General features: G+C 38.3%; 4 protein-coding genes across 17 annotated transcripts; 3 read left to right on the top strand and 1 right to left on the bottom strand.

Moving 5' to 3' along the window:
* Positions 1–6,224: 6,224 nt before the first annotated feature.
* Positions 6,225–28,242, top strand: LOC124857346 (inter-alpha-trypsin inhibitor heavy chain H3-like). 5 transcript variants are annotated; one of them, XM_047348566.1, is made up of 24 exons: positions 6,225–6,428; positions 10,389–10,549; positions 10,653–10,757; positions 10,902–11,064; positions 11,153–11,263; positions 14,086–14,214; positions 14,354–14,470; positions 14,625–14,793; positions 14,872–14,982; positions 16,339–16,520; positions 16,648–16,827; positions 16,925–17,049; positions 18,792–18,952; positions 20,505–20,549; positions 21,795–21,851; positions 23,485–23,529; positions 24,110–24,169; positions 24,776–24,799; positions 25,908–25,958; positions 26,472–26,585; positions 26,710–26,878; positions 27,214–27,362; positions 27,505–27,589; positions 27,666–28,242. In XM_047348566.1, exons 1-24 carry the CDS (start codon positions 6,357–6,359, stop codon positions 27,778–27,780), a joined length of 2,700 nt encoding a protein of 899 aa, XP_047204522.1. In that variant the 5' UTR covers positions 6,225–6,356; the 3' UTR covers positions 27,781–28,242. The 5 variants fall into 5 exon arrangements, with proteins under 5 accessions (XP_047204522.1, XP_047204521.1, XP_047204520.1 ...); XM_047348565.1 differs by having other exon boundaries at positions 26,460–26,585; XM_047348564.1 differs by having other exon boundaries at positions 26,454–26,585.
* Positions 28,243–57,336: 29,094 nt separating this feature from the next.
* On the top strand, positions 57,337–65,582 carry LOC124856923. 2 transcript variants are annotated; one of them, XM_047347882.1, is made up of 16 exons: positions 57,337–57,785; positions 57,924–57,941; positions 58,071–58,392; positions 58,639–58,861; positions 60,486–60,592; positions 60,681–60,789; positions 60,943–60,987; positions 61,085–61,203; positions 62,038–62,094; positions 62,188–62,248; positions 62,354–62,583; positions 62,861–62,914; positions 63,011–63,062; positions 63,210–63,305; positions 63,723–63,761; positions 63,845–65,582. In XM_047347882.1, the coding sequence occupies exons 3-16, from the start codon at positions 58,285–58,287 to the stop codon at positions 64,417–64,419; spliced, it is 1,875 nt and encodes a 624-aa protein (XP_047203838.1). In that variant the 5' UTR covers positions 57,337–57,785; positions 57,924–57,941; positions 58,071–58,284; the 3' UTR covers positions 64,420–65,582. The 2 variants fall into 2 exon arrangements, with proteins under 2 accessions (XP_047203838.1, XP_047203839.1); XM_047347883.1 differs by lacking the exon at positions 57,924–57,941.
* A 353-nt stretch (positions 65,583–65,935) lies between these two features.
* On the top strand, positions 65,936–72,773 carry LOC124856924 (protein disulfide isomerase Creld1). 5 transcript variants are annotated; one of them, XM_047347886.1, is made up of 6 exons: positions 65,936–66,074; positions 69,761–69,932; positions 70,023–70,106; positions 70,760–70,855; positions 71,693–71,833; positions 71,923–72,773. In XM_047347886.1, exons 1-6 carry the CDS (start codon positions 66,063–66,065, stop codon positions 72,141–72,143), a joined length of 726 nt encoding a protein of 241 aa, XP_047203842.1. In that variant the 5' UTR covers positions 65,936–66,062; the 3' UTR covers positions 72,144–72,773. The 5 variants fall into 5 exon arrangements, with proteins under 5 accessions (XP_047203842.1, XP_047203843.1, XP_047203840.1 ...); XM_047347884.1 differs by having other exon boundaries at positions 65,966–66,074; positions 69,719–69,932; XM_047347885.1 differs by lacking the exon at positions 65,936–66,074 and adding an exon at positions 67,633–69,407.
* Positions 72,774–74,194: 1,421 nt separating this feature from the next.
* erc2 (ELKS/RAB6-interacting/CAST family member 2) lies at positions 74,195–136,814 on the bottom strand. Of its 5 annotated transcripts, XR_007035419.1 has the most exons (20): positions 136,703–136,814; positions 128,306–129,120; positions 120,033–120,056; positions 114,122–114,556; positions 113,791–113,865; positions 110,162–110,317; positions 106,734–106,901; positions 103,182–103,349; positions 102,179–102,316; positions 100,192–100,332; positions 99,822–99,962; positions 97,933–97,968; positions 93,963–94,168; positions 85,788–85,911; positions 83,526–83,686; positions 81,818–81,965; positions 79,797–80,393; positions 79,409–79,470; positions 79,098–79,309; positions 74,195–78,727 (listed from the first exon to the last, which is right to left on the bottom strand). XR_007035419.1 is itself a non-coding variant. In XM_047347591.1 (19 exons), the coding sequence occupies exons 2-18, from the start codon at positions 128,975–128,977 to the stop codon at positions 79,444–79,446; spliced, it is 3,417 nt and encodes a 1,138-aa protein (XP_047203547.1). In that variant the 5' UTR covers positions 128,978–129,120; positions 136,703–136,814; the 3' UTR covers positions 74,195–79,309; positions 79,409–79,443. The 5 variants fall into 5 exon arrangements, 1 of the variants encoding a protein (XP_047203547.1); XR_007035421.1 differs by lacking the exon at positions 97,933–97,968; XR_007035420.1 differs by lacking the exon at positions 120,033–120,056.
* Positions 136,815–137,538: the final 724 nt, after the last annotated feature.

Here is a 137,538-nt window from a genome sequence, read left to right as displayed (position 1 = left end):
GTCCACAGGACAACTATTAATCGTGCACTGCACAAATGTGGTCCTTATGGAAAGTGGCAAGAAGAAAGCCATTGTTAAAGGAAAACCATAAGAATTGCAGTTTGCCAGAAGACATGTAGCCATGTGGGCGGGGGGTGCCCCTTAGAATGCTGCAGCCACACTTAGTTTAAGGAGACCTGCTATTAAACACTCTATCAGATAGACAACAGAATGGAGACACATAGTCTACCGATAAACACTGAGGGAGTGCACATCCCTTGTACTGGAGTGCCAGATGTAAAACTACAGGTCCTTCTCAAAATATTAGCATATTGTGATAAAGTTCATTATTTTCCATAATGTCATGATGAAAATTTAACATTAATATATTTTAGATTCATTGCACACTAACTGAAATATTTCAGGTCTTTTATTGTCTTAATACAGATGATTTTGGCATACAACTCATGAAAACCCAAAATTCTTATCTCACAAAATTAGCATATCATTAAAAGGGTCTCTAAACGAGCTATGAACCTAATCATCTGAATCAACAAGTTAACTCTAAACACCTGCAAATGATTCCTGAGGCCTTTAAAACTCCCAGCCTGGTTCATCACTCAAAACCCCAATCATGGGTAAGACTGCCGACCTGACTGCTGTCCAGAAGGCCACTATTGACACCCTCAAGCAAGAGGGTAAGACACAGAAATAAATTTCTGAACGAATAGGCTGTTCCCAGAGTGCTGTATCAAGGCACCTCAGTGGGAAGTCTGTGGGAAGGAAAAGTGTGGCAGAAAACGCTGCACAACGAGAAGAGGTGACCGGACCCTGAGGAAGATTGTGGAGAAGGGCCGATTCCAGACCTTGGGGGACCTGCGGAAGCAGTGGACTGAGTCTGGAGTAGAAACATCCAGAGCCACCGTGCACAGGCGTGTGCAGGAAATGGGCTACAGGTGCCGCATTCCCCAGGTCAAGCCACTTTTGAACCAGAAACAGCAGCAGAAGCGCCTGACCTGGGCTACAGAGAAGCAGCACTGGACTGTTGCTCAGTGGTCCAAAGTACTTTTTTCGGATGAAAGCAAATTCTGCATGTCATTCAGAAATCAAGGTGCCAGAGTCTGGAGGAAGACAGGGGAGAAGGAAATGCCAAAATGCCAGAAGTCCAGTGTCAAGTACCCACAGTCAGTGATGGTCTGGGGTGCCGTGTCAGCTGCTGGTGTTGGTCCACTGTGTTTTATCAAGGGCAGGGTCAATGCAGCTAGCTATCAGGAGATTTTGGAGCACTTCATGCTTCCATCTGCTGAAAAGCTTTATGGAGATGAAGATTTCATTTTTCAGCACGACCTGGCACCTGCTCACAGTGCCAAAACCACTGGTAAATGGTTTAATGACCATGGTATCACTGTGCTCAATTGGCCTGCCAACTCTCCTGACCTGAACCCCATAGAGAATCTGTGGGATATTGTGAAGAGAACGTTGAGAGAGTCAAGACCCAACACTCTGGATGAGCTAAAGGCCGCTATCGAAGCATACTGGGCCTCCATAAGACCTCAGTGCCACGGGCTGATTGCCTCCATGCCACGCCGCATTGAAGCACTCATTTCTGCAAAAGGATTCCCGACCAAGTATTGAGTGCATAACTGTACATGATTATTTGAAGGTTGACGTTTTTTGTATTAAAAACACTTTTCTTTTATTGGTCGGATGAAATATGCTAATTTTGTGAGAAAGGAATTTGGGGTTTTCATGAGCTGTATGCCACAATCATCCGTATTAAGACAATAAAAGACCTGAAATATTTCAGTTAGTGTGCAATGAATCTAAAATATATGAATGTTAAATTTTCATCATGACATTATGGAAAATAATGAACTTTATCACAACATGCTAATATTTTGAGAAGGACCTGTACATGTGACCTTCTTTCAACGCTGCTTCATCATTTTGATTACCAACCAGATCCAGGACGGGAGCCTCAGCTCCGATCTCTGTAACCATTTCTCTGCCTTATTTAGATTAAAAATTTAAAAAATGTACTACAGTTCAGAATCAATCCTTTAAGAGAAAGTGTTGTAGAGAGTTGTGTCGCTTCCCCAGAGGCAACATGGAAGGTGGTTTGGTCAGACAGGACGACAATTGAACTTTGTGTGGTGGAGAACCAACACTGCACATCACTGTGAACACATCATCCCCAATGTCAAATTTGGTGGTGGCAGCATCATGCTCTTGGGGTGCTTTTCTTCAGCAGGGTCAGAATTAATGAAAAGCTGGGTGGAGCCAAATGCAGGGCAATCTTGGAAGAAAACCTGTTGGGGTCTACAAAAGACTGGACACGGGCGGAGGTTCACCTTCCAGCAGGACAACGACCCTAAACATAAAGCCAGGACCACAATAGAAGAGTTTAAAACAAAGCATATTAACATGTTAGAACGGCCCAGTCAAAAACCAGACCTAAACCCAATCAAGAATCTGTGGATATTGAGCTTTTATCTGTGATATGTGTTGATTATAACTGTTTAATAATTGTGGGAGACTTCAACATTCAGTGCAATAGATCTATGTGACACTCTTAGAAATCGTTATGGTGCAAACTGTCATGTAGACCAGTCTGATTTCCTGCAGATGTTTTGCTGGATTTGTATTCCTGGAACTGTGATTGAGAATCAATGTTGTGGATGCCAAAGGTTTTACGTAAATGAGTATGATGATTTCAATTGGTCAAGAGGACCCCATACACACCAATGCTTTGTATCTGTTGTAATGGAAAATTCTTTTAAAATGCTCTGATATTCCCTTCACCTCTCTCATTTGTTTCTGTGTTGTATCACTCACAGGTGACCTTCCATCTACCTCTCACCTCTGACCTCTGTGTTTTATTAGTGTTCTGTTTTTATTAGCAGATGGACTCTAAATTCAAATGCTGGAGAGTTTTATGGTTAACCCTTCCTGACGTGTATATTTCAAGGGAAGGTAGATGGGTGGCCTCATAAATAACTTTGTTAACTCTGACCCGGGGAGGGTCTAGGGGCCATATTTCTAAAACTCCTTGAAGTTGAGATAACACCCTCATTTTTAGTATAAATACTGTTTGTGATTTCTGTTCGTTGCTCTGTTTCACTGACTAACCTCAGTGTCAGGGTCTTCAAACGCTGAATGCCTTTGAATAAAACTTATAAGACAAAGTCCGGATTTTCTCTCGTTATGAGTCAACTTCTATCCACTTTGATAAGAAAATTCCACAACACTGTATAAAAAAACACCTTGTAAGAACTGAAAGTAGAGAACTTCTGGAATTTTTGATGAAGATGTTTTGTGCGTTGTAAGAAATAAAGTTCCCCCCGTGAAGGCTGGGAAGAGAGAAGGCTGAGTTTTGTGTTAATTGCTTTTAGCTCAGTAGTAAGGCCGCACTCTTCCACAGACAGACCGGTACAGTGCCCGCATCACTGCTGACACAGCACCAATCCATCTATTGATCTCACGCTCCATTTTTCCCTCATTCGTGAACAAGACCCCAGATACTTGAACTCCTCCACATGATCTGGAGAAGGCACTCTACCCTTTTCCAGCTCAAGACCATGGCCTCGTACTTGGAGGCACTGACTCTCATCCCAGGCGCTTCACACTCAGCTGCAAAATGCTCCAGTGAGAGCTGTAGATCACGAGCTGATGAAGCCAGGACCACATCATCCACAAAAAGCAGAGACACAATCCTACAGCCACCAAAACGGATCCCCTCAACACCTTGGCTGTGCCTAGAAATTCTGTCCATTAAAGTTATGAACAGAAACGGTTACAAAGACCAATCTCTGTGGACCAAGCTCTGACACCGGTCGTACAGGAACCTAACAGCCCATATCAAAGGGCCTGGTACTCCATACTCCCGAGCCACCCATACCGCATTGCATCCGATCCCTTTGGCCCCTCCTATGGGTGGTGAGCCCATCGGAAGGGGGACCTATGTTAATGTGCAAAATTAATACTACAATCAAAATAAAAGATGGGAATGATGATCTAACAATAGTAATGAAGTAATAAAATAATGACATGAAATTATGCTTTTTTATCTGCACCATGGGAATGTGGCGGTTAGTTTGAGGTTTAACTCTAAAGATCACACTGAATGAATGCAATTACTGGCTCCCTCTAGCCAAGACCTACAGCATGCGCTGGGGCGGTTCGCAGCCAAGTGTGAAGCGGCTGGGATGAAGATCACCTCCTCCAAGTCCAAGGCCATGGTTCTCGACCGGAAAAAGGTGGGTTGTCCTCTTCAGGTTGGAGGGGAATTCCTGCCTCAAGTGGAGGAGTTAAAGTATCTCGGGGTCTTGTTCACGAGTGAGGGAAGAATGGAGCGGGAGATCGACAGACGGATCGGTGTGGCTGCCACAGTAATGGGGATGCTGTGCCGGTCCGTTGTGGTGAAGAGAGAGCTGAGCCAAAAGTGAAGCTCTCAATTTACCGGTCGGTCTACGTTCCTACACTCATCTATGGCCATGAACTTTGGGTCCTGACCGAAAGAACGAGATCCCGGATACAAGTGGCTGAAATGAGTTTCCTCCGTAGGGTGAACGGGCACTCCCTTAGAGATAGGGTGAGGAGCTCGGCCATCCGGGAGGGGCTTGGAGTAGAGCTGCTGCTCCTCCACATCGAGAGGAGCCAGTTAAGGTGGCTCGGGCATCTATATTGGATTCCTCCTGGATGCCTTCCTCGGGAGGTGTTACGGGCATGTCCCATCGGGAGGAGGCCCAGAGGAAGACCCAGGACACGCTGGAGGGACTATGTTTCTCAGCTGGCCTGAGAACGCCTCGGGATTCCCCAAAGGGACAAGAGCAGTCTCTGTACTGTGGTGGGCTGGTCATATGTAGGAAGTTGTTTAGCTGCTAGCCCAGGACAAGCTGGATGGACTATGTCTCTTGGCTGGCCTGGGAACGCCTTGGGCTCCCCCTGGAGGAGCTGGAGGAGGTGTCTGGGGAGAGGGACGGCTGGGCATCTCTGCTGAGTAACAGTACTGTTTTGCCTTGCACTGACACCAAACCTGTAGTAGGCTTAGAAAAGTTGTTTGGGAGAAACATGTTTTTGTGTGCATGTTATGTGCATGTACCTTTGAAAGAACGACAGCTCATTTAGCTTGGTTGTTCACTCACTTTGCTCATAGGGATCATGCCCGTTAACTGACTGTATTTTCTGTAGGCATCGTTTCCTCAAAGCGCTGTTTAATTTGTTGCGGTACAGAATCCACGACTTGCTCTACTCACGATCCATTGTTGGTAAAGGCAGCTTCTGTTAGTGACCCCAGTGTGCAATGCGTCGTGATGTCCATTCCCAAACCCTGTAGACGGCTGCTGTCCATCCACTCCAGGCAGGGTACATTGCTGAGACCCGTGTCCCTGTGTTGTTCAAAACAAACAAAAACTAACTGGCCTTTATTATTTTCATTCTAGACTACTACTGACCATGGATAGATGTGTTAAGTTATTACAGTGATATCCAGGCCAAAGTTGGATACAATACAAAATTACAGTTTCACTATTAAATGTGTGTATTACTTAATAAAGCACACTTTATTTAAGTTTGTATTCTCTTAGAAAAATATTTCAGTGAGTTAAATCTAAAATTAATTCAGACTTTAAGACAGACTAAGGCAGGTGGATGACTTTAGTCTATGTTTTTGATTTGTCAGGAGAGACAGGTGAGAGTGTGAGTACAGAGGTAAGACGTAAGCTCAAATCTTGTGCTTTAATGTGTTTGTGCAGTGTGAACAATCAACATACATGTAAATGTATTCATATCATTTCATTCAGTCAACATAGTTGTGCTCTGAGTCCCCTTTTGCCTCAGATGATGTCGCTCCCCACGGATTCAGACACACAGCCACACAAACACACACACACACACACACACACACACACACACACACACACACACACACACACACACACACACACACACACACACGCACACACACACACACACACACACACACAGACACACACAAATACATGTTGCATTCAAGTCACTTATTTTTAAATAAATGCTTCCATTTTAATTAAGTTTTGGTCTTCTTTGTAACGGATGTGCAGGGAGATAATAAGTTGGACCTCAGTATTTTTAAAAGTCTGGCTATGGCCCTGGTTACACCCACACAACACATTTATGATTGAATTTTACTTTGGGGGAGGGAAAAGGTGGAACTGATATGGTGGGTGGACTTTTCTGTGTGAAAGTGTTTTTTTCTCAGTTTTACAAATAAACGGGAACCAGAGGGAGGATACTGAAGAAAAAATATTCTTTAAACTTGTGTGCTAATAAACTTTGTACATACTACATTTAGGAGTCGGAAAGACGACTGCTTCTGTTTGAATCTGATCCTCAGCATCATGGAGAGAGCAGTGGTGCGACTCACCCTTTTTGGACTTCTGGTTTCTTTGGCTACTTCGCAACCAAAAAAGGTACAGTCTGACAATTAAAAGGACGAAGATCAATGAAGCTAGAAAACAGAATAGATAAAGTATGAATAATTTGTCATAAGATCATTTTTACAAAAATGTGAAACCTGGAAATAGACTTTTATTTCTCTCTTGTTACCTGTTTAATTGTAACACATTGAACTTTGCTTCAGATAAACACAAAAAAAAAATTAGTGAAGGGCCTTTGCTCTTTGTCCCCATAAGATTGTTTTGAACTGATTTGTCATTCACTGTTTGCATGTCCTCCATTGCATGCCAACAAAATCTTTCACTTATCCATTGAAAAACAAGCAAACAAACAGCAACAAAAAAGTGGAACTGATTCCTCATTATGCAATGGTAACTAACAAGGGCAGAAATTACAGGTCCTTCTCAAAAAATTAGCATATTGTGATGAAGTTCATTATTTTCCATAATGACATGATGAAAATTTAACATTAATATATTTTAGATTCATTGCACACTAACTGAAATATTTCAGGTCTTTTATTGTCTTAATACGGATGATTGTGGCATACAGCTCATGAAAACCCAAAATTCCTATCTCACAAAATTAGCATATTTCATCCGACCAATAAAAGAAAAGTGTTTTTAATACAAAAAACGTCAACCTTCAAATAGTCATGTACAGTTATGCACTCAATACTTGGTCGGGAATCCTTTGGCAGAAATGACTGCTTCAATGCGGCGTGGCATGGAGGCAATCAGCCTGTGGCACTGCTGAGGTCTTATGGAGGCCCAGGATGCTTCGATAGCGGCCTTTAGCTCATCCAGAGTGTTGGGTCTTGAGTCTCTCAACGTTCTCTTCACAATATCCCACAGATTCTCTATGGGGTTCAGGTCAGGAGAGTTGGCAGGCCAATTGAGCACAGTGATACCATGGTCAGTAAACCATTTACCAGTGGTTTTGGCACTGTGAGCAGGTGCCAGGTCATGCTGAAAAATGAAATCTTCATCTCCATAAAGCTTTTCAGCAGATGGAAGCATGAAGTGCTCCAAAATCTCCTGATAGCTAGCTCCATTGACCCTGCCCTTGATAAAACACAGTGGACCAACACCAGCAGCTGACACGGCACCCCAGACCATCACTGACTGTGGGTACTTGACACTGGACTTCTGGCATTTTGGCATTTCCTTCTCCCCAATCTTCCTCCAGACTCTGGCACCTTGATTTCCGAATGATATGCAGAATTTGCTTTCATCCGAAAAAAGTACTTTGGACCACTGAGCAACAGTCCAGTGCTGCTTCTCTGTAGCCCAGGTCTGGGGAATGCGGCACCTGTAGCCCATTTCCTGCACACGCCTGTGCACGGTGGCTCTGGATGTTTCTACTCCAGACTCAGTCCACTGCTTCCGCAGGTCCCCCAAGGTCTGGAATCGGCCCTTCTCCACTATCTTCCTCAGGGTCCGGTCACCTCTTCTCGTTGTGCAGCATTTTCTGCCACACTTTTTCCTTCCCACAGACTTCCCACTGAGGTGCCTTGATACAGCACTCTGGGAACAGCCTATTTGTTTAGAAATTTATTTCTGTGTCTTACCCTCTTGCTTGAGGGTGTCAATAGTGGCCTTCTGGACAGCAGTCAGGTCGGCAGTCTTACCCATGATTGGGGTTTTGAGTGATGAACCAAGCTGGGAGTTTTAAAGGCCTCAGGAATCTTTTGCAGGTGTTTAGAGTTAACTCGTTGATTCAGATGATTAGGTTCATAGCTCGTTTAGAGACCCTTTTAATAATATGCTAATTTTGTGAGATAGGAATTTTGGGTTTTCATGAGCTGTATGCCAAAATCATCCGTATTAAGACAATAAAAGACCTGAAATATTTCAGTTAGTGTGCAATGAATCTAAAATATATGAATGCTAAATTTTCATCATGACATTATGGAAAATAATGAACTTTATCACAATATGCTAATTTTTTGAGAAGGACCTGTATAAATATGTCCTTACTGACCAAGTAAGCTGTAAGTTTACCACTATGATTTTTTTTCACCACCAAATAGTTCTGGTTTCAGTGTGAAGGCAAGTCCATTACTAAAATGTAAATGTTTTCCAATATATCTAAAACTAACCCATAAGTGTATAACACTAACATATAAAATATAAAAGGTTTTACATAAAATCATTTACAGTTTGCACTAGTGCTAAGGTCAAAAATCTTTTTTAACAAACAACATTGATGAAAATTGTTGAAGTGTTCTTTTTTTTCTAGTTAACTCCCACATCATTAATATAAATATACATAAAAATGTCCCAGTGGCTTTCAATAAGTGATGGAAAATTACTGTATGGGTATTGTGATTTCCATTTGTTTCAAAACCTAACAAAGTTTTTATGGCAATTGTTCTTTAAAGTTATAGTTTGGCAAGTATTCAATATGATGTGCTGAAAATAATATGAAATTAAAAAACGGGGTCACAGCAGTGTATGTCTTATATCAATGAGAAAACAAATTGGCCTTTAAAGCCCTGTATGGGGGACATTGGTGAAAAGTAAAGAAAAACTGCTCCAGCCTTATTTCCAAACATAGGTTCAAAGAGCACACCCTGTCCAGGGTGTACCCCGCCTCCCATCCATAGACTGCTGAAGATAGGCACCAGCTTCCCGGCGACCCACCATGGAAGAAGCTGTTTAGAAAATGACTGACTGACTAACTGGTTCAAAGAGCAGTTTATGGTTCAAATTTGTTTTAAGTTTCCAAGAAGAATGCTGATGTAAGGTTATCAACTGTTGTTAATTTCGTAAACAAACATGGGTGTATTTGGTCTTTTATACTTGATACTGTATGGAAACAAATGTTTTTTCAGCAATATAAGGTCACTAACTGCCTTTATTGGTTGCCAAGACCAGTGGTTTTATTTAAAATTAGGACTTTGTCAAATTTTGAATGTCAAGTTTACCATTTAAATTTAGGAAATTGGGATTTTTTGTGATACGCAACTAAGTAGATGTTTGTACAATTCTCTAATGGTGAATTTAGATGCAAATGGTGATCTCCACCTCAAATCGCTTCAACTAGGCATTTAATATCTCTGTGCACTGATACAGTTTACCCACATTTAAATGAGGCATTGTGCATCATTTTGGAAAAACTTGCCTACGTTTATTTACATTAATTTAAATGACAGCCCGATCATTTGCACTATGCAAATTGTGAAGAAAGAAATACCATCTGCTGATAGCTGGACATAATTTGTCACAGGAGAAAAAAAAAGTTAAAAAAATGACCTCTTGCACTGCATGATTTACAAAAAAAAAAAAAGTGAATAGGAATATTACAGAAGGTAGAGTTTGTCTTCTCTACCAGACAGGTGTGCCTCTTATGTTGTGCGAATATCTTATCTAATCCAAATAATTGTCTAAACTGTGTTTATTTTGTTGTCGCATTTTCATACAAGGACAGTCAGGCATGAGGTGATAGTTTTGTAATACATTTTGTTAATGTATTAATTTAGAATAACAATGATAATGTATTAATTTAGAATAACATGTCTTTCTAAAGTACAGTTAAAGTTCAGTTTAGTTCAGTATATTTGTATAAACTGGCTGTAATAGTTTTATTAATCTGATACATTCTTTTCAATCAATGTATTTATTCTCAAAATGAGTAAGTTAAAGGGATACTATAGACTATTTTATAATTATCATTGTATTATTTCTATCCTTTTGACTATTTCATTGTATCTCTTGGTTTCTGGATGCAGAAAGGACAAATGCAACCTGGTGCAAAAGCATGTGGAACTGGTTCCCATCAGCTGGAATTGATTGCTGTGTTTGCCTGTGCATGTATTTAGTACGACCTGCTTTGTGAATTACACAGAAGTACAGAAAAAATATAATATTTCTCCCTCAGTTTTAAAATTCCAATCTTTGCTCAGTTAATGGTCTGCGGAGAAATCAGTCCCTGATCTTTGTAGTTTCTATTTGCTATCTGTGTTTACATAGGAAGACCGGGACATTTACAGCTTTCATATCAACTCCATTGTGACAAGTCGATATGCCACCACCATTATAACAAGCCGTGTTGTAAATCGCATGGATGAATCAAAAGAAATTGAATTCCATGTCCAGATTCCCAAAAATGCCTTCATCAGTAAATTCACAATGTGAGTAGGAGAAAGATACATAACAACACCTGATATTTAACTATACTTATTATTTATGTTTGTTAAATACATAACTTTAAAAAAAAATGTCTTACCCCTGTAGGTTGATTGATGGTCAAGTGTATGATGGAGTTGTGAAAACTAAGGAGCAGGCTCAGCAGCAGTACACTGCTGCTGTGTCCCGTGGCCAAAGTGCTGGGATTGTCAGGTAATGCGAACACAATTCATAGGGATAATTGTTTCTGATGGTGTCTCATATTTTGCTATATGTATTTTTGCTTCTATACTTAAAAATATTCAAAATAAAATCTTATAACTTCATGCACCAATAAAAGTTTCTCATGTACTGTAGCTCTGTGGGGAGAACCATGGAGGAATTTAAAACCTCTGTAACTGTGGCAGCCCACAAAAAGGTCACCTTCGAACTCACCTATGAGGAACTGCTGAAACGCACCCTTGGCAAATACGAGCTGCAGATCCACGCTCGACCCATGCAGCCCGTGAAAGACTTTAAGGTTTATTGATTAGGGTGAAAACAACACTGGGAAACATCAGCTGTGAAGATAAATGCTTCTAACTGCTATGTTTTATTCCCACAATTAGGTTGATGTGTACATTCATGAAAAAGCTGGCATTAGTTTCATTGATGTGAAAGGAGGACTGAGCACTAAAGCCCTGGCTAATGCTATCACCAAAACACATGCAGACAAACAGGTACGGCTGATTCTGATGCTATTTTCTTTTTTATTTTGTGCATTATTGTTAAATTAAATAATGACATCAATATTAGGGATGGGTACCGAATTCGGTAATTTTAAACAGAATTCTGTTAGTACTACCTAGTCCCGATTCACATAAAATCAAATGCTACCATGTTTCGGTACCTTAACACATCATTGTGACACTGAGGAAGTGGAAGAGTGGGCAATTTTCCATGCATGAAGACAGCATTACACACACAAGAGTGTAATGACGTCAGCAGCCGCTGGTTCTGTCAACAAAGCAAGGCTGATAGAAAGCGCTCAAAAATATGGCTCTACTCTTCAAAATGCGATGCAGATTACATTCCTGCAATATTTGTGATGCGAAGTGCAAGGCCAGCGGCAGGAATACTTCTAATCTGTGGAAGCACCTGGTTAAAAGGTGCTTCCTCAAGCACAAGAGTTATCTTAAGGCTGTAGAGTGCACAATTTTCATAAGTCTCAGATATACGGCTACAACTCCTGCATTCGGCAGCGTTAGCACCCCTGGATCTGTTAACATTTCAAAATAAAATGGATTAATAGAAATGCTTTTTCATTTTGAAAATGAGGCTGTATTTTTTGACTCATAAATAAAATTAAAAACAAATAATTCAAACTGCATTTTCATTTTCTTCTCCAAGACTGCTCAGTTTGTAAATTAATTAAAATGATAAATAAAATGACATTTAACATTTCATTTTCAAAAGATGTCTCAGCAAAGTGATGAATTAGATACAATTTGGGATTTAATCTGGCAATAAATCCTGTTCTTTCAAAACATAAAACAAACTATAAAGTTACTAAATGGATACATAAATCAAAAATCTTAGGTTAGATACTAAACTAACTGCAAAGTTAATTCTGTTTCAAATTGTGGTCTCACACAAAATACAGCCTCTGGATACAGACGTGCAGCAACTGTCTGGACAGAGAGGTTAACTGAAGTTAAACCAAGTCTCAAGTTATTGCTTACACAGAAGAAACCAGTCAAGACATCTAAAATTTTGCCTATGTAGCAGAGTTGATTGTTACTAGCACGGAGATATTATTGGAGTTATTGTTTTGAGAAAAGTCTAAAATTGTGAACTCCAGGAATGTCATGAGTTATACTATCTTCTTAAAGAAATCAGTGACATCTGATGTTAGAACTCTGATGTTTTGAGTCCTATTGTGACCATTGACAGCTGATTTTAAGCTCCTCACTTGGTGCATCAATAATGTGCAGTTGTGGTTTATTCCTTCTCATATATGTACAGTGCAAGCTGTTCATAATAATGCCCACACGGGGACACCAAGAAATGTTGTAATTATGAATATGAATATATTATTTAATATTAATACTTTAATATTTATTAAATAATATTTAGATCTGTTAAGGGTTGTCCTGTGAATAACAGCCTTAAGGCAGTGGTATTAGGACAAAATAGAAAGGTGTGAGACGAGCTCTGACATTATTGAACAGCACAAACTCTGTACATACATGGAATTAATTCACACAATTTCTTAAAATACAAGAATTTATTAACAAAAATAAGTCAACTCAAAGTCAAACATATTTCAATCAACAAACTCATTACTATGCTAAAACAATCCAACTAAACTACCAAGCAGAATTAAAGAATAACGAAGACTAATGGGTCTATGTACAATACAAACAAGTTGATTAAAGATGATTGAAAACCATGACTGAAAGATTGATGCAACATTACCATGCAATGTTTATGTTTGAGAACCAAGGATTATCTTGAAGAATCTGGAAATGAAGTTAAGTTAGTCTTGGAACTAACTTAGGCAATAATCAGCAAACATTTAGACAACCATTCACAATGCAAGATCAGATCAAATATTATTTTAATAAAATAATATTTTAAGAATGATTTGCTGAATAAAACCAACCTTCTGGATGACCAATTCTCAACGGTGTTTAATTAGCTGCCTTTATTTAGTAAAATAATATTTAAAGAAATATTATTTTGAATAAGAAACAAATCTTTCTGGAGAGATGGGCTTAATGGTGTTTACTTAGTTTCCTTACTGCAGGCAGGGGGTCTGAAAGTAGGGGGGTGGTTGGTGTATGGCAAATATTTGTGACTGATTGGGGTGTGGAGGAGTTGGATTGAGGTGTGAACTGCTGCGCTTCATACCTGTAGTAGAAGCCATTCAACTGCTTTGCCAGGCGAGGATTCTGCTCAGGGTTGGGGGAAGGTCTCCTGTAGGCAGTCAGGTTTTTCAAACCATTCCAAACCGCAGAAGTGTCTCCATGTGAGAAGATTTTCTTTAGCTTCTCCCTGTAGCTTCTCTTAGCTGCTTTGATCTCCTTGGTCAGTTTGTTCCTGACCTGCTTCTATAGGGCCCGATCCACACTGCTGTGCGCCTCTTTCTTATCCCTGCACAGCTGCCTCAGATGAGAATTGAACCAAGGTTTATTGTTATTGTATGTGCAGAAGGTCTTGGCCTGCACACACATGTCCTCACAGAAACTGATGTATGATGTCACCAACTCAGTGAGTTTTTATCCCGAGTGGGCTACTTAATGTTCTGTCTGTGCTTGGGAAGTTCATTGGAGAGGTTTGCACTGTTAAAATCCCAAAGAACAATAATGAGAGAATCTATATGTTCTTTCTACACATCTGGTACCAGCTCAGCCAGTTGTTTTTCAGCATCTGATGGAGCCGCAGCTCTGCTGGCCAGGATCCCACTGGAAATAAATATGCAAATTTAAACATAATAATGTAAAAACACAAATAGCAACCCTCTACTATATAACATTAAAACCTATTTTTCATGTTTCAGGCATGGGTGTATTTCTACCCTACAGAGGACCAACAGAAAACCTGTGACAGCTGTGGAGAGCAAGGTATGAATGGAGATCTGGTTATTGTTTATGATGTCAATCGAAACAATGGACTGGGAGACATCAAGGTAAAACACAACTTATTAGCAATGTATATATAAATATGTGTGCTATAAAACTTACCCTAAACGTTGAAATATCTTCCACTCTCTTGAAAACAATATCTTTTTTGTTACTCATTCACGTGTTGTTCTTACTTCCTCTAAGACTTCAGATGGGTACTTTGTCCACCACTTTGCTCCGTCAAGTCTTCTCCGTATACCAAAGAACGTTGTGTTTATTATCGATCAAAGTGGCTCCATGCAAGGCAGAAAAATGCAACAAGTAAATTTTTAAAAGTTTTAAAAGTGTAAAGTTTGTTATTAGTTTTCCATTTGTACATTTGTGAGTGTATGGTTTACTGTATGAATACAGCTAAAACAAATGTAGCTTTATGGTTTCTTACCTTAATATTGATGTAAATGTGTGTCTTGCACAGACCAGAACTGCTTTAATCCATATTTTGAACGACCTGGCAGAAGATGACTTCTTTGGTCTTCTCAGTTTTAATAGCAATATATTTCACTGGAAACGAGAACTTCTTCAGGCCACCAGTCTAAATCTGGAGGGAGCCAAAAAATTTACACAGAATATTATAGAGAGCGGAGGTGAGATTTCTCAATAAATGGGAATACGAACATCTTGCAGCAGGATGGCAATTACATTTATTTTTTCTCTTCTTTCAGCTACAGACATCAATGCAGCCGTGTTGGAAGGGGCACGCATGTTGAATACACATCCTAGGGAAGGTTCAGCTTCCATCCTTATACTTCTTACAGATGGAGACCCTACCTCAGGTTATTTTAAAACACACTGGCATACACTGCAATAAGACAAAAATAAGAATCTCAAAAAGTTAATTCGAAAATAAAATATTTAGTTTGTGGGTGAAAGCTATTTCTCCATCCATTCATGGTGTAAATTAAAAGTACACTTTCTTGCAGTTGTACGATTTTATTAGTTTAAGTAGTTTTGTTTACAAAAAGTTCAGAAATATCTAAATCTAACCTCAGTTGTAAAAACCAGACACTATGGGTTGCTGCATGATGTTATTTATTCAACAAACGATGAAGCGAAACTGAAACAAAGTTTATAATTAAGCCCCCAAAACACGGAATACAGCTGAGACCACTGTATAATTTGAACCAAATTTACAGTGTAAGAAAATGGCAAACAACTTCACCTTTTTACAATTTTTAGTACATTAGTTGGCATAGTAAATATTTTACTTAGCCATTAATATATTTCTGTCAGGGACTTCTGAGATTTGGTAGGACCAACATGCAAACAAGAGTGCTGGAGCCACATTGTGAGTGGAAGAGCTTTTTTAATAATAATAAAACTTTCAAAAGATCATGGAACACAGGCAGGTAAACAAACATGGAGCAGGTAGTAGCCAGGAGGAACCAGAGGAGAACAACGAAAACCAGAGTGTAAATACAGAGGTAGAGTGGAGAATCGACCAAGAACCAGGGGAGCTAATCAGGAGGAATCTGGAACAGCTGGTGAGGAGGGAGAATGCAGGACAACTGAAGGAGGGAGGCTAATAAACAAAGATGACCAGGGAGTCCAGGGAAGTAACAGTAATATCTAAAGACAAAAATTAATTATGAGTCTAAACTACAACGAATGAACTAAAATAACAGCAACTGAAAAACAAAAAACAGGGAAGAGCAGAGAAAACAAACAAGGAACTCAAACTCAGAACCTGGAGAACAGAATAAGGAAACTAAAACTCCGAACACAGGCATATCATGACCATTACTGTATTTATTGTCAGTGATGACAGCTTCAGTCATCAAAAAGTAAAGGAATGAAAGCCTGCTTTGCTTCAATCCTCACCGAAATGTAGCTGCTGAGCTTGAAGAGAGTGAGTTGGATACAAATCCCTGGCTTTGTTTACATTGTTGACAGAAATACTGACAACAACAAAATTAAACATTCAAGGTTTCTGATACAGTTATCTTTTCTAAAACTACACGAAATGTTTACAGTATACCAAAAGTCTTGAAAGGTAATTAATCTTGACTTAGTATTGATTTGCTTTTGCATGTAATTTATATGCTATATTATAATTTTTTACATTTGAGATAGCTGTCTGATTAGTGTTGTTGAAGTTTGATTACAGTCAGCAATTTCTTGTGTCATTGTAGGAGAGACAAATCTTGAAAACATACACTCAAACGTAAGACAGGCGATTGCAGGAAAATTTCCTCTCTACTGTCTTGGTTTTGGATTTGATGTCAACTTTGCGTTCTTGGAGAAGATGTCATTGTGGAACAGTGGTATAGCAAGACGGATTTATGACGACTCTGATGCTGATTTACAGCTCAAGGTATTTTGTCAATTTCGCCAATGACCTTCTTATCAATGAATTTCCAACTTTTTTACACAGAAAAAAACTGTAAGCATCACAGAAAAGAGGTAAAAAATCAATACCATGTCAAATACTATGTCGTCAGGGTTTCTATGAAGAAGTGGCCACTCCTCTGTTAACAGATGTGGAAATGATCTACGGAGGTGGAACCAATCTAACCCAGACTAACTTCAGTCAGTATTACAACGGCTCTGAGATTGTGGTTGCCGGTGAGATCATTGACAACAACATTGAAACCTTCAGGCCACAAGTTTTGGCTATTTCAGTAAGTTATCATATCAAACTAGGAGTACTTTCTTCTAAAAAAATGTATTATTAAGTTTGTTTGTACTGACATTAAAATAATTTTTGCATTTTGACAGAGAAAAAGAAAGGTGACATTTGTTAATACCCATGGCTCTGTGGATTCTTCGGCTGGAACAGTCGCTGATGGTCTTCTTCAGAGGGTTTGGGCCTACCTAACTGTTAAACAACTTCTGGAGAAAGAGTGAGTGGGGAATATGTTAAATTTTTTATTTTTCTATTTTTTATTTTGTTTGCAGCGGTTCATTAAAATTTTCACATATGGATACATAACGGTTTCTCAATGTAAAGTGTTGTTCTTCAGCAGAGTTGGACTGAACAACAATAAATAATTTGCAACTTTGCTCTTCTTCTGCATCACTATGACGATACAAAGTAGTGAAAGTATCCAATATGGTAATTTGAGAATGTATTGGATAGTTAAATCATTTTTAAGATACTTAAGAGTATTAAGAGAATTTTTAATAAAATGTAAATAATAATATATTAATAATATATACTCCTTTTTCATTGTATTATTATCCTTTGTGCTTTGCCTGTCCTTTCCATTTAATGTCAGAAAGAAACATCTTAGTTGATAATAATTTTAAATCTAAACTTACCACAGCTATGAAAATAGCATTAGCAGAGTTAATGCGCTCAAGTAAAATTAAACATTAGGCCCATTTCACACACTGCTGAGACTGTACTACAGCAATAAAATCAGGCAGATGAATACAATTTGTGTAGTCTTGCAATAGTCTTTCAAGAGTCAATGTGTCAAATACATTTCACAGCAACACCTTTAAAAAAAGACTAAAGTATGTTCATTTTGCTCTTTTAAAGCTTCTTTATTATCCATAAAAAGAATATGAAAGGACAACAATGTTTTAAGAAGAAAATCTAGGTAATTGTTCTTTATAGACGGGACAAAATTGGATACTTTTTCCACAGTGGCCTAAACAAGCACAGGACTGCATAACACAAAAACACCTCATACCAGCTGTCAACCATAATAGTGCATGTGTGATGATTTGGGCCTTATGGGGACCTTATTGTCATTGAGCTCAATATGAACTTATCTGCTTATCAAACTATGCTAGAGTGAAAAATATGACCAAAGAAATGATCTAAAACCTGAGCAAACTAAAGCAATGTTGTTAGGAAGTAAAGGTAAAAATTCCTTAACAACAATGTGAAATTCCTTAAAATTACTGCCACCTAATGTGGGTCTACAAAACTTGTAAGCATTATGTGTACTTAGTTATTTACAAAGAGCTTTTCCAGTTTGGCTCATTTTTGTTTAACAAATAGCAACAGTGTGCAATCTGCCTTTGTACACTTGAGGTTAGATTTAAATAATCAGAGAATTGCCAAGGATAATTTTGATTATCCTTTTAATATTTGGATAAAAAAAAACAATCCACAGTAATTTTAAACTTTGTTTACCCAGTTCTTGTTTTTAATTCTAATTCTAGTTCAGTTTATTTCTATAGCGCCAATTCACAACAAATATATTCACTTTACAAAAAATGTCAGTTCAACCAATCATATAGGCACATTCAAAGTCAACTACATACAATCTGATGTGATTCTAGTTATTAAACAATCCCGTCAGGTTCAGCTTATTATTCAAACTGGTAACAAATGTGTTCTATCTAAGGAAACCCAGCATATTAAGTCACTGACTTGCAGGGTATCTAAATGCAACTCCATGTACAGTCATTGAGGAGGAACACCCTCTTTCAGGTCTTAGGTTTTATAGATCAGCATATCATAAAATGTGTGTACTTCTCATCAGGCCTGTCTATAGAGATTATAAGCAGCTGTGAGATGTACAGTAATGTTTGTAATAGTTATATAAATAGCATAAATATTAAAAGTGGGCCTATCATTTTTTTTGATGCAGTTTATCTCAGTTGTCACACTGTAGATGTTGTGAAACAGGTTGCTGGTATCTGGACCTGAGAAAGAGAAAGTGAAGAGTGAAACTTTGGAGCTGTCCCTGAAGTACAGCTTTGTGACCCCACTAACATCCATGGTGGTCACCAAGCCACAGGGGGAGAACACGGATGTCCTTCACAAACCCAAGGAGGGAGAAGGAGCAGGTCACACTAAATATTTACTACTATATACTATATACTCTGTCTTCTTTTTTTAATGGAATCAGTAGCTTAATCTCCCAGTAGAAAGCACTTGAATTGAAATGATGAGCAACGCATGAAAAACAAAATTATCCACCTAATCACAGCTCACAGATCCATCTGTAATTAATTTACCGACTAATTTTACCTTTAAAACCCACAATAATAAGCAAATTTAAAACAAACATTTTATTTCATCCTATGTCCGAACAGAAAGTATTCTGTCTATATTGTATAAAATACCCTTGATTTTTCTTGGGTTGTCAGGATGTGATATTTTGGACTTTTGTTTGTGGTTTTGTATATACTTTTCATCCAGCTGTTTCTAGTTTGGGTTTTGCCGTCTATTTATTTCCTTTTGCCCCCTGTTAGTTTTTTTTTTCCTCTACCGCCTCCTAGTGTGTGTTGTGTTTCTCTCCTCTCGTTTTTAGTTTCTTAGAAGTTGCTTTCTTTTTACTTTGTGTGATATTATTATAATAATAATTATTGTTATTATAGTTCTTGTCTTCCTTGGATTCTTTAGTTTAGTTCCTCTTTTAGTATCTCTGTATTTATTTATGGTTAAGTATTTGTTCTCTTTTTAGCTCTTCCTTATAGGTTAGTTTTTGTTATTGTTATTTTTGGTATGTACATATTCTGGCTCTCTGTTCCCTTTCCAGTCAATTCTTTCAGCGTGGTCAGGTTTGTTTACTTTAATAATCAGGTTCTCTTTATGGGCTCTTTGTTTGTTCTTAGGTTGTTGTTGTTCCCGATCCCTCTAGTTTCTCTGTTTACTTTAGTTCATGGTTATTCTAATTTTCTTATGCTTCATTTGATTATTTATCTTTGTCTATAGGTTTGCTTGGTCTGTGTTTCTCTTTATTGTTAGTCACTTCGCCCTTGCTCAGTCTTTCTATTTGTTTCACCTGTTCCTTCTGCCTCCTTGTCACACCTGTTCCTTGTTCCTTTGATTACCTGCCCTTTGTATTTCCTTAGTATATTAGTTAGTCTGGTTTATGTGTTCTTTGCTGGTTCCTCATTTCACACCCGTTCACAACCCGCTGATTGAGTTCAGTGTTTCTGCTACGTTCCTGCAGTTTATACTCGAGTAAGCTTTGGACTGTACTCATGCCTTGTACCTGCAGTGAGTTTGCTGCTTTGCTTCGCCTTGTAACTTGGGAAATAAACTGAAGACCGATTCACAATGCTGCTGCCGAGCTCTTGTCTGCGCTTTGGTCCACCCAAAAACCCCAATGTGACATGGGTATATTGTTTACATTTGTAAAGAACAGCAAAAGCAGATTTCCAAAGTTTAGTTTTAATTTGCCGAATTGGGAGGAATTATATGTCTATATTTACAGCAATTTTAATTGCGGGAATGTAATTTTAAAGGTGTACAACCCATGTCACTAAGGAATGATAACATATGCTTTCTCAATAGTCTTTGTATCATGTGCAGGGTGACATCTTCCCATTACAATCTTGAAATTAACAGATGAATGTGATTTTAACATTATCATCCCTTTGTTTTGAATAGGAGATGTTGGACTCTCTGGTCGTGCTGGTTTTCCTGGTTTCCATGGTATAACAGACCACACACTGTAGCTGTGTTATGAGTAGCACCACATGAAATGTCTTAGCTGTTTAAACATAGTTGTAAAACCGGGGTCTGCAGTAAAGTCATTCCTTTCTCTGTAAGTTTAAAACTACCACTCAAATTGACTTGCAAAATGTATTTTCTTTTTCACCCATAATTTTAAGGTATAGTTTTTATGAACAGTTTCTTAGATTAAAATGATACAATGTAAATATTTAGCCCCAAACCTTTTCCTTCTTAACACGGTATAACTATACTGATCATTGTGCAAATAACAGAACATTAAAATAGTAAATAGCAGCAATACAGTTGGAGCTTATTCATGAACTTGTTAAAAATACATTACCATATAATAAAAAAATAAAGAGCTTGAAACAGAAAACAATGTTTAACAATGATTATTAAACATAATAATTACAGAGCTTTCTATTATTAGATTATTACTGGAGAGCAAACGACAGCTGAATTAGCATGTGTTTGGTTCACTGCTATGATTTCTATTCTAGAAAGATACACTGTAATGAACTACCGCAAATTAATAAATCTAATCCAAGGATAGTAGGGTCTTGATAATAGTGAACAAGAGCTTGCAGGGACATTTGAACCCATCTTTTCCAGCTACCACAATGACCTTGCATTCAGTATTATGTTATACATCTGAGAATGGATGGAAATTAGCTTTCTAGAGTAAGAGTTATCTTAGCTAATTCATTAATTTGATTATATCCAGTTATTTGCTGCAGAAGCTTTACTAATATATGCAGAGTAGGGCTTTGGAGAAGATTGTTTGGTTATTTCTATTAGTGTTTCTAAAATTGCTTTGACCTAAGATTTCCTACAACTTTCTAACTTCCTGCTAAATCAAAACATTTGAGTGTGGATTCAATAAACTGTCACTAATTTTGCGACCATAATCTAGAAGTGAAAATTACAATTGGATTAGTAGTAAAGGCAATATTTTTGGATTGATTATTTTGGTGTGTCATGTCAAATGTTTTGAAGAAGAATAGGACCAGGAATGTGATTCACAGTGTCACCAATAAAAGATAAAGTACACATTTAGATTTAGTCGAAACTGAGTATAGATATCACTACTGTAGCATAAATATATAAATGTATTTTAATACTTTACATTCTTTTTAATTATGTAAAATTTTTGGTTTCTATTTTCAAAGATATGTAGATAAATAACTTTGCAAAATTTTAATGTTATAACCCCTTTCTTTTTAGGGTGGTCTCCACTCTTAAATCCTCTTGGTTTTCCTGCAGTTCCAACCCTTGGCTTAAGTATGACATACCACACATAAGATCTACTATAAGCAGCATTGCAAAAATTAATTTCTTGATACGGGCAATGATAAAATCAGCTAGGTTTTTCTCTTTCATTAAATATAACAATTCAATCATTAGGTAATATTTCTTTTTTTGTTTTTACCTCCCTCTCATTTAGCATTTTCAGACAATTTAGTCACAATAATTGTTAAAGAAAATATTCCAAATTCACCCTTGTAGATAATTGCAAATAAACAAAACAAGGAATACTGCTGGAAGAGCACCAAATCTGTCTGTGATAATGACTTAATAATGGGTGATATCCAAGGCTTACCAAGTTCAAAACTAGCACAATGTGTTCACTTTGAAGAACAATGTTTGACATGTATTGGCAGGCATCAAAAATTAGTAGTTTCCCATCTTAACAGCTTTAATTTAGTAGCCTACTGAACCAGACTGAGTTTGGGTTTTGCCGTCTATTTATTTCCTTTTGCCCCCTGTTAGTTTTTTTTTTCCTCTACCGCCTCCTAGTGTGTGTTGTGTTTCTCTCCTCTCGTTTTTAGTTTCTTAGAAGTTGCTTTCTTTTTACTTTGTGTGATATTATTATTATTATAATTATTATTATTATAGTTCTTGTCTTCCTTGGATTCTTTAGTTTAGTTCCTCTTTTAGTATCTCTGTATTTATTTATGGTTAGGTATTTGTTCTCTTACCAGCTCTTCCTTATAGGTTAGTTTTTGTTATTGTTATTTTTGGTATGTACATATTCTGGCTCTCTGTTCCCTTTCCAGTCAATTCTTTCAGCGTGGTCAGGTTTGTTTACTTTAATAATCAGGTTCTCTTTATGGGCTCTTTGTTTGTTCTTAGGTTGTTGTTGTTCCCGATCCCTCTAGTTTCTCTGTTTACTTTAGTTCATGGTTATTCTAATTTTCTTATGCTTCATTTGATTATTTATCTTTGTCTATAGGTTTGCTTGGTCTGTGTTTCTCTTTATTGTTAGTCACTTCGCCCTTGCTCAGTCTTTCTATTTGTTTCACCTGTTCCTTCTGCCTCCTTGTCACACCTGTTCCTTGTTCCTTTGATTACCTGCCCTTTGTATTTCCTTAGTATATTAGTTAGTCTGGTTTATGTGTTCTTTGCTGGTTCCTCATTTCACACCCGTTCACAACCCGCTGATTGAGTTCAGTGTTTCTGCTACGTTCCTGCAGTTTATACTCGAGTAAGCTTTGGACTGTACTCATGCCTTGTACCTGCAGTGAGTTTGCTGCTTTGCTTCGCCTTGTAACTTGGGAAATAAACTGAAGACCGATTCACAATGCTGCTGCCGAGCTCTTGTCTGCGCTTTGGTCCACCCAAAAACCCCAATGTGACATGGGTATATTGTTTACATTTGTAAAGAACAGCAAAAGCAGATTTCCAAAGTTTAGTTTTAATTTGCTGAATTGGGAGGAATTATATGTCTATATTTACAGCAATTTTAATTGCGGGAATGTAATTTTAAAGGTGTACAACCCATGTCACTAAGGAATGATAACATATGCTTTCTCAATAGTCTTTGTATCATGTGCAGGGTGACATCTTCCCATTACAATCTTGAAATTAACAGATGAATGTGATTTTAACATTATCATCCCTTTGTTTTGAATAGGAGATGTTGGACTCTCTGGTCGTGCTGGTTTTCCTGGTTTCCATGGTATAACAGACCACACACTGTAGCTGTGTTATGAGTAGCACCACATGAAATGTCTTAGCTGTTTAAACATAGTTGTAAAACCGGGGTCTGCAGTAAAGTCATTCCTTTCTCTGTAAGTTTAAAACTACCACTCAAATTGACTTGCAAAATGTATTTTCTTTTTCACCCATAATTTTAAGGTATAGTTTTTATGAACAGTTTCTTAGATTAAAATGATACAATGTAAATATTTAGCCCCAAACCTTTTCCTTCTTAACACGGTATAACTATACTGATCATTGTGCAAATAACAGAACATTAAAATAGTAAATAGCAGCAATACAGTTGGAGCTTATTCATGAACTTGTTAAAAATACATTACCATATAATAAAAAAATAAAGAGCTTGAAACCAATAAAAGATAAAGTACACATTTAGATTTAGTCGAAACTGAGTATAGATATCACTACTGTAGCATAAATATATAAATGTATTTTAATACTTTACATTCTTTTTAATTATGTACAATTTTTGGTTTCTATTTTCAAAGATATGTAGATAACTTTGCAAAGTTTTAATGTTATAACCCCTTTCTTTTTAGGTTGGTCTCCTCTCCACTCAAATCCTCGTCCTTTTCCTGCATTTCCAGCCCTTAGCTTAGGTATGACATACCACACATAAGATCTACTATAAGCAGCATTGCAAAAATTAATTTCTTGATATGGGCAATGATAAAATCAGCATTTTTAGCTAGGTTTTTCTCTTTCATTAAATATAACAATTCAATCATTAGGCAATATTTCTTTTTTTGTTTTTACCTCCCTCTCATTTAACATTTTCAGACAATTTAGTCACAATAATTGTTAAAGAAAATATTCCAAATTCACCCTTGTAGATAATTGCAAATAAACAAAACAAGGAATACTGCTGGAAGAGCACCAAATCTGTCTGTGATAATGACTTAATAATGGGTGATTTCCAAGGCTTATCGAGTTCAAAACTAGCACAATGTGTTCACTTTGAAGAACAATGTTTGACATGTATTGGTAGGCATCAAAAATTAGTAGTTTCCCATCTTAACAGCTTTAATTTAGTAGAATACTGACCCAGACTGAGAGACCATTTAGAGGCTCATAAAACTTATCACATTATGGACCTATGTTATAAATGAGTTTCACTTTCTGCCATGAGGGAAAAAATATTAAATATTAAATTTTTTTAGATGTAGATGTTTACTTTACTAATTATAATTTCTCTTCAATGACAGATGAGGAATCTGATTTAGTTTATGGTAAGTAGTTTTTACTAAGCTTATAATGATCAAATTTTTTTTAAATGACATCTGCCGGGTTCAGTTTATGAGCAATAATGTTTCTTTTAAGTGTGTAATTAAAGAGATAACGTATTTGCCACCATACAGATTTCTTCTCATTTTGCTTTTTTGTCGCACCTAAATCTTACAGATCATCAAACAAAACATTTTAATTCAGACAAGGACAACCTGAGTAAATACTAAATGTTTTTTCATTTCTTAAATGAAAAAGGCTATCCAAACCAAGCTGACCCTATCTAAGAAGTAATTCCTCCACAAATCAAATAACTGGTTGTGCCACACTTGGCAGCAGAACTGCTATCAAGCATTTTGGTAACTGCAACAGGTCTTTACATCGCCCTGAAGGAATTTTAATCCATGTTTCTTTGCAGAATAGTTTTAATTCAGTCACACAGTATGTGTGCTGCTGACTACCTGGTGAGACTCACAACCCTTCAGTCTCACAAACTGTGGTCTGTTTGTCAGGTAGTCTTTGATCCAGGAGATTGTTGAGGCTCCACCTGAGTTTTTTGGAGTTTCTGACAAAGCAAATCAGGTTGGATTGTATTAAATGCACTGGAGAAATCAAAGAACATGATCCTCACAGTGCTGCTTGCTTTGTCCAGATGACAGTGGGTTTGTTGAAGCAGATGTATGATGGCATCTTCAACTCCAACTCCACAGCAATAAGCAAATTGAAGGGGGTCCTGATGGTTTATTGTTTGCTTATTCAGGTGGGCCAACAGGAGCCTCTAGGACCTTCTTGATGTGGGATGTCAGGGCACCATGTCTATAGTCATTGAGGACTGATGATTGAGTTTTCTTTGGTACCAGAACAAGACAGGAGGTCTTCTATAAGACTAGTTACTTAGGTTATATTTCACTGATATAACATTTTGTTTGATCTGAAACATGTAAATGTGAGACAAAAAGCAAAAACAGAGGAAATCTATAAATAAGCAAACATGTTTTTGACATTGTGTGTACTGAACCTGTTGCTCAAAAAGGTTGAGGCAATGTCCTCCTCTCTGAGACTGACTTTCAATAGATTGCATGATCTAAACATCCTTTTATGTTTTGTTTACAGCTGCTCAGGTGCCCAAGAGGTTCAATGTAGATGACACATTTGAGACTTCTGGTTAAGTATTAAAACAAAAACATTTACAGTTTCCATTCAAACATAAATTAACAAATGTGATTATTTTTGCAGCTGCTTGGTGGAGCAGTTGTTAACACCGTTGCCTGGGATCAAGATCACTTTGCATTATTGTTTCTCTCCATAATTCATAAAAAATATATATTATTACCAGAAGATTTAAACTGATATACAATGATTAGTACATGGATACAAAATGGTTTGTTTACTACTACAAAACAGTAGTAGTTTGGAATGAAATGGTAACAGGTTTGTGACATATGCGGACAAATTAGCGAAAGGATGAACTGACCTGAAACCAATAATGCTGGGTAAAAGCACAAAATTTAACACTTTTCAGTATGACTGAGCTGTATCTAATGATATTCATAAAATGTTCTTAAATGCAACTCAGGGTATTATAGTGTTTGCTGAAAGTAATAACTGTTTCTGTCTATGATGTTTGTATTCTTACACAAGCCATCTCTCTCTTTCCAGTTCCAGTTCCAGTTCCAGTTCCAGTTCCAGTTTCTCACAGATTTTTGCTGAAAACTGAAAATCAATCGCCTCCACTTTGCTTTGATGTCGATGGAGTTGTAATTTTTAAACTTCTTCATTATCCAAGCAAGGGTCAGTAACATTCCTGCTTGTAGCATTGCAAGCAAAATGTTTCTTTCTAAAACTCCTCAGTGAGAGTCCCATATGTTTCCCTGTTAAAATGGTCTTGATATTTATTTAATATCATTGAAATTAGAGCTGTATATAAATGGTGAGCTGGATTTGGTGACAAATGGGGGCTTCACTAAGATCGTTATTCACGTCAGTGCTGACCAGCGTGTTGAGATTGATACGGAGGGAATCAATCTTCATCAGGGACAGTCCACGACATCCCACATTGAGCAGGATCCAATCACAGCTGGAAGGTGATCTTTTTATTTACAAGTTATATATTTTTTCTACACAAAAAAAAAAATCTCATATTTCAGAATGGCATTTTTGTGATGGATGCTTATAATCAGTTGTTACTTATTAGTTGCAACCTCTGAATTAAAGTTTGCAGAGGGACTTGATTTAAAATCCTATTTTTAGGCCTTGTTGTCGTTCTTGCCATGATAAAATGACAAATTGCCTGTCCATAAATACTCGATAGAGATGTGGACTTAAATAACCTTATATCCAGGGTACTATTATGATGGTATGAAACTTTTTCAAAGGCTCAAAAACTGAAATTAATCCTAGGTTGTGAACATTTTTCTAGTCTTACAGTGATCAGGCGTGACAAAGAAATAGATGTTGCAGTAGAGGACGTGCGTTTGGTCATCTTAGTTCATGAGAAGGACGGCAACAAATTCCTTTGGCCTGCTTTGAGGCTGAAGCCATCTGCCCACAACCTTGAAGGACTTTTAGGTTAGTGAAAAGTCTGCATTTTCTTGGTGAACATTTAATAACAATGAATTGACTGTTGCTAGCAGGGCATCTAAACACAGTATCCTTTGACTATTCTAAAGGGCCAACTTTTCCATGTTATGTCTTATATTTCTGAGTGCAGCTTTAAAGCCAGCAGATTATCAGGAGGTCCAACAACAATCTGATACAAAACTGAAGATCAAAGACAGAGAGATTTCTGTTTCCAGGTAAATTTTGCATTCTGTACTTTTTGCATTTGTTGCAAAATTAAAAGAGTTGTTTAAACATGTTTTTCTTCTGCAGCTCCACTGCAGATGACTACAGCAATCCCAATCCTGTGCCAATCCGCTGTTGGCTTACATCAGTTGATTTTGCCCTGGAGAGAACTTTGAATGATTACTTTGTTGCACAACTTTAACTGGAAGCCGTCCTAAATAAATTTTAAAAAGTACAAAGTTAAAATAAAATGACACAGCTTGACACCAATATTCAAAAGGCATTTAGTCAGGATCAGTAAAACAATGATACATTAATTAAAAAAAACAACAAGTAAACTAAAATTATTGTTCAATGGCCTAACCAAGTACTGGTTTCTGTTTATTAGATCCTGACTGTGTGTTAGTAAAGGCATGCGGAGATTGTGACTTATTTTGAGATCACATAGGTGTTTTGGCTCATACATATTTTCTTGCTTTCTGTCTTGAAAATGTAAGTTTCAAAACATTTTATCTTCATTGCAGTTTTTTATGAAACAGCATTTTGCTCATATCTTGTCTAATCAACACTGTAAAAAGCCTGAAAATATTTGAAAACGTCATAAATAAATTTGCACCTGAAAACACATAATTTATGTCTAATAAAGAATGTGTACCAAGTCAAATTGTCTACATTTTTTTCTTTACATGCTTTCAAATTAGTGTGGTTATGTTGCACAAAATGTGTGTGAGCAAAGTCCAGAGGCTGAACATTCAGAGTCAATAGTAAAGGTTATATACACAACAAACGTCTGTTGACTGTGTGGTAGAGGCTGGGTGGAGTTGTTGTGTATGGGTATTTTAAAAAAAATATATTTTTAATACTATGGGGGCTTGTGAAGACTGAGATATGAATTGGCTTTAAAAATGTGTACAAACGAAAACTGACTCTGAGTTTAAATGAAAGTTTCAGGTGCTACAGTTTGAATCTGCCCTGAGACATTATGGAGCGAGCTGTGGTGCAGCTCAGCCTCTTTGGGGTGCTGCTGGCTTTGGCTGCTGCACAACCAACAAAGGTATAGTATGGCAACAGGAGAGAGAACCTGCTGTAAGATAACTGAATGTATAGATTATCTGTTTCAATAATAAATGATTTTATAATCTTTTATTCATGAATAGCTTTTAATGTCTTTGTAAGCATATTTTTGTCTGATGCAACACTGTTAGCTCTACCTCAGATTTAAAAAAAAAAAAAAACTAGTTAGGGACCACTGTGCTCTACATGGTTAAGCTTAGTGTGAGTTGTTTATATGCTCCCTACTGTGTAAATGTACATTCATCATTTATTTAGTCACTATTACAATGAAAGATATTCTGGACGAGATCGTGACATACTCTAAAATTGTTGAATTAAATGTATTTAGAAAATGAAAATAGAACAATTGTTGCAACAAAAGTTGTGGTACTTTATTTTTGAGTAAAGTGTTTGATGTTGTATTCAATAAATTGGAATAACAATGAAAAGGTAATTTAATTAAGTAAATTAATTCAGTCTAACATTTTTAATACATTTACTAAGCCAGCCAAAAACAAACATTTTGTCAGCACCAAAACATCAATTTAGTCATTATATATCTTTGACATACATTTAACACTAATAGCAGAAACAAACAAGGCCATTGAATCAAAAGACACCTAGACAAAGGGGTGAAGTGCACAGATTATGTGGAGTTTTGATGAAAATTCAGAATGAAAGACTTCACCTTCACCGCCTCCACCTTCAAATGACTCTTGTGTGCGTCTCCCGGCCTTCCAATCAGCATCCTGCCTGTCTGATTCTCCATTCGATCACCTTTCGAGGCCTTGTTTTTAAAGGACTTTCGGCTGTGCTCCTCCTCGCTTGTCAGCTGAGCTCATCTACGACTCCGACACCTCCTCGCACTGTTCGTAACAGACTCTCATAATCCTTCCTTCTCTACCGCTCGTAGGAGTGCTCGCCTCGCTTCATGGCTCATTTCTTCCTTGTCTCAGCTCTGGGCAAGTGGAAAGCACCAGATCTCCTACACTTCTCCTGCTAAGCGTCGCCGAGGTGGCTCTGCCTCCTCACCGGCTCCCGCCGCTGCGTCACCCGGCCTGGTTTCTCCAGCAGTTTCTCCTTCCATCTTCATCCCTCAAACCGATCATCCTACAAATTTCCATGCTTCATTCATCTCGTTCATGGATTCTCTCCAGCGTTCCACGTCATCCCTTACTCACCTGCTCTGTGAGTTCGCCGCCATCTCTGCCACATCAGCATTCCCGCTCCATCATAGCTGCCTGCTCCTCGGCCCCTCCCACCGCCGTTCGCCCTTGCTAGCGCCCAGCCTACCTTGTCTATAGATAAGATGTATCACTCCACACTCTCTTCTCTATCTTTTTCATTAATGTGCTCTTCAAACGTGCGGTGTTTCCCACCCATCTTTTCATTCAGGTTGATCACTTACACTCATGTATTTTACCATCTCGTTCAGGCTCAGCCCCAAATCCTACGGAGGCAGCTCATTAATCTGGTTTCTCTCATTTTACCATCTCCCGAGGCTGTCTAAATGTATCGCTTCTTCTGATGGCTTTTCTGCTTCCCATTGTTATGGAAATGTTAGTGCCTTGCTTGATTCTCTCTTTGATACTCTACAGGAACTGACAAAAGTATTAGAACCCCTCTGTGTTGTTCCATTCTTCTTTGTTTAGTCTTAGAGTAATGGTTTTTCACCCTTCTGCTTGCAGCTGTGTGAGATAAAATGTATGCCACACTGTTAAGGTTATGTCTAGAACAACAGGTCTCATGAGAGTCACCCTGAAAACTGTTGTAGCTTATAGGAGAACTTTTACTTTGTATGGTCAGAATGATTTGGCCGCACTACTGAGCACATCTCCAATGCTGTAAAATCCTTCTCTCTTGCAAGATTAAAATAAAGCTGATTCTGAGTGACAATCATCAGTCTCTGGATGCAAATTTCTCTACAACACCGGCTTTCTGTCCGAACTACCACACCCTTCTGCCGGTCAGACCTCTCGGAGTTTCTCCGGTCCTTGGTCCCCAGAAGCGATCACACCGTAAATAGCACTTTCTCTTTAAGGAACGACTCTCAAACAGCTTCTAACTTTCTGCCCTTTTATTCTAAATTAGGCAGAGGAATGACTACAGAGATCAGCGCTGAAGCGCCTGTCTCGGATCATTGCTGTATGTGAAAGGTTGACAAAGAGCCCCGCAAGGAGGTCACATGTAGTTTATATCTAGCACTCCAAAGCATTAGCTCTGCACTCCCCTAGTGTTTATCAGTAGATTACGTGTTACCATTGCGTTGTCTGTCTGATAGGTTGTGTTGTGGCTGGTGTCCATTCTTAATCTAAGTGTGCTGTTGCATTCTAATCAAACAGTTATCGGCTACTCCCTTTTAAAAAAAAACAAAAACAAACAGTGCCCCAGCCACAGGTCATTCATGTCAAATTTTAGGCCTTTTATCCCCGTATGCGTGTTGATGAGTATTCTTATCTTTATGGTATCAATGGAAAAAATCAGCTATGCATAATATTATAAAAGTTATCCCTAACATTTCTTAGGATCTTCTATTGGCGCTCATGGCCGCCTCTAAGCTTTTCAGAGTCGCCAGCTGCTTAATTTCACCCGAGCATAGAATAAATTTAATACCTATCCATCCCTCATCGTCATCCTACATTTCTTACATGGCTGCTCGTTTTTCATCAGTATCTCAAGTCCTTCTCAGCCTTAGCTGCATCCACCTTCGCTCAATCAAGAGCCTGCTTAGACTGGTGTGCTCTTTCCACTGACAATTTATCATCATGCAAGCCACCTTCTAATTCCTGCGGCTTAGTCAGCCATCAGAACGCCCTTTGTTCTTCTCTTCCTTCTTTTCCAGAACTTCTGCTCAGTCACAAAACCGCCGGGCTTTCCGCTCCAGTCTTCTTTCGAACTGGAACGGTATCTCCTTCTCTTTCAGCGTCATCGTTGTCTTGGCTGAGTTGTTTTAAGTTTTACGGCCTGTAGCGTCCCGATTTAAAAGATGGTCTCTCAGCAGATGGTTCACAATCCTTAGGTTGAAATGTGATCTCATTGTAAGATTAAGTAAATATGCAGAATGTAAATACCTTTTAATAACTTAATCAACATGCTGCTTTTAACTTCTTTGCCTCATTACTTTACCATAAAATACTTATTTATCTTGAATTATTACAACCCTTTTGTCCTTGTCAATCTTTCCCTTGAATGCTTTTACCCCATTTCGCCATATATACAAATTGTACTTGAGTGACAAATCTTTGTCCGTTACGCAGCTTTTAATGTGTAAGCACTTATTTTGTCAGAAGCAGCCAGGTTTTTAGTTGACATGAAGAAAGGCTTATCTTAATGGTCTTTGCCAAACGGCTTTGAGAAAGTCATTTTAATAGTGGAGTTTAGCTATAAATACATTTAGGTGTTTATCATCTGAGTAACAAGTTGAGACATGTTTCCTTAGTGCATGGCTATGAGATCATTGAACATTTCTTCTTTCTTCCTGTCTGTGGCAACTGGTGCAATGCTCCACCGTTACCTGCGAACAGGTGGATATGACCAGGGGTGGAGTTAAGCAATGTGCCTCTCATTGGCTACCGACCCTTATCTCCTGATGGCGGAACCCCAAGCAGCCAGTCAGGGATTATTATAATTATTATAATATTTCAACCTTGTTCCCTTATCAACCAGGCGCTCAAACTATTACCTGTTTTGATATTCATCATAACTATCTTTTCCCGTGATGATTGTAAAGCACACTTTCTCTCTGCACACAGGGTTGGCGCTGATCTGTTCAGTGGTTTACAGCATCTCTCCGGACAATGCATTTCAACATAAGCACTAATCGTGCTACTGCCGCAGCAGCTTAACAAACTCTTATGAAACAATTTATGAGCAGTCGATTTTTAGTAAGGTTGTTTACACGTACGTAGCTCCATCTGTAGGTTTTGGGGATTTTCTCAGGGCAATTCATTTCCGATGTAAGACCTCCTTACTTTCCCAATCTGAATCCCCAGCTTTTTATGTGATCATCTCATCACCATAGCCCACTGCATTTGGGGCATTTCTGGAAGAAGCGCATCGCCGCTTCATCATCATGCAGCAGTGGTCGATCCCGTTAGTCAAAGCCGCTCGTCATCTAAGGGATTATGCCTTACCTCTGGTGCATCCTGGCAAGTCGTAACTCAAAACTTAATTGTTCTTGCTCGTCATGTTCCAGCTTTTCTATTTACTTCCTAGGTCTTCAGCCATCTCTGCCCATCAGCTTACTCCATTAAAGTTTTATTGAATCCATCTCTTTATTCTTGCTAATATCAACCCGCATTCTATTATTTATCAGATTTAGCCTTTTCTACTTTCGAATCCTTTTCCTTCGCATGCCCCCATTTCTCACACCAGAAGGAGCTCCATATCCACATCCTGGTTCCTCAAATATTTTAGGCAGGTCTTAGTTTAATGCATCATGCCCCCAGCCAGTTTTCAGGCCATTCCTTCAGAACGGGAGCAGCCACTACTGCAGCGACCCAAGGTCTCTCCTCATCCGCTCTCCAGTAATTGGGTCGTTGGTCTTCATCCTTCTCTTCCTATGCAATGTTTTCTCAGCTCTCAGGTAGAGCTGCCTTCAATTCCTGGTGGTGGTTGGCTTTTATCCATCATTGGCTTTGTTCAATCGTCATGTTTCCGTTTTGCAGGACTCTTCCCTTCAGCACCTGTCAGTTGTGGCTAATTTTCTCCATCACTCTAGCTTACCTATGTTCTTCAAAAAGTACTTTTCTCTTTGTTTCGCCCTTCTCTAATCGGAGGCCAATTTTCCTTGTCTTCTAATGCTTTCATTTGAACACGTTTATTCTCTGTCCTGGTTTCTGCCTTCACGTTCAATTTACTTTCCAACCATTATTAATAGATCTTTATTTTCTTCATTTCATATCTTCATCTGCATTTCTTTCATGGCATTTTCAGCATTCCATAGTTTTCCAAAATGTCTTCATCTCACCTTATTCCTTCTTTATCCAATCCTATTTCCCGTTCCATATATACTCCTTCCCTTTATTTTCCCGCCTTTATTCCTTTTACCCGTTCTATCTATTGTTATGCTCAGCTGATCTGTTCATAGCTTTATTCCATATCTTTATATGTATATCCTCTGCGGAATATACACTTTATCATGCATTGCCATCACGGCATATCTATCACCTTGCTCTGCTCTCTAAGCATAATCATCAAGCATTGCCCCTCACAGCATATCTTTCATCTGCTTTGCTTCTCTATTATTTTCTTTGCTTCATAGCCTATTTACAAACTTCTTTTCTCTGCTTTAATCCTTCCCGCAGCTTTCGCTTCTCTCTTCAATTCAATTCAGTTTATTTATAGCTTCCTTTCTTATTCCATTCTACTTTCCTGATAGATGCCCCTCTAGTACTCAATTAGGCCTCGTCCCGGCCTCGGCCCTTATTTTGGGCGGATAACATCTTTAAATCTAAGCCTTACAAATGATCATCTTAGCTCATGTCATTCTCAGCATTTATGTCTTCCTCCCAGGTCCGAGCGCCAAAGAAATAACCATGTAATTATATATATATATATATATATATAAGTTTATTTATATAGATTTATATTTTCAGCAACAACGCACTCAAGGCGCTGTATATAAGGAAAAACATTACAATGATACAGAAAATCAAACAACAGAGGTAATTAAAAACAATTAAGAGAATAGAATGATGGATAACAAACAAAAGGATAATTGGACTGAAAATTTAACTAATACCGTTTAGATAACACATTCAAAGGCCACTCTAAAAAAATACGTTTTTAATCTTGATTTAAAGCAACTTAGGGTTTCGGCGCTTTTACAGTTTTCTGGGAGTTTATTCCATATTAGTGGAGCATAAGAACTAAAAGCTTCTTCTCCATGTTTGGTTCTGGTTCTGGGTGTGCAGAGTAGATTTGAGCCAGAAGACCTGAGAGGTCTGGGTGGTTGATACACTGACAACAAGTCTGTAATGTATTTTGGTGCTAAGCCATTCAGTGATTTATAGACAAACAGAAGTATTTTAAAGTCTATTCTCTGAACTTCAGGGAGCCAGTGTAGGAACTTTAGAACCGGGGTGATGTGCTCCACTTTCTTAGTTCTAGTGAAGACGCGGGCAGCAGCGTTCTGGATCAACTGCAGCTGTCTGATCCACTTTTTAGGCAGATCTGTGAAGATGTAATCGCCCTGAAAAGGGGAATATTAAATAAATGAGTCACGGACACGTCTTTCCTCTGCTCAGGCGTATATTGACTGAAAAAAAGTGCAACTTAGGTACATACAGGATGATAATCATATCCATAAACTTCAGTACTGTTGTTTCACAAAATATTGTGGTACACAAATATGTCAGTAACAAGTGACAAAAAAAATAAAAATACAAAATAAACCAACTTACTGTGATATGTCATATTTCTGTATAGCTTCCTTTTCCAAAATACACACGCTCAATAGTGCATGAATTAACTTCAAAACGTTTGCAGCCTTCCTAATCTCATGTGCAACGGCTGTCTACAGCTAGACATACTATGTGCTGCATCATTCACACGTGACCTGGACTAGCATGTTAGGCTGTGAGCTACCGGCTAACCGTGGTTACATCTCATTTAAGAATAGCAAAGTATGTAACTATAATTGATAACAAAACAAACATCCTCAAGTAGTCTAACAGTTAGTAAACCCACTCTCGACAGTACAGGTTGATTTATGGAAAACTCATACCTGAAAAGGGGAATATTAAATAAATGAGTCACGGACACATCTTTCCTCTGCTCAGGCATATATTGACTGAAGAAGAAGTGCCGTGCTCTTTGTTATCGCTCACTAGCGCTCAACCCCCTCTGCTGGTTGCCTTTGGTTACTACATCTATTGACATCAATACAATATTCATGTATGAACCGAAAAACTATACCTCTGGCTTACAATAAGCATATTTCAATGAAGTCAATACAACATTCAGGTATGAACAGAGAGACTATTCTTCTTGCTTATAATAACCACATTTCAGTCCATCACAAAGACACCGTTGCAGTAATTAATTCTACTAAAGATGAACGCATGAATTAGTTTTTCAAGGTCCTGCTGAGACATTAGTCCTTTAATCCTGGAGATGTTCTTTAGGTGATAGTAACAAGGTCAGCCTTCTGTCTTTATGTGCCTCTGAAGGTTCAGGTCTGAGTCCATCACCACACCCAGGTTTCGAGCCTGACTGTTGGTTTAGGAGGGGCCCTAAGATAGACCCTTGGGGAACGTCACATGTGATTTTTGTGGTCTCTGATGTAAAGTTACCTACTGACACAAAAAACTCCTTGTCCTTCAAATAGGATTTAAATCACTTGAGTGCTGTAAAAGAAAGGGGGACCCAGTTTTCCAGGCGCTCTAATAAAATGGAGTGATCAACAGTGTCGAATGCTGCACTAAGGTCCAATAATACCAGCACTGTGGTTCTTCCACAGTGTTAGTTTTTTTGTGAATCACTTGTGTGCCATAGGAGCTAGTCTAGTTATTGACAAGAATTAGTAAAGATGGGTAATAAGGGTAATCAGGGCAGCGTCTGGGAATCAGGAACCAATAACTGACAATATTTTCATTAGTCTCAAGTGTCAGTTGACGTATATGTGGTGGATTGCATAGACATGACAGATAAAAGGCAGACTACTAAATGTTCAAGTTTAAGCTTCTGAACCAGCAGCTATTACAGTGCATATATGGAAATTATGACAGACCAATTCTTTTAAAAAGTCAGAATAAAGTCCACACAATTATGGTGGTAGATCGGTGTCAAACAGTGCATGAAGGGATTAAAGTTATTTACACCAAAAGACAAAAATTAGAAGTTTTTGGTAAACAATGTTAAGTTTTTGCTGTTTAGCTATTCTTAAATCACTTTCTTTTTCAGAGATGAAAAAATGAGTCAGACATGAATATGAAAACATTTCTTTTTAATTAACTAAATATTTATTGGGTTGTCCTAATTTTTAACATGACTGTATATTGTGCATTTCATGATTCCCTTAGTATAAAATGGTCATAACTCCTAAAAACATATTTAAAAAGGACTAACAGAGATAAATCTAGAATAACAGCCATATGTTACTGTATTACTGCACCTATAGATGGGGTGCACCAGAATCATGTATTGGGTTGTTGACTAGTGATGCATGATTGGTCTTGGGTGTAGCTAGTGATGTTTACATCACAAACTTCGACCTGAAATGGTTTACGGAGGGAGAGCATGGCTCTACTCACTGCTTCTGTCAGAATCCTCCATCTCTCTTTTCAGGTTCCATCCCGCATGTTGACTCCAACCTTTGCCATCAGGCTTACCTTTGGGCCTCACGTAATGATCTGGTTGTCTGTTCGACCGGACGTAGTCCGGCAACTTAGACTTTGGTTGGTACGCAGTACCACCCACCTGGTCCTGCTGACCAAACCTACATTGTTCCCGAAACTTATTTCTGACATTAGCTCTGGCTGAAGGCATTTCTTGACCTTCCAACACAAGACTGTTTCTTTCTGACTGCACCTGTAAAACCCTAGCCTCACATTCTGATCTCTTTGTCAGGTGTTCACGTGTTTCCCACGCCATCTGAGCAAACTTACGGATCTCTTGCAGGGTAAGGGTCTTTGTTCTGCAATACATAGTAACGTCGTATTGCACATTTTCATGAAGTATTGTAATACTCCCTTTCTTTTGCTGGATTGCGAAAGCACCAAGTGTTGCGGAGGCCCGGTCCATGTATACCGAATATTCTTCCCTTAAAGCTTCACAGAGGGTCGAATAACGGTCTTGGACTCCAGGAGACAGGCTCTCCATGGACATATGGAGTCTCTTGGTTGTTGACTTCCAGATGAGCTTCAGCTTTTCCCGAGCTGATGGGCAGTACAGATCTAAAAGACAGTGTTCAACTTCCCTAAGATAATCATCAATGTTTGACTCTGCAATATTAGGTCGAAACGCTCTATGTCTTTGGCAAGAGAACCGAGCTGGCAGGTGCGCAATCCACTCTCAGGGACTGCTGCTTGCCCATCTGAGTCATCATCTGAGAGTTCACTCCTGCTTTGTCCATGGTGTATCAGGGCATCCTGCTCTGTCCTTGGGGGAGGCACCGGAGGCGGTTCGTGGTACACTGGTGGGTCCTAACACATCGGCCACCCGTCGGTCTTTTGGTGGGTTCCTGATAACTTGAATAAAGTCCTTAATCCTTGCTTCCCATTGCTCAATGCTATAACCATTAGGACTTTTGAGCTCCTCTGGTGATAATAAAATCAAAGCTCTAATCGCTTCTTGTACCTGCATTCTTGTGGAGTCCTCCGGACTCACAGGTCAAGCAGCTTGGGTTGTTTTGTCCATATTAGCTAAAATACACAAGACAAACAACGACAACACAGAATAAACAGCTGCTGTTCAGCTATGAACGATTGCTAAAATCAACTAGTGACAACACAGAACAGACCAAGCCGTTCAGCTATGAACAACTGCTAAACTCAAATTGCCATAACACAAACAGACCAATACACTCAGCTATCTGTATGATTTATACATATTTTGCAGGTGTATGGGGTGTGCTTAAAGTGGGTAAGAAGGTTTGACCGTTCAAACTGTGGCTTACCCAAATCTATGCTTATATGGAAATAATAAAGCAAAACAAGCAGGAGGGAGGAGAGAAAATTATTTTAATAAAGAAAACCAAACTTTTAAAATAAAAATTTAAAGTGGGATATATGAACTAAAACATTCAAACCCTATTCCTAGCTTCAAATGGATGTTAGTAGTACACACTACTAACTTACCTTCTAGCAGGGCCTACAAAGTTAGACACTAAAGTTAGTTGTATGAGTCTCACCAAAACACTCTTCACACAAAAACCCCCCAGCAAAAACACTTAAATTTCAGAGCAGAAGTGGTAATCAATAACTTAAACTTAAACTCAAGTTATGCCCTGTGATCATAGGTGATGGAATTATCAGCCTGTGTCAATGAACTAAAATGATTCAATCAAAGTGGTTAATTTCCTTGGTTGGAACTGCAATTCTCACTGGTGACCACCAGATGGCACCGAACGCCAATCTGCAATGGGATGCCAATTATGTAAAGCTTATGATTCTTGGTTAATAAATATTAATCAAACATTATAATTAGAAATCATAATTCAGAAATAATTATTGTTCTAAACCAAAATCATTGCTTACAAATACAAATCAGAGATGCACTCTGGTGTTGTGGTTATGGGCTCACAGCTCTTAATAATTACAATTAGTTAGTTACCATTAATAATTGATAATTATGAACTAAAATCACACTAAATGTCACTGTTTAGCAACTGTTTCTCCAACTGGTGGGGGAACACTAAACTTATGTGATAGATACATCAGTCTTGCACCAAATAAACACAAATGCTTTCTCTATCTACGTGAACATTTATAAAATCAACAGCCCTGATATACTTTGCTATTCTGATTCAATAATCTTCACCCAGTCAAGCATGCATAATTCTACAAAAGGGGTAAAATAACTAATCAAACAAAGATGAAAACAACACTGAATGTCTATGAAGATCAAACCAGCAGTTGGGCAAAAATGGTAATGGGACAAAGCTTTGGTTTTACTTGGGATGTGGAACATGTAATCATAGACAGCAATACGTTTCACATAGGCAGCTCCTTCTGGAGTGGCCTCCACCAGCCTGCAGTCATAAAACCCCCAAAGTGGGAGCTCAGTGAAACACAAAGGGTCATAAAACTTTTAGGTGGCAACCAGCGAAAAAACACTAAGTGTGAAGACAATGGAACAGTGAATGTTCAAGGTTCAAGCTGCAGCTTCAGGGCTTTTGAGAACCTCTAATAATCCAACTTTTAAGTTCACCTGAGTCTGCACTCAGGGGTCCAAGGCACAGTGGAACACACACAGCTTCAAAGCACGGTGGCTTTCAGAGTCCAACAGCAGTCAAAACTTCAATAAGACATTACATGCACATAGAACTTAGAATACATTGGACTACAATAAGTGGCGATTTCAAATCACCCTAAAATCCTACTCTATCCTGCCCAAGCTATTTCTATCACACTAACAGAAATGAATCAAATCATCTTCTCTGGACCAACGAGTAGAGGGAAGAAAAAAAAAAAGCGGGGGGTGAGTTGTTACGCGTTTGTGACAAACTCAAGGACGGTCGGCTTCTCCTTTGGCAAAAGGGGAAAAATATGACGAGCGGTCAGCAGTTGAGTGGATCAAAAACAAAGAAGAAAATTTCGTCTCCTTGGAAAATCTTCACGGGTTTTTCTTAAGTTGCGTGTCAGGTTCATGCCTTCGATCATTAGGTAAAACCTACTGGTCTTTGCTGAGGCAAAATAATGCTATCATTGATATCCTTGCGGCCTCAACTTCTCCCAGTCCAGATGTCGTAAGAAAGAACAGATGAAGAGCAGGAAATTAAGATTAACGCAAATTTAATTTGGGAGATAATAAGTCCAATGATTTCTAATGCAAAATGAATATACAAAATAACACAAAGAAAGAAAATTACATAAAGAAAAGAAAATTACATAAGGGCCCTTATGGAGAGAGATTGCAGATTTCAGCAAAGCATGGCTGTCTTTACCCAGATGTCTCTGTCATTACAAGTTCCAGTACATCTTTTGACTGTTGACTTCAAAGCTTACTGACTGTGCCTTCCCTTTTTCCGTCTGGTGATGTAAATCAGCCAAGCTCCCTTGTGGCATCTATAACATGGCCAAAAGTTGACATTTCTTGCTTTCTTGTCCCTACAGCCAGCTTTTACTGCTTGCAGCTGTTGAGACCTTTCTAACCTCTGCTTCACCCTTGTGCCACCCTGACCCCTGCTGTGATCGATGCTCTCTCCTCAAGGCTCACTCATGTTACATCTCAGTTTAATGTTCTCACATGCAAACTAAACTAATAGCATGAAATTACATGATTTTAACTCTCAACTTCTTCTTATCCCAGTAAGCTTTTAGCTCATTGAGCTTCTCATGAGTTTGGCCAGTGAGGAGAATTAATGAAAACCCGCATGTGAGTTTCTTCTTCAGAAAATGTGCGTTGTGTGGTAACTGAGTACTTGTTTCCTGCAGGAGAAAAAGCAATGGTGGACCGTCTCAAACGCTCTCTTATATAGATTTGTATAACTAAGAATAAAATGATATTTTTATGTGTTGGCAAAAGACTAGATTATCTACACTTGAACAGTTCTTATTGATAAATTATTGGAGAAATTACTATGTGAACACAAAGCTGAAAAAAATTGCTTCCCCATATTGTGCATCTAAAGTCCAGATTGTGGCATTATTATATTCATTATCTTCAAATTGATTTTCTGCAATAATTGTTTTTATTGTTGTTTTGCAAGTTCAGTCCATCAGCAAGAAGTGCATTACAATATATTTTACAATGTTTTACATTGTTTTCTTTTTCTCTTTAAGAATATACAGACCTTTTTTTGACCTACTTTCAGATAGCTGTGACAGATAGCTGACTTTACTGCTTTCGGAAATCTGAGCCTAACACGCCATTTATTGTGTACTTTTAGGAGAAACAAACATTGAAAGAATACAGTCAAATATCAGATAAGCTATTGCAGGAAAATTCCCACTCTACTGCCTTGGCTTTGGCTCTGATGTCAATTTTGAGTTCTTGGAGAAAATGTTGCTGCAGAACCATGGTGAAGCAAGATGGATTTCTGAAGACTGATGCTGATTTGCAGCTCAAGGTATCCTCCTTCATTCCACCAATAATTTTCCTACCAACCGATTTACAACTTTATACATAGAATAATGGGTAATAGTCAATACCATGTCAAACTGTATATCCACAGGGTTTCTTTGAAGAAGTGGCCACTACTCTGTTAACAGATGTGAAAATTATCTATGCAGGTGGATTCAATCTAACCCAGACAAATTTCAGCCAGTATTACAATGGCTCTTTGTGGTGGTGGCTGGTCAGATCACTGACAGTGACAATGAAACCTTCATGCCCCAAGTTGTGGCCAATTCAGTAAGGATCAGTCTTGTTGAAGTACCCCTTTACCGGGGCCTTCTGCGCGTTCGTTTATTCACCGTAACCTAGAGGAATTCACAACACATTAGAATAAATCACACGGAGACAGCTGTATGTCGTTCAATTACCTGGGCCCAGGGGAAGAGCTCATGTAGGTAGGATACACCGAGACTTCTTCTGCTCCTCTTACTGGGCTCATGTCTTTTATTAAAACACACACGAAAATGGGCAGCGCCCTTGTTTACAATATTTTCTACACATAGTCACGTACACATTTTTCCGGCTGACCATATTTAGAAAGGCATTGTCCACCAGCTGCATCCCGTATCTACTGAAATAAGCAGGGAGTAACTCAGTCAGTTGTACTATCTCTACTTTTCACACACTCCTGCAGTTCTCAGTAATTTTCCACTTCACCTCTCCTGTGAGAAATACTTCTGCAGGCCACACAATGTCTTATACTAACACATGTTACACATTTTATTTCCCACACTGGTTATGAACATAGTAATAATGTACACACATACTATATCTCCACAGTCTACATCACAAAATTAGACCGAAAGTCCTGCTAAACTGAAATGGCCGTTAGTACTTTATATTTTGCCAGATCAAAAGAAAAGTGACGTTTTCTAATACAAATGGTTCTATGTAACATCCCAATGAAACTGTCTGAAAACCTTCTCCAGAGGGTTTGGCCATACCTCACAGCTTCTGGAGAAAGAGTAAATGAGACAAATGTGATCTTCTGTCTTTATTTTGACTTTGTTACAATATCAGGTTTTATTTAAAAGGATTCACTGTTAAGACTATTAAAGAGGTGAGTAATAAATATGAAACAGAGAGAATAAAGTTTAAATCTAATTGTGATGAAATTGTTACTGTTTTCTTCACCCATATATCCTGTTGTGAAGCACCCTGTGTGCTTCAGAAATGCATTTGAGTTGACAGATGCTGTACGGTAGAAGATTGGTAGTTATTGCTGACTGAAGCTTCAGAGGTACATTTAGGATAGAAAGTAAGTTGGTGGATTTCCTGTGAAGCGCCATAAAGTTACAAAACATACATCATAAACTAATATATGGTTAGATATTTTTCGTGATATATAAAATAATAGAGATTGCTCTTTGATGTTGCGTGTTTGGTTTTGCTATAAAAGACCATTAAGTGCCAAAGGCAATTATTAACAAAATGATTAATTTTAATAAAAATTACCAAGTCGGGGCACCACCTAATTATCAGTGATAAACAGCCGAACAGCTCTCAATCTCTATCAATTAATGTTTTATGAATACCTGCCTGGTGAGGTGTGGTATTATAGCAATATACCCCCACCTTTCCAATGGTCCTTTCTCTTCCACTGGTCCTCTGGGATAGGGGAGGCACAGTGCGCTAATGTCTCTTTGCTGGCAAACAGACATAACTCTTCAACTGGATCCGCGAGTGTCATACGATCATCGATCATATGCACTAAGTTAAGTAGAGATGAATTACTGTTTGTGTACCCGGTATTCATTCATAAAAAGGGGAAATTAAGATATAAGCATTGCTTTACTTTCTCTCTGAGGCCTGCAGAAGCACACTGTGTTACAGAGAAGTCCCCAGTAGAGATGCTGTCTCTACGAAGCAGAGTGGAGCGGTTTTTCCCGGTCTGAAAGAACAACAACAGGAGCCGCATCACCGTAGTAACGTGCAGTGTGGTCAGTGGACAGAGCGAGCTGCCCAGCCACTGCTCCGGAGGTTAGCTGGAAGCTAACCCTTTGTTCACAGAGCTTTCTTCAAACTTTGTTGTCGCCCGGACAACTCCTCAGCATGGTTCATACGAGGTGTGCTGATTATTGCCTAAGTTAGTTCCAAGACTAACTTAATTTCACTTCCAGATTCTTCAAGATAATCCTTGGTTCTCAAACATAAACATTGCATGGTAATGTTGCATCACTCTTTTGGTCATAATTTCCAATCATCTTTAATCAACTTGTTTATATTGTACATAGTCCATTAGTCTTCGGTATTCTTTAATTCTGCTTGGTAGTTTAGTTGGATTGTTTTAGCATAGTAAAGAGTTTGTTGATTGAAATATGTTTGACTTTGAGTTGACTTATTTTTGTTAATAAATTCTTGTATTATAAGAAATTGTGTGAATTCATTCCATGTGTGTGCAGAGTTTATGCTGTTCAATAATGTCAGAGATTGGCTCATCTCTTTCTATTTTGTCCTATTACCATCGCCTTACTGGGCTAGTATTCACAGGACAACCCTTAACTGACCGAAATATTATTTGATAAAATATAAAAATATTAATATTAAATAATGTTGGAAAAATGTATAAAAATTATCATTGTTTAGTTTAAACAAGGTTTATGTTTGACTTTCTACTATAGTGAAGATGATTTCTGTGATTGGTTTTAGTGTGGACAAAGGGTTTGTGGAAAGTTAAGGAATGTGGTCTGGAGTGGATCAATCCCTGGATAAGACAGGCCAAGATGGCGCCGACAATGGCAGCCTCGGAGCTTCGCTCTCTCTTTGTTTGTGTATTTTGTGTGTTTTTATGTTTTTCGAGCCACGGTACTGTGGTCTCGGGCCACAATCCTGTGGTCTCATTCAGCAGAGAGGAACTTCTCAACATCAGAGAGTCCTCTCTTGGGATTTTTTCATCATCTGTCATTGATCCGAGGTTCACTGAGCTCCTGGCAAGCGGAGCTGGGGCACTCTACGGGATACTGCGCAGGAGGCGTCGGAGAGGAAAGCGTGCTGGCGCTCTGGTAAAGCTCCGCAAAAGAGGACTTCGCACACCACTGCCTTCATTCCACCTGGCAAATGTCCACTCTCTAAGCAAAAAGATGGACGAGCTGCTTCTTCCCACCGGTAAAAACACAGACCTCCGCGGATCAGCGGTTCTCTGCTTCACTGAGACATGGCTGAGTGACAACATCCCGGACCACGCATTGCTGTTGCCGGGTTTCCAGCTGTTCAGAGCGGATCGCAGCGTGGAGCTATCGGGGAAGAAGCGTGGAGGCGGAATCTGCTTTTATATAAATGAAGGTTGGTGCAGAGACGTAAAAGTGCTGGGAAAAACATGCAGTCCAGATCTGGAGTCATTTTCCATAATCTGTAAACCGTTTTATTCACCGAGAGTTTTTCTCGTTTATAATAATTGGCTCATATTTTCCACTGCATGGATGCATTTCTGCCGCGGAAAAACATCTTGCTGAGCTGATTACAAACGTGGAGAAAAAATACCCTGACTCTTTCATCATAATACTAGGAGATTTTAACAGAGCAAACCTCTCCAATGAACTCTCCAAATACAGACAGCATATTAAGTGGCCCACCAGAGACAAAAACACACTGGACCACTGTTACACAGCTGTCACACATGATATGAGTCATGTGTAACAGCTGTGTAACAGTGGTCCAGTGTTACACAGCTGTTACACGTGACTCATATCATGCTGTTACCAGGGCTGCTCTGGGTTTTTCGGATCATTCTCTTATCCACCTCATCCCAACCTACAGACAGAGACTAAGAGCTTCCAAACCCATGGTTGACAATGTTAAGAAGTGGACAGAGGAATCAAAGCAGATGCTACAGGCCTGCTTTGAATGCACAGACTGGACTGTTTTTGAAACCTCAGCCACTGACTTAAACAAACTAACTGATGTGGTGACATCGTACATCAGTTTCTGTGTGTGCAGACCAAGACCTTCTGCACCTCTGGGAACAACAAGCCATGGTTTACTCCACACCTCAGGAATCTGCGCAAGGACAAGGAAGAAGCTCACAGCAGTGGAGATTTGGCACGGTACAGGCAGGCCAGGAACAGACTAACAAAGGAGATCAAAGCAGCTAAGAGAAGCTACAGTGAGAAGCTGTACATTCTGGACATTCTGCAAGAGTGTTCGAAGAGGGCTGTTACACCAGTTCTGTTAGGAGCAATGAGACAAAATTTCAACAAATTATTGTGAGAAGCTTTTGTAAGGATACTGTTGTGGAATTTTCTTATCAAAGTGGGTAGAAGTTGACTCATAACAAGAGAAAATTCGGACTTTGTCTTTATAAGTTTTATTCAAAGGCATTCAGCATTTGAATGACTCTGACACCAAGCAAGTCAGTTGAAACAGAGCCCCGATCAACATTTACACACAGTATTTATACCAGAACATGACAGTGTTATCTCAACACTTCAAAGAGTCTGTGTTTTATGACCCCAGACCCTTCTCGGGTTCATAGGTGACAAGGTCACCTAGGAACAACCACCTACTCTCCCCGAGGCATCACCGTAACAAATGGCCTTAACCATTAAACTTCTGATAATGGCTTTTACAGCTTTCTCCAATAACACAATGTTCACAGGAGTGAGGTAACCCAAAGGTCATACACTTTGGAACACTTAATAAAATAATTTCCATTACAATACTAAATACATTTGATCCAAGTCATACATCTTAAAAGACAATCCTACCAAATACTAAGGAAATGTAGTGAATGAAATGTGAATTTGAACAAAAATCTCTCTTAAAAAGTATATCACACATTTTTGGCAAAAATATATTTTCAGAATCACTTTTATTGTTAAGTTTGTACAGCCAAACAAGGAATTTGACTCCTGTACACTTTGCTCTCTATAATGAAGTATAAACATTTTACAATTAACTTTACAATAGAATATAATGTGAGATCAGTCCAAGTATGCATTGTGTTGTTTTGAAACTCTGACTGTCAAGTGTTCATCAGAGAAACAGCCTGAGTTTCTCTGTGGTGACTGGTTTGAGCAGAAAGCGCCCTGTAGTGCCAATCATTATTTAGGCATTTAGCAAATAGAAATGATTTTGGTAATCCTAACTGAACTTAAACAGCAGGGTTATTTCTACTTTAATGTCAGACAGTAAGAAAAAAAAGGTGTCTTCTTAAAAAAAATTTGTCTTCTTATACAATGTATATTAATAACTGGTTTTAATTGTGTATACATTTGACTGTATAAATAGATTATAATAAACATGACTGCTTTATTTTGATATATTTATTTCTATGATAGATGCTGTAGTTCCTGGTCCTCCTGTGCATGGTCTTCCTGGTCCCCCAAGTCATGGCCTTCCTGGTCTTCCTGGACATGGCTTTGCTGGTCCTCCTGGTCATGGTCTTCCTGGCCCTCCTGGTCCTCCAGGTCATGGTCGTCCTGGCCGTCCTGGTCCTCCAGGTTATGGTCTTCCTGGGTGCATGGGTATGGCCAATCAAATAAAAAAAAGGTTGTTCCAACCCGAAACTGATTTAATATGAAAGAAGTGTTAGATTTTGAACTGTTCCAAATTCAAATACTTTCTAGTTTATTCCCTACAACTTGCAGTTGAAGTTTGAATGTGTTTTTTTTTATTCCTTTCTTTTGTCGGTGTTGGGTATCCTGATTTTTTTTGGTCCACCCACCTATGGTTTTCCTGGTGGCTATGGTAGGACATGCCACATAAATAAGCTTGCTTTCGAACAATACTATACAAAATGTACTGAACGAAGTATAATGATCAAACACATGCAAAAAATCATAATAATGCAAAAAAATCTGCAAAAGATGGTACTCTTTAATCATAACTTTTTCAAATATTTTTACAGTATTTTTGTTACATGAAAAGATACGTGAAACTTTGTGTACATTTTCCCCACCTCTGCTCTCCCTGTATTTAACCCTGGGAGAAAATGAGAACATTTCTAAATGATTTGTACTTTTGTCAAAGATTATTCCTAATTTTAATATTATCATCCTGTTCTGTAATAGATGTTGCAGTCTCTGTTTTTCTCTGTTTTTTCTGGTGCCCATGGTATGACATGTCAAATATAGAGTAGAAGCTCTGTTGTGGCAAACACCACACAAAATTTCCAAAACAAATTTGAGGTAAAAACAAATTGCTAATGCAGACTACTCCAAATAGTAAAGGCAACATTGAAAACGAAACAGAGAGCAGTTATTTTTGATAATTTCTGGCTGGAGTTCAGGACCGTTTTCCTTGGAATCTGGATAATCCTTATTCAGTCTTTGGAGTGTTTAAAAATTAATTCAATTCAATTCAGTTTTATTTATATAGCGCCAATTCACAACACATGTTGTCTCAAGGCACTTCACAACAGTCAGGTACATACATTCCAATTAATCCTAACCATTGAACAGTGCAGTCAGAGTTAGTTATTTATTCAAATTGGATTAAAAGTTTTTCTGTCTAAGGAAACCCAGCAGATTGCATCCAGTCAGTGACTTGCAGCATTCACTCCTCCCGGATGAGCATGTAGAGACAGTGGACAGTCACTGGCGTTGACTTTGCAGCAATCCCTCATACTGAGCATGCATGTAGCAACAGTGGAGAGGAAAAACTCCCTTTTAACAGGAAGAAACCTCCAGCAGAACCAGGCTCAGTGTGAGCGGCCATCTGCCACGACCGACTGTGGGTTTGAGAGAACAGAGCAGAAACACAAAAAGACACCATCCTGGAATGGGACATCGTCAAATCTTCTGCTGACAACAATCAGTTGATTAGTGATGGTTTGGGCTGCCATATCATGGCATTCCCTTGGCCCAATACTTGTGCTAGATGGGCGCGTCACTGCCAAGAACTACCGAACCATTCTTGAGGACCATGTGCATCCAATGGTTCAAACATTGTATCCTGAAGGATTGTATCTTTTCAGGTTTAAGATAAGCTCATCTTTCCATTATTTCTGACCATCTTCTCTGTCCCTGCTAAAGAAAACCTTCCCCACAGTATGACGCTGCCAACACCATGTTTTACTTTGTTATCCATTGTTAGATTTCCACCACACAAAGCATTTTTAAACATGGCCAAAGATTACATTTTAGTCTTATCTGACCATAACACCTTCTTCCACATGTTTGCTAAATAGGACTCTTTAGCGCTTTTAAATTACAATGGCTTAAATTACTAATGGTTGGCCTGTCAAAACATTCTTCCACCTGAGATGTGGATCTCTGCAGCTCCTCCAGGATTACCACACGCCTCTTGTTTGCCTCTTTGATTAATCTCCTCCCCCCAAAGTCTCTCAGTTTAGCTTTGGAATTCAGTTTTCATTTTAGATGTTATATTGAACGGAGTTCTGTGATATGATTAAAGCTAGGCATATATTATTGAGCCACTTTGGGGTGTTTTGGAGGAGCGAGTCAAGAAACGTTTTCCTCTACCAGTATCACATAGTGACTTGGCCACTATCCTGCAAGAAGAATGGCTTAAAATCCCTCTGACCACTGTGCAGGACTTGTATATGTCATTCCCAAGACGAATTGACGCTGTATTGGCCGCAAAAGGAGGCCCTACACCATACTAATAAATTATTGTGGTATAAAACCAGGTGTTTCAGTTTCATTGTCCAACCCCTGTAGTTGCTATCAAAATGTGCATTTGTCTTGTGAAATAAGTGTAAGCTAATCTTTTGAGCCCCAAATTTGGAGGTGAATGCTTCTAACTTCGACACCCTATAATTATGTTTAAGTCTCTTATTTTGAAGAAAGAAAGGGAGTCGTTCTTGATTAGCCCTGTTGTGATGACAGAATCCACAAATCCAGATGTTTTTTGGGCTGGCCAACAGTTAGTTTCAAAAGTATTGTAAAAGCCCTCAAAACATGTGAATAATTTATCTGAAAGTAAATAAACACTGAAAGACAAGATACAAACGATTTGTTGTAACTGTAAAAAGCTGTGTGTGTGTAAAGTAAAAAGCTGTTTTTTTTCTGTACTGCATTCAATCATCAGTTCAAAATCCCTAAAATGGTGAAACTTGAAATGAATAATTCTATGTTACATAAAAACTATTTGGAATTTCTGAAACTTTCGCTCTGTGTTCTATTTGTATTTATTGTTTTTTGTCATTAGAACCACCTCAGAATTAGATAAGCATAATATCCGCGGTACATGGACAAGTTAAACTTGGACTGGAAGTTCTCCTCTGACTCCTATTTTTAAACACTGTTTGTGAATTGTGAAAAACAAAGAATGGGGGATTCTTAGTTTTCCCAAAAATATGATCACAGTCTTGTCTTCTAAGCTAGATATACTGTATCCATACACCCCTACTCAAAAGAGATTAATAAGACAGACACTAGTTTAAAGTTAAACGATTGGCAAAACAAACACTTCCTTGACAAAAACAAAAATATTGGCTGATTAGGGTTTTAGTCATTCATCAATTTTCATGACATTTATAAAAATACATCATGGCATATGGTTTGCACCAGAAATGGAAGAACAGCTCAGAAAAAAATGACACAGCATGATTACATAATGATGTAATTTGATGAACAGATGGACGGATATGCATGACAGAATGATTATTACATCATTATGGTGCAACAAAATAGGAAGCAACATCTTTTATAACATTTAGAAAGGCATGGCAGTGAAAATAAAGAATATTTAAAATATGCCATATTAGGGTTGAAAAACAGGAACACTGAATAAAACCAAGCACATGTATTTATCTGATTTCTTTCCTTAGTTTTGTTTGTACTCCTGTAGATGGCATCATGGCTCTGTTTAACATCCATCTGTTCACAGACAGAGTTCAGGATCATCTTCTTTAAAATTATATAATGCAGTGCAATGTGATACGACACATCCATCCACAACTCTAAATCAAATGCTTGTTTTTATCTGAAATACAACTGGCATTCCTGACAAAACACTATTTTTGCATTATTTGCGTAGTGGCAGAGCCAGAAAGGACTCCTCAGTGATACCTTATAGCTTCTAGAGGAAGAGTAAATAGAATAAAGTTTTGTTTAAGAATTTCAATATCTGGGCAAATTAGCAAACTTTTTATTGAAATTATTATTCTCTACCATGGTGAGACTTGGAGCAAAATTCAGCTCAGGTTTAACCTGGACCTCCCATTTTTGTCTTATTGTCAAAATATAATTTAAAACAGATATGCCACACAATAATAAAACTGACCTTAGAAACAAAGAAATTTTTTAGATTTTGCATTTGGTTACCTCAAAGACTCACCTGTGACTACGCAACTTTAGGCACTCGTACCGAATCACATCTTCTAGTTCTGTGTTTTATGAAATAAAAAGTGTTCAGATTTTACCAGCAGTCTGGTCAAAGTTCAAATTTTTTTGTCATTTGTTTGGTTTGGGTATGAGGCATGAGCTGCACGGTGGTGCAGTTGGTAGCACTGTTGCCTTGCAGAAAAATTACTCCTGGCGAGGGTCTTTCTGCATTTCTTTTAGGTTAATTGCCCTTACGTGTGAACGGGTGTGTGCAACCATGCACACACCTGTTCATTCACACATTGGTGCATGGTCCTGTGTGTTGCCCTGCGATGGACTGGTGACCTGTCCAGGATGGAAAATGGATGGATGGGTATGGTATGAGGCACGTAATTATGTAGAGGACATCAAAGTGTCTTCTATAACACTCAATAAAGTTGAGGCATTTTTCTGTTTCTTTTTGCTCTGTTGATTTTACTGAATATTATGGGGTGCTGTTTGTAAAGTTACACAGTCAAAAGTTGCCAGGGATATTTTCTGTTATTTAGCCTGTCGTAAGAGAAAAATAATAGGTTTATTTTCCAAAGTCGTATTTTCACCATGTTATTCATATATTTATAAAGGTTGCAGTTCCAAACTAAATATTTAATTAGCAAACTAAATATTTATTTATTTATTTATTTATTGCCCTGCGATGGACTGGCGACCTGTCCAGGGTGTACCCTGCCTCTCGCCCATAGACTGCTGGAGATAGGCACCAGCTCCCCCGCGACACACTATGGAATAAGCGGTAGAAAATGACTGACAGACTGACTAAATATTTAGTTAAAAAGCTTAATATTTAGTTTGTAAACTAAATATTTAACTAGCTGAAAATATTGCTGTCAATTTTTGACAGTGCAACTTTACAAACGGCACCCAATAAAATATTGCTCCTTTTGAGTCCTTCCACTTTTTCTTATTTTTCATTGTTTATTTTAATATAAGATTATATTTTCAGTCCTTACTGATTCGTTTTGTTTTCCCCATTCTTTAAGAACCACAGATGTTTACTGACCACTGCTGAATGTAAGGTAATTTGCTAAAAACAGCTTGAGGTTATTTAAACTAGCTGTGAGTTTTATTGTTGCTCTTTATTTTTCTAGGACTTTATTTTTAACCTAGTCTCTTCTTTTACACCTCGTTTTTCTTACCATTTTTGCTGAAAATGTTTTCTGTCTAAGACTTCTTCACCAGGGATCAACACCATCTCTTTCAGGCATTACAAAGTCAAACCTTTTTCCTCCTCAGTGAACAAAGCCCTGTCATTATGCCTTTTTATGTCCACTTTACAGTTTTGCACATTCATGCCCAGATTTGTGGATTGTCAAAGCTTTTAATCAGTAGTGAACTTGATTTAGTAACAATCAGGGGTTTAGAAAGGATTGCTATCCATGTCAGGATAAACTAACATGTTGTGATTGTCACACAGAAAATAAATAGGTGTTCAACTAGGACAGTTTATGAGCCACCCCCAAACAACAGCCTATCACAGCCTGAAAGTAACACTTTATTTGTCCATAAATAACTCTGGACAGTGTCCTCATACAGAGCATTGTTTAATCAATCAGTACACTCAGATGACACAAAAACAGACAACTCTTAACACAAAACAATCCTCAGATGTACCCAGAAATACAAAATACCACATGACAGAGAAACTCAGCAACATTTTTAAGCCTTAAATGGCTTTATTTGAAAAATCCACCAGTTTTGTTAGCCTGTGAGTTAACATGTTTACGCTTGAAACGTCATGTTTGCTCTGACTCTTGCAAAATAAAGAAATGCTTGAATGTCTGGTTAGACTCAAATGAGCCTCCTTAAATCAAGTCAGACTGCACAGAGGTAAAATGTAATTTAGTATGGGAGAATGTGAAGGACCCAGTTCTGTCATCACACACAGTTCCTGTCAAAGAGTGACTCACAGAAACCTTTGTTCTCTTTTTACTACTGCGAATCCAGTTTTTATTATGATGAATTATTATAAAGACCAGGAATGTGATGTTCAACTTCTTCATATTCTTCAAAATATGGAAGACCACCTCACATCTGACTTCTCAATTCTTGCAACTGACCTCCAATATAAAAAAAAACAACACATTTAATATATAATAATAGGCAGAATGTGAAATGTGTATGAGAAGGCCTGAGGGAAGAAATGTTTTAATAATATATGCCATTGTACTGTAGTACTTTTAATACTTTCTGGTAATTTCTGTGATTTCTGGTAGCAACTTGGTTATTTTATAATTTTAATAATTATAATAAGGGTGTAGACGATTATTAATGAGTGATGATAACACTGTCAGCCCTGTGCATTTAATGGTATTTGATGCAAAATCTGTGCTGCAGTGTGCAGTTGAAGTTTGATTAAAATCCTTCCTTCTCATCTTGGTTAAGCTTGCAATTATCAGGCACATTTTCAGCATTAACTTGATTCATGGAGTCGTGAACTCATAACCCATGGCCACGAGGAATGCGACATTTGTAGCCCATGTGTAGGATTCATCTGTCCGCAGTGGCTCTTGATGTGCTGACCTTTTCTGGCCTCAGTCAAAATGACAAGAATTAAAGTCTTAAAATATTTCACTCTATGTGTGATGAATCTATATAATACATATATTTCACTTTCTTCTCTTCTGCTATCGGTGGGGTCAGACGCTTTTCCACTCTCTCCTTGATCCTCCCACATTTTTTGCCCTGCTTCAGCTTTTTGTCTATGTTTTTCTTAGAGCCTCTGTTCGCATATCCCCATAATGTTCATTATGGATTTGGTCAGCTGGTCTCTCAACGCAATCGATCAAATTTTCTCGATGGGAAGACAGGGTAAAGGGGAACCCTCATCCAGACTGGATGTTCTTCTCCAGATACGCAGTGGATTCCTGGCAGTGGAAGATTGTGTGCCTGACAACAATGTCAGTCGAGGACGTGGACGATTTGTACATAATTGGATTTCTGATAACAGAATTTCTGCTTTTTGGAGTTGCCAGTTAACTGGCTTATCGAAAGATTTGTAAAACATCGGCAGCTGTTCAAAGCACTCCAAAGCTGCTTGAGATGTTTGAAGGGATCTTTAGAGCTCTCAGCACTCAGACTGATATGTTAAGAGAGCAGAATCGCAAGCTGGACGCGATCCTTGAACAGAATCGCAGGCTGGCTGCGTTTCCCGGACTCAAAGGTGATATGATTTAATCTTGGAGAAAGTTGTAAGCTCAAGATCTATGGAAGTACCAGAAATTTGGCTATTTGGATTTGAAATTGAAAATGCCAGTAAGACAGTAAGGCAGGTGGAAAATCACAGCCAGCCTGAACCAAAGCATTTATTGTTTGTCTAATTAGGCGCCCCGATATGGCCTTCACAGGCTTCTTATCAAAACATTTCTCCTGGATGTTCTGTAAATACGATGCTCTGCCCCAGCAACGCCCCTCATCTGTGAACTGAACTGTATGGCCGTTTGATAAAACTTTCATCTCTTCTTCAAGGACAATGGCACCTTCGTCAGTGTTGACAGTCTAATTCTTTGCATACATGATCATACTTAAATATTGGCACCCTCACGAGTCCACCATGCCCCTGCAAAATCTTTGCTTATGTGTGTTGCTTTCCCATGCTCCTTATTTTTTACCTAAATGTGGATTTCATTTCTTCATTTCTTCTCCTTTTCATAGATTTTTAGCTCCTTTTCATAGACTTTTAAATTTACCAGTGAAAGGAAAATAATACTAGTCTCTTAAAAATTTGAACAAAAGTTGTTTTTACACCAGTGACTCAGCTTCCTTAGTCAGAACTCAGTGATTGCTTGGTTAAATTTCAATTATGGGACTACAACTGCATTATACCAGCGAACCCAAGGATCATTCTCTCTCAGCACAAGATGCTTTCCCCTACATATAGGACTTAATGATATAATTACCTCTTTAGAAAGATTGGTTTAGAACCAGCTCTTACCAGTAAAACCCAAAGGATTATTAATGTTATCTGTATCATTGTAATGTTGGCCAGAGATTTAGATTTCTCAGAAGGATTGTAGTTTTTCTGTGTCTGTATCTTTGTTTATTTTCTTTGTGATTGTATTGCAATTGTATGTACAGCGCTTTGAGTGTCTCATCACTGAAAAGCGCTATATAAATGAACTTACCTTACCTTTCTGAAAAGAGTGACAAAACTATTGAACCTTTTCATAATAATCTAGTTTTTTGAGCAGTACTTGTATTTTCTCATCAAAATGAATTCAAGTGTTTCTATTACCTACATGGACAGAGGTGTATAAATGCAGCAGCTAAACATGCAGACTTGATTCTCAAACATTTATGAGAGAATGTTCAGCTCTTAGGAGCTCAGTGAATTCCAATTTGTTATCGTGTACCGATGTGACCTATAGACGGAGTCCAGCTGTTAAATTTCTTTGTTACCAACTAGTCCACAGTTAACTGCTAGTGGTATCATGAGAAAGTGAATATGATCGGTAATGACAACAACTTATTCTTGAAGTGCAAGATCAACAGATGCTGAGGCCTAGAGTACTGGAGGTTAACGACTTACTGTAGTCAGTAGTTACAGACCTCCAAACTTAATTTGGCCTTCACATTAACTCAAGAGCCATGCATAGAGAGCTTCATGGAATATGTTTGTGTATCCGTGTAGGTGCATCCAATTACCAAGTGTTATACCAAGTGTTGGATGCATTGGTGTAGAGCACTCTGCCACTGGACTTTTGGGCAGTGAAGATAATCTTGAGTCATGGTTTAACTCTGGTGTGACGAATCATCAGTCCAATGGACAAGTTTGGGGTTTCCTGTGTCCAAGAAAACGACACTTTGTCTTACAGCATTATGTTTAAAGTTTGGTACAAAAGTGATTGTTGTGGAGCTGTTTTTCAGGAATTGGACTCATGCCCTCAGTGTCAGTGAGAGTAACACTTAACGCTGCATACCAAGACATTTTGGACAATTTCATGTTCCCACAAACAGGGATGCCTCCCTTACTTTGTGAAAGATTTATGGATGAGCAAGTCTGTTGCAGAATAACTTAACTTGCCGGCACAGAGTTGAACTGTTGGAGGAACCAGAGCTGAGCCAAGCCTTCTTTTACTTTCCCTTCTTTCTGGCCATAACACCTTCTCATCTAACATATTTGTCTGGCCTCACAAATCTGCTTTAGGAAGAATGTTCAAAAATTCCCATGAAAAAACTACTTTCCAGAAGAGTTGATTCTGCTATGACTCAACCAGCATTATTTAAACCCTATAGATTAAGATAAGGATCTCTCTTAAGTCCATGTCTGTGTAAAGGCAGATGAGCAAATACTTCTGTGAATATAATGTATGTCCTAATTCTCTTAGTTCAGTGTCAGATCCTCCTGTTACTAACCTTATGTCTCATTACTTGCTTTTTAACTTACGTTTTTTTCCCTTTTGTGTCCTGTGCAGGCTTGCATGAAAAGTTGTTTGCACTTGTTGTCTACAATTGCCTCTTGACATTGTTCTCCTAGCTTATTCTGGTTGAAAACCTGCAGGGACTGTCCTGGATGATTTCCTCCTACTTCAAATATTAAAATGAGCAAGAGATGTTAAAATAACATGTGACACTGTGGTTTTGTGGTAATAAAGTAAATAAAAGAACTAAATTAAGGCCATGGAAGAAACAGCATAAAAAAAACAACAGCTCAAATTAGCACTCCATTACTGCTACAAGCATTGGTAAAGTCAACAGTACAGACAGTGTTGAGGCTTTTATGTATTTTAAACTACAGTTTGCTGTTGAGACGGCCTTCATCAGTGTTGAACAATCGTAATCTTGAAAGAATGCAGGGAATTTAACTCTTAACCACAAGCCGCAAACAGACGGTCAATCCATGTTAAAGACCAAGAGTAAAAGCAAGTTTCCATGAACAAAATTACGTGTTTGTTCTGACTTACTGCAGTTACTTACATCTCTTTACGTTTTACAGACATTTGAACTGAACCCACTCAAAGGACTAAAATGTAGTAGTTACTTCTAACATTTATTTTCTGCTTGCTAGTTACAAAAGTATAATAAGAATTAACAGAGACTGTAAATATAGCAAACTACAAGGACATTTTTGGGGTCCAAAAGTGGGGAGCACAAACCTAGGTTTGCACTCCAACTTATAAAAATGAAGGAGCAATATAGAGACTCACAGTACAAACAACCAGGGACATTCCATCACCTACAGTACATGGATATCTACATCTACATGTACATATGTAAATAAATTGGGAAAACAATGAAGCTATGTGAACTGTTTTGCAAGGCAATGTAGCTTATTAAACAGACTTTTATTGGGATCTCCAGGAAAAAGTTGAACATACAAGAGAAGAGTTTGGTAGAAATGGAGGAATTTGTTATGCTTGATGTTTAGCTTTAGCTCAGGGCTTTTAATATTATCTTTAAGATGGAAGTAACAGTAGCCAATTATTAACCTGTAAATATCAAAACCTTGTCCTCACTGTAAAAAAAAAAAAAGTTAAGTTAGCCTGGCAATATTTCTCAAGGGAAGAATATAGTTTTGGGTTTGATTCAAAGTGGTCAAACCAGTTGAGCTCCTCCAGGAGGCATGTTCTGCCATGCAGCTTTCAGCACACTCCCCACTCAACAAACTGCCTGATAAATTAGGGTCAAAAGTATATGGCTTCTTAAGAATGAGGATGATAAACCTGTTTGTCAGTTTTTCGAAAGAGAGAAGAGAATACGCCATCAGCTATTCATAAACCACCTATGAGAATTACTGGATGCCTCTGCAGGAACAGAAAAACTAATGGTAGGAGACTGTTTTTTACTTTAACAACAAAGAGACTTGTGGACTTTAACCCACTTGCTCTGTAATGATTAAGAGTCCAAACAGGGAGTTTCAGTATTATGTGAGTCTCAGTCAAAGACAGGTAAATACACAGAGAGAGAGAGAGAGAGAAGGGTGAGTGGGAAGAGAGGTGGGGCACATCCTGAGTCAGGACACCGACATGCTCTGTGTTGCGGATTTTATGTGAGTCATGAACTTGCTTGTTACATTTACAAGGTGTGATTAGCTTGACGGGCAGTGGAAGTAAAAACTTTGGCGTAGCTTATCTATCATGGATTCCTTAACACGGTAAGTAATCAAGAATGTACAAGATAACTTTTCTCATTTTATTTCCAGTATCAAGCTGACATATTAATTTCTGAAGTCTTTTTTTTTCTTGTTTCTCCCAATTCTGCGTTTCGTTGGGATGATCTGTACATGTTTTAGGTGGATAAATAAACTTAGGTAAATAAATTGCTAACTTCATAAATGACAAAGGTGTTGTAGAACACTTTGGTAATATGATCTACGTATTTTTTTGTGTGTTCAAGTAAAAGAAACTAAGTTTCCCAATGCGTGTCTCTTCTTTACCAGGCCGTAGACAAAGGTGAAAGCCAGGATAAAGCCTCAGCTTGTTTGTCTCAGTTGACTGCTTCCATGGCAACTTCTGCCATAATAACAGCAAGTTAGTTTTTTACCAAAATAAAACCATCACAGGGAGGGCAACAATGCACCTGCCTGACTAGGCAGCTGGAAAACAATCTGCGCAGAAAAATGCTGTAGGACTCCTACGGAGCTCTGATGCACAATGTTTTTTCCCAAATGGCCCCTCTGGTGCATTTTCTTCAGCCTGTGCTTGTCGGCCTGCGGCTTGGAGTTCATAGACTATGGCAGCGATGCAGTAATTTGCCCACAGGTATTGTATGATGTACTGCTTGGGTATCCTGTTTTAATTTCTGCCTTGCACATTTTAATATCCTTCTACTGTTGGCATAGCTCTGATCTTTAATTTCCCTTGTCACAGATTAAGTGTTTAATTCTCAAAATTTAATTAAAAACTGATATGACCATCTGCCAGTTTGTTGCAGCACAGAAGTGTTATACACAGAGCTCTCTCAACAAAGCATACAACATCTCTTCCTCTCAATTGTCTGTTTCCAAGGTGTTCTCTGATTGCACCATCGAAAATGGTCTTTATAACCCAGAGGACATTGTGGATGTTCAGCTTGAAGCATCTTTTAAGCTCTGCTGTAAACCCACAAGAGATTGTGCACTTTGTCTGGTGATAGAGACAGAGGTCAGCATCTCTACAGATAAAGAGGTGGAAGAAGATAGCCACTCTGGCACTGGTGGGGAGGATGACGAGGACAAAAGAAATGAAAAATGTAAGGTTTTATTTAATGCAATTCCTCCTTTCCATTTGTAATGCTTGTAAACTTGTAATCCAATATCTAATATATAGTATGTTCATTTTGATTGCTAGTTATCTAGATTACTATTTGCCAAAATCCTTTAAGGCTGGTTTTAAGTATTAAAGTGCCATTTTCAAAACAAAATATGTATATATTACAAACACATTAACAAAAAATACAGGTAGAAATATTGGTAAAGCCATCAAAACACAAACAGTACAGTAATGTTGATAATGGATCTCAAAACAGGCAAATTAAAAACACAGGTTTGTTCTGGTCTAGGACTGTGATGATTTCAGAATGAAATGGGGCCAGTATTTCTGCAGAACTAAAATGGCTATTTTAGTTCGACATGTAAAAAGTTGTAGTAGTCGAAGGGTGACAGGACAAAGCTTGCATTTCAATTATTGACTTCTTATATAATATAAGAAGGTGCATCCATTTATCCTTTGTCTTTCTTGCATGGATAACAGCAACATTGCAAACAACCAGATGGATGCATTTTCAATATATTTCTTACAGCATCCCCCATACGTTTAACTCCCCTGGAAAAGATGTGTGGACACCTTGAACTGAATTCATTATTATTCCAGAGACCTATTCTTACATTCAAACATTAAAGGCAAGCAACCACTTAATTTGGATACAATTGTTTGTGTCAAAAAAAATTAAATTAAAGAAATAACTTTTTTATTATAAAATCATCCGTGCTGCAAATTTTGACACTCCTAACAATTTCTATATATAATATAATTGCTTTATTCAAGTTGCTTTGTTCAGTGGCTCTCAATCCTGCTGCTCAGAAATCACTGTCCTCTATGTTTTAGGTGCTTTCCTGCTGCAACAGTCGCAAATGACATAAATGGTTGAATAATAGGCCTCTATAGCACTTGCTGGAGTGCTGAGGAGGTAATAGATTCATTTAAATCAGGTTTGCTGGAGCAAAGACATGGGGGACAGTGGACGCTGACGATCAGGTTGGAGAAACACTGAATTAGCATGTCTTCAAATCTATATTTAGTAGTACACAACTTCCACTTTCTCTAACATCAATGTGTGAAAAAGTGGTCCATTTTTAGCAATCTTAAAATGGGAACAACAGGAAAAAAGTTTAAGTAAGCCAGATGTATGTTGACCCACATCTACAGGCAGAGTGTTAATTTAAAAAAAACACCATTGGATGAGGACCACAGTTCATCTTGCCCCCACCCACAGTTAGCAGGGTAGGGGAGGTAAAACAAAATGATCCAAAGCTCACTTTTAGTGAACTGTAAAAACTAATGGTCGCCAAATCCATATAACAAGCACTTGTTTGTAAGTTTGTGTATACATCTTTACCAGGGAAGGCAAATTACGGTTGATTGTCTGAGACACACCCAAGTTTTAACATAATTATGTGAGCCAAGGGACATGAAAATGTCAAAGAGCAACAGTTTTTTTTTTTTTTTTTTGCTTAAGTGAAGCTTTAGAAGTGATGTGATGCAAGTATTATGTATGATTATTATGATGTAAGTAGGGTTTTGACATATCACTTGCTTCATTGCTGTGGTGTTATTTTTATACCTTCACGAGTGCTGTGATTTTTCTGTTGTAACAGCTTCCATGACAGTATGTTACCAGCATGCAGCCAGCACCTTGCCCATATGCAAGAAGGTGGAGTTTACAGTTAATTACACAACTCTTGCTCATCAGAACAGGAACCAGGTATTGTAAATTGCCATGCACTCTGTAATGCTGATAAGTGTATGTTCCCTCCCAAGCACTTCCATAAATATCTGTGTGATCTTAACAGGTGTCCATGGTGATCACAGATGTTTTTCACTTCAGCAGCCAAATAAGTGTTTATCCCAGCAAATTTAATTATCAAACAAAAAAACTTGTTGCACCTTCGGAAGAGAAAGGTAAAGTGTAAAGAAGAATTTATATATCATCTTAGTCTGTAACAATGCCTCATCAAAGGTTTCAATTGCATAACAAGAAGCCAAATTATTTCCATTTGAGCAATAGGTCACTACATGTGATGCTATCTCATATACCTTCCTGTTTGTCCACAGTGTGTTCCCAGGAGCTCCTGCAGAAATACATACCCATGTGTCCAGGTATGCAAAAAAAAAAAAAGAAAAAATACACATATGTTAAATTGAATTTTTTTTGTATCTTTAGAAAATGTGACAATATTTTATTTCTATTTTTCAGTGCTGACATTCAGTATTAATCCAGTTTACAAGGAAAATCACATTGAGTTGCAGATTGTGGGCAACAATAAGACCCATCCCTCGCTGTGTGTCAAATACGAGGAGAAAGGACACTGCCGGGTTAGTGAATTAGTTCAGTTACAGAATGGGACTGACTCTGGGTGTATATGTATAAAATCTATTCTTATGACTCAAGTAAAACAGGAAAAAACATTAACAGCTATAGCAAAGTTTAGGAAATACTAGCAATAACATGCTCTCAAAAAATAAAATCAGGCAAATACTTAATTTATTCATTCAGGTTTGCACCTGATGAAAAAGTTTCTGAAATCAGGAAGCACATCACTTTCCTGGAATCTTCTGTTCAGTCGAATCTCATAAATCTGGGTGTGACTTCTGACAGTTGTATGTCTTTTAATCACCATTGCTAAGCAAGTTGCTCGAGATTATCATTCAAGAAATGAGCTCAAATCTATGGTGTCTAGGTGTGAATTAGAACTTATTTTGCATGCTTTTATTTGATCTCGGGTGGATTATTGTAATCGACTTTTAACTATTTTAATAAATCTGCTGTGCATCACATTCAGACGGTGCAGAATGCTGCAGCAAGACTTAACAGGGATAGGCAGAAGGGCTCACATTACTCCTGTCTTAGCTTCACTTTAACTGACCAACACAAAGTAGTGCATAACTGTGACATGGAAGGAAACGTGGATGCATGGCAATTTCATTTTTTTCAAATAAAATCTGAAAAGTGTGGCATGTTTATTTGTTCAGCCCCTTGAGTCACTACACTGTGGAACATTTCTCTACTATTACAGCTGCAGCTTTGGGGGTGTCATCTAGAGCCTGAGAGCTCTAGATGACAATGAATCAGTAAAATCTGTATGCTTATTGTAGCCCAGAATATAGCACCAGCTTTCATTAACACCGCTATGTTCTTTTTGTTCATAGAGACTGGCCCAGACCACCATTCCTCTGTATTCTGTGGCCCCCTGCATGTGTATCGAGGTGCTCTCACTTTCTGCCTAAAAGAGATATAATAAAAGTTGTTCTTGTTCTGATGGATGTAATGACACGTTTTGGTGTATATGTGGTCATTAGGGATGGGATGACGATGATCCGAGATCTCAGCGCTCTCAAATCTGCCCCTTTGACAAAGCAGGTAACTTCATTTCTCGTTAGAATGAGTCTCATTTCCATAACAACATTAGACCAGAGTGGGTAAATCACTTGTAATATATACAATACCAATTGTTGTTGTTTTAAGGATTGCCACTTAATTTACAACACTTCATGTGGAAGAACGTCTCAGTAAATGTTAGCCTGAGCAAAATGAGCGACGGGAGCACTGCTCTGTTATGGAACCTGACTGCCCCCTGCAGGTTGGATGGTGAAGTGTCACTCTGTCACAAAGCAAGTATCTGCAAGGGGAAAAATAACCACACGCAAAAGTTTGTTGGTGTGAGCAAGTGGAAACAAAACAGCAAGGGACTTTGGGTAAGAACAGCTTAAATACATGTATAGTGCTGTAATTATCTGTATTTCTTTGTCTTTCTTTGAAATACAAAATATATTGTCCCAAAGGTATGCCTAATTGAATTCTTAATTGACTTGATTAAATACATTTAGTGTTTATATTTTTGTGCACCATTTATTGCATACTTTCTGAAAACTCAAACTTGAGGCAAATGGTAATCTTGAATTGCAAATAAAGCTTTGGAGAATTGTTGAAGTGCCTAGTTTCAGTAGTAATATACCACTGTCTCCCTTTCAGGAAAGACAAGGTGTATATGAAAACATCGATGAAAGGATTTCCCAGTGTGTCATGGTAAAATCTTTGCAAAAGCCCTTCAGTCAAGTATCTGCATATAGCAAAGTTGCTGAGTTTGATTAATAACTTAGCTATTTATATCTATTTGTACAGATGAAAATAAGTGGAGCACATCAGGAATTTGGACCATTCTGCGCTGTTGACAGTACGTTTGAAAAGGTTTACAGCTATAGCTGCTGATTCTGGCCAAAGGATGTGTTCTTTCACAAAACAAAAACAAAAAAAAATACAGCTGAGCATTTGTTAGTTGACCATTTCCTAAAGAGTTTTCTTTTTACTGTCTCAATTACAGCTGGCAGATGGCACTGGACTCTCCTGCTTGTCGGTGTAATGCTGCTTGTTTGTCTGACTGTGCTAATGATTTACTTCCTTCATGATTATGTCAAGAGTAAGTTTCTTATCATTTTTAAACCTCCCCTGGTGTATTGTCTTTTGTTTTTCTTTTTAATAATTGAAATACCAAAAATAAACTCACTTCTTGGGCATATACATTTTTTTTTTAAATGCACATTTGAAAACAATTTGCCAAAACACACATGACGAAGACAGTGCAGAGTCCAATTTACCCATAGTATAATTTATAACCAGATCATAAAGCGTTGATTGTTTGCTCGATGAAATTTCCCTCCATTCACATTTAACAAAAGCTCCTTTCATTCTCCCCATGAACCACATCATTTTTATTAGATCTAAAATCCTCTTTGGGTCATACTTTTTGAAGCATCAAATATGAGAAATATAAATATTAAATTTGTGAATCTGTGAAACTGTCAGGTATATTTACCTTAAACAATGACTTTTATAGAATGGGCGTGGAGCTGGCGACACGGTGGATTCATAAAGAGTAAGTTTTTTTTCATGTAAAAAACTTTGAATTTATAATGATGCGGGATATCTCTGAATTTTGTTTTCCTTTTCACTCTCAAGTCGGCAAAAAGGGTCATGTGCTGCTGCTAAGCCCCCCAGATGTGGATGAAGCTGTTTCGGAGTTGGTTTGTCAGTTGGGCTCCCAGCTCTGTAGCCAAGGTTTCAGTGTGTCTGTGGACCAGTGGTGCAGGAAGGATCAATGCACAATGGGACCTCTGCCATGGCTCTACTCCCAACTGCAGAAGCTGGACAATATGGGTGGTCGAGTTTTGCTGGTTCTAACCCAGAAAGCCATAGAAAAAACAGAAGAGTGGACCCTCTCGAACAAAGGTGGAGAAGTAAGGGATCAACAACAGATAAGGACGCCTTATTCTGATCTATTTACAACCTCCTTGTTCATCATTCAGACCCGCAAGGAGCTGGGCACGGCAGCTGAACGCTTTATTCTGGTGAAAGTTGACTCCCATCAAAAACAGAGTCACAGTGGTGACAGGAGACTTCCAGAGGTGCTTCAAGGGCTTCCTCTGTTTCTGCTCCCCTCTCAGGGCCAATCGCTCACAGCTGAGTTGACTGTAATAGAGACAGACATGGGGTCAAGGGAAAAGACACGGACAGGTTGGAGGATGAAGATCTGAAGCAGATGGAGGATATGAAAAACATTATGATAACAAACTTTAAAAAAACCTGTCGATGAAACTACAAAGAAATGTCATTACAATTACGGCTGCAAGATGGACATGAAGGACATGCTCATGTGGACTGAATGTGACAAAGAACGCACTAAGACTTTGGTCATTAAATAAATAATGCCAGACTTATAAGTAAGTTTCTAGTAAACGGTTTTAAGCAAATAATATCTTACCTGTGTTAGTTAACTCTCTTTGCTCCCTTATTTAGTTTAAAGCTGGAATGGTTGGTCCCGGTGGCTAAAGCTAGAGGCTAGACCGACAGGGTCTAAATCCGAAGCAGACTTTGGCTATTTTAAAATAACTAAAGTTATTTACAGAACAGCTAATAATTGTTTAACCAGGAAGTGAAGATTGGAGGCAGTGCATCACAAATTATCATTTTGTGAATAACAGGTACAGAAAACAATGTTAGAAAGTTTTTTTTTTTTGGTTATTGTATCTACCTAATTATATAGAGAGTAAAGTGATGTAAAAGCAGCATTCACTTAAGCAGCTATAAGATTTTTGCTTTTTATAAGACAGTCACTCTGATCAGAAAGGCTTTATATGTTCCATTTTCAGTACATGTTTCACACAGGAAGATCATTGGTGGCACTCTACTTCCTACCTTCACTTCCTGTGTAAATAAAAATGACCTTTTGAATAAATAATTAACCAATGCAAACACAACAATGATCTAAGCCTAATTAAATAGGGTTCCCTAAATTGTTAAACATTTTAAGATTAGATTTGTTTCAGGGTGGTCCACTTTGGTCTTGGCCCCTCTCAGAGGAGCTGTGAGCCTCATCCTCCAGGACCAGCTATTTTGGATTTATACTAAAAGGACAAATATTATCTACACCAGGTAAATAATAACTTTAAAACCCTGAACTATGCCTTTAATGATATGTTTAGGGTCAGCAAATTTTATAAGAAGGCGGTGTTGGTCTTGCTTTTAATACTCTGCTGAAAATCTGAATGTATTTTTTTTTCTTGAAGCGGGTGAAGTGAAGAAATCATAACTTAATTTAAATACTAATATGCATACAATATGCTTAAAATAAGCAAAATTGTAACGTATCGAACCTATTTTGTATTGTAAATAAATTGTAAATAAGTATTTTATTTTACATATTTGTGTGGGTCTATAGTACTGAAAACTATAAAATAATCTGATCACGCACTTTTGAGATAAATAACACCAATTTAAGTTGCGCATCTTAGTTTTAAAGCGAACAATCTTGGTCCTTGCGCAGAGCCAGCCTGGTTATAAATAAACTCAGGACATTGAATGCAGTTTTACCAGTGGAAGGAGGTGGATCTAAATGGTTCACCGCAGTGTCAGTTTACCAGTGCAGAGAGGCGCTTGTGAAACGTTTTTACGACAATCCGGGGAGGGGCGGTGTTACCAGATGTGGGTGCTAACCACAGGCCCCGCTCCCTCGGGTGGTTTAGTTGCAGTCTGCAGTCAAACAGTAGTGTCGCATCTCAAACGCGTCTCGGTCGGGTTGTAATCGGGACATGTGTAACATGAATGTAAACAGACGCTTTATTGTTCTCTAAAGTTTGTTTTGAAACCCTTTTTTTGTATTGACGGTGTATGCTGCTTCATGAGTTTTACAGTAAGTTAATATTTGTCTTAATTCTGAAATTTTAACTGAGACACTATCTTAAAGGCGCTGGTTTATTGTCAAATTGAGAATCCATTTAAAAAATATAGATCTATCATGCAGGTTCTGAAGTGCCAAATGCTATATTTTTTTTTTGTATTATCTTGTATAACTTTAAGGATAAAAATGCGCCATTTTATTGTTTACAACTACTGTGTTGCAAGTACTGTAGTTTTGTTGAAGGCCTACTTTTTAAGTAAAAATCTAAATGGAAAGTGTCGGGGAAACATGCAATGGCAAGAAGTATTTTAATTTTGTAAACGATGTTGGTACTGATTGAGTTTGTGCAGTTTATAACCTAGAGTTATGGTAAAAGGACAGGACACCTTCTGCCCAGACAATATTTACAGATCATATATAATAAATTGGAGAATAATTGAAAAGTTCATTTATTTCAATAACTCAATTTACTTAATGAAACCCTTTATACACTGTAGATTAATTACACACAGACTGATATTTCCAAGCCCTTATTTCTGTTAATTATAAGGATATTCCCCATTAAGCTAATGAAAACAAGACATTTGAGATTAGAATATTACATCAGAACAATAAAAAAGGTTCAAGGTTATTTTCAAAAGGTTCTTTTGATCTGACAAACAAGCCTCATCTGAATGCATATTCTATGTTACTGAATATGACAGTATGTATGAAGCCCGTATTCATAGAGGAAGGGCTAAGAAATTTGCCATATTAGTGATTATCCACAGTAATGGTCCCACTTATTTGCTTACTCGGGTTTAATGCAGGGCTTCTCTGGGTAAAAGGGGGGCATATAGGCCCTATGTGCCTATATGTCTTGGTTGAGTTTTTCCTAACACCCAGCTAAGACCTTCATAGATTGTCCAACTGCTCTTGCTGATATGGGTTATATTTGGAGAAGCCAAGTAGTCTCATAAAACAAGACTATAGTGCGCTGGGGTTTGTACCCAAAATTCCTAGGGGTCCATATGCACATGGTGGCTGGGTGTTAATTCTAGGGTTTTCATATTGAAATTCTCCTCCGTTATGCAGAATATCAAAAAACACAAAAGCTGTTTGGTAAACAAAATTAAGCAAGGGTGGAAAAGTTTGTGGAACAACTAAGTACACACTAAAACCATAATAAAAAAAAGTGTATTCAAGGAGTGTGTACATTCTTTTTACACAATTGTATATGTAACTTTGAAATGGAAAAGTAACTTCATATGTAGAATATGCATGGAAATGTTAATATTACATATAGTGAAGTGATGAGGCTGAACATGAAGTATAATACAAAAATAATCTAGCATATTGTGAGACCTCATATAAAGACTGGTTTAAAGGTAAAACCTGTTATTAAATCCCACAGGTACTTGCACATATGAATGCATTTTGTCACTAATTCTCAATAAACCCTAACTGGATTAATCAGTTACGTGATATTTTGGTTCTGGCTAGCGCCTTTCTGAATAGAGTTTGAATGTTCTCTCTGTGCACATGTGGATTCAGTACAAGTACTCTGGCATTCATGGGTTGAAAGAATTTGTAGTTTTGTTCTGTTTTTTAGGTTATTATGTGTTGATTCAGTTTCTGTTTTGAGATGTGGTTTCTGTCTTATTTTGGTCATCTTGTTGGTCTTGTCCACCGCATTCTTTTTACTTCCTGTTTCCCTTCAAACACCTGTGCCTGAGTTTCTTTGTAACTTTTGACCTTGAATTTCTTGTTACTTTGGCGTTTAGTCATGTTCAGTTTAGCTATTTACATGATCCCTTGTGTTCACGGGGGTTTTGTCATTTCTCCACTCAGCTCCATCAGTTGACGCTGCCCAACAGCTGTTCCACATTCAGTTAATCAGTCACACCTGCTCCCACTACAGTCTTCACTCTGCTCGATATATATGCTCTCTGTTTCATTCATGCTTTGCCTGGTTTGTTCTGATCTCTCCCTGTGTCTTCTGCTGTTTAGTACATTGTGGATTCTTGCCACAGTCGAAAAACATGCACATCCTAATTGGCCCATCTAAATTGCCCTCTGGTATGAGTGTAGGTCGTGTGTGCATGTTAGTATGTTCTGTTTGCCCTGTGACTGTTGTAGATGGGCACCAGTCTCCCCCTGTGACCCTGCTAGGATAATTGAAGAAAATAGATAGATGAATGACAGCATGGTTGTCGGTCTTTGCACAGTGTTTCGAAAGAGTAAAAGAGTACACACCCTGTTAAAATGCCAAGTTTGTGTGATATAAAAACTATGACCATTATAAATCATTTAAAAACCTTTTTTCACATATAACATGGCATTTATACTGTACAATTCATGGTGTAATAACCTTGTTGCATAATATTTAGGTGATCCGCATTTTGATTCAATATTAGCATTCTTTAGCATGTAGGAGGGCAGCATGTCGCATCTTAACCTGACAATATTTATCCACTCTATTTAGCAAAAGTTCTCCATATATATTACACTATGAAAACATCTGTTGTCCATAGCCCTTTTCAGATGTCTCCATGGATTTTCAGATTTAGTTCTGGGGTTGGCTAAGCTAGTTGAAGACTTCAGGTTTCATTACGTGGATTTAGATGTAGACTTGGACTCACAGTGATACTGAAAATTAAAACCCATCTTCATCTTCTGCTTTCTAGTGGACACCTGACTTTATATGGCTAAAACTGACTGGTATCTGGAACTGTTCTTGTCCCCTTGAATAAAAACTCCAAGTCAGTCTGTAGAAAAGTAACCCCACAGCATATTGCTGCTATTACCATATTTCAGTGGTGTTCTAGTGATGCTCGTTGTTATTTTTAGGCTAAACATACCTTTTAGAATTGTGGCTCAATACTTCAAGATTAGTTTCATTAGACTATAACACATTCTCCCGTAAGGATTGGGGAGCTTTTAACCTGGACAGAATGATTTCTTTGGAAGAAAATGACTGTCTTACAACCCTACTCCTTAGCCTAGGAATATGGTGAATACAGCAGATTGTTTTCACATGCAGAACAAAACCAGTCCTTGTTGAGAAATGTCAAGCTGCTCCTTCAGTGTTGTTGTCAGCCTCTTCGGCAGTGTTCCTGACCAGATCTTTTCCGTCATTTCAGAGAAATTGACAGTATTTGTAATGCGACTGTTGTCCCCCATTTTCTTCAGTTACTGAGGACTGTTTTCAATGTGTCATTATATCTAGACATCAGAGTACAATGAGGTTCTTGTAATTCTCTGCAATGCTCCCACAGACTATGGCTTTAGCTACAGGATGCAAATTTTGAAAAATCTAAGAAGGGCAGTTGAACTTTACTTCAGATGAATCGGATTCAATTGGTGGTAAGTTAGAACTCAAGAAGACTAAAGGTTGAAATTTAGTCAGAAGGTGCTTCAGCTAAGTAGTTTGAGGGCATGCACATTTATTCAACCAGCTTGTTCACCCCAAACAGAATCTTTTGTTTTTCAGTTGATTTTTTTTCTGCTTGAAAATGTTTTGGAATAATTCATTATGGTTTCTTTTTTTTTTTAATCACAAAAACCTGGCATTTTAACAGGGGTTCATCATTTTTTTAAAGCCACTGTGTCTAATTTGCTGTCCACGTGATAGGGCGTTATCAGTCCAGGCTGTATCATTTGTCTTCTCCCAACAGCTGATGTTTCAGAGGACACTGACAGTTGTATCTCTTGCTCAGATGGAAGAGAGCTGTCTACATAGAAAGCTGCTGCCAGCTGTGTGGCTGTGCAGTCTACTGGCTGCTCAGGTGAATAGTTGCCCACATGCTTGCAGTGTATGTTCAGGACCGGATAATGACCTTTGCAAAGAGTGCAAGACTGGATGGATTCTCCATAACTACACATGTGTAGGTAATGCGTACCAGGCTTTTTGTATGAATATGGATGTCATCACTTTTACATCACATTAGGCAGTTAATTGTCTTTGTGTTTTGATTTTAGACATTGATGAGTGTGGCACTGAACTGGGGACCTGCTCTCCAAACACATACTGCTTTAACATAGAAGGCTCTTTTGAGTGCAGAGGTCAGTGTCTTATATGTTGTAAAATCTCAATATATCTTTGTTGATTCTGATGAAATATAATAAAATGGTAATAAATCATCAATAAAAAATATTAGGAACTGTAAAATATTATGGCTACCATTTTCTAGAGGACCTAACAAATAATTATTTAATGTAAGTTTTAATGTAATTATAACACTAGAAAAGCATAAGGAAATATTTTGGTACTCTTTGACCTCATGTTTAACCATTAAAATTGAATTTACAAAACTGAAAAAAAAATTCTACAAGTTCTGAAAAATGTTTTCAGCTTTATGTTATAATTAACATCACAGTGTTGAGTGCCTATAATTAAATTGAGGTTAAAAAAAAACCCACGGCTATGCATTGAAGATCTTCAGATACTTTTTGCTGGTCACCCTTACAGAGACAGCCTGGAAATTGTCTACCTACAGTCTTCCTAGCAAATGTTAATAGATACTAGAATTATAACTAGAAAGAACATATATTTAGGCATATAAATAAAGAGCTGCTCAACAATGTTGCCACTGAAGAAGAAAAGAGTAACCAAGGCATTTTTTTATTGGCTTTAAACACTTTAATTCATCCTATTAATTTATGGTTTGGAGGTTTTTAACTTGGTGTGATAGAAAATAAAGTCTCTGTTTTCTCAGGCTGTGATGTAGCCTGTGTGGGCTGTATGGGTAGTGGACCAGCTCGCTGCAGAAAATGTGCTCCTGGGTACAGAATGATTGGCTCCAAGTGTTTTGGTAAGTGCTAAAAACTGATAAAACCATCCCTATTAGAAATGTGTAAACAATCGCAGTGGAATCCAACTTTTGATTTGAGCATATTTATTGTTTTGGAAAGAAAAATCCGACGTTAAGGAATAATTTTTACAAAATCACCACTGTGAAGACATGGAAGACATGTTAATACTTAGTTCAAACCTCTGTAGCCAATAGGACAGCACTTACTTTTCTCCAATAAGTTTTCACATTTTTGAAACTATAAAGAGGCGTGCTCCACCTTGCTTGTTCAGATCATACACAGTCCAGAATCTTCTCTTCAGCTCAGTCCAATAGGTTTATGTATTAGTTACGACTGGCATAACCATAGAAGAAGGTTCATTTTGTGCCTGGTGAACGTTTTTTTATTTTTATTTTTTCACATATTTTGGCTTATATCATATTTCACAAGCCAAAGCTATTTGTTTATTTTTTTTCCTTTTTTTTTAAAAGAGTCCATGATTGCATGTGTTCCAACAAGACTTCCAGGGATTCTGTAGGATAAAAAGGTCCCACAGCATCACAGATCCTCTACCATGATTAACAGTGGGCATGAGGTGCTTTTCCACACATTCTCCATTGTTTCAGTTAAAGTAACATTGGGCAAACTTCACAGTTTAGAGTATATGATAAAAAAATGAATGTCCCTTGCATGTTTCAACATCATGCAGGTAGATGGCATATTTTGGATTTTACTGAGTGTTTTACTGAGCTTTCGAGATTTATTTACCTCCCGTACCAACCTCCTCCCTGTGAGTTGTAGCAATATAAACACAAAACATTGCATGTAAATGAGCTTAATTTATTTTGTTTGCTCAGATATAGATGAATGTGTTGAAAGAGCACTGGCCTGTCATGGTCTGGATGAGATCTGTTTCAACACAGAGGGCTCTTTCCGTTGTCACTGCGCTGAAGGCTTCATCAGGAAGGACAGTATTTGTGTGAGGAAGCAGCTGCCCAGTGAGTGCAGTTTTATGTTGAATATGTCTGCTCAAAAGCTTGAATTCATAACAGAAAATTAAGCTTACAACTCTTTTTCTCTCCTACAGATGTTCAGGAGAAAGGTATGTTTGAGGATCTCCAAGATGATGAAGTGGAGGTGCTGCAGCAGATGTTTTTGGGGGTGGTGCTTTGTGGTTTGGCCACGCTTGCAGCCAAAGGAGATTTGGTCTACACATCTATATTCATGGGGGCAGCAGCAGCGATGGCAGGTTACTGGCTGTCCTACAGAGTGGATGGTGTCTTAGACATCTTTCTGAAAGGGCGCTAATGCTCCAATTCGTTACAAATAAGGACACATTCAGCCTCGGATTAAAAAATGAATCCTGCTCGTTAAAACAATTGTGCTATATATTCTGAGAAACAGTCGAAAGAAACACTTTGAAAGACTCTAAGAAAGCCTGAGGAACTATTGATCAAGACCACTTTTATCAATTGAAAGACAGTTTGGACTTAAGACTCCTACAGAGTATTTTAAGCATTTTTTTTAACAGACTGCTGAAAACGAATGCAGGGAAAGAGTATAAAGTGTAAAATTTCTTCAAAAGTCCAATATGAAGGGATTTCCATCAAATGTAATTTTAAATTATAATCTGCGCAATAAAAGAAGTAAATCAGTTTATTTTACAACTTTCTAAGCAGATGTAAAACAGATTTATGTGTGTATACAGGTACATCTCAGTAAACTGGATTATGCGTTTCATTAAGGCTCGTTTGTCAGATTAAAAGGAACCTTTAGAAAATAAACTTTAAGCAGGTAATAAACATGCTTTTCACATTTCTCTATTAGAAATGTTTTTTTTTATTGGTCTGATGTAATATTCTAATTTTAAATGTCCTGTTTTATTAGCTGTAAGTGGAAAATCATCATAATTAACAGAAATAAAAGTTTGAAAACATCGATCTGTGCGTAATTAATCTATATAATGTGTTTCACTTAGTAAATTGAGTTACTGAAATAACGTTTTCAATAATATTCTAATTTATTGAGATTCACCTGTACGTTACTGTATATACATTTTTATATTATTTTTTTATATTAAACTTGTTTTACTTTGTATTTAAATCGTACTGAGGAAAACCGTTCAGCTTTGCTCTCTGTTTGCACATTTTAAGATATTGCCAAAAATAATCATTACAGCTTCAATATTCATAAGTTTTTTACACCTTCTAATGCACTTCCTATGGAGTATTCATTAGTAAAACTCTTTCCTGCATGTCAAACATGATTAGTGTATGACAGCACCCTTCACTCTTACTTGCACCCATTAAAAAGATGTGAAATGTTTTAAGGGTGCAGATAAGAGTAGCATTGGTGATTATATCAATTACAAATAATTTAGTACTATGGGATCTTTTCTTGTTGTTCAGCTTTTTACATATGCTTATCAGGGATGTCAATAACTTTGGAAGGTGCTGTAATAAAAATACAAAAACAGATCAGTCCCCTTAGTGTCTGACTGGGTTGCTGCTGGGGCTTAAGTATCTACCTCCACCCCACTTTTATAGAGAAATGGCCCTTTGTATCATGTACTTTTTATACACCAAAGAAAACTAGGCATTGATTGCTAATTAAAAGGTCATGTGCACTCTTTTCACCTTGAAAAAGTAAAGTGTACACAAAAAGAATGCTTTAGACATGTGCTTGACTTATATGCCAATAGGGTTCAATGGATAACAATAAAATTTATAACATTGATACTTGGCTATACATTTAGGATTTTTGTTATGCTAATATTTATTATGTAGCACATCAGTTCAGAATTTCTTCACACACCCACATGCGGCCTTCCCACAGGCCTGCTCAGTTTTACTGAACGTGGACGACTGTTTGTCTGAAAATAAATATTGTGAACATCAAACTTATTTTGGGTGATGGTCATTTCGGATGTTTGCTATTTGCACTTTTTCAGGTACAAAAAGGATAGATTGACAAAAGAACTAACCTTGCAACAATTTGTACCCATCTTAGACACTTTTTATACCTAATCTGATAGAGAATTACTTTACGTTGTTGCTATCATTTAGACACAGTTTACTGTAAATAAATATTTCTCTTATAAGAATAAGAAATATCAGGCAGAAAACAAAAGTCTTTGTTTAATTTGCAGTCATAAGCTTTTATATTTCATAAGAGATTACTTGCTTAAATAATGATCAGAACTGAAACAAAGGAAAATATAAAACTGTCACAAAAAATATACAGGTGAATTTAAATCTGAGATTTATTATGAGAATTGTTCCTTTTTTTTTATCCTCATAGTATTTCAAAAGAAACAAACTGATACACAGTGGTTAAGTATAAAATCACTAACAAAGACAGAAAGAAAGTCACCTTTATTTGATGGATATAAACAAGCTGGCCAACACTCAATAGTATTATTTTGATACAGCACAGACAATAGTAAACTGGGGCACTAAGGACAGCCTCCTATTGTTAAAAAAAGCAAACAAACATTACATAGTATCCATGCGTCATTCGAAACTTGCCCATTAATTTTCTGTAACCACTGGCTGATAAAGTTCTCTTTTCTTTAAATAAATGAGTCCTTTTTGCATTAATAAACATACACACACCCTGTTATCTGCACACACACACACCCATACACACATTAGTCTCTTTTTCTGCAGACATTTACACCAGCAACACACCTGAAAAAAAAAAAACATGCTGCACTCTCACAAAACTGCACAGGCTGTCTACTAAGGGGACACAGTAAGTGAGACACACATCACTCTCCAACACAATGTCACACCGTCACAATGCACAATGCGGATGCAAGTAATGGATGAGGACTGATTCTGCATCAGCTCCCGTTCACACAGTTGATCATTCAGCATGCTGGACACACATTGAATTTTGTTCCTAGGTCTGTTACTGTACAGCTCAAAACATTTACCTATACAAATAGTACTGTCTCAAACTGGCATACTTACATAAGCGTAAATTATAGGAAAAATAAAGCTAAACTTAAATACAAAACTGAATGATTAAAAAAGTAAAAACTCGACATTTGCGTTGTTAAATAAAAATATTTCTGGCATTGGTCACAGTGATTTGTTCAATCAAAACATTTCAGCAGCAAAAGAACAAAAGAAAGAAACACCTGTCTACAGCAAAGAAAGCGAACATGTTTGTTTGGCTTGTTGTTGTTCTTTTGAAGGCCTTTTAAAAATGACTGGTGAATCTACACAGCTGCTTCTAGGCACAGATAAAGAGTTGCCTATTTATCGTCAGTTTGAGCAAAGGAAACAATACCCCGACCTTCAAGTTCAGCGTCTCCTCAGCTTTTAATGATCATTTCTTTAAATATTTTCTTTTGACACAATAGAGAAATCACTGCATAGAGTACAGTAGATCAAACATACACCATCATTTTCAGTTGGCACATAATGTAAAAATCAGCATGCATGGGCACAATTAAAATGTTCCGTGTTGTTTGCTGTGTAAATAATGTACGCTATATCATGGTAGGAAAACTCCCTACTTCAAGTATTCAGTAGATAAGGACCTGAAAATGGAGAATTAGAACTCCACCCCCTGATGGTGAAGTGAGAGGATTTATGCTCCTCTGTCTGTTTGCGCTGTCTTTCCTAACAATAAAAAAGGCCTTTATAACAACACTTGTAAACTGAAACAACGTTTTCTATAACCAGTTGGTTCTTGTTCGGTGATCGGAGCTGCTTCTGTGGGAATCATACGTGTAAAAAATGAAAGAGTGGATTACCTTGGTTTGAGAAGATTCAGGCGAGATGGAGAGATGTTTGTTTACAACAACCAACACTTGACGCACAGACACCAGGAGGGTCGAGAAAGGAGGAGGGCATTAGTAACAGTCGGCTTCATTTTCTCATAATACTGTAACAACTTGATGGGTTTTGTACCTAAACCAGCTGTCACGGTCACACACACATCACCACTTCAGTTCACATGACGACGACAAATACACATAGGAGAAATGCATCCAGACAGAGTCACTGAAACCTCTCCTTGGAGGATATTATGATAGTCCTCATTTACAAGTGCAGGCTTCTGCCTGTTGAAGTGCAGCAGATGTAATCTCACTGCTACCTGTTAGAGCTACAAAATAAAAAATACTTTTCTTTGTTTAAAGTTGTTACCACAGGCTAAGTGGTCTTCAACTGAGTGGATTTAATGTTAAAGAGATTGTTAGGGATTATTTAAATAGAATTCTGGGCATTTGTTATCAGCAGTCAGATAACACAGTGCTTATTTCCTTTTACAAATTACTTCTGTTTTTGCTTTTTTGTCACACATAAATTTTTCAGATCATTAACAAATTATACTATCATATAAGAAAAACTTCAGTTATACAAAATGCAGTTTTCAAAGGATGATTTCAATTACTGTATTAAGGCAAAAACTGTCCAAACCAACCTGGCCCTTTGTGAAAAGTAACTGACAGAAAATTAAAAAAAGAAGTAATAGTTTATCTTCTAGTAAGAGTAGGGTCAGTACCATCTTAAAAAAAATAAATAAATGTACTAGTGGTTCTTGCAAGCACTGTTTTCTGAATATTTAAACCACCGCCAGTTCACCATTAGACTGGGACATGTCCAAAGGATGAGTGGAGGGCAAAGGAGCCCTGTGATGTTTTGCCCTTCAGGTGGCTGTTTTCCAGCTCTGACATCATGTGAAAACTATTTATTAGTGAGGTTGTGAAAAGTAAAAAAAATTATAATTTCATTTTCCTATTGACTCATGCACAGGGAGTTTTGCTTATGTCGTATGACATTAGTTTTAGATTTACACGGGATCCACTAGTACAGTGTAAAAAGATTAATTAAATAGCATTTACTTGAGCTCACTTAAAATTTGCCTACATTTATTTTACAAATAGTTTTGTCCATTTGAATATAACATATTGTATTTCAAATGAAATTCAATCATTAATTAACCTTATGACAATCCGCCCTGCTGCATAAACAACCACAGACTTCCGTGTAAAATATTGTTTAATATAAAATCAACGACAGCGCAAAGATTCAGAAGATAGTGTTTACATATACTGCTGAAAAGGTTTTGAGATCCAAGTTATTGTGAGAGAGCAAAACAGTGCTGTGGATCTGGAGTCTGACCAGTTGTCATCTTGACTCTCCAGTTTTCGGCCTAAACTGAAATTGTTCATTCAGCTTTATTTTGCAGCAAATTGTTCCACTGCTGATATCAATTCCACAGAACCCCTCTTCAAAAACTCCCAATTATCCCTTTAAAGGAATGTAATGTTGACATATTTTCTAGACTGCTAGATAAATTTTGATATACTTTGCCATAAACTGCTTCTCTGAAGCTTATTTAATAATATATATGTTTTTATTTCTTTCTGGGCTGGTCTGCATTTTCAGACAGGGAATGTTAAATTACTGCTGAAGGGTTTCGTCACAGCATACAAATCTGAGGAAAAGCTCACCAATCAGCACTCTGACCTCCAGCCAGTTAGAAAAATAACCATTAAAGAAAAAACATATAGTATATCTTATCAGTTTGAAACATTTTTATGACCACATATAGACACACTCTATAGATTTCTCTCTATATGTATAATATATGCATATCTATCTTATGTGTACAGATTTTATGAGGCACAGGCCACCTTGTTAAGAAGGAGAAAACAAGTCACTATCTGTGGGGAGGTCACACAGGCTACTGCTGGAAGAATATGAAGGAGAGGGGAGAGGGCTCATAGAGAGACTGGGTTGTTACTGAACCACTTAAATCTGCAGAGAAAATGTCTATTTTGCTTCACAGTCTCTTCTGAGGCCAGTAGTAGCCAAGTTTCTTAAGAAGATGTTTGATCATTGTTCACAAAGCCCCCCACAAAGCAGTCTTGTACTGTTGCTTTTGAAGCCCGTTGTGGGACCAAGTCCCTCTACTGTAAAAGGACAAAAAGATGCTCTGATTAGATCTTCTGACACCATTTAGTTTGAGCACCAGCAGAAGCACCATTAGTGAAAGTTCCTGCTAACACAGAGGAGGTGCATAGACACAGAAAATCAAAAGAATCCAATGAATATCTTCTGACCACTCTCTTGGCAGCTGTGATTGTTCAAATACAATTTGAATTGATTTAAATATACATTGAAAAATAAAAATGCATTATCTCTATGTTGATATCTGCATAGACTTATTTTTTTTTACTATTTCTGACTGAAATGAGGTAATGTGAAGAAAAAAATGTTGATAGAGCCACTAACTTGAGGCAAAAACTAGACCCCAAAATGAGAATATTGTGCAGCAAAGGATACACTGCAGGAAAGTTACTCAAGGCGCTGCATATGTCAACAAAAAGTGCTTCTTTGTGCCAACAAAAAAATGGCAACAGAAAACCTAAAGTGACTTAAATGTGTTGCTGACATACTAGTCAACATAGACATCATCATAGGAAGAAATGCCTATGACCAGTACTCGAAGATAAATAAAACTTGTCTAGATGAAAAGATAGCAGAAGACACTGAGTGGAGGGGTCAGATATCATTAGGGGTCAGGAGGGCAGTGAGGATGAGAGCCAGGCCATGGAGCCAGTCAGAGCTTGAGGTCAACCAGTCAGCAAAATAACAACCATTTCAAAACAGTCAAAGGTGTTGAAAAAAACCAAAAACTTTACTGGAAGAATCATGAATTTTCTGTTGTGAGGATGAAGAGGGGTCATTCAGCAGGTGACAGACAGGTGAGGTGACTTCTTTGACACCTCTGCAGCAGGGTTGCCATGGTAGCCATGTTTGTTACAGCAGCAATTTGTGTTCTGTGTCTTCATCAGCACATCAGTTTAGATCATTTGTGAACACTGTGGACGAAGGTCTTCCTGTTCACGCAAAGCGAAGGCCTCACCTCACCTTGTGAGGAACATAAGAACAAAGTATCGTTGGAAAATAAGAAATACGTACTGAACATGTCCATGTTTTTACCACACAATGTGGTGGTAACAACAAAAGTACTTCACATGATACAAGAACAATAAAAAAACCTTAGACAATCAATTAAGTTATGAGGTTTAAAGAGGAACGACACTGAAAACAACATGAAACAAAAGAGGTGCAAATGGCTTAGAAAGCCAAGAAATAGCTGAAATATGTCCGTTTCAAGAAAGCAATAGTGTACCCTATCAGTGCACATGATTATCAGCTGGTTTAGTCCCAGTTGATGGCCTATAAAAAGGTTTCTCATAATCTAGGTGACACACCAGGAGTATTTCATTTTAATTACCTGCTCAGCTGCCAGTCTGTGTGCAGGACCTGAGTACCTCGTCCTGTTCCTCAGAAAGAAAAACAAAAGAAAACAAAAGAAAGAAAGGAATAAAAAAAAAAAAAAGGCCCCACTGCCCAGAAGTACAGTTTCACTGAAGTTGATAAATGTTTGTTTGGGTGGTGTTTCAACATCTTAGGATGGCCATGCTCCTCCGGTAGTGACTGAATCTCCTAGGTGAGAGAAAATAATCAGATATAATAGGAACAGTCATGATATATTTCAGTTTGTTGAATGTGCAATGTAAACAGTTTGATTAAGGCTTTTCTTACCCCTTAAAACACCATTAGAGCTTTGGTTGTTTCAGCTAAGCCCAAATTCCCTCCTCGTCATCCTGTTGTTGTACAAAGAAGAGAAATTAATCAGAGATTGGATTAACACAAGGTTGGTTCTGCTGAATTTGGGTAATTTTTATATAAGGCCTCAGTTACAGAGCAGAATGTTTTTGATATAGATGCTGTTTTGCCCTACATTAAATGTTGTTTTCCTGCTGGTAATTGAACCAGCCCCAGTTTAAAGACACAAGTTTTGTTATAGCCTCTTTTTATAGTCATTTTGGTGGGATGGGGGTGTGTCTGGTTTTTAATCCTGTAATGAACTTTGTGTTGAAAAACTTTGTATGTAAGTTGCTAGACAAATAAAGTTTTATGGCTTACTAACCTGGTCTGGAGAGGGACGGTGACCGGCATGTGGGGGTCCTCTGGCTGGCCCTCCACGATGGTGGGGTGATGGGTGACGAGGATGCTGGGCGTGGTGTGGATGTTGGGGATGCTGAGGGTGCTGAGGATGCTGAGGGTGAGGATGCTGGGGGTGTGGTCCCTGTGGGGGAGGGCCATGTGGGTGCTGGGTGTGAGGGTGCTGTGGTGCAGGATGTCCATGTGGGTGCTGCGGCACATGCTGGGGTTGCTGTTGGTGGGGGTGCTGTGGCTGTGGCTGTGGGGGGCGTGGATGCTGTTGGTGTTGAGGAAGTGGTTGAGGATGCTGAGGGTGCTGTGCGTGTTGTGGGTGCTGAGGGTACTGGTGCTGTGGTTGCTGTGGATGCGGGTGCTGTGGTGGGGCTTGTGAGTGCTGCAAGTGCTGTTGGTGTTGGGGGTGGGGAGCGTGTGGATAAGGAGATTGCTGAGCATGGGGAGGGTGGGGGTACTGGGACTGTGGCTGAGGATGGGCATGGGGAGGCTGCTGCTGGTGGTGAGGGGCATGTGGATGAAACTGCTCATCCTCATAGTTGTCAGCAATCAGCTTCATTCTGCTTTGTGTCTGTGAGAAGAACATTATTACATCATGATTGTTGTTACAAAATGCCATCCGTTAACACAAATAAAAGGAAACAAAGCACAAAATCTCAGAATAAACTCCAGTTTTTGTAAAGCCAACTGACACTATTGCTCTTTACAACAAGCCATCATATGCCATATTTAGCAACCTAATGAAGATATTACACATTTTATGATAAATGTAAAAAAAACTATCAAAAACAGCCATAGGTTTCTCTATGATAATGCAGAGCGACAGTTTGCAGTAGACTCTCTGACAAAAAAAATAGCTCAGGACTGGAGTCTCAAATGAAGACTTGTCATCTTAAACTGATTTACTGCCTAAGAAGCAGAACACAGGAAATAAGCATTTGGTAAATCAGCAGATTTTAAAGACTCAATTTGAGGCTTTGAATCTTGCTGATGTTTTTAGTATGAACTATATCTTAGTGTACCAATGTAGCTAGACAATTTGAATGTACTGTGGTGCATTGAAATTCAAACCAGTTTAACTTTGTAACTTCTTCCCACGTTAGAACCACAATCCTTCAATGAGATTTTATGTGCGAGACCAACACAAAACAGTGCAAAGAAGTGGAGGGAAAATTATACTTGGTTTTCAGCATTTTTTACAAATAAAAATCAAAAAAGTGGGGTCTGCATTTGTATTTAGCCTCCCAAAATCAGTACTTAGTAAAATCACCTTTTGAGAGTATGTCTCTACTAATTTTGCACATCTAGAAACGGAAATTTTTGCCAATTCCTTATTGTGAAATAGCTAAGGCTCAGTAAGATACAAATGCATGCCAGAATTTTCAGATCTTTTTTGCAAGAATATGTTTAAAACTTTGTATCCTTGTTGTTCCACCTGATAATTATCTACTACTTTGTGCTCATCTTTAATATAAAATTCAAATAAGATACATTGAGGTTTATGGTTGTAATGTAATGACATGCAAATAAGGGCATAGAAATTTCTCAGTTGCAATGCATATACAGGGCTAAAAGAGTTAAAGTTATCCTCTAGGAATTAAAGGAAAGGCTCAAATGTGTTGGTCCACGTTCTTATATCAGTTTAGATCAGCATCACTGGAAAAAACACAAATGGGACGGAGCTGGTTTTCTGTGTATTTGGCCTGAATAATCCTTTATTTCCCCAGATAATAGTCCAGCAGCTAGACATCCTGCCAGAAATCTCTCATGTAAAACATCCGAATAAATACATTCAAAGCACTGTAATCAGGGAAATGGATACCCTTATAATACCCCTAAAAGGTTGAATTAATATTTATGTGGGATATTTTCAGTTCAGTCAATCAGTGCAATATTGAAGAAAAAACAAAGTTTATTCTTAAAAAGAGATTGTGGATCAAGGTAATACATTTTTAACAACATTTGAAATGAGCTAGCCTATGCAGTGGTACTAACGTGTTGTTTGAGTTGGTGCATTAGTTTATCCCGCTCTCTTTTCAGGGCCAGCACCTCCTCCTGGGTCTTCTTTTTATTGGAGGCAGACAGTTCCAGCAATGCAATATTAGCATCTTTCTCACTGATGGCTGCCAGCAGAGCTTGCTGTCTGAAAACAAAAACAAAACAAAAAAAATTGTAGCACCAACACATGTAGTCTATAAACACTGGAGTGTAATTTACAGCATTTGTCAAACTGAGAACTGCAGCAAAACTTTACTACATGTGTGCCAAACACTGTTCATATCCAACACTGTTCCACAACTGCCTGTGGGCAAAATACATGCCTGTAATAGATCTTCAAAATTAAAAAGGCTGATAAATGCTCTTGCGGTCTTTTAAAAGCCTTGATTAGTAAGCCTTGTTTTCTAGCTTAATGAGTGTTTGTAGTTTATGTTATTCACCAATGTCTGGTAAACCTCAAAGAATTAGCACCACAAGAAACATAAAATGTACCCATTATCAAATAGTTTCGTCCATGTACCAGTTACAATAATTAATGCAAATGAACCACTAAACAGCACACAGTGATTGCATTCAGTAATACTTAAAATATTTCAATGTTAATTAACATTTAAGGAACTAAGTTTGAAAGAAATTGTTTTAACTGCAAAGGTAACAATCCCCACCATGCTGAAAGTTTTTTTTAGGTCTGCAAACAGAACAGAAAACTATTGTAATATGAATTTTGCGAAGCATGCCATCATTATTAAACACACAGACCCATAAATCATATAGCTGTGTCCTTCTTCGTAAAGGGATGATGGCAAAAGCAGAGGTGTTAGGTTTAAAGAAGTATCTACAGTGAAAAAAAAAAAAGGATGAATATTCCTCACAATTCTGGCAATCAGACTTATTCCCAATTATACCTGATGTCCAAATTTGCATCTTAAATATTTTAATTGAATATTTGTGGCATGTGCTATATTCAAATTCAGAATATCTATTTCATTTAGCATCTGCTTTACAGCAAGAAAACAAATAATTTAAAGTAATAAAAATAAAAAATACTCCAGCAAAGGACCCAACATGACCTGAGAGATGCATCACTCTCAGCTGATCATGTGTGCCAAGTATTAGCTAGTTGGGAATCACCTTATTGGTGCTAAAATACTCTTTTATGTCTGTCAAGCTGTCTTCTCTCTGGTATTTTAATAGCTTGAGTTAAAGAAAGAAGAACATCATTTTGACAGGTGACTAATACATTTAAAATCTTTTTTTTTTTTTGCTAAGTTTGTCTGCTCTGTGGAGATAACACTGGTTTATACCCTAGGTTTAGGAGCCTCCTTAAGTCTTCAACTCAGATTTAAGTGGTATAACAAAACAAAACAAAAAAATCTAAAATTGTCACCTAATTGAAAATTAGTAAAAAAGAAAGCAAAATCTCCCAAAAAATCCTCCAGGACGAACCACAGAACAATTGGTTAAGCCCACTTCAAAGGTTTATAGAAAACTCTGACTCAGTGGAAGCAGAAAATTTAGAAATAAGGAATTATTTATTCAGACCGACAGACAGACAGACAGACAGACAGACAGACAGACAGACAGATGATAGATGATAGATAGAATTGCATGTTCTCTATTTGTTCCTAATAGATAACAATACAATAAATGAAATTATATTTGAAATTCGTCAAAGTGAAACTGTCAAGTTAGCAGCAATACTGACTTCATTTCAAGGATCTCCTCCAGCTGCTTTCTGCGCTCTTGTCTCATGTTAGTGAGGTGGGTGTCCCTCTCCTGCAAAGACTGTTGTGTGGAGGAGAGACGCTGCTTGGTGGCATCCAGCTCCTGCCTCGTCCTTTCCAGCGTGCTCATAAGCTCTTCCAGCTGACAGACATTACATTGGGGCAAACAGAAAACACGAAATGACATGAGGTGTTGCTGAGTCGTTTACATACACTCATCATGGGCATGAATATCATCTAAATTTTGAGCTTACAAAGCAGGTGTGTCCAACTCCAGTCTCCGAGAGCCAGTGTCCTGCATGTTTTAGATTTGTCCCTACTCCAACACATCTGATCTGCAGGTCTCGTTAGATTCAGTTTAGTACCAGGACAGCGCCTAAAACATGCAGGACAATGGCCCTTGAGGACCGATTTTGGTCACCAGCTTTCTAAAGATTCATGTTCTTTTTCAGGATGGTTATAAGGCAAGCAACCTAAATTATGTTTAAAAACTAGAAGTGGATGCACAATTTCTAAATGAAGGGGCCACAGGGCCACAATTACACATACCATCCCACATGTGTATACATACACCCCTATTTATACAAATTTACCAAGCAAGTTTCAGAGAAAACACAGAAAAAGTTTTTTATATGGCATCAACAAGCTCCTGGCATAGTTTATTTAAATTGGTTTGCTTACTGGTGTTGACCCCACTTTTAAGCTCAGTCCTCAAATGTTCAAAGTTCTTGAGGTCAGGGCCATTTTAGAGGCTTATTGTCAGTCTGCGTTTTCATTCAGAAACCATTTTATTATAAGTGTTGGGGCTCATTGTCCAGTGTTCATATTCAACCATGTTTCTGTTTATTGGAGGGGAAGTTAAAAAGGGTGCAGGTAGTCCTCTCTCAGTGATTTGTACATGGACATATTTGTGAGTGGATCTCAGTTTTAAAACTCACAGCTAATTTAAAATCAATTAGTTGGGACTGGGCAAAAGATGTATAATGAGTCTTTCAGAGGAAAACTATTCAGGTTTTCTGTAGAAAAGATCTGCAGAGTTTTCTCTTAAGGTGAGAGCTTGGCGACACATGTGATTCACCTGTTGTGCCCACAGGGAGTCTTTGTGGTAACCTGGTACAGATAATTCATGCCTTTGTATGATTTATTTGTGACTAGAAAGCCTTCCACTTCGCTTTAAGCTTAACATAAAATAAAGGCCTAGCCCTGAACATGAAAACTAATAGATTAAACTGAGGTTATATTTTGCACCTCAGTGTTATTGTTACAGTAGAGATAAAGAAAAGAGCAGCAGACGAATAAAGCTGCAGCTTAATGCATTCTGTAACTTTAGACTTTTCTCTCAGACCATCATACAGGCAAGCAGCTGAAATAATAGCAACACTGTTGTCTTTAATTCACATGATGATATTTTTACGTAATGCACCCTAACAGAGATTCAGGATTTCCAGAGCAACATCTACCTCAAAGTGCTTTAAAAATAACTGCAATTACAACTGTATTCAAAATGAACAGTGTTTTCAATTTTTTTGATGAAAACAGAATTTAGACGTAGTTGTGCTGAGAGTGAACTGGGCCAACACAGTCCGTCCTCTACATCATTCCATCCACGTTTTGCAATGTATAAGTAACACTGACAACTTAGCATAATGGTACCACCAACAGGCTTGACAGTGTTCTTAGCTTTAAAACCCTCTCCTTGACTCTGCCAAAGTCACCGCCTCTATTTGGGGTCAAATAGCTGATAGCTGCAGATTTCAGTTGAGCTTGAAGATGTGTCTTTAGAGCGCAAGCTTCTTTCTAAGTTGATGATCTCAATCTATGTTGTTTGTGAACCTGTTTTACTGTGGACAGTGACACTAGTGTTTATGGACTATGCTTCTCATAGTCTTGGACATAGTATGGACTAGGTTTCTCAGGAAACCAATCAGTTGAAATAACCTCTGCAAATTCTGCCAACAAGAGTAGTCAAATATCTAACTAGAACTATGCCAGAAACTTGTTGAAGGCTAAAATATGATTTCTCTAAAACATGTTAAGGGACGTTCATCCAAATAACAGTAGGGTGTATGTATAAATTTGATCTTCTGTTGACTAGAGTAAGTTTACAGTAGATTTAAACTTGTGCATGCACATTTTGTCATTTATGCCCACAGAGTGTATTTACATAATATCAATGACACTGTTGGTATTTATACATGCATAATCAGAGCTAATTATTTCTAAAATAATAAATAAATTGTAACCTTTAGGTGGTGACCACTTTCTAAGGAGCCTTCCTTACGAGGATCTTGTCCTAAGCCTTTTTTGTCCCCTTGTAGTCCCAGTTTGATGTTGGAACCCTTCTTGGTCTGATCTTTACCTCCTTGCCTGTAATATCACACACTTTTAAAACTTCTCCATAACACAATAACAGCCAAGTCAAATCTTAAGAAAGCTAAATGTAAAAAGGTAAAAAGGGCACATTACAAACCCATAAAAACACAAAGAACAACAATGAGTACAAAAAAACAGTTAGTCATGAGATCAGGAATAAAGCATGAGTATTCCACATGGACTGAGCCTCATGTCATTGCTGATGGAGCTGAAAGGTTTCAGTGCAGGAGTTTGGATCAACATCGGTAGAGATGGATTACGAGTGGAGCAGGAAAATGTCTTACCTGGGAGCTAAACTGCAGATAGGTAGATTTAAAGGTAGAAGACAATAGGATGAAGGACATGTGAAGAAAACATTGGAAGCAAGAAAAAACACACAGAAGTAAAGAAAAAAATGTAAAAAAAGTTTTAGAACCAAAACATAAATCACAAAAAAACGCTGTGCTATAATCATCCAACAACATTAGAAATTACAGACACGCCTGTGACAGTCTGACGCATCTGTTGCAGGATGCACTTTCTCTGAAAAACACGGAGGGCTGTGCATCTGCTGCCAAGCCTGGGAGTGGCAGACATGCAGTCAGACAGGCAAAATATTAGCCGGGCAAAAGATGAGGGCGCGAAGGGAGGGCAGGGTAGGGAGGTAAGCTAACATTAGTTTGACTGAGTGGCTGATAAAGGTTGTAAGGGCATTAGTTGAAAATGCAGGGGATTTATTAATAGAGCAGACTCGACAGGACTCAGTCCAGATCCAACAAAGTACAGCACCCCACCCTGAGGGTGCACAGATTTGGAGCACAGCAGCTTTAGTCATGCAGGTCACTTTGCTGAGTATTTCCTGCATTTGTCAGGGTTAGCTTGACAGAGCGGCTGGGGCAGACTGGGAGGTAGAAACTGGGAAAGAGAGAAGATGCTAGGTGAAGGCATTGTGATGAAAATGTCAATCAAAAGGTGCAGGTGTCACCAAAAGAAAGGAACGGAGACAGACAGATGTGTGAAATGAAAAGGGGTGAAATGTGCCCCTAGGAGAGGAAGATCTAACACCTCAGGACAAGCATCAACAAACAGCCAAAAAAATCAACTATAATCAGAAATGTGCTGTGTGTGTACTTGTGTGTGTACGTGTGAGTGACTGTAAGTGTGTTGCTGCCCACACTGTTTCTACATGGGACACAAGTAGGAACAGCATGAGCAGTGAGATGAAATCAAATGAAGAAAAAGCAGCAGAAATAATCACACCAAGGTCTCACAGAAAATTACTCACTCAGTTCACACAGTGCCTTGCAAAAATTTTCAGACCCTTATCTTTTTCACATTTTGTCAAATTGCATGCACAAACTCTAATCTGTTGTATTGAGACTGTATGGGATAGACCAAGACAAAGCATTGAATAACTGTGAAATGGAACAAAATACATACATGCGTGTTTTTATTTATTTATTTATTTTTCGCTCCTTAAAACTGAAATGTCTGATGTGCATATGCATTTAGCGCCATTTACTCTGGTACCCCCAAATAAAATCCAGTGCAACCAGTTTCGGAATTCACACAATTAGAATGGTGAGTATGTGTGTGAAGTTTTATTTCAATACAAGTACAGCTGATGTGAAGGTCTCAGAGTTTTGTTAGAGAACATAAGTGAACAAACAGCATCATGAAGACCAAGGAACACAGCAGACAAGTCAGGGAGAAAGTTGTGGAGATTTTTAAAGCAGGGTTAGATTGTACAACTTTAAAAAATATATGCCAAGCTTTAATCATATCACAGAACTCCATTCAATATAACATCTAAAATGAAAACTGAATAGCAAAGCTAAACTGAGAGACTTTGGGGGGAGGAGATTAATCAAAGAGGCAAACAAGAGGCGTGTGGTAATCCTGGAAGAGCTGCAGAGATCCACATCTCAGGTGGAAGAATGTTGTGAGAGGCCAACCATTAGTAATTTAAGCCATTGTAATTTAAAAGCGCTAAAGAGTCCTATTTAGCAAACATGTGGAAAAAGGTGTTATGGTCAGATAAGACTAAAATGTAATCTTTGGCCATGTTTAAAAATGCTTTGTGTGGTGGAAATCTAACAATGGATAACAAAGTAAAACATGGTGTTGGCAGCGTCATACTGTGGGGATGGTTTTCTTTAGCAGGGACAAAGAAGATGGTCAGAAATAATGGAAAGATGAGCTTATCTTAAACCGGAACAGACCTAGAATAAATCATGTTAGAGATGGCAAAATAATTAAGACGGGGTTCAGTTTCATAGCAAACATACAGGGGTTGGACAATGAAACTGAAACATCTGGTTTTAGACCACAATAATTTATTAGTATGGTGTAGGGCCTCCTTTTGCGGCCAATACAGCGTCAATTCGTCTTGGAAATGACATATACAAGTCCTGCAGTGGTCAGAGGGATTTTAAGCCATTCTTCTTGCAGGATAGTGGCCAGGTCACTACATGATACTGGTGGAGGAAAACGTTTCCTGACTCGCTCCTCCAAAACACCCCAAAGTGGCTCAATAATATTTAGATCTGGTGACTGTGCAGGCCATGGGAGATGTTCAACTTCACTTTCATGTTCATCAAACCAATCTTTCACCAGTCTTGCTGTGTGTATTGGTGCATTGTCATCCTGATACACGGCACCACCTTCAGGATACAATGTTTGAACCATTGGATGCACATGGTCCTCAAGAATGCTTCGGTAGTCCTTGGCAGTGACGCGCCCATCTAGCACAAGTATTGGGTCAAGGGAATGCCATGATATGGCAGCCCAAACCATCACTGATCCACCCCCATGCTTCACTCTGGGCATGCAACAGTCTGGGTGGTACGCTTCTTTGGGGTTTCTCCACACCGTAACTCTCCCGGATGTGGGGAAAACAGTAAAGGTGGACTCATCAGAGAACAATACATGTTTCACATTGTCCACAGCCCAAGATTTGCGCTCCTTGCACCATTGAAACCGATGTTTGGCATTGGCATGAGTGACCAAAGATTTGGCTATAACAGCCCGGCCGTATATATTGACCCTGTGGAGCTCCAGACGGACGGTTCTGGTGGAAACAGGAGAGTTGAGGTGCACATTTAATTCTGCCATGATTTGGGCAGCCGTGGTTTTATGTTCTTTGGATACAATCCGGGTTAGCACCCGAACATCCCTTTCAGACAGCTTCCTCTTGCGTCCACAGTTAATCCTGTTGGATGTGGTTCGTCCTTCTTGGTGGTATGCTGACATTACCCTGGATACCGTGGCTCTTGATACATCACAAAGACTTGCTGTCTTGGTGTCAGATGCGCCAGCAAGATGTGCACCAACAATTTGTCCTCTTTTGAACTCTGGTATGTCACCCATAATATTGTGTGCATTTCAATATTTTGAGCAAAACTGTGCTATTACGCTGCTAATTGAACCTTCACACTCTGCTCTTACTAGTGCAATGTGCAATTAATGAAGACTGGCTACCAGGCTGGTCCAATTTAGCCATGAAACCTCCCACACTAAAATGACAGGTGTTTCAGTTTCATTGTCCAACCCCTGTACAGCCAGAGCTACACAGGAATGGAAAGCTACATAAATAACATTGAAAATCTGGAGCAAATCTTTATGTGCTAACATGGAAGAGACAAACCCAGAGGGAATTGAAGTCAAACTGCTGAGTCGTGGGGCTCACTATAAATACACATTACAATTGTTTCACAATCATGGACTACTTATTGTTGGGCTATCACATAAAATTTGAATAAGACATTCACGTTTGTGGTTTCTAAGTGACAAAATGTGGAAAAGTTCAAGTGGTATGAATACTTTTGCAAGGCAAAACAATAATGGACTTAATTGTCAACAGTTTAAACAGAAGCCTTTTTGATAAACATATGAATAATTGCTGGTGCCATAAATTGTAAAATGTGGTATCCTTGATGTGAATAATTTTACGTTACTGTTTATCATTACATATACAAACAAAAAAAGAAACAGAAAAGTACCCAGTAAATCAAAGACACACCATAACATGTGCCTGCCTGAACATATAGTAATTAATATGCACCATCCTGTGCAAAGGTCTTCAAAGTCATTCATCTTTTCAGTATACTTCCAATGAGCCAGACATTCCTGTATTTGGATAATTAATTCTTGATCAATAGTTCATCAGGCTTTCTGAAGGTCTTTCATATGTTTTCCAGTAACAGACAACTGTACATTTTCAGTGAAGGTTTGTTTCTTTATTTGTTAAGTGACTTGAGGTCCTCATCATTTAACTCTTCCTTATTTCGTGCTTTTGAACTTTTGATCATTTTGACTTTTCAGGTATGAAAAAGACTGTCTGCTATTGGTTATTTCATACTGACTATGCATAAATTATTATCCATCTTGGGTTTGGTTAATAGCCTGTATGACAATAAATTAATTATGCATCCAATGGCTAGATCAGAGCCAGAATCAGTGGAAATGCAGTAGAATCATCAGATCATAATTTATGTTTAAATAAAATTATTAATATTTTTGTATTACTATGATTATTAGTGTTTTTTATTACCAAAGTGCCCTACTACTGTAGAAATAAAACAAGTTTAAGTAAGGTGTGGGTATAAAATGGGAGAACGATTGTAAACAATCGTAAACTCAAGGGAACCTTAAGGGAAGAACCAGTGTTGTGTATGCACATGGCAGACAACTGTGCAAAGACTCAATGTTAAGCTGGGTTCTTATAGGCACAGACTGTCACAAAGATTTAATTTGTTCCCATTTCCTTGGTTTAATAATACAACATAGTTTGACAAAACATAAAATAGAATTAAAATTAGCAAAAAAACAGCCATAATTTAAAGAAAAATCTTTGATAGACCAACTAAAGCTTGAGGATCTATTAGCCAAGATCACTCTTTGAAAAAATTTATTCTGGGTCTTTCAGATGAAAATCTGAATAAATTAGAGATGGATTAAAACTTTTGCACAGAAAAATGCATGTTTAGCAATTATGTTTTCAGAAAATGAACATGCAACGTTTTTTATGGCATGCACACCTCAAACACACACATGCTCTGTAACTAATGCCCAAGGGGATAAAATGCATCCAAGAAGCAGAAGCCTTCATTGAGAAAAGGGTAAAAAGAAAACTTAATCCAGGAGTCTTTGTATAGAGTGGTATAAGAGTAGGAGATAGTAATAAAAAATATGGACTATAAACAAAGACTGCCACTGCGATACAAAGATCTGCGCATCCTACAGGGAGCAGGCAGAACCAGGCACATGGGTGAATCCAGATGCAGTTGCAGCAGTTGCAGTCCAAGATTTTAAATCAGGCAGTTGAGCTGAGCTGAAGTGCCATGGCAGAGCACTCACTTTCCCAGGAAATCCCACACCATGCCCCCTATCTGCTGAGGGGCGGCAGACACAGAAGGGAGCGGGTCAGGGGGAGCTCTGCTACCAGAACGAGGGGTATGGCGAGGGGCAGTGGACGGGGGACTTTTTTTAAATTATTTTAAAAAAGGAGGCCACAAGATAGTTGCAAAGGAGATGAAGAACAGATAGAAAGTTCAGAATCAAATTTGAGAAAGAATTAGGAGGAAATTAGCAGAGGTCAAGGTTGACCAATAGTGGGGGGTTAAGAAGGGGACAAAAGGCAGAGGGGATACAGGATGAAAAAAGTGGATAAGGATGGCAAAAAAAGACAAGAAAACTCAGTTAATCACATTTGGTGAAAGTCTTAGCAAGGAACACAACTGAGTGGGTACAAGCACTAATATGTAACATGTACCAGTACTAAATGGTGAGTATGTGGCAGGAGAGAAGAGAAAGTTGCAACAGTTATGTGTAGGTCTCAGACAAGTCAAACAATTATTCTGTCAGCTTTTGAAGCTGATCCACATCATCAGCTGAACTAAAAGTAAAGAACAGTTTTAGAGTCAAATTCCTGGATTAAATACTGCCCTAATGCAAGACTGAACAAACACATTTACATAATCTATGAATCTCTGTTCTAACATCACGTAACAAAAATACTTCTAGTGTTTCCAAAGAATGACAAAAACCTTTTCAGTGGAGTTCCACAAAGAAATCAGCTGGTGAGCAAAATCAACCCATTTACGCTTGACTAGTGTTGATGGGTGGCCAGTCGAAACCTAAAAAATCTTTTTCCGGATCAATTAATGCGTACGTATATAGAAGTCTCGATTAAACTGTTTTCAGTATAAATGAAGGGTTTACAATTAAGTCAGAAGAAACATAAAATGTGTAAGAAGCTTCTAGGAAGGAATATTTATTATCTACAGAGCCACATCAGGTGTTCATTCAAGCTGCCGCAATGGTAAATTAAGTGTTGGCTGATGACAGGAGGCTGAACGTACTCCAGCAAAGTTGTTGTTTTATCCAAAGGAGTCCAATTATATCATGTAACATGCTGGATTAGGAAATATTGGAAATTTTAAATAAATCCCACGAAAGGAAACATCGACGCTAATGTTTCAGTTAGGAGACCCTGGGATCTAACCCAAGCCTAGAGCCTTTCTGCATGGAGTTTGTATGGTCTCTCCATGCATGAATGGTTCCTCTCAACAGTTCAGAAATATTAGGTTAATTGATCTCTTTAAATTGCTTATAACAGTGAGTGTCTGTGTGTTTGTGCTCTGAAATGCCCCGTTAAGCACTGGCAACCTGTCCAGTGTGTAGCCCGCTTCTTGACCAGTGACTGCTGGAGATAAACACCACCAGACCTCAACCCTAACCCCCACCCCTGCATGGTTAACCAGCTATAGCAAATGTATGAATCATTTTGTCTTTGTTTTGAAATATTAGTCACATCTTATTTAACGGCAGAGTTGTAGTGCTCTCTCCAACACTGTAATGATTTCTCTGGACTTAATAGAAATAAGTGGTTGATCACAGAAGGGCTTCTTATAGCTTCTTTACAGTTACAAAAAAATTTATGATTTAGCAATCAAATTTACTGATTTACTATCAGAACACTTTGCTCTCAGATATTAAGTTGAACAGAGTTTTTATTTATTTTGAATTAACCTACATTCATATCCACATTTTGAGAAAAGTCAAAAGCAATAATCTGTCTAGCAGAGGAGTAAAGAAGACATGCTTTCAATCTTTTTAATTGGGCTTTATTTATAGATGCATCTGACCCATAGCCTGGAGGATTTTACTGCAGCTGAGAATTTCCAATGACAGCTGGGAGAAAATATTTTTTTCATTTCTACTATGAACATGTTTTTTTAAGATAGTAAAATGTTGAATTTATTGAGAAAGTTTAAAAAAAATATTTCAGACAAAATATCTATTGGCAGATCAGAGCTTTACAAAATTGGAGATACAAAAACTCTTGTTAGTGTGTCTTAAATTTAAGGCACAACATTAAAATTTCTGGCAGGTAAAATTCCCAAAATTTATTATATTTTTTTCTTGGAAACATTCAGATGTTCATGAGTTTTGATAAGGGCCTCCCTAAAACAATGAAGCAGACCAAACACACATGCTGTGGTGGTCTTCCAAGCATAACAGTCCTCATCATTAACCAGCAAATAAAAGAAACTGTCCAAGAACAAGTATGAAAAGCATGGATCCATGGCCTTAATCAGGCCTTCAAACAAGCCCAATCCACAAAGATACCGTCCAAGAACCTCAAGAATTAGAACGTGTTGCTATCCTTGAGGAAATGGCCGGAATGTAAGCATACATGGAAATAAATACTGTAGGTAGTAGCTTGATGTTAAAAACACATCCAACACCAACACAAACGAACTCCTCTGTGACACAAAAATGAATGAGTTGCATATACAAATGGTAACTATATTGTCTGGGTCGACCAAATTATGAAAACAAACACATTTGTAGTGGAAGAATGGACAAAACTAATAGCAACTAATATATTAACACACAGGCAGAACAACAAAAACACTGGAGAAGAGGACAAGACATAACTCATAGAATAAAGACATACTTTGTTTTCTTTAAATAAGCTGATATAAAGCTAAAACTATCTCTGATAACAGCCAGCTTTCCTTTGTAAATGTCATTTAATAAGATTTTAAGAAGTTACCAACCTTTCCAGCTCAGCGATTTTTTTGTCCTTGTCGTTCTTCTCAGTCTCCACCTCTCGCAGGATGTCCAGGAGCCTCTCCACCTCAGACTGAGCCTTGCTTGCTTCGTCTTTGTAGTAGCTCACTTCCTTTTCAAGCAGCTTTACTCGGTCCACATACTCAGGGTTTCCTCTGGAACCCGAGTGTTGCTGCTCCACCTCATGAGCTTTCTGGATCCATGTGCCGAGGACAGATACACAGAGTCAGTTCATATTAATGTGCCAACAGAGCCATGGAGAGCAGCTCACAATAACGTTTTCTGGTAGATTCGTCTATGTCTCCCTGTTTTTGTGAATGCAGTGTAATGCTGAGTAGAGTAAACATTGCGAACCAGGCCATCATTACTGTTGCTGGCTTATTAGCTTTAATAAAGCTATTATTTAGCTCAATTTGAATGTCCCTCTGAGTCTCCCAGTCATTTCACACTTGGCTAGAATGCAGAGTGTAAGACGGTGTGTGTGTTTGTTTGCCTTATGTCTGCAGAATTAAAATGAAACTGACGAAATCCCAAAATCAAGACAGTTTTATCCACAATGAACAAGTCTCATCACCCTTGAAAAGGAATTTTCCTTTTGATTTATTACAAAGGTACACATCACCCTTGGGACACAAACCAACCCACATTTGGTACAAAGTTTTACAGAGCCATCCGCCAAAACACAGCAGCGATGTCCACCCACGGCTTGTACAAATGCTACCAGCACCACACTGATAAAACGAGAAGCGTGGCAACAATAACAACATGCAACAAATCATGCAAACTCAACAAAGCTAAACAGTGTTTGCATTTATCAATTGACTGTGTGCAGGAAGAGAAGCAAGAGCAGCTTAGAGTTTCCATCTTCAGCATGTGAAACAACATTAGAGTGGGATAGAAACAAAATTATGGCATTATTAATATGCTACAATCTTTGAGTAAATTGAGCTTATGCTGGACTTCGGTGCTTTGCGAAACTATTTATAGCCCCTTAAAGCTATTCCCCATTTTGTCACATTATAATGACAAACTATATTATATTTTTGTGGGATTTTATGAAACAGACCTACACAAAGCAGTGGATAATTATTTTTCTGCTAGAAGGTGAACTTCCTCCCCAGTCTCAAATTGTTTGCAGTCACTTTTCTTTTTCTCTCTCTTGTTCTCGGTGGAAGACACACGCGTTTTCTCTCCCTCCCTCCCTGCTGATCCCTGCTTCTGCTTTTGTTTGTATTTTTCTCAGAGCCTCGCTTTGCATATCTTCCAAACTTGTAAATTATGGATTTGGTCAGCTCGTCTCTCAACGTCATTGATCAAATCTTTTTCTTTTCGACGGGAAGACAGAGTAAAGGAGACGCTCTTCCCCAGTACTCCCCTACCAGCTGTGCTGATAGGACTATGAGGCAGATTGATAAAACTTCCACCTTTCTTCTCAAGGACAATGGCGCTTCTATCAGTGTTGACAGTCTAATTCTTGCAAACAAACTCAGACTTATATATATTCGCACCCTCAAGATTCCACCATACCCTTGCTGAATCTTTACTTATGTGTGTGTTGCTTACCCCTGTTGAGGTCCAGTCCATTGCAGGGCAACAATCACACACAATTACATTTAAATAATGGGATTGTGTGTGAATAATATAAAAAATCCAAATAACGGCTTGAGTAATAAAAGAGGTTTTCCATCAGTTGCTCCTTGCTTTAGCATGTATGAATCTCTTTCCAGATGGTAGGGACTTAAATTCAACCCTAAACAGGTGATAACGTGGGTGGAGAATGTATTTCGCCCTTGGTGTTAGATCAGATAATTTGGTAACAATAAATTTGCTGACCACTTTTACTTTTTGTTTCATCCTGTTTGTGTCTCCTACTGAAATGTTGCCAAATCAAGTGATGAAAGCGCAGAAGGACATATTCTATAATAGAATTGTAGAAAATTGTCTTTAACTTTTTACACACAACAAAGTGATTTAATTTGCAAAGGAAGTGCAATATTGGTGTGCTTTTTTGCTGACCTCATCAGAATCTTCAGCAAATGAGTGAATATTTGCACAAAAAAAAAACAATGAAGTTTATCAGTGTAGTCATTAAATATCTTGTCTTTGTAGTGGATTCAATTGCATATAGGTTGAACAGAATTTGCTAATTATTGCATTCTGTTTTTATTTACGTTTTACACAAAATCCAAACTCTGAATTGGGATTGTAAAAGCAGAAGAAGACTCTAAAAATAGTAAGTGTGCATGAGAACTGAGGCCATCGGTGTGTTAGAAAAAGAAGTTAAAGTGTTAAAACTGTATCTTCAACCCGTCTATCACACCAGTAGGCAAAATATAAAGGGTCTAATTTGTCCTTGACACCTTTGACTAAATGCCTCTTGATTAATTTTTCAAAAGCTTTAATGACTAGGGAAGTTAGAGCCACAGATCTAAAATCATTTGGGGGACTTATTTTTAGGCACAGGAGCAATTTTGGATTTTTTCCACAATGCAGGAACCCATTGCTCATCTAAAGACCACTTAAAATGTGAGGAGAGCACCTTTTTTTACATGCTTGCTGTGTGTCCGACTTGGCTTATGAAAAACTGCTAACTACTTATGGCCATCTTCAAACATGGGCTTTTTCGCCACTCTTCCAGAGAGTGCGAAGGTAGTAGTGTGCAATAGTTTTTATTCATGGGTATTAGCATAATGAGGACTGAACGCAAATGCATGCTAAACTTTTCAGTTGTTATTTGTAAAAGAGAAAATGAAAATAATGTTTCAACTTCCCTCCACTTTACAATAATTTGCTACTTTCGGTTGGTCTGTCACATAAAATCACGTCACAATAAAATCTATTGAAGTTGTGGTTGTAATGTGAAAAAACGTTCTAGCAACATAAATACTTAAATCTAACTACTTAAATCCTCTGAAAAGTAGAGAGTAGGTGAAATAAACTATAAATCATAGTTAAAAACTATGTCCAAAACTGTAAGTCAGCATATTGAACTTGTTTTGCATTTTGTTTTATATGCAAAATATTTTAAAAAGGGGCGTTTTGTTTCTCTGACTTTAGCATAGGTTACTATTGAAAACATTAGACATTTAACTGATATCTGGATCATTTAAACATCCATTTTAACATGTAATAAAAACTTTAAAAGTACAAATTCTGAAATATAATTATTTTTATTGTGTAAATGTGAAAACTTCACTTTCAAAGCCTTCAAAGTAAAATGTTTCATTGTGTTTTCCATTCTGCACGTGTGAAAAGACTGAGCCCAGATGTCCAAATTCAGCTACATGCAGCAACCTCAATGTTTATTGGCACCCCTGGTAAAGATGTACAAAAGCCTTAAAATTAATGTATCTTCCTGCAGTAGTTAAATCTCACACTTTAAAATTAAGAGGGTCAGAGCTTTATTTTGGTAACTTTTATTTACTTATTTGGGGAACAAAATCCCTCTTCAAAAGATAGTTCATGCAAAGTCTCTGGTGCCACACTGACTCCTAAGAAGTTCTCTAAAAAAGTTAGATAATTTAGACTTTAATAAATTATTCAGTGTATCGAGTAACTTTTAACAATAAATTCCTTCAGTGGCCTATTTCTTTTACAGAGTAGGAAAGAAGAGAACCTTTTGAATCAAAACTTAAGCAATAAATCCTAATGAATGTTTTTGAGTAATGTGACAAAAAAATATATATTAAAAAAAACAATTCTCACCATGTCCCACTGTTTTCACACATATACATACACACTGACATCAATCACTGTAAGAGGACAATTCACAGGACTCCCAGTTGAGTGTGAAGCTCATAATATTTGTACAGTGCAATGGGCAACATGCATGCCGATGGGGGAAAGCAGTGCCTGTGCTGGGACTCGCCATGATCACCATCTAGCAAATTTTAAAGAACTTCTCAGTGTCCTCATGCTTTCAATGTGTGCCTCACAGGCCTCAAGAGAGGGACTTACAGGATTGTTCATGTGACTGAATAGCTGCTCAGCTTGCTACATTGCCAACAGAGGGGGTTGAGGAAGGGACATTAGAAAGGAGGGGTGGGGGTGGGGGATGGGGGATAGGTTCAGGGAGAGTTAAGTGTTATGGCTTAGTTTGAGCCAGAGGAGATAACAGTAGGATCAAACATGACACAGGTTTGATGCCAAAGTAACAATGTTTCAGCACTGAACGTATTGTTAAAGGTTAATAGCAGCAAAACACTGATGACTGTAGATGGACATACGCTTGGATGGTCGGTGAATTATAGACACATAGAAGATGGAGGGAATCCTTGTTCTGATTAGCCTTGTAACAAAGTACAGCATGACAGCTTGCAGCAGAAGAGAAAAAGTGATGGCAGCCAGGATCCTAAAGAGCTGTGAGCTATGTAACGCTGGATCAACTTTCTTCTTCAGACAAGCATACAGTGACATTTTCTTAACTATCCCAAAACAGAATTACCTAATCAAGCAATAACAAAGCCACAACAAAAAAAAGTGAAATTGAAGGTAATTGTTCTGGTTTATTTAAAAAGATAAAACAATCTCTTTCCAGTTTTGTTAATTGAGTGCTTTCCTAAAACTGAAGAAACTGTTTTCAACGTAATTACTGAAATCTTGTGATAGACCAAGACAATGTTGAGTATAATTGTGAAGTTAAAAAATAAGGGTTTATAGTTTTCTTATGTTGTTTTTACAAATAAAACTTTAAATAGGTCATTCTAACACATGAATGTGTCATTAAGTCACTCTATTGTAGGTCTGACAGCACATTCAGGGTTGTTGTCCTCCTGGGAGGGGAACCTCTGCCCCGGTTTTAAGTCTTTACAACAGGTTTAATTCCTGGTTCTCTTGATAGTTACTCCCTCCATGTTCCCATAAACTTTGGCTAGCACTCCTATCCCTGCTAAAAAAAACATTACCACAGCATGATGCGGCCACCACATGTCACAGTGGGGATGAGGATTCCTGTAAAAAGTAAATATGACTTCTGATTGCTATCTTTTAACAATAGATTTCTTCCTATCAAGTTTGTATCATGTTGACAGTTTCTTCTGACTGAACAGTGCAACCCTGCAACTACTCTAGGGTCAGCATGGACCTCTAGGCTATTTCTCTAACTCATACTCTTCCTGCCCAGTCTGACAGTATAGATAACCGACCATGCCTTGGTAGGTTTGCAGGTGATGGATTTAACAGAGCTTTGTGAAGTGTTCAAAGAGTGAGATATTGTTATATAACCTGACCCTGCTTTAAATGTCCACAATTTCCTCCCTGACATGTCTGCTGCATTCCTTGGTCTTCATGATGTTTGTTCACCAATGTTCTCTAATAAACCTCTGAGGCCTTCACAGAATAGCTGTATTTTTCTGGCATTAAATTATACACTGGTGGACTCTTTTTACTAATTAGGTGACTTCAAGGAGTATCAGAGTAAAGGAGATGCTTGAACATTCTTTATTTAGATTTTTATTTGTTCAAATGTTTAAAAATCATTTATCATTTTCATTTAACTTTACTATCAAGCACCCCTTTGTTTTGGTCCATCACACATATCAGCATAAAACACATTGACGTTTATGGATGTAATTTTACAAGATATGACAAAATTATAAAACATTCAAGGGGTACAAAGATTTAGGGAATTTTCATTTTATTCAGTTGTCTTCATATCTTCTGTACATCATATGTTTAATCATTTCAATTTAAGTTTTAAATATAGGCGTGTCAGAGGATGGTAGAAAAATTTAGCACCTCTAGATATGACATAAAAACTGAAACCTTCTAGTTTCTTTAAACTGAATATAACTACCTACAAATGTTTTAATAAGTGATCTTACACTGAGAGAAGGACATGCACCTACCTTTTGCAACTGCGTCTCCAACTTACTACACTCCTCTTTTTTCTGCTCAATGGCGATTTCCAGGGACTTGAGCTTCGAATCCTTCTTGAGGCCAGAGGATGCCAGGGATGATGCATGTTCTTTGAGATCAATGAGACTGGACTGCAGGTAGAGAATCAACACAGATGTTGAACACACGTTTAAAGCATGTCTTGCAAATGTCAGCAAGTGAGAAAACGTCACAGAATCAGAGGAGACAGATGGTAAAAGAGACACTCAGAAGATGCGCTGAAGTGCCTACAAAGAGGAGAAACGGGTGTTGTACAAAGAAACACAGGAAGAGGCATGTGAATCCAGCCTAACACCCTCACAAAGATGATTTCATACCTACCTCTTTCTCTGTTAACTCTATCTGCAGGCTGTTAACCTTCTCCTTCAGGTCTTTGTTCTCCTTCTTATAGGACTCCACTTCTTCCAGACGTTCTCTGTCTTCTCTCTCCCTTTGGTCCTTTAATCGCTCAATAATTCTCTCCTAACAAAAACAAACAAAACATAAATACTCACAAGTAATTATTATTAAATATATCTAAAATACTAAATAAATAATGTTGATTTTAACCATTAAGATTTGCATTTGAACTTGAAATGACTTCGAAAAACAACAAATGACATCTTATTAAATTAGTTCTAAAAAGATCACAAGATTGATCGTAAGTAAGAGATTTATATCTTTAGGTTGAATAACTAAATGAAGCGCAATCTGTCATATCTGAATAATCAGCTGACATAAAACCATCATACTAAAATTATGGTGTTTTTAAAAGCAATCCATCCCATTCTAAAATGAATATACTTTTAATCCTGTCCTACTGGAAGACAAACCTCCACCCCATTCCCAAGTCGAACTTTCTTCCATGATTCCCCTGTATTTATATCCATCCATCTTTCCATAAACTGACCAGTTTCCCTGTGGCTGGTGAATAAATGAATCCCCATATCATAGTGTCGACACCACCATGTGCCACAGTTAATATGGTATGTTCAAGGTTATGTGCAGTATTAACTTTTTTACCACACATGGTGTTTACACGAAGGCCACAAAGCTACATTTTAGCCTCTGACCAGAGCACCTTCTTCCATATTTGCTCTGTCCCCTACATAGCATGTGCAAACATCCAGCAGGACCAATGGTTTTCTTTCAACAATAGCGTCCTTCTTGCCACTCTTTCATAAAGGCCAGATTTGGGGAGAGCATAACTAATAGTTGTCCTGTCAGGAGATTCTCCCACATGAGCAGTGGATCTCTGCAGCGCCTCCAGACTAACCATGGCCCTCTTGGCTTCTATTCTGACTAATGCTCTGATTAATTTTATACGGTTGTGCCCAATAAAATTGTACAACATACATTTCTTCATGGGCTGCACGGTGGCGCAGTTGGTAGCCCTGTAGCCTTGCAGCAAGAAGGTCCTGGGTTCAACTCCTGGCCGGGGGTCTTTCTGCATGTTCTCCCTGTGCATGCGTGGGTTCTCTCTGGGTACTCCGGCTTCCTCCCACAGTCCAAAAACATGACTGTTAGGTTAATTGGTCTCTCTATATTGCCCTTAGGTGTGAATGAGTGTGTGCATGGTTGTTTGTCCTGTGTGTCTCTGTGACGGACTGGCGACCTGTCCAGGTTGTACCCCACCCTCCTGCCCATAGGCTGCTGGAGATATGCACCAGCTTCCCTGCGACCCACTATGGAAGAAGTAGTAGAAAATGACTGACTGACATTTCTTCATATCTTTTTTTCTAAAAAGTTTTGAAAACCTGCATATTTTACAAACTATCCCATACATTCAATTAAAAGACATTGAGTTTGTGGTATCAGTTTGGCAACCTGTGCAAAGGGATATTTTTGGCATTGTATTTTACCATGTGTATAGCATATATGTTATCAGAGTAATATAATTTAATACTAATTAATCCAAGATTAATTTAAGAGAAACTATTAAAATATCTTTCATAAAATCTAAAGCTCTGCCATAAAAACTTTGGACTGATTTGTTCTACTGTGCAAGAAAATAACTGGAATAGTCAGGCAACAGTTTTAAAAATTATTTTCATAGTTAGTCAGATTCATAGTTATTTCATAATTAGAATCAGAATCAGAATCAGATTACTGTCTAATTCTGTCTAACTGGTATTTAGGCTCTAACAAGCTTAGGTTTTATTCCCTACTCTAATTCTTCTGAGGTTCATATTTACCAACATTATAATTTTTACACCTTAATTTTCTGTGTTTCCATCATTTGAGCGTACTGATGTGACAGACAGTTCCAAACACAACCAACAACTCAGATCCCACACTTGTCCAACTTGACCCCCATCATGTGTTTTACCTTCTCTGAAAGTGCCTCCTCCAGGGTGGCCAGGGCAGTGTCTGTGTTACTGGAGTCAGTCTGCAGAGACTTGATCCTGTCCTTGAGGTTTCCCAGCTGTTTGTCTTTGTCCCTTAGCTGCTCCTGCAGGTTCTCAATCTGATATAAAAACAGAAAACAACTGTATATAACATCAAAGTTGGGCAAAGCTTTGCTTGAGGTTTAAATAGCCATACTTATTAAAAAAGAGAGAATAAATAACCTGGGCTTTTATAGTAAATCTAAGTTTTTCTTTTTTGTTCAGATATTAAGTAACAATAATTGCAATATAGTGGCAGATTTAACAATGACATTACATCATTCTTGATAAATGAAGTCTGATCATTTTTAAATTTCAATCATTTCTCTTTATCTTCAGTGAATCAGTATCAGTCCACCATCTTTTATACCCCATAGCTGTGCATTAAAAACATATTAATCACCTACTGATTCAGAAAATTCTTGCCAAACGTGACAATGAGATGTTCTTAAACAACAAATGTTGGAAGAAAGGTTGAGCTAAAACCCCAGCTTTGTGAACTCCGCCTTTAGATTTTACAACAGCCCAAAAATTCAGATAAAAGCAGAACATAAAAAGGAGAATTAGTGAGCAGGTAAGACTGTATCAGGATTTATAGCATACATGCACACGTCCTAAAGCAAAGTTGGTACACATTTCTTCTTGTTTTTTTCTACCCCTCTCGAGAAACACCCTCACTCTGTGACAGAAGGTGTAAGCACTCTGCTTTGTATTTTCATTGAGTAACTTTTTTTAGTTCTGGAAACAATAATCTTACTAAACATTTAATTGAATCACTGTTTGTTTGAAATTTCAGATGGCTACTAAAGTTAAATTACATTGTTCACCCACACTCTGCGCTTCAGTGCAGTCAACAGTTTTTATAAGAATATAACATAATTTATTCAGCTGTCTTTCTCAACTTCAACTTTTAAAGAGGGGTGAGGTTTTTGCCTTCCTTCTCACCTTTTTCTGCAGGACATTTATTTTCCTTTCCTTAACCTCGAGCATGTCCTTCATGTCCCTGATCTCTCCAGTGAGAGTTCCCTTCTCCTCTGTCAGGTCCTGCAGCTGCTTCGTTTTCTTGTTCAGGAAGGACTCCTTTTCCTCCAGACGCAGACGTAGAGCATCCACCTGAAGAATGGCACATCCACAAATAGTTTAGTAAAAGTTAAAGTGATATTACCATTGCTTTAAGCAAATATGTGAATTATTGTATTCCATTAATATTTTAGGAGAACTTTGCAATTCTTGTGGCTTTTAAATGCTACTGTGTATTGAGAGAATTTGAGCTTTTTAGTGCATTTAGGAAAGATCTAAGAAATTTGACCTGGAGGTCAGTTAAGACGTCACACGCAGCAAACAACTGCCGGGTTGTTTCTATAAACCAAAAGTTCTGAATTATGCTGTTCGGACAGATGTTGGGTAGTATCAATCAAACATTTGATTAAAAAAAAGGTAGACAGTCTGCTGGGTTTGAGGAAAAAAAGGAGCTCCATCATTTTTCACAGGTTGCCATTTTAAAGTGACAGACCTCAATGAATCTCATCCACAGGATGTGATAATAAAAGATTGGATGGTAAACTTATGTTGTATAATCATATTAATTCAGTTAACGACTTCGATTACACACGAGAATAAGTTAGTTCACTTAAGATAAGTTTTACCTGCTTAGTAGTTAGCACAAGCTACTGTTAACTATGTTCAACATTCAAACTTTGACCACACAACTGGTCATAGTGTCAATGTAGACAAGCAATTTTCAATACACTTCTATACACACCATTAAGCATGACATTGTAACACTACCTAATAAAGTGTTGGCCCCCCTTTTAAGGCCAAAACATCCCTGACCCATTGAGGTGTGGACTGTCAATAGATTTTTGAAAGTGGCATCAAAATGATAGCAGTAGATCTTTAAGGTCCTGTAAGTCACATGGTGGGGCCTCCATCAGTCAAACTTGTTTGTACAACAAATCCTTCAGATGCTTGAATTGGCTGAGATTCCTGTAATTTAAAACTTTTGCTCCGTAAACTATTCCAGAAGCATTTTTTGCTTTGTGACAGAGAAACCTATCCCGCTGAAAGAGGGCACAGCAGACAATATAATTTCCTTCCTGGCTGCTGTGCGATTATACAGCCCCATTTGCAATGAACCGTGATGCAATATTCTTGCACCTTTCAATCAGAATCAGCAATAACTTCTTAAGTATATTAAGCTACAATGTGTTAGATTGGTCCACACAGGTCAGCCTTCACTCCCCATGTGTATTTCTGAACCTTGGTACCATGACCCTGTCGCTGGTTCACCATTGCTGCTTTCTGGGGCAACTGTTGATTGATACTGACCGTTGCGGTCCTGGAACAACCAACATGAGCTGCAGTTCGGAGATGCTGTGACCTAATTGCCTATCCATCACAAATTGGCCCTTGTCAAATATGCTCAAATCCTTATGGAATCCTTATTTTTCTTCTTTCTTCATTCTTTCTTCTTCTGACACGTCAACTTTGAGGAAAACCTGATCAGTAAGTGTTCAATATATCCCAGCCACTAATATGTGCCACGATGGAGAGATAATAAGTAAGCCTTGATGTTAGACATTAGTCGCTTTAAGCACATTATTTGGGTTGATAACCAAACCGCTCTATCATGCTCTATCCATTAAAACTAAAACAAAATTTTGTGCAACTATAACTGGTTCTGTTAGCACCTTGTGGAAGCATTCTCAGGGCAGGGGTCTAGCTTTTCAGAGCCAGTAGGGAAATACAGGTCCTTCTCAAAAAATTAGCATATTGTGATAAAGTTCATTATTTTCCATAATGTCATGATGAAAATTTAGCATTCATATATTTTAGATTCATTGCACACTAACTGAAATATTTCAGGTCTTTTATTGTCTTAATACGGATGATTTTGGCATACAGCTCATGAAAACCCAAAATTCCTATCTCACAAAATTAGCATATTATTAAAAGGGTCTCTAAACGAGCTATGAACCTAATCATCTGAATCAACGAGTTAACTCTAAACACCTGCAAAAGATTCCTGAGGCCTTTAAAACTCCCAGCCTGGTTCATCACTCAAAACCCCAATCATGGGTAAGACTGCCGACCTGACTGCTGTCCAGAAGGCCACTATTGACACCCTCAAGCAAGAGGGTAAGACACAGAAAGACATTTCTGAACGAATAGGCTGTTCCCAGAGTGCTGTATCAAGGCACCTCAGTGGGAAGTCTGTGGGAAGGAAAAAGTGTGGCAGAAAATGCTGCACAACGAGAAGAGGTGACCGGACCCTGAGGAAGATAGTGGAGAAGGGCCGATTCCAGACCTTGGGGGACCTGCGGAAGCAGTGGACTGAGTCTGGAGTAGAAACATCCAGAGCCACCGTGCACAGGCGTGTGCAGGAAATGGGCTACAGGCGCCGCATTCCCCAGACCTGGGCTACAGAGAAGCAGCACTGGACTGTTGCTCAGTGGTCCAAAGTACTTTTTTCAGATGAAAGCAAATTCTGCATATCATTCGGAAATCAAGGTGCCAGAGTCTGGAGGAAGATTGGGGAGAAGGAAATGCCAAAATGCCAGAAGTCCAGTGTCAAGTACCCACAGTCAGTGATGGTCTGGGGTGCCGTGTCAGCTGCTGGTGTTGGTCCACTGTGTTTTATCAAGGGCAGGGTCAATGGAGCTAGCTATCAGGAGATTTTGGAGCACTTCATGCTTCCATCTGCTGAAAAGCTTTATGGAGATGAAGATTTCATTTTTCAGCATGACCTGGCACCTGCTCACAGTGCCAAAACCACTGGTAAATGGTTTACTGACCATGGTATCACTGTGCTCAATTGGCCTGCCAACTCTCCTGACCTGAACCCCATAGAGAATCTGTGGGATATTGTGAAGAAAACGTTGAGAGACTCAAGACCCCACACTCTGGATGAGCTAAAGGCCGCTATCGAAGCATCCTGGGCCTCCATAAGACCTCAGCAGTGCCACAGGCTGATTGCCTCCATGCCACGCCGCATTGAAGCAGTCATTTCTGCCAAAGGATTCCCGACCAAGTATTGAGTGCATAACTGTGCATGACTATTTGAAGGTTGACGTTTTTTGTATTAAAAACACTTTTCTTTTATTGGTCGGATGAAATATGCTAATTTTGTGAGATTGGAATTTTGGGTTTTCATGAGCTGTATGCCAAAATCATCCGTATTAAGACAATAAAAGACCTGAAATATTTCAGTTAGTGTGCAATGAATCTAAAATATATTAATGTTAAATTTTCATCATGTCATTATGGAAAATAATGAACTTCATCACAATATGCTAATTTTTTGAGAAGGACCTGTAGAGGAGACAAATTTAGGAAGACACTATTCATTAAACTCTGATACTAATGTTTCTCTTTGATTACTGTACAAATAATTGTACCTGAAATAAAAGCAACAGATGATGTCTTTCCTGTATAAAAATCTGAATGTTTCCTGCTTTGTTAGTTGGCAAACAAATTAAGTTTTTTTTTTTGCATTACCTCTGTTTGCAGAATGGCAGCACGTTGCTCTTTGGCAGTGAGAGACTCTTTGAGCACCTCAATATGCTGTTTGCAGTCCGAGTTCTGGTTGTTGAGGGTCTCTAGCTTTGTTTGCAGAGCAAGCAGCTCTGACTCTTTCTTTGATAGTTCCTGCTTCAGTTGGTCAATCTGTACAATACACAAAAAATAACCTCTTAATTCCATAACTGACCCAAAATGTCAGCAATAAGATATTTTTACCAGCACATTACCCACGTTTCTGTGTGAAACTTGGGGAACAGTGAGCTATTCATTGGACCACTATCCTCATCAAAGCTCATTAAAAATACATTTTGGGCTGACTCCCCTCCATTTTTCATGTATTATACATTGTCCCTATTCATGATTGATGAAAAGAGGTTTAAAAATAGAGCAACAAACTGTGACGGCTCTGTGACTACTTGTGTTTTATGGAGACCTCTTTGTAAATACAATCTGAAACCTCTAAAGAGACACTGGAGCAGCACAGGACCATCGACTAGTGCTGGTCATTAAACTCCCTTCACCATTTCATACCCTTGTAGTTTTGGTCATTTCATGTCAGAAACAGTAAAAATGAAGCCTTCCACTACAGTAAATGTTGTACACCAATTTGTACCCACCAGGAAAACGTTTGAAAGTCTCCTTGAGTTATTTTGGTTTGACAATCTATAGATGTCAGCAGTTTTATAAGAGGTTAAAAATCAAAATAACTTAAAACAGAGTGAAAAACAGTTTTCAATATACATTATATTACATTATAAGATTTGAACAGTTTTGGGCTGCAAGGTGCAGTTGCATCAGGGAGGTCCACGGTTTGAATCCCAGCCTGGGGTATTTTTGCCGGGAGTTTGCATGTTCTCCTTGTGTATGTGTGGGTTCTTTCTTGGTACTCCTCCTTCTTCCTATAGTCCAAAAACATGACTCTTATGTTACTACATAGATTTTGCACAAACCGTTTAATAGGTTATCTAATGTAACATATACACTCCTATTACATACTAAATATGTATATAATATGGGGTCGCTGTGCCGGTCCGTTGTGGTGAAGAGAGAGCTGAGCCAAAAAGCGAAGCTCTCGATTTACCATTTGGTCTACGTTCCTACCCTCACCTATGGCCATGAACTTTGGGTCATGACCGAAAGAACGAGATCCCGGATACAAGCAGCTGAAATGAGTTTCCTCCGTAGGGTGGCCGGGCACTCCCTTAGAGATAGGGTGAGGAGCTCGGCCATCCGGGAGGGGCTCGGAGTAGAGCCGCTGCTCCTCCACATCGAGAGGAGCCAGTTGAGGTGGCTCGGGCATCTATACCGGATGCCTCCTGGACGCCTTCCTCGGGAGGTGTTCCAGGCACGTCCCACCGGGAGGAGGCCCAGGGGACGGCCCAGGACACGCTGGAGGGACTATGTCTCTCGGCTGGCCTGGGAACGCCTTGGGCTCCCCCCGGAGGAGCTGGAGGAGGTGTCTGGGGAGAGGGACGTCTGGGCGTCTCTGCTGAATTTGCTGCCCCCGCGTCCCGGTCCCGGATAAAACGGAAGACGACGAGTACGAGTACGAGTACGAGTACGAGTACGAGTACATACTGAATATCAGCATGTAAGAATTTAACTTCATGCCACTCCTGATTATTCATCGGGCTGTGGACAACTTGGGCTTAAAGTTGATTTATTTGTGGTGGCCTTGAAATAACTTTACTAACTTCATGTACCACTCGTTAGAAATTTATTTTTTCATCTTTGCCTTAATGTTGGCTGATAAAGAAAAAATGCCTCACCAAATACCTCAGGTAACACTGTGAGCCTCAAAATGTCCGCCATTACAACTATCTTGGGTTGTCAGAGGTTAGTTTACCCTGGGTTACATTTCCGTGTGGGTGGAGCGATCTTACAGTGAGCTTCATGTCACACTAAGTGACCCAAAGTGGCCCGTAGGAGTGAGTGTATGTTTGTATGTTTGTCATCTGTGTCTCTGTGTTGCCCTCTGATGGACTGCTGGAGACAGGACCCCCACCACTCTGCAAGAATAAGGACGGCTGGATGGATATGAGCAGTTTTTAACTCCATAATTCTTAAACAAAAAACTGCTTAGAAAAATAAATAAATGCTTGATCATAACAGTGCATTCGTACAATGGATGTTTGTACACAGGTATGAAATGCAAATAGAAAGGAACGTTAATGTTAATGTAACTGTGTGCATTGAAATGAGGATATGATTTGACGGTAAGATAAACTGACCTGGAGCCACCATCAATACCTGCAACTGTTTCATGTTCTGCCCAAATGTTAAAAATACACATGTAAAATTTGACAATATTCTGTGGCTCTCAAAAGAGTACAAACCCTCTTAAAATCTCATAACAAAACGTTTCAGCAATGCAATATAGTTCAACTAACAATGATATCTATGGCATGCATAAAAAGTCTGATAGTATCTATTACTATCGATTAGTATCTTAAACAAATACTTTTGTTGAAGCATATTTTGACTAAAGTTAGCCATGTCTTATTTGTGAGGGGGTCTATCAGCATCCCACATTTTGACAATATTTGGCTAATTAATCTTTCAAATGTTTCCAAATATACCAGATTGTGAGGAAATATCATTTCCACAGTGAAAAACTGTCAAAAACCTGTTCCATCTGACAAAAAAACCACCCCAGAGCATGATGTTCTCAATATCACCTTTCACTGTGCGTGTGGTGCTATTTTGGTAAATTGAAGTGTTGTTTTTGTGTGAAAAATAAACTTTGAGTAATGGCTCAGAAGCTCAAGTTTTGTTTTATCCTATTGCAGCACACTCTTCTGAAAGGGTTTGGATGTTTTCTTTAGAAGAAAGGAATTGTAAATTGAATTAAAAAGTGATCCAACTAAGAATTAGTTTAAGGGTGAATGTGCACAATTTGTACAACCAGATTATTGGAGCTTTCCATTGCTTTACATGCTTTCTCCAATAAATTAGCTTTTCACTTCAACTGTACAGATGTGTGCCATATTATATGAAGGAAACGTTTTAAAATTATTTATCAAAGTCTGTTTGTTGACATCACATAAATCTGCCATTGTAACAAGGGCTTGGTCACTTTCAAGAGTTACTCTGATAGTTTAAGCATGTTGACTTATATTTTGACGTTCGCTGTGGTGAGAGTCATAATAAGACCATTTTGTTTGTTTCCTTTTTGAATTTGTTGTGACCAGTTCTCAAATGTGCAAATAAAAAAAAAAAAGAACAAAACAACAGGTTAAAAAGTTTCCATCATTAAAAGCAAAGCAAGCATTTTCATATAACAGTTCAGCAAAGTCTCTGTGTGTGCAATTAGGGACCATCATCTAAGCTGAACTTAAAAAACAGCAGAGACACACTGATTAAAGTACAATTTTCTTTCTGAACCACGTGCATATGGCCTCTACCTTGGTCTTCATAAACTTGGAGTGGTTCTTGTAGACCTCCATCTGTTTTATCTCCTCCTCTCGGTCCTCTGTGTTTAGTAAGCTGTTCGCCTTCAGCATCTGGATCTCATCCTCCAGATCTCGAATATTACGTTCCAGAGAGGCGATTTTGGTATCCTGCACACAAATACGCGAAGGAGACACACCTCAAAACCGCGACCAGCATTTCCGCTAGTCGCATCTTGCAAATAAATTTGAACTACAGACAAAAGTCCAGGAATAAATCTGAAGACTGAAAGCAACCAAAACAATTTGGACAGACAGAGAGACAGAAGAGGGGTAAAATGAGGAGATGCAGCGAGATTAAGAGTGAACGGAAGAAGCTCTTTGGTTTGTCTCGGAACAACTGCAGTATCTATCGGTGAAATCAAAAGCTTTCTACCCAGCTCTTTGCAGTGGCTCAAAGGATTAATCACCATTGGGAAATACTGAGTACACATCCAGCACAGACTGATCCTTCAGAAAGAGAGAGAGGCGCGCAATAATAAAAACAAGAAAAAGTAACAAGCTCTAGCTTCAGCTGTGGAGGCTCACAGATAAATGCAGAATCAAGTCTCTGGTCTGCGGCTGAGAGACTAGCTTTAGCTTCACGGATTTTTAAATAAATAATACTACGTCTTTAGGATTAGCCATGGTTCATCTCCTTCTCCAGCAGACCATAGAGCAACCTAGCTTCTTCCTCCTTTCTCTCTTTTTTAATATCCTCCTTCGCTTTTCTTTGTGAACTTGTGAACTTATAGCCATTAGCAGGGTCAGCCACAGCCCTCTGCAGAACAACATGGGTGATGAGTTGTAATGAGAAATGAAGGATTGGGAGTTTAACATCAATGCATGGAGCTCCGCTCGTATGCATGCACTTCGCCCTGCTGCTGCATCTCACCTTACAAGAAGAACATCAATGAAGTGACAATTCTGCAACAGACATGAGGCGCCGTACCTTCAGAGAAGAGTGATTTTATTCCACGGACCTGGTCAGTAAATTGTGCTCATTATCTGTCCCTGCATCTGTACATTCCTCTGTCTCTCCATCTCCCTGCATACTGGCCTCTCACTGTCATAAACAACCACACCTGTTTCCATGGCAGCAGCAGGCAGGCTATATACGGTGCACCGTCGCTGGTGAGTGAGGAGGAAGAGAAGGCGGGAGGGATGGAGAAGAGGAGGAGGGAGGGAGGGAGGTAGGATTATTCGTGCTTCCATCAGCATCAACAGAGAATGGGAGAGAGGAGAGAAGCAGGGTCTTCCTCCACAGCAAAGGAGAAAGAGGAGGAGGCGGGACTTCCCTCACCCTGTATGATAATCAACAGGGTACAGAGCGCCCTGAAGTCACATGACCGGGCTGTGTGAGGCTGGGCCGGGGCAGCTGAGAGAGAGGGGCTGTGTCAGCTCAGCGATGATGTCATGATTTATTTTGAGGAAGTGATGTCAGGCCTCTGCAGTGGGACTGGGGGTGTCTACAGCAGTTCAGAAGCAGGATGGCCCTGATATTCTCGACAGCGATATTAAATACCTTTCTTTAGCTCCATTTTATCATTTACTGCAACTGTGCTTAGCAGTCAAATTCTGATTCATGTAATTCAATTAATGAACTTTAGCTCAAGGACAAAATTTGTTGTGGGTGGACACATAAAACTGTTATGTCCTCCTATATATTATATAACATGTTTACCTTAATCCCAATAAAATTGCTATTTAAAAGCTAAGCAACTGGGCCTTGCGCACCAGTTCACACCCCAGAAACGTTTTCAGGTTTTGTCTTGTTACAACCACAAAATTTAATTCATTTTATTTTAAGTTGGGATTTTATGTTATACCATATGTTTTTTTATTTTAATTTAATTTTAATTTTATGTTATACCATAACATTGTAGAACATAATTAGGAAGTGAAAGGAAAATAATAGTTTTCAACAATAAAAAAAAAATAAACAATCAAAATATGTAGCATGCATTTGTATTCAGCTCTCTTGAGTAAATACTTGCAGGACCATATTGGTGAAATTCTCACTGCAAGTCTTTTGGTGTATGGCTCTGCCAGCTATGTACATCTAGACACTGAAATGTTTGTACATTATTGTTTGCTAAATAGCTCAAGCTCTGCCAGATTGTATGGAGTGCATTGGTAGATAGGATTTTTCAAATATTGCCACAGGTTCTCATTTGGATTGAGGTCTGGACTTTGACAGGGCCATTTTAACTCACAGATATGCTTTAATCTGAATTGTTTAATTGTTGCTCTTGTTGTATGTTTAGGGTCATCATGCTGGAAGGTGAACCTCCGCCCCACGTTTTTGCAGACTTCCCATTTATGAAAACCATTTCCATAACATGATGCTGCCACCACCATACTTCACTCTGGGTAAGGTGTGTTCAGGGCAATGTGCAGTATTAGTTTTGCCACACATTGCATTTAGTTTACTGCCTAAAGGTTAGGTTTCGGTCTCATCTGACCAGAGCACCTTCTTCCACATGTTTGCTGTGTCCCCCTACATGACGTGTGGTAAAACCTTAAATCGAACTTCTTAATGCTTTCTTTCAACAATAACCTTCATCTTGCCACTGTTCCATAAGACCCGACTTGAACAACTAAAAGTTGTCCTTGTGGGATATTTTCCCAGCTGTGCTGTGGAGCTCTCTCTGCTGTGTTCCTTGGTTGTCATGTTCATCAAAGTTCTCTAATAAACCTCTGAGACATTCAAAGAACAGGTGTACTTATACTCTATTTATGAATAGGGTGACTTCTTAAGGTAGCACTGGATTTTATTTAGTGGTATCAGAATAAAGGGGGCTTAATACACATGCACCCAACATTTTTAGATTTTTTTATTGTAGAAACCTTTTAAAACCATTTGCTGTTTACTCTACTTCAAAAACTACCATGTGTTGGTCTGTCACAATAGAATACTAAAGCATTTGGTTGCAACCTTACAAACCTTACAAAAATAGTTTAACAGATATGAATATGTTAGCAAGCCTCTGCATGAAACATTTACTCTTCTTTAGGTTCCAGTGCTTTACGAAGCCCATTTAGATTAACATTACTTCCAAACGGTTCAGTCCCAATGTTTAATTCAAGGTATGCAATGTCAAAAAACATACTAAGCTCTAACATTCTCAAACATACTAAGGAGCTCTAGACATCCTCCAAAAAACCTAGAGGGAAAATTTGTATATTAATGTCAACAGCTCTTGCTGAGGCAAAGTTTGCTGTGTGTTTGCAGACAGCCATGAGAGGAGCGAATTTTGAAAAAAAAGAACTCATGAGCTGTCAAGAAACATTTTTTTGTTTCAGTTTAATGCACGCCTCTTCAACAAACCAAACAGGATGAAATGTTGACTCTTGTTCAAGTCAGCACAAAAGCTTTGAAAGCTGATACAGGGCCGTTCCACGTGTGAGAATGGGAGACAGAGAGATGTGACAGTGGGCTGACGATTGACTCAGCTGCAGCAAATCGCAGTGACAATAGATCCAGCAGAACACACATCAGCAAAAGCCTCAGTGAGAAAATGGAAGACTTGTGAATGGAAGCACATGAATGTACATTTGCTTTCATACAAAAGGTGTGCTGCTGTGTGCAGTCAAGTTCTTACTTTCATCTCTATGATGGTTTGCAAGGCCTTGGTTTTGCTTGGGTCCTGGTGAAGCTGATTTCTTCTGTGCAGTTCCTTTTAGAAAACAAAAAAATACATATATATATAAATATATATATATAGTTTCTAACTTATTCTGTAACAACAGCAATAGGATAAAAAGGATAGAAATAATCACAAAATATGTGCTCTGCAGTTTTTGTCCATACATTAAATAATCAATGTAAGGAGCAGACAAGAGTTCACTGAATATGATACTCAGCACTGCCATCTAGTGACAACCAAATAAAAGACACATCTTAATTTTCAAATACTTTTTGGTCAAAGGTACCTCTCGCAAATGGATATTTTCCTTCTCCTTCTGATCCAGAATTACTTCCAGATGTCCAAGCTGGGCTTCAGCTTCTGCAATGCGCCTGGCTCTCTCTTGCTCTTCCTCCTCGGAGGCCCTGCCTGGCCCCGGAGGCAGTCCCTTGCTTTGCAGCATCTCTAGCAGCTTCTTAATGGACTCATCCCTGGCACCGAGCGTTTGTTTTTGGGTCTCTATTCTTAGCTCCATCTCTTCCAGGGTTTTTCTGAGCAGGAAGAGCTCCTTGGCCTGCCTGTCGTGCTCGGCTTGAAGTCGGCGGAAGTTCTCCTCTGTCAGCTCAATGGTGGTGAAATGTTCTGAGCCAGATCGGTTCCCACTCTCCTGCTGAAGCAGGTGGTTGAGGTCTCTCTGTGTGTGCAGTTCGTCCTGCAGAGCCTGGATGGTCATTTGGAGATGCTGCAGAAGACATGGACAGATATGGATGTATACACAGACCGAACACATTTAGGAATAAAAACAAAATTCAGTATCATTGTTTTTTTTCTAAATTAACATCAAGATACAATAACAAATATATCGTCATGGGAAGACCTTACCCATGACACACCAATACTTACATTAGCGCATCTTTACAAACTGATTTGAAAGAATTGGCTCTGTTTACCTAAAGCAATTAGTATTTCTATTAAAAGCCAGTGTTAAGCAGAATGTCCTGCAACACAGTAGATTTTATTTACCATTTGACATATATCCTAAGACACCTGGACACAAATGATGTTTCAAACCTCTATAGGCAGCTCTCAATTGAACTCAAACTTTTAAATAAACTTCAATAAGTAACAATGTCCATATGTTGTAGAGCGAAAAAGTCCAAGATGTGGATGTTAGTGAATATGTCTCTTAATGATGAAAGATCACAAAAATATCTAAATACAGATAGGTGACAAATTAAAGAAAGGGCTGAATTTAATAAGTGCAGAGGCAGGATAGATGTGGAGATAAATTTATCCACTACTATTCAGTCATGATTTTCATGGTTGTTTTTCAATGACACAAAGAAAAAGATTACTGGTGCATTTGATGGAAGGAGCCTCAGGAACAGTCAAACCGAGTGGTAAAACTACTATTGCAACATCTGCATTCAGGGAAAGATGTCAGTTTAAATTTGGTAAAAGCTTTGATCAACAATGCTCAGTTAATGGCATTACTGTGACACAATGATAAAAATGTAAGAACTCTTCCTCAGGTGATTTAGGGAGTCTTGTAAAGATTGCCAATATTGTCAACATAACCATTAAGTCCACAATTAACAGAAAGTGTTATTTATTTGTATGGCTTTGTTGACCATAAAACTGCAAAAAGGAACACACAATAAAAACTCACCACTATTTATCAAGTACACTCTGCTGGGACTGGACCAGACCCTCTTTACCTTCATAGTTGGCCTTTTTATTTATTTATACAGTATGTAGTATAAATTCAACAAGGTGTCAGAAGCATTCTTCAAGAAGGTTACACCATATTGACATCATAGCATCACGCAGTTGCTGCAGATTTGTCGGTTGCATGTCTATGTTGTGTCTCTCACATTTCACCACATCCCAAAGGTTCTCTCTTGACTGGTGACTGTGGATGCTGTTGGAGTAACTTACTCTCCTGTTCAAGAAACTAGTTTAAGATGTTTTGATCTTTGTGGCATGTTGGCATGATACAAAGCAGGATGGATTAATGTTGTTTACACCTAATTCTGACATTACCATCTGAATTGTATTATTTGCTGTTATTTCAGCTTTTAACTTTGTTCTCTTTTCTCTTCCTAGAAGCTACACCTGGCCTGACTCTGTATCTACCTGTGACACCTTTCTGGAGAGGGGCATCGTCCAAGCTTCTGCTGGCAACAACTTAATGCTCACCCTCTACCGATGATCCACATAGCCCTGTCTTTTAGTGTTTAACCCTTTCTCTCTCCTAGACATGGAAATTGACTGAGCTTTTATTGTGACTAACTCTATGTGCTCTCTTTCAGACTCTAACCTTTAAAACTGGCTCAGAGTTTATCTGTTCTTTCTTTCTAGGTGAAACAACTAAAGGAGCTACATCCATTAACATTTACTTTTCCTTCCCATAGAAAGTACTCCTGGATCAGGGCTTCTTTGTTCTCTTTGTGTCTCTGCTCTGTTCTCTCTAACCCCCAGTCGGTCGTGGCAGATGGCCGCTCACACTGAGCCTGGTTCTGCTGGAGGTTTCTTCCTGTTAAAAGGGACTTTTTCCTCTCCGCTGTTGCTACATGCACGCTCAGTATGAGGGATTGCTGCAAAGTCAACGCCAGTGACTGTCCACTGTCTCTACATGCTCATCCAGGAGGAGGGAATGCTGCAAGTCACTGACTGGATGCAATCTGCTGGGTTTCCTTAGACAGAAAAACTTTTTATCCAATTTGAATAAATAACTGAATCTGACTGCACTGTTCAATGATTAGGATTAATTGGAATGTATGAACCTGACTTTTGTGAAGTGCCTTGACACAACATGTGTTGTGAATTGGTGCTATATAAATAAACTGAATTGAATTGAATTGAATGTTGACGCTAAACTCACCTAATCAAACCAAACAATGTTTTGCCATCTATTATTGTGTAGGTTTGGTGAATCTGTTTGATTTGTAGCCTCAGTTTCCTGTCCTTAACTAACAGGAGTGGAACCTGGTTTGGTGGTTGGGTATAGTGCCTTAAAATGTTATTCCAGAAAATCTAGTTGTAATGCCTGGTTGATTGAGCTGCTGTTGCCTTTCTATCATCTTTTTCCTTTGACCTCTGACATTAACATCAAATTTTAGCTGAAACCCCTGCTGTGGGGCTGCACGGTGGCACAGTTGGTAGCACTGTTGCCTTGCAGCAAGAAGGTCCTGGGTTCAATTCCTGACCTGGGGTCTTTCTGCATGGAGATTGCATGTTCTCCCTGTGCATGCGTGGATTCTCACCGGGTACTCCAGCTTCCTCCCACAGTCCAAAGACATGCCTGTTAGGTTAATTGGTCACTCTAAATTGTCCTTAGGTGTGTGTGTGTGCATGGTTGTTTGTGTGTTGCCCTGTGATGGACTGGCAACCTGTCCAGGGTGTACCCGGCCTCTCGCCCATAGACTGCTGGAGATATGCACCAGCTTCCCCATGACCCACTATGGAATAAGCAGTAGAAAATGACTGACTGACTGACCCCTGGTGTGCATGGGATATTTTATCATTTTTGAAACATTCTCTGTAAACGAGACAGATGATTGTGCATGGATATTCCGTTAGAGTTTCTGAAGGACTCAAACCAACCATCTGGCACCAACAAGCATACCTTGTTCCAAGATATTTTAAACTATTTTCTTCCCTGTTCTGATGCTCAGTTTCAAATTCATCAAGTCGTCTTCATTACATCTAGCTTCCTAAATGCTGCCATGAGATTGGTTGATTTGCTATTTGTCTTAACTAGCAATCAAACAAGTGTACCTAATAAAGTGTCCAGTGAGGGTATGGGAATGTGATTGGTGGAAAAAAGTTTTGGTCAACTTAGTTTTTAATTGTTCTGTTAAGCTGTTGAATTGTATTTATCAAAAGGACAGTGTAGGGCTGAATGTAGTTGCTAGCGGCTTGGTTACGCAACTAGAATAAAGACTAATTTCAGACTGTCACTGAAAAAGTTTTTATATTTACACTAAAACGCTATAGACACACTTTCTCATTTAATGGTTTTCTTTATGTTCATGACTATTTACATGGTACGTAGATTCTCACTGAACGCATTGAAACTGTGAATGAACACATGGAATTATGTAGCAAACAAAAAAAATGTAAAAGAACTTTAATTATGTTTTATATTTTAGATTCCTTAAAGTAGCCGCCCTTTGCTGTGATGACTGAAATATTAACCTTTGGCTGTCTCTCAATAAACCTCTGGGAAATTCTTTCAAAACTTAGAAAACCATTTCAGGTGACCACCTCATGAAGCTCATGGAGAGAATGCTAAGAGAGCAAAGCAGTAATCAAAGCAAAGAAGAATCTAAAATAAAATAAAAAATGTGAATTTTTCGACACTTTTTGTTTACTACATATCCCTGCGATGGACTGGTGACCTGACTGGGGTGTACCCCGCCTCCCGCCCATAGACTGCTGGAGATGGGCACCAGCTTCCAAGCGACCCACTATGGAAGAAACTATGGAAATGACTGAGGGATTGACTGTTTGCTACATACATCCTGTGTGTTTATTTAGCTGTGTTGCCTTTGGTGAGAATCTACAATGTAAATAGTCATGAAAATAAAGAGACCCAGTAAGTGAGAAGGTGTATTGAAAACCTTTGACCGGTAGTGTATGTTCCAATTCGTTTAAAAAATATTTTTGTTCTTAAGCTATAAGGGGTTATTTAACGAGTATAAACAATGTTGATAAAGTTACCTGATATCAATCTAATTTAACACTCATACAAAAGATGTTTCTTATTTTTTGAGAAAGCTGTAAGAGACTCCTGCATTTGAATTTCACAGACACATGGTGATATTCTGCACCTTCCATTTTTATTTGTGCCATGTTAAAAATGTTTAAAAAGCCTTAAAAGTAACTGATATTTTGTTATAGTAACACAAACAGAACAATTTAGAAATATGTATATTTCATACATTCTAATAAGGTTCTCAATGCCTTTGGAAGAGAAACAAGCTCACAGCATCACAAATCCTCCACCATACCTGACAGTGGGCACAAGGTGCTTTTTCATAGATACATGCTTTGTTTTATTCCAGACCCATCTAGAGTGTTTGTTGCAAAAAAGCCAACTGTTGTTTCCTATCTGGCCATTTATGTTGGCATAAAAAACATGCTACTTGAGTTTTAAGGTAAAGATGAAGCTCATTTTGGGAAACATGAAGAGTTTCACGTAAAAATATGTACACCCTATTTTGTATAGTTGTGTTTATTGGGATGAAGGTGTTTGTTCTACTGCATCACGGAGGGGTATTTTACTTTTGCTGTGATATTAACGTCTTGTTTAACCTCTTTTAGACTATTGTGGGAAAATTGCCTCAAACTGCTTTTGGTCTTTATGCAGACAAGGTGCTGACTGATGCATATTGACCCACTGATTGACTGACACATATCAAGAATCGTAAAACTATGGTGACAGACCAGAAGGGATTGTGTAGACACTTATGTTGTAGTTCAGTTTCACAGCCCTGTTAATATAATCTACATACCTGAGAATGGATAATGTGTTTAGTGACTATTATACCCAATTATTTATGCTATAAGATCTTTTTTATAAAGCTGTAAATAAATTCAGGCAGCACAGGGGTCAATTTCTTATCCAACTTAGGTGGCTAAATAATCATTGGCTTATTTAATGGTAAAAAAAAAAATTGCCTAGATGAGACTCAGGCTTTGATTTAAGGGGTTTTACCCACATTTACCAGGGGGTGTTATAGGGTTATAGGGCACTGTAAAACGTTATCCTGTAACACTTCATGTTGTTTACCCTTTTATTTAATATCTCACCCATGCTTATTTTATTTTTCCTCCAACAGAGTGGAAGAGGAAGAGAAATAGAGATCCATCCATGTACAAAAAATGACCCACTTAGGTTTTTAGAGAACAGAAAAGGCATTTTCTCCTGAAACCATCCACCTTCCCAGGCCTTAGTCGTATGGTTAATATTCTTACAGTGGCACAGAGCACCAACATCACTTTCTGTTTTTCCAGCCTTTGTGTTGAAACATGTAAGGGTATGAGGGGCAAGGGAGCAACTGAGGGGCTGAGGGGAAATAATTCAGTTCTTCAAGGAGGTCAAGGGGTTCAGAGAAAAGGGGCTTGTCAGGTATCTGGAAAGAAAATACACAGCACACGAAAGGTGACTCTATGTTGTGCACACAGCACACGGTGCAAACATAGGGACAAACCTTGGTTCTCCTGGCATCCAGCAGCTGCAGAGCATGAACAGAATGAACAGAAAAACAGATGTGTGGTGAAAACAGAGCGTCAGAGCTTGATGCAACAGAAACGGATGATCAACACAAAGCACAAATCTTAAATGAGACCTGCTGGTTTATCAACCTTGTAGTCAGTAAAGAAAATGTATAACCAAACATTTTTTAGACAACTTTTAGTCTTGTTACAGCAAGAAAAATAACAAAATAAACTTTTTAAATGATTACCCCAACTTAACCCAGGTTAATGGTTGCCAATAGATTTAATAGAGTAGGGTATTGGATTTTTCTTCCAAAAACAAGTCAAAAGATCTGCCGGAATAAAGATTCCTCATGTACAAACCAAGTATAACATAAGCTGAATTACCTTTCTGGAAAGACACTGTAAAAATGATGTGAAGTAGGTTTAGTATTTTGCCAATACACCAATAAAATATATTTACTAATCCCAGGTTCATAAAATGAGTGATGGAATAGGTGGTAGAAGCACTAATACTAGAGTTAAAATGAGTAAAAGCAACATTTAAAAAATATATTTTTGTATAGCTCTAAAATCAGCAAGTAGACTAGGTAGACTCTGATTATGACAGTTAATATGAAAATAAAAATAAACACTAGTAAATGTCTAACTAGAAGACACAAGATGATCATTTGAGAATGTTTGCCATGTGCTTGTTTAACCACCAGGAGGCAGTGTTTGCATTAGCAGGAAAAGCTGATGAATTTTCTGCTGACTGCTGCCATGACAGACTGTTTCAGTCAAACAACCCTCTCTGAGTCATTGGCCTTTGGTACAGCAACAGAAATGATGCAGCACGAAGACGATAAAGTCTCATTTTAACAGTAAGTGTCTCCTGCTCCTAATGTCGATACAAAGAAAAGGAAGGATTCTTGAACAGACAAAACCTTAAAATTGAAATAGAAAACATGAGTTACAAAAATAATTCCAACATTTACAACAAATATTTTGTAAATGCATAAAAATACAAGAAATCAGACAATTTGTTTTAGTAGAGGCAATAACACTAATGCAGTCAGATTTGAAGTGTACAGATTGAGAAGAAACTCATTATGTCTTCAGCTTTTCCGAACTCTATCCTTCTCATTTCTGATCCTCCATCTTTCACTGATCAATACGTCTCTGTCTTAGAAACCAAACTGCAGGAAACAGTCCAGTGACTCCATCTCCATAATTGAACTGTGACTTAAAATAAATGTACAGCCATCCTTCCCGTTACCTATGTCAGCCACAGCTGTTTGTGTCAACTGGTCATGACTCAGCCGATACTGGTGTCGAGGTCACCCTGCCCTATGAAGGACTTCTCTTTCTGTTGCTGAACACCTTGAGGGTAAGCTCCCAGAGAGCTTCCCAGCACCAACCAGAGACGTTGAGCTGCTGTGTCTCCTTATTTTACTGACACCTGGGCCAGCCAGGGGTAACTGGCTGTCACAAATCTTGTGGTGCAGAAACAGACAATCGTTGTGAGGGCAACATCACACACTGACTCAGGTTCTGGCTTCTGCCATATAAATGCTTTTACAAAACATTGTGGTAATTTAGCAGATGGGTTACTCCGTCTGGTTTGTAGGGGGAGGTTTTACTTGTGCTAGTAGTGCACATAGAAGACCTTCAGAGATTCCCAAGTCAATTACAACTAAAGATTAAAGATTAATAACAGAAGGAATAAATAGGCATTGAAATGTTTCAACATTGTAATTTGAAGACTGGGACAACATTTGACGCCAGTTTAGTTGCTTAGAAGTGTCTCAGACTGTCTGGGTAAATTCATATTATTGTCTCTTTTGAAAAATCTTTTTGCAGTATTTCAAAGCATTAAAAAGGGGAGGTCGTGTGTTTCTATAAATAAAGGTTATGCTCTCTAATCCTATACTTTCAAAACTTTAATATATGCTGAATAAAGAAATGAGTGTGTATTAATATTTGGACCAAAGCACCAATTATTTCTCTTCAAGTGCAAAAATATTCACACCCCTTGAACAATTAGGCATTTTGTCATGTTAAAACCATAAATTTCAATTTAGGTATTGGGATTTAATGTGACAGACACAATGTACCACATAAATGTGACGTGGAAGTAAAATGATACATGGGTTTCAACAGTTTCATTTACAAAAACAAATCTGAGAAGTGAGTGTGTGCATTTGTATTTGTAGGCCCTCTGACTCTTAAACCTCTAAATAAAAGCTAGTGCCTTCAGAAGTCACCTAATCTTAAATGTAATGAAACTTAATTTCACCTTCATTTTACCAGAAAACACTCATTATGGTTATAATCTCTTTTCAATGGTTAAAGTTGTGGAGAGGTTTAAAGCAAGGTGTCTACTAGCTGTCCACTCCACAACTCTGGCTTTTATGAAACATGAAGAAAGCCATTGTTAAGCATAAGAAATGCTGTTTTCAGTTTGCCATAAGACATGTAGGAGGCACACAGTGGAAGAATGTGCTTTGGTCAGACCAAAAGACCACAACTGATGTTTCTGGCCTATATGCCAAATGTGGTAAAAAACTGACCCTGCACATTATCCTGTGCATACTATCCTCACAGTGAAGCATGGTGGTGGCAGCATCATGCTTTCTGATGCTTTATTCAGCAGGTGCCAGTTCAGAGTTTATGACAAGATAGATGGAGCTAAATACAGGGCAGTCCAAACTAAAACTCTGTAAAACGATGCAAAAAACTTGAGACCTAGGCAGAGGTTCAATTTCCAACAGGATGATGACCCTTCAGATAGCCAGAGCTGCAGTGGAATGTGGAAAGATGAAAGCATATTAGTGTGTTAAAATGGCCCAGTCAAAGTCCATACCTAAATCCAAATGAGATTTTGTGGCAAGACCTGACAATTGATGCCCACAGATGCTGTTCATCATGAGTTTGAGCAATTTTGCAAAGAAGAATGGGCTTTTCACATCTCTGGATGTACAAGGACATCCTGCAAGACTTGCAGATGTAATTACAGTGAGACATCATTCTACAAAGTGTTGATCCAGGAAGGCTTAAAATAAATACACAACACACTCTTCAGATTCATAGTTTTAAAAGAAATTAAACAATGCATTAATTTCCTTCTAATTTCTAGTTGTTAATGAATCCAATAAATGATATTGAAGTTTGTGGTTGTTATGTGGCAAAATGTGAAAAACGTTTGAGAGGGATGAATACTTCTGGAAGGCTCTGTACAACAAATGGCCTTTGGTGTTTTCCTCTAGGCAATAATGCTGTTTAACCTAATGATCTTTTGTGAAGTATTTTAAATTTATTTTCTTATTTTATTTTGCCTTTATCATAATTTTAAAAATGTGTTGTTTATTCACACACAGAGCCACAACCAGATCTCTACACTGAAAGAAAAAGTGTAATTTTCTTCAACAAATGTAAAATTTAAAATGTCACAGCACATCCCATCTATTTACTGCAACAGTACCTGAAATATTATTTTGGCCCTTGAGCAATTAGATTATGACCCCTGCTCCAGAATAAACCATCAGGTGACACAGGAACAAGCTGCCTCGATGTGATGCTCTATATGCATGGGAGGTTGTGTTTTTGTGAGAATAAATGAGCAGCTCCAAAGCTGCTGAGCTTTAGCAGCCTACTGTTCACACCATTCCTAATCTTTGTGTAGTGTGTTGTGATGGCTGACAATATACAATTACACCCACACCACAGAAGCAAATGCTGCATTTCATCACCTTCACTCAGTTAGCACAGTTACAAGTGGTTTGTCTGCAGAAATCAGAGAGGACTGATTCTCCTAATGCTGAAAACATAGACAGCAGTGTTACTTTTCTTTTATTGTGTTGTGGTCCCCTACATGTCTTGTGCTAACCTGCACAGGAGATTTTTTTTTTTTTTTAAGATATTTTTTGGCACTAGTGGCCTTTATTTTTAGACAGTAGGCAGACAGGAAAGAGGGGTAGAGAGAGGGGGAGACATTCGGCAAATGTCGCCAGGTCCGGGACTCGAACCCAGGACAGCCGCTTCGAGGACTATAGCCTCTGCATATGGTCGCGCGCTTTCGCCCCTACACCATCAGTGCCACACACAGGAGATTTTTGAGGGCATTTTTTTTTTTTTTTTTACTAATTCAACAATCTCGCCGCTCTTGGAGGCCAGATTTATGGAGTGGGTGACTAATGGTTGTCCTGTCAACAGATTCTCCCCCTTGTGCTGTGGATCTCTGCAGTTTGTCCAGAATTACAATGGGCCTCTTGGCTGTTTCTCTGATTTAGGTCTCCTTGATCAGCCTGATCAGTCATGTTTTGCTAGGTTTGTACTTGTGCAATATTCAGTTTTTTACACTTTCATTGGTTGAAATTTATAACATTTTGGAGGTAAAAGAGTAAAGTGGATGAAAGCAAATCAACAACTTCCTTTACAGACTGTTAGTTGTAAGACACTTTGAAAACCATACACCATTTTCCTTCCACTTTACAATTACACACAACTTTGTATTTGTCTATTACATGCAACCTCAATAAAATACATTGATGTTTTTGGTTGTTAGGTGACAAAATGTGAAACAGTTGAAGGGGTATTAGTATTTTTTCAAGGCACTGTAAGGGATGCTGAAAGTATATATTGTTATATGTGAATAAGCATCATACCCATTTTTTGCATGTGACTGCAGTAGCTTAGACAGAAAATAGTCAAGTCAACATGCTGCACTGATGTTCACCAGCTCATTTGCATACCTGAATTATCAACCATATGTGTAAACAAACGTGTAACTGTGACATCATCTCTCACTTATGTACACTGGCCTGTTTGATTAAAGTGCTGCGCACTCCACCAGGGGAATTACCTCTAATTAAATTTTCACCCTCACATGCCACATATAACACTGAAATGGACACAAGCATAAATGCTAATTCCCTGTTTAAAAACATAGACGACCATGAATATTTTTGGAAGGATACGCCATGCTTTACTTTAAGCCTTGCATGCATGTGCAGATGGAGCAAAGTGGGCTCTATTTTTGTGAGAACCGTTGATCAGGGCTGACTGGGCAGCTGAGCAGCAGCGGTCATGACTCAGTCAGACATGGTATGCTCTAGCTCACACACCCGCCTCCAGCAGCTCTCATACAGCTTCTGCATGACAACAAAAATTCTGCTAAATTCAAAGAAAACAAGATCAGTTGCCCTTTACAATAAAAATTTACTATACAAAACAGTATTATGGTAATCACTGCTGCTAGTTATCACCTTCACTGATACAATTTAAGCTCTGCAGGCAGTGGATGGTATTTAACCAGAAAATAAATCCTAGGCTTCTCAAACTCTAATGATTGAAGGTTATATTAGAAGATTTTGCAAAGAGAAGCACACACACCTAATCCTGATTTTACATGATAAATGATGCACGGCATTTGCTCAAACTAACAGGGGCCTGAGGCACCTGATACAATTGTAAAAAGTGGTGCTAGAAGACAGACATGACTGGCTTGAAATTCCTCCATTATTAATGAGGCAATTTGCTCTTCAGTCAGCCTCTCAGTAAGCCCGGTGGGTGTGACCAAACCATCCGACCATACGTATACACTTATGTAAGCACGCCTCAGAGCCCAAAAATCAAGTTAGAATAGACCAATTATAGCACCAAGGCACATCTGCCTTTTATTGGCTGCCATACTACATTAATAAGCCTTACCAGGAGGAATATAGATATCACTCAACATTGGGGGAAAGCAAATAGTGAGTCCTCTCTTTGATTCAAGGATGAAGCCATGGAAACCCTGTGAATAGCTTTAATAATCTGCAGGACATATTCAGCTCTTAAACTCTATGAGTTCTAACTAAAAATATCACAATGAGGATTTAACAGCTCTTTATGAGGAAATGTGAAAAGCTGAATTGCTGTGGTCCTGTCAGTGACACAGCTGATTCAGCTTAAACACATTCAAAGTTTTGCAAATCCTGAAGACACAAAATAATTAAAATGCCTCTGGTCTTGCATAAGTGACTTCCAGTTACTGGTCTTGTTCCAAGGTATTTGCACCCAGACAAAAGTGCTTTGCAAAAGTAATCATATCCCTTCAACTTGTTCACATTTTGTCATGTTCCAAACACAAACTTTGATTATGTTATTGGGATTTTATTTGACAGACCAACAACAAAGTAGCCAAAATTGTGATGTGGAGGGAAATCGATACATGGCGTTTAAAGTTTTTTACAAAAAAATATAAACATGTGAGCAGTTGAAGCTGTATTCCACCAACGTTTACTGCAGCTATATCTAGAAGTATTTTGGGGTATATCTTCACCAGTTTTGCACATCTGGAGACTACACTTTTTGTTAATTCTTTTTTGCATATGAGTTTGAGCTCAGTTAGATGGGATGGAGTAAATCTGTGAACATCAGCCTTTTAAGCCTTGCCACGAACTCATAATTTAATTTCGGGCTGGACATTGATTGGGCCATTCCATTCCATTTTGCTATATTTCACCTTGGGATATGGTGTGTCAAGAGTTTTCAGCTACACAAAGCCTTTTTGTCTGAACCAAAAAGCGAAATGTTGGTTTCTTCTGACAAGAACTCATACATATGTTTTTCCTGTCTTCTACAAGGCTGATGACAAACTGCAAACCAGACGTCCTCTATTTCTGCTGGTTTAGGTGGACGACCATGTTTTGGTAGGTTCTTTCCATTTCCAGATTATTATTGAGCAGTGCTCTGTTCAATAATCATCTTCACAACTTTGCCACTGATCTGTATGCTGTGTTCTTTGGTTTTCATTATGCCTTCATAGAACAGCTGGATTTATACTGAGTAAATTATACTGTGTAAATTATGCACAGGTAGAATGTATTTACTAATAAGATGACTTCTGAAGGCACTTGGTTACACAGAATTTTTTTCAGGCGTATCAGAGTGAATGGGGCTGAATACAAATGCATGTCACACATTTTAGTTAATTTATCTATAACTAAATAAATCTATACAAAAATTCTGAAAGCTGTGTATCATTTCCCTTCCGCTTCATGGCTATGCACTACTTTGCACTGTTCTATCACATAAAATTCCCCCCAAAATGCACAAAAAACACAAAAATTGTCTTAATGTAATGAAATGCTGAAATGTTTAAACCCCGTCTTTTTTCCCAAACTCATGAGAAGATGAACAAGTCTTGTGTGAAGAACCTACTGATAGCATTATGCTAGGACCTAGCAGGGTAGAGTAATGACTAATCTAGTGTCTGTAAAGTGTATGAAAACAGAACTGGAGCAGACACAATGCCCTGCACAAAGAGCTAGCCAAAACTCAGTCTTTAAACTGCTCTGAGCATTGTTTAGTACGCTGTATCATGAATCAAGTCTTTTCAAAAATGCATTTATACTGAAAAGCTCAGTCTAGACAACATAGTAATACAATCTACACAATCTCGGTGTCATGCATTTCCCCTTGCAGCCGACAGATCTTACTAAACCAAAGGCTATGCATTCTGCCTGCACCATCGGCATACCGAAAACTAATAATCCTGCAGGTGAGGTCTGACATGAAATAAATGTGATGTCCAGCTGCTTATCAGGATAATACATTACAATTGACAAAAATACATAAATCTTTTGTAACAACAGCTATATGAACCATAGTAAACACTGAGAAATGATGTAAGTCAGAACACATAAAGAGAAAGCAAAGAAAGACAGACGTGTTTAAGTGTCCTTGACATTTGTCTCTGGGCCCTGTGCCTACTTCTGTCAGTAAGTGATTTAACTGGGCCGTGACTACACCATCACACTGAGGTAAGCAGAAAGAAAACTTTTTGACATCTCTCCCCCTAGGGTCAATCTGCTGAACCTGTAAAATAAACCAAAATTAAGCAATATCGGGGCCAGACTGCATTAAGTTCAATACACCTGTCGGCAGTGTCATCATACTTTTCACTGAGCCCAAATTAACAGAAAATTCAGATTTTAGCTCTATTCCTCTTTAGTTAAACTGTCTGCACTATCTGTGGCTAAAGTGATGTTGAATCTTCACTATATAAAGAGATATACTTTAAAAAACATCTTTCCAGAAAGGCTCTACAAATCTGTAAAAACAGAACTGACTGCATTAATTTTCTGAAATATATAAGGGAGAATGGGTGTGGTTATTTGCAAAAAACAGAGTGGTGAAAACAGAGATCAAAGCAGAGCAAAATTGCCAGACGAATATTCAGCGAGTCAAATTCACTGCAGTAATAAGTGGATTATGACAGATCAGAGAGGAGTGGTCTCACCTGATTCTCCTCATGAGAGACTCTCATCTGCTCCTTTAGGATGGATGTGCGAGCCGCCTCCTCTTTCCTCATGATCCTCTCCTTCTTCAGCTCTGGGCTCCAGAAGGTCTTGATGCTGTTGGTGGAAGATCCCAACTTACTCTCCTTCAGGTCAAGCTCTCTCCGCAGCATCTCATTCTCCCTCTGCATCTCCCTGAGCTGGGCCTGCATCTCCAGCAGCTCGCCACCACTGCCCCGCACGGCCTGCCTGAGCAGAGCCGAGGGCACCCCCTGGTGGTGGTGGGCGTGCAGCATGGAGAGGGAGCCCAGGTCACTGTAAGACAGAAGGTCAGCATGAGGCAGCCCCACTGAAGCAATATTGGGGCTGCTGCCCATTGCTGTGACGCGGCCCCCGTACATGGCCCGGCTGGTGGCGCGACCCAGAGTCATGGTGCCTTTTGGGTAGGTGGCAGTGGAGCCCACGCCCTCGTGGTCACTCAGGTACATGGGCCCTGAAGTAGCATAGGCAGCATTGAGTGATTGGATGTTCTCCATGGAGAGGGTCTTGCCCCCCGCACCACCCCCGCTCCCACTATGTGCCCTTCGATGGCCCAGTCTGGGGGACCTTGGAAGGCGCGGGGACCGTACAGGGCTGCTCTCTACATGACCTACAGCTCTGGCACTGCCGTACATGTCCCGTGATTCAGAGGAGTAGCCACCAGAGGGTCCTTTAACAGGGGCGTGCTCAAATGAGACTGCTCTGACTTTTTTCAACCAAACATGGATGACTTATGTCATGTCTGAATAGGTGGGGTTAGGTCACGTCAAAGTCAGATCTGAGGAAACAGGGGAGAAGCATCTGTCAGACATATAACATTTCCAAAGACAGCACATTCCACTCAACATGTCAAGCTATAGAAGGAAAAATAAACTTAATATTTAAGATTGTAATAGTCAAAGTAAGCAAAAAGCTGACCCAATTTACAATGCTCTAATTTTAAATGGCCTACAGAAATTTCCCAACATCGTCCCGGGTGTCTTACAAGCTAACATTTCTCTATAGTGGATATCAACAATGATTAAATTATAGCTTTACAATCTCACATTCTCTGCTCTAAATCATAATAGCCAGTTTCATTCTTTAGAATAAACAATGATATCCATGGATAGTGTTTTAGATGTTAAATAGCATGTTGTCATGTTTTGTTGGTTGTGAGTTAGACCAAAATGCAGACAGGAACTCAGGGTGACCATGGTGAAAGATTTTCTATAATAAAACAGAAAACGTACAGATCTTAAACGGGGTGAGCAGGAGATGGAGCACAGACAGAGAAACTGGAAGTGGAATGGAAGAAGGAACAACGGAAAAACAGGAGCTTAAATACCAAGGCAAGGGTGGAAAATTACAAAGGAAACAGATGAGCTAATCAGAGGAGATGGGGAACAGCTGTGGCAGAATGAAAGCAGGGAAGTTGAGGGAGGGAGACAAATTATCACAAAGGGAACTGAACTAACACACAAAGAAACTACAAACCAGGAAGAAAAGACTAACACTGATCAAAGAGAAATAAATCAAAATGCACAAAGAACAGAGCACAAGAACAAACTAAGAAATTAAACACAAATGAATGAACTAAAATGAAAACACCTTACTAACAATAATGCACATTGAGAAATGAACCCTATAAGGCAAGACCTACAGTACAAGGACATAAGAAAAACCCAAACACCCAATGATTGTAACACATTCTACTAAAGCGTAGTACAGTTGTAATAACTTAAGATCCATCTATTTGTTAATTATCTTTGTTTTAAAGCACACATTCAGTACATCCATTACCGTTCAGCAAAGATCCAATTAGCAGTTTAGTGCTCATCAGCTCATCGTCATCTTCTGTGAAGTGTGTCTTAAGGCACTTTGTTAATTAGTTATCATAAAAATGATCAAACACATTTATGATACCCCTGGTGTGGAGAAAGCCTTAAAATAAAGTCAGCTTTTGTTGCAGTAGCATAATCTCACACCAAAAAAATGTGTGTGGAAACTTTTATTTGGGATTCATAACTTCCTGTTCGCATGGCATACAAATATTACAGTTTCTATTAGCCTGTCCTCACAATTGGAAAGACAAGTAACATATCATTAAAGAAAGGCAGATGGTTGTTGATCTTTACATGTCAGGAAATGGCAACAAAAAACAGGTCTTTGGCTAAAAACTTTTTAGTCAGAGCAATAATTTAAAACGTTAACACAACTAAAACTGTGACAAGCAAGGCTGGATGAGGACAAGAAAATTAGGTTGCTACCATGCGCAGTCAGCATGGGAAAAAGGGTGGTAATGTAGGTAAAAATAAATCTCCAAACCATTTAGAAAAACTGCAGCAACAAGTGGACTCTTGGGGTCATTATCTTCATGCCAACAGGTTGTTTGTACTTTTTGTGTTACTATCAGAAACATAAATGTGAAAAGATTGATAACTGCAACTAGGACTTTACTAGGACTTGTTACAGTATGCGTCATTCATATTACATTATGAGATTTTTGGCAAAGACACTACAGGTGGACTTGGCTTAAAACAAAGAATAAAAATTGGTAAAAGTACCTCAGGCCTGCTCTTAAGCATGGTGGATACTCTGTGATGCTGCGGGTCAGTTATCATTCTCAATGCCTTTAGAATCCTATCAGAGTGCATTGGGTCATTAAAACCTTGAAATACTACAGCATTCTAAAAATCTGGCAGCTTTGTGTAAAGGCTGAAATTGGATCATCATCTCAGGCCTTTTAACAGGATAATGGTCATGAGGCAAATAAACAAATCAACATAGAAATGATTCATTAGGCATGTTGAAACGGGCAGTCATGGTTCCAAGACCTTAGTGTGGGGTAAGTTGAAGAAAAGAGAGCATAAGAGATAACCTGGAACTCTGGACGATCTAGAGAGATTGTGCAAACATGCATAGACATAGTCAGGCCCTCTATGTATGCTCCAACCTTGTGAAATCTTTTTTGAGAAGATTGAATTCTATCCTACTGACCAACATGGATAGTAAAAACAAAATTAAGTTTTTCCCCCACAGAAGAAATTAACTTAAACTTCAGTAAAGGTTTCAGTGTGAGATTATGCTACTGTAATAAACAAATTTATTTAAAGATCTTAAATAGTTCCCCAAGGTGCCAATACGGTGTGTGTGTAGAGTGCTGTACATAGAAATGCAAGGAAGAAAAGAGGGCAAGAAAACAAGTAAAGATCAATAGTCCTGACATATAAAGATGTACTGTACAAGAAATAAGGCAACATTTCTGCACCACTGTCTTGTCTCATAAACTAGCTGATTAATATTTGCTGACAGAGCGCAGCTCACACTATGACTGTAAGGAGGATTGGAACCAACATGTCTTTGATCTGACATTTACATTAGTTGTTAAAACACTCAAACAAAGATCAGAAACCACCAAATTGATTTCAAATATATATATATATATATATATATATATATATATATATATATATATATATATATATATATATATGCAGGTATGCTGTAGAACTTTATTTGCCTTTTTATGTCTAAAAGAATAATAAAATTCCAAAGAATTCCAAGTTTCAAATAAAACTCTTCCTGTTGGGTAATGAGAAAAAAATTATTGTACTGGAAACTTAATTTTTAATGATGTAATTATGGCTGGACCATTTATTATGGTCCTGTAGCTTTAACATATCTCTAGATCTTTCACAGGCTGTGATTTATTTAAACTGGAGATGTCATTATTTCACTGTGGTCGATATTTTTAGGGTAAAAACTGAAAGCTATTAACCACAAATGTCAAAGACAAAGACAGTAACCAGGGCTGTTAATTTTCCAAACTGTCAGAGGACGAAAGCTACTGATATATCTAAGGGGTTAAAAAACAAGGTTAATCATATAAGTGTAGACTTTTCCATCTTTCTCCCCTCCTGGTGACACTTCTCAGATTCAGTTGCCATGGTGTTTCGATTTGGGCTAAACGCAGGCAAGTCACCTGCCATCTCAAACAAAGGTGGAAGAAATCTTCGAAATATCAATGGAAGAAACTGTGGTTAAATGCAGCAATACCAACATGGGGAAGTCTTGTTGTTTGTCCTATGTTTTCATCATATATATATATATATATATATATATATATATATATATATATATTAATATTAAGGCACAGATGAAGAGATGATTCATAAACATAGGAATCCATGTGTCAACATGTGTCTACTTTATGTATAAAATTCTCTAAAATTTCATAACAAATGACAGCATCACTGAGCTGTATGGATGGATGTGTCATCTGAAAGGAATCACAACAAAGTTATTGGCATCTTAAAGGTAAATAAAGTTCCAAGAGCATACACATAGAAACGTTTAAATATAAGTTAGCTGAGCAACAAATTTTCAATTTGCAACAAGAAAACCTGCTGTTGGCGCCTTCAGCAGATGCACTGAAAAATGTTCCAAAGATTGAAATGGGACAACTTTACCTTAATCAGTTCTGATCTGTGATTGGACATTTTTTCATTACTATTCTGTTAATTAAATGCATAAAAATCAAGAACTATTGCTATTTTAAATCTATAAATATCTGAAAAACATGCATTTTAATGCTTTTTAAATGAAACATCAGATATAGGCTGGCAACATATGCTTTGATCCTTAAATGGGGATAATCTTGCAATTCCTTAATTTTCTGTTAGAAAACTGAAGGAATTCAAAGCTACTACCTGTATCACAGAATCTGCAGAACATTTTTTATTTTCCTTAAAAATATATCTCAGAATGAGCAGATAAGATTTCTAAAATGCTACCAGACCAGGTCAGTGAGGTCTGTTGGGTAAATATCTCATTGGGAAAAGCAGCATCCAGCAGAGGGCTGCAGAGAAAACAGCAACAGTATCCAGCATAAGTTTCAGCCTGCTTGCTGCACACCTCTGAAGAAGCTAAACACATGTTTGGTTTTTAATCCACTGGTAGTGTAGATAAACCAGTTCATGTGTCAAGCTGCAACTCCTGTGAAGCATCTTTGTGTCAGTGTTTGTCAGCCTTTTGTCTGCCACACCACTGATGGATCATTGATTCAGGGAGTCACTCCACCATTTTTTCTTTTCCTTTCGACATTTCCTTTCCTCACCACAAACAATGTTAATTCCAGACCCCATAATGATGCATTTTCTCTGCTTTCTTATTTCGCACTATAAATAAGTAAGTGGAAAGCCGAAATTTCAGGAAACTGTTTCTAACTAAATGGGGAAATTATATCAGCAGTGCGGGGCTGCTGAGCCAGTTATTTGAGATGTGACTACAACACTTCTTCTTCTATTCCAGCTGGGCATCTTATTGCACCTCTTTCTTCTATTGATACTAATTTTCTCACCGCTGACAAAATGTTCTGTAGTCAGGGATCTTATTGCAGAATGTTTTCACTCTTGTTCCATGCAAACATTTTTCAGTTCTTAGAGTTTCTTGCATCCGTCTTGCATCCACATCGTTTGAGCTCTGTTTATATTATTTTCATTGAAGCAAAACCTGCCCATTTTTACTCTTAAAGCCATTTTCTAGGTTTTGAGAAGAGTTTAGAAACCATTGGCAGTAGAGAGCACTGAAGTTTTTAGGTCTTCAGGCAGTAGATTATATCTGACTTTTAGAAATTAAATATTTATTCCTCATTACCTCATCTTAATTGAACTGTCTGTAGATTGTTTATATATTTTGTTTGACTTTGTGTATATAAAAAAGGGTTCTATAAATAAAAACTAAATAAAATTGACTGTTATCTTACCTAAATTAATTGTTACTCAATGAAAATCCACAGCAGTAATTATAGATAGCATCTAATGGTTTTTGTGGAGATTTCATGAACCCAAGATACCACTCTTTGCTGCAGTTTTTCAACAGTGAGCCTTGAAGACCTCATTTTAAATTTCACTGACTCTCTTCCTTACTGTGTATTGTGGCAAGATAAACTTCCTTTCAGCTCCATTATTGTTTTTTCATTCATTTAATTTCATTCATAAGTCATTTCCTGACTTATGAGGCTCAACAAAATTATCTGCCTTACTTTGAATGGCATGATCATCTGTCTTTCCCATGTTAGAGAGAATCCAACAGAAATGTGCCTCCATGTCACATCTGCTTTTTTTTTCTGGAAGTCATGGATTACTCATGAAAATCTACAAAAAAACTCATAATTTATCTCAAAAAATAAACTTGAAACAACAAATATTTCAATTACATTTGTTTAACAGTAATTGTTATATTGTTTATTGAAAAACCATTACTTCTTATGGAGAACTCCTTCCCCAATGAATGAACAAATTCACATTAGAACTTAAAATTGTGTATTTTTTCATAAACAGAATATGGATCTGTGTAATACACACATTTTTTTTAAGGATGTCTACACATTTTTTTACTTTGGGATTCTCATTAATGTGGAGGGCGCTATAGTTCACAAGTGGTTTGCTTTTAGTTTTTTTCCTAAAATGTCTTTATGATGATGAAAAAAGCTTCACTTTACAAACTACGTTAACCACTTCTAATTTCTAATCTTTGTCCATCTGTACTAATACAGATTAGAATATTTAGGTTTTTGAGTGGTTCCCAGTGCTACACTCTCACTAGTTTCCCTCTCAATAGTAAAAGGACTTAACAAATAAAATAAATGGTTAGCAGATAAATAATCTGCTAATGTGGTGAATACTGCTGGACTGAGCGAGGAGCTGACATCTATTGGAGAATAATGTTTTAAATGTCCGATTTACAGCTTTGATTTCTAACTGGCAACCGTCTGCCTTTTACTTTTACTTCTAAGCAATCATGCTGTTTTTCAACCTCATTCCAAGTTATAGGGCTGCACAAGAGAATTTATTCATCTCTGCAAATAGTAACTAAGAATTAATAGCCAGGTTTAATGTAAACCTGTTTGTCTAATATTTGTCTGATACCTTTTAGCACTTCCAAAATGTAACAGTATAAAATTATTAAATGCAAAGCTATGAAATGGTTCCCAAATTTAAACAATATGTTGATTATAGAAGCATTAGTGAGCAGGACCTGCCATAAGTTAAATGGTGATCTTAGCTGAATTTGATTTGGGGGCCCACATGCTGATAATAAGAGAAATATTATGAAATGATGACCTTACTAAGATAGCTCTGAAAATATTTTAGCTATTTTAATAGAACAAATTTAAAACATAGTCCATTCTGAAACAAACTAGATTACTAATAACAAAAAGGGCACCGAGGGCTCTATTAAACTTGTAATGGACACCCGCAAGACTGTGCTAACCTGGATTATGGACCATATGGCCTTGTAAACTTATTAAGGGGGCCATAAGACTGTGCTGCCCTGGGCAATGAGCTATATTGCCTTGTACCCTTGTATGATGTGCCCACAAGACTGTTATACCCTGGGTAATAGGCCATTTCACTTTGAAAACCTGTATGGGGCGCCCACAAGACTATGCCTCCCTGGATCACAATGTTCCTTTTTTTTTTTTTTGGACCCCGGTTGTTGTATTGGAGGTAAGAGAGCTGCAGTACATGCATGTACAACTGAACAACAAATGCTGGAAGTGAAGGCAATGTGAAAATGATTTCTGGCAGTGCACTGGTCCTGAAACAAATATTTCTCCACAGGCACAGTTAATGGTGAAAGAAGCCAGTTGTTCAATGAGGCAGTCATGACATTTAGAAAGCCATCACACCAATAAAACCATATTTGGAGTTGTAAGACATGGGGAGAACAGGTAAATTTTGGTTGATATTTATATGAAAGAGCAGATGCAACACATTCAGCCTCCTCATCAAGCAATCTACTACAGAGCCTGACACCTCCGTGCCTCCCACAGACTTCAACGCTTGGTGGATTGGATGAGATGTTAATGTCTCCAAATTGGCCGATCAACTCACGCCACCAAATCCCAGCGATAATAGACTGTTCTGCTTAGAAAAAGCTCCTATAAATCAAAACATGTTGCCAGCTTTGATGTGCACGCTGAATTGATGAAGACTAGGAGGGCACGACCGAATTGACAGCTCACCGGGCCTACATGTTCGCCTGGAATAACACTCTAACCTGTCGTGTGGGAAAACCTTTATTTTTAAGAGAAACGGCGCTGTGCCGCCGCCTTTCAAATGATGACTAATGTAATAGTAATTCCAGGAATCAGATGGCTTATATTGTCTCGGTTCAATAAACGATCAGGGAATGATTTGGTTAAATGGACACAGCCTGTGCCTTTTTTTCATCCCGGCGTGTGGCTCATAAAAACGCGCACAAAAAAAACGCGAGTGGACACGTTACGTATTTTAGGCGTCATTCCTTCTAAGTTTAACATAGTAAATTATATTTTTTAGCGGTAAAATATACGATATAAGATACAGATATACCTTTTTAGATGTCAATTGGTCTCCTTTTGTCGCTCTGGACGGCATCTTGTCGCCTCCATTCAAGCCCAGCAGCCTCTCTCAGCATCCTGCGCTCTCATTGGGCAGCGGGCAGCCTCTCTCTCCTCCTCCACTCGGCCGGGAGCAGCATCACTGCGATACGGCAAGTGGCAGCTGGCAGGCGGGGATGGGCGGATCGCATGGAGGGGGTGAAGAGACAGAAAGAGAGGTAGAGCGGCCCGCATTATCCTGCTTTAAACTTCTCTAAAACTTATTTTATTTCATTACAATGCACTGCATGAGTATTTATAGCCTACTCTTTGAACTTTATTCTAATTTTGTCACGTTGCAACCACAATATGCAGTGCATTTTTTTGTTGTTTTTTCTATCATAGACCAACTCAAAGAAGGGGATACCTGAGCTAGAATGAAAAGGATTTATGTTTCTTACAAAAAGAAATCTGAAAAGTGTGGTGTGTATTTATTGTTTCATCCCCCTGTGAGGTGAAAACATTCCTACAGACGCTTTTTCTCCTAAGCTCCCTGCTTTCTTGCATTCTTTTACTCCTAACTTTTTATCTCTAAGCCAAAATTACGGAAATATTGGACTAAAACAACTTCTTACCAGTAACTCCCAAGGATTATTAATATTATTATTATTATTATTTTTTTTTTTTAAAGGATTTTGATGTTTTTATGATCAAACCCAAAAGCAGGACAAGTTGACGCCAGCTAATCAGCACAAAATGCCTCCCTTCACCACAGAGGACTCTGACAAACTTTTACAGAAATTGGCTGTTTTGGAGATGAAAATCCATCGACTAGAAGTGAATGTGGAG

This window comes from Girardinichthys multiradiatus, chromosome 20, assembly GCF_021462225.1.
Source record: "Girardinichthys multiradiatus isolate DD_20200921_A chromosome 20, DD_fGirMul_XY1, whole genome shotgun sequence".
Lineage (NCBI taxonomy): Eukaryota > Metazoa > Chordata > Actinopteri > Cyprinodontiformes > Goodeidae > Girardinichthys > Girardinichthys multiradiatus.
The sequence above is the reverse complement of the archived record's forward strand: the minus strand, read 5'-3'. Positions and strand labels throughout refer to the sequence as shown.

Excerpts from the sequence above, each read along its gene's own strand:
- LOC124857346 (XM_047348564.1), top strand. The coding sequence starts at position 6,357 with ATGGAGAGAGCAGTGGTGCGACTCACCCTTTTTGGACTTCTGGTTTCT. Across the intron at positions 14,983-16,338 it reads AGATGGAGACCCTACCTCAG|GAGAGACAAATCTTGAAAAC; the intron begins GTTATTTTAAAA and ends GTGTCATTGTAG. Across the intron at positions 16,828-16,924 it reads CACAAGTTTTGGCTATTTCA|AGAAAAAGAAAGGTGACATT; the intron begins GTAAGTTATCAT and ends GCATTTTGACAG.
- LOC124856923 (XM_047347883.1), top strand. The coding sequence starts at position 58,285 with ATGTTTTTTCCCAAATGGCCCCTCTGGTGCATTTTCTTCAGCCTGTGC. Across the intron at positions 62,249-62,353 it reads CTGCCCCTTTGACAAAGCAG|GATTGCCACTTAATTTACAA; the intron begins GTAACTTCATTT and ends TGTTGTTTTAAG. Across the intron at positions 63,306-63,722 it reads CCTTCATGATTATGTCAAGA|AATGGGCGTGGAGCTGGCGA; the intron begins GTAAGTTTCTTA and ends TGACTTTTATAG.
- LOC124856924 (XM_047347884.1), top strand. Across the intron at positions 69,933-70,022 it reads CCATAACTACACATGTGTAG|ACATTGATGAGTGTGGCACT; the intron begins GTAATGCGTACC and ends TTTTGATTTTAG. Across the intron at positions 71,834-71,922 it reads TGTGAGGAAGCAGCTGCCCA|ATGTTCAGGAGAAAGGTATG; the intron begins GTGAGTGCAGTT and ends TCTCTCCTACAG.
- erc2 (XM_047347591.1), bottom strand. The coding sequence starts at position 128,977 with ATGTACGGCAGTGCCAGAGCTGTAGGTCATGTAGAGAGCAGCCCTGTA. Across the intron at positions 110,318-113,790 it reads AAACCATCATAGAGATGAAA|GATACCAAAATCGCCTCTCT; the intron begins GTAAGAACTTGA and ends ATTTGTGTGCAG. Across the intron at positions 81,966-83,525 it reads GAGGAGATCCTTGAAATGAA|ACAGCAAGCTCTGCTGGCAG; the intron begins GTCAGTATTGCT and ends TTTTGTTTTCAG.